Raw genomic sequence first — 144179 nt, 5'->3', positions numbered from 1 at the left:
AACGTGCTACGAGTAGGTAAATTAAAACAAAGTAATGTTCAATATAATAAAGAAATGAAATTTAATTGGACATCCGATGAAGCCACAACGTTAGGAATTACTTTCACAAATAATGAAAAGGATACAGTTCTAAAAAACATACTACCTAATTTATTACAGAATTTTAAAAACTGCTTAAAATCATGGCATCATCGTAAACTTACACTTATTGGAAAAAACACAGTATTGAAAACGTTTGCACTTCCTAAGTTAATATATGTATTTACAGTTCTCCCAAATCCACCAATTGATGTTATTAACGATATAAAATCAGCAATATTTAATTTCATATGGGACGGTAAGCCTGATAAAATAAAAAGAACTCAGCTAATTCAATCTGTAGAAAATGGAGGTATCCAATTAACGAACATTGACTCATTCTTGAATGCAATCAAATGCAGCTGGGTTAAAAGATACCTAGATAGTACCAATACGAGTAAATGGAAATTATTCTACCAGAAAATCCTAAAAAAATATGGTGACTCCTTACTCTTTGAATGCAACATCAGCAATACTATCTTACATGAAATTGCAAACGAAAACATATTTCTGTTTGATGTTCTATCAGCGTGGAGTGATGTCACTCATAATTTAGAAACCCAAACCAGCAGTAAAACAATAATATGGAATAATAAAGACATAACGTCAAACAATAAGACGTTTTTCTATAAAGACTTGTTTGAACGAAGCATTAAATATGTCGACCAATTATATGACTACAGAATTAAGGATTTCTACTCTTTTGATAGTATATGCTACATATACGGAATACCTTCAAATAATTTTCTGAAGTACTACACACTAATCAAAAGGATACCCATACATATTAAATCTAAAATCAATACAAATAATACACCATGTACTCAAACAACATTTGTAGAAAACATACTTGGAAGAAAAAACAAAACAAATAAAATATTTTACACACTACAAATTAAAAACCCTACAGAAAACTCCAAAATCAAAAATGAATGGCAAGTCCTTTTTGGAGAAAATGAACTAAATTGGAAACACATATTTACCATGCCATATAAAGCAACAATTGAAAGCACACTGAGAAATTTTCAATATAAATACATCCATAGAATTATAGCTACAAATAAATATCTCTATAAATGCAAATTATCTAACTCAAATCTGTGTGACTTCTGCAGTGAAAACATTGAAACTATAGAACATCTTTTTTGGGAGTGCAAACACATCCAGCCTATTTGGAATCAATTAATATCTTTTCTTGAACAACATCAACTAAACATTAAACTATCTTTCTTAGATGTAAGTTTCGGAATTAACTCATTGAAATCAATAGACTGTAATAATATTGTGAATTTTATGGTTATATTGATGAAATATCTTATCTTAAACATGAAGTACAAAAAACAAGTACCAAATTTTAATTGTTTTGTCCATAGTCTTAAACTAAAAATCCAGATTGAGAAAGAAATAGCCCTCAGTAATGACACATTACAAATCTTTGAACAAAAATGGAATCGGATTAAATTCTCATAATGTTTTGTCCACTAATATACATTTCACTCTAATGTTAGTTTATCCCTCTAAAATAGTTTTGTTTATTTTTTTTTCTCAATCTGACAAGATCATTGTGAATATACAACAAAACACACAAGTCCAGTATGCTTTCTTCAAACTTTATACAACTCATCATTGTTCATAACTATTTCTCTGTTGTTCTTTTCTTTTCTCTCTAAAAAATATATATATATATATATTAGCATATCTTGTATAACATGTCTGAACTTTATTGCTTTGTACAATCACTGTGTTGTATGCTCATATACATGTTTACATTGTATGTACATGTGTATGATATTGAATAAAAAAAAAAAAAAAAAAATGATCTGTGTTAAGTTTTTTATGGGAGACCCATGATCAAACATGGTAAATTAATTGTTTTGTTATTACAATAGAGGATCCAAAGTATTTGATCATAGGTCACTCTGAAACAGAAGAATTTGTGATTACCTTGTCTGGCAAATAGCTAAATAAACACTGGGCTCAGCATTTTCCTGATTTTGTGTCACAAGTTAAGACTATGAAAAGGAATTATTAACTCTTTTAGGTATAAGCTACCATAGTCAATGTTGAGTGCATGCTGCACACCACATTTGTTTATGTTCCATTAACAATGACATCAAAGCACAATGCTATACATAGATTATGTATTGTTTTCCATTGTTTATCAGTCTATAAACAACCATTTATTGTAATAGCCTTACATAAATTGTCATAAAGATGATAAAGTGATGTTTATCCATAAATAAAAAATTGGTGGAATTCAGAAATAATTTGATCTGTCAAATGTTAAAAGTTGGAAACATTTATTCAAAATGTTATCAATTATAGTTTTGTTTCATGAATATAGAGTATTATGTTTTGTGTTCATTATGTTATGGATTTTGTTGTTTTGGTTTAAAATGTTTTAATAAATAACAAAAAGAAATAAGAAGCTAGTTGTCCAATTTTGATTTATTATTACATGTATATTACACAGCAAAACATTACTGCAAGAATGTTAAGTGAACACCTTATTATAATACATGTTGAGTTCAACACTGAACAAAAGTATATGAATCCACTGGGGGCTGACGAGGTCAAAGCGTAGTCCGTTTCGCTACGACGTCGGGTATATGTTTTACTACGAAAACATTGTGTAAATACACTACTTTATCAGGCGAGTTTCATCTTTTCTGGTGTTTATGGATTAGAGAACGGAACATCCAGTAATTGTAGGTACTTATTTTCAATAATAAACTAATAACAAATGCGCATAGTTGCAACCTATAAGTTTATTTTGAGCTAAAATCGAAATATTTCGATTTGAAGCAATGCATAAGGTGGTTTTTCTGTTAAATTAGCCAATTACGGTAACTTAAATTAAATAAAACTACATGTGACTTTGATTCAGTGTACATTTCACATTTTTAAAATCGAAATATTTCGATTTGAAGCAATGCATAAGGTGGTTATTCTGTTAAATTAGCCAATTACGGTAACTTAAATTAAATAAAACTACATGTGACTTTGATTCAGTGTACATTTCACATTTTAAAGTACAAAACAGGTTACGAACATATTTTTTAATCATTCAAATGCTTTGTTTCGAAGGAAATTACAAGTCGCTTTATGTATAGGTTTCGCACAGAGCATGTATTGATTGCGCAACGAAGTACAAATATAATGTATAGGTTGCTCAACGAAGATTCTGTATCTATTTCAGGACATATCACATGCAGTTTGCAGTTACTGCAGACCGCTATTTTCCAGTGCAAAAGATGCCGTGCTTCACTGTGCGCATTAACATCCAAACGAAAAAGTTGAACCCGGTGAAAGCCGACAGAGTCCCGGCAGAGCCCCGGTATACCGTCACTCCGCCGGCACTCACCGGGGCTATTACGGCATCAAACCACGGCAGAGCTGCTGCAACGCCCCAGTTTAACCGTGGACAACCAGGGCTCCACCGGGAAAGTATTCAAACGTTTAATACATCCGTGATGAACCAGGAGTTACCGGGAAGGACCGGCTTTGCACTGGAAACAACCGGAACTTCACCGGAAACAACCGGGACGGCACCGTCAGAGCACCAGTTTACTTATGTAACGTAGCTATAAAGAGACTCTGCCGGCATTCACCGGGGCTCCACCGGGGCGTTGCCGTGGCTCTGCTGGGGTGTGTTTGGGCCCCGGTGGAGCTAAGGTGCCGTCCCGGTTGTTCCCGGTACAGTCCCGGTTGTTCCCGGTGCCACGCCAGTCGTTGCCGGTCCTACTTGGTGACTCCCTGTTCATCCCATAGGTATTAAACATTTCAATACTTTCCCGGTGGAGCCCCGGTTGTCCCCGGTCGTCCACGGTTCATCCCGTTGGAGCACCGGATCATCCCGGTAGGGTCCCCGTTCATCCCGGTAGATGCCTGATCACGCACTAGGGCTCCGCCGGCGTCATAGTGAGACTGGGCCTTAACCGCATTGTAACACGAGGTAAATTTACCAGCCGTCATGTACGCAGTAAACAATAACCTGTGACAGAAACCCACTGCCACACCTTTACAACAATATATTGGTTATGCAATTGCGGATTTGTGCTATTGGGGTCAAACTTTCCACACCTTACGGCTGTTACAGGTGTGCATTTTACAGGTGAAATCATGTATACGAACATAAAGTTCATCTCAAATAAGTTGACGATAACCGATTTTCAAGAAAATCGCTTTGATATTTACAATGTAAAAATCAAAATCTGTATGAGATAAATAATGATCGAAGTTGGGACATGGGATTTACTTTGACATAAGCAGCGTTTCGAGATAAGCGAGTTGGGGATAACGAGAATCAAATGTTATTTGATAAAGAGTACCGTATGCTGAAAACCTATCGTCGCTCTCTATCAAAATAAACGTATAAGGGATTGTCACGAGGAGAAGATGAGTCATTTTTATTGAGACCGACGACATGAGTTTCTCGACTCTCAACTGTCATCTTATATATGGATTTTCGATTTGAATCGTTTCCTTTGGCCTTGCCGTGAATTTAATAATATCGTAATAATGTTCATTACCATGTCGACTGTGCGCTTCGGATCATGCTGTGCCGTTGTTACTATACCTCGTCCTCAAAGGAAACATCCAGCCACTCAATGACTCTGTATTAAAAAAACTTTTCTTTATTTTGCCTTCGAGAGATAACCAATACGTCTTCTGTGAGAAACGCATACACGCTAAAGCGTTGTCGTAGCGAGGCATATACGTATACTGTCAGAGCCATGATTATGCCTAATAAAAGTAATAATAATAGCCTTTACTTCTGATAACTGGGTCACCCTACATATTTCTAAACACACCAGTGGCTTAACGATACATAGATACATTTGGAAATTGTAAAATTGTGTCATTAAACACAGTTGTAAACCTAAATTGCTTTTTTTAAAGTGAAACTTGACTTCGGTTTGATAAATCAGCGGTATATTTCATGTTTAACCGCATAAACCAGACACATCTTGGATTATAATTTAATGAAACAGACCTATGAAATGTCATTGTGCTTAAATTCAGAGTTTTGTTAGAAGAAAAGCATAATCTTACATGTTTTAAACACAATTTTCTACTACTCCGTTTTCGATTTCATGTGTATTTTAACAATGTTTTTGTAGTAAAACATTTACGCGACGTCGTAGCGAAACGGACTACGCTTTGACCTCGTCAGCCCCCAGTGGAATCAATTAAAAACGACTCATAATACATTATTATATGAAACTGCATCATGATTCAAAAGTTAAAGAGCATATAGACAGCTAAAACCTAAATAGGTGAGCCTTGCCCTGGGAAAATGGGGCTTAATGCAAGTGCGTAAATTGTCATACGAGATTAACCTGTGCTGATCATACCAATCAGGCAAACAATTGCTGCTTTATTGTATTTTTTGTTGAAAGGGAGTCTCTTAGAGAAAATCCAGATAAGGCGGAAAGTGTTGCCCCTGATTAGCCTGTGCAGTCTGCACAGCCTAATCTTGGACAACAATAAGTACATGCATTAAACCCCCTTTTCCCAGAGCAAGGCTCAAATATTTATTAAATGATTGATTAAGTCTTCCACATAACATCTTTTAAGAAACTTTCAGTAGAACATGTTTATTTGATGACAGGCACGGCAAAATCAGTAGTAAATTCATAGTATTAATTTGTGTTACATTATAATACTTACATATTGTTGCTGGTTATAAATGTGGAAAAAGTTTGAATATGCATTGCTAAAATACATGTTAATTTTCTAAGAACTGCCCCTTTTATTTAAGGAATACTGTATGTATGCCCCTGTAATATTTCTGACAAAAGAACAAGATAAATAAATAATGATTAATAGAACAGTAAACTTGGTTTTCATTTTGTATACAAAGGATAATTATGTTCTTATTATTTACGCTATATTGAAAGAAATAAGATTACATCATTTAATAAAGAATGCATTACTGAAGATTCAAATTTAAAACAACCGTTTATCCACTTAAATGTTGAAAGCATTCTTAAACAACAAGACTAAAAAAGCTGTTAACAATAATTTTATTAACTACTTCCTTTCAAAAAAAAGGCAGGTACAGTTTTGTTGTCGTCCCTTTGAAGGTGTCCATGTATCCAAAGGATGTACTGAGATCAATCTGTGTCCTCCACATCTTCAGTGCCAACACGTTGTTCCAAAACGTTTCCTGGATAAGGAGGATGAGAGGATCTGTCACCACTTAACCCTTTTTCTGAAAAATATGAACACATAAAAAACTCAAAACCCCTTGCTAAATCTATCTATATATATATATTAGCTGTTATTGTCCAACTTTTAAGATGCAGGAACATAATGGCCACTGTTTCGACAGTAAATGAGTTAAATTGTCTACACTTTTGATTATAAGCTGAGACAATTACATGAGTAGTTTTACGTGTTCTATATTCATATTACAAGCAACAATATTTGATAAAGATAAAATGCATTGCTAATTCCGTTAAACAGGCCCACAGACAAATAAAATATTTGATATAGATAAAATGCATTAATAATTCTGTTAAACAGTCCACAGAAAAATAACATATTTGAAATAGATAAAGTGCATTATTAATTCTGTTAAACAGGCCCACAGAAAAATAAACATGAAAAATGGGTCATATTCAACAACAGTAAACATACTGGTCTCTGGCTTGTACAGTATTGTCAGGCCATGCCACAACAAAGCTCGTCTTCATCATGTTCTACCAAAAGGACAATTCTTGCAAACACATCATCATGGTTAGCTTGAGGATGGTCCCAGCTGGGCCAGGACAGGCTGTCAGTGATAACTGTTGACTGTCTGGCAGCAATTTCCTTCAACAGCTCCTATGCTTCCGTATAAGTAAGGTGGTCTATGATATCCTTGAAAAGACATTTCTGCATTTAACAATAAATGTTTTGAACATAAAGCTAAGAATTTGACACAAGATGTAGCTACATGTACATAGAGAATTTTTTATTTTTCATGACACCATTTTTTAACATTCCTGTCAGATTTTTTTGTAAAATTTCAATATTCACCTAATGTAGTGTAGGATCATTTTTTAAATTCTTTTACATACAAAGACTTTGTTTTATATATCAACAATTAGTTCGTTGAACTGTTTTTTTCTGTTTCCATTCAAGAATATTGTGAAATGACATAAAAAAATTTTTAATGAAATCTCAACTTGCCTGAATATCTGAAAACATTATCTACAAATTATTTCAATATTCTCAAATGAAATCAACAGAAAAAAAATGCAGCTAAATAAGTATACCTTTTCTGTTTCTTGTACCAAAGTGACAAAATCCAGTGATCCCTTCTTCATAAACTTCTTGGTTTAATTATGGTTGTATCCTATTGAAAAAGTAAATACACAATTTAAACCACTTTTTAAAACTATTTATGGTCTCTATTAAAAAAGTGAGTTGTAAATATGTGGTATTATTATCTAATAAGTTTTCTTCAACATTCAGGAAATCAAATCTTGAGGATATTCAAAACAATTGAAAAAAGAGGAATACACTGTAACTCCAATATAGTGCGGTCCGTTATAACGCTGTGTCCAATATAACGCGGGGGGTCCTTGGATCCCGTTTTTTCTCCAACCTTCCATTTCTGATTCAAATCCATGTTATGCAACTACATGTATTTTCATAAATTCAAAGAAGCCAGCGATCACAGCTTGATTGCTTTATCCGTCCGTTTAACTGATTTTAATCGATTCGAGGTTAAACGACACTCGACAGCTAATTGGTGTTAATCTGTTGTGTAATGTCAATAAAGGTGTGAAAACTCGCGAGTCGGTGTTTATTACATGTATTCCCTATTAGAGCGGTTCGGTGCGCTAATTTCAATAAGGCAAGTGCAAGCGGTATAATTATCAAATTAAAGTTATTTGAAACGATTACCTGTTTAGGTTTTGTATTTATCGTGTATTGTATTTCATTGTATAAACTATGGCTGTGTAAGTGTGTTATCGTTTATTATATGCCACACATGCTTGATAAATACAAATATCTTTGTGTGTGTTTAATGTTTCAGTACGTATACGAAAAATAAATTTAAAAATCCTGACGATTTATTTACATGCTAACGCAGTGTAATAGTTAACAGAGATGCACTTAAATTTTTGCCCGTTATCAGAAAGTCCACGGAAAGCACGTTTTTTACATGCTGCATATGACGCAATAAAACATTTCTTTGTACATGTATCGTGTCTAAATTTAAATGCGCTCGTCCAATGAAAGCTGTGTCCCATAATGCACTGTACCAATTTTTCTGACAAATGGCGTAGGCATATGAATTTGTTTACGAAGTTCGTTAACATATTTCTTGTCATAAATGTTAAACATTATTTTTTCGTAAGTGATGTAATTATATTGGATTATCGGATAAATGTGCACATTAGAAAAGCGGTGTGTTTACTGTTATCGTTCGATTCGGTTTATATGCATGTATTTGCGGATGACAACACAGCATGACGATACACAGGACCTATATTATAGGCTATACTTTACCTGTTTTTATAGCCCCTTAAATAAATAAGCTCAAAACTTATAACGCTGTCCGTTTATAACGCTGTTGCGTGGCTTGGACCCCGTCATCCGCGTTATATTGGAGTTACAGTGTATCCAGAATATTCTTGGCTTTTACAAATATAATGATACATGCATTTCAGATGACCTGTATTCGATTTATTCAAAATACAATGTACTGTTGAAATACACATTTATCAAAATATATACGTGCTTTGCTAAATAAACAAAGAATATAAAGATAAAATACTTTAAATAAAGAAACAATAAGATGCACGAAAATAAATTGGGGCGAGTTGTCTCTTGGTTGGAGCGAGTGACCATATCTTTGATGTGAGTTTGTTTTGGGGCAAGTTGGTATTGGGGCGAGTTGTCTGGCGCCAGATACATGCATTTGATGCCATGAATTACTAAACTGTGTTACTATTTTCAAAAATATTTTGGTTATTCAGTTTATTTATAAAATAGCTGTGCAGAAGAAACTGATATAAATACATTAACCCTTTGCATGCTGGGAAATTTTTCATCTGCTATATGTCATCCGCTGAATTTCTAAAATTAGCCATTTCTTTGATTTTTTTCCAAAGAATACTATCAAAATAGCAAACAGTTTGGATCCTGATGAGACGCCACGTTCTGTGGCGTCTCATCTGGAACCAAACTGTTTGCAAAGGCCTTCAAAATTTGGTTCCAGCGCTTAAAGGGTTAACTATGAGTTTTGGGTTTAAATTAATAAACTACCAGTACCATTCAAATGCATTTTAGTTAATAATAAATGTCATTGTCATATAACACACAATAATGAATATGTCAATAAATGCACAGCATCTTGAATTGCCTGCCAACAAATAATGTTGTCACTGTCAGTTATGAGGAAAGAAAAAGATACTGTACTGTTTAAATGATCTCAGTACTCCAAGGCTAATGATAAATTTAATTTATTTGCGCGAATACTAAAGTTAATTCTGTATTCAACTTGGCTTTTAATTTTAGTCTCTGTCTGTAACTCAAGTGTAAACGAGAGAATCAGTATTTACTCGTTCTGTGATGTATATGCATATACTTATGGAACGAAAACGAATCATTTGATCAGTTATACTATTTTAATCTACTTTTATAAAAAGGAAATCATACGCACTATTGAGTTTTACAATAAAAAACATATTTTACCTTCTTCTTCTGTGTTTGACAATACAGATTCCGCCATATTTGTTGTTGTTGTTGTTGTCACAATGCGTGTTTATATTTAAATTTACATTTAAAATCTATATTTAGTCGGGGAAAAAACCGATCCAAGGGTCAGTGGTTCGAGCCTTGGTGCGGCTTACTTTTTTCTTTCTTATTTTAACTTTATTTTTGTTTTATACTGGAGCACGTTATTTGGGATGTTTAAATTTATGAATTTAAAGCATTAAATGAAAAACTTCAAAAAATGCAATTTAAGTGTAAACAAGCCCCTTAAAAGAATGAATGCTGACTTCAAAATGCTGGGATTTTTTTTAAATTTGGTTAATTTTTAAGCATATTAATTTGAAGTGATGAAAAGTACACTTGAGCGTATAATGCGCTTAAAAAATTCACTTCCAACACTTTAAAAAGTGTATCATTTGTATGACTGAAAATGCACTCAAGTGTATTAATGCGCTTAAAAATTCACTTTTAATACTGTAAGGTGTATTATTTGTATGACCGGGAATGCACTCAAGTGTATTAATGTGCTTAAAAATATTCACTTTTAATTTTGTAAGGTGTATTATTTGTATCAGTGGAAATACACTCAAGTGTATTAATGCGCTTACAAAAATTCACTTTGAATACTCAATGAAGTGTTTTATTTGTATGTCTGGAAATGCACTCAAGTGTATTAATGCGCTTAAAAAATTCACTTTGAATACTCCATGAAGTGTATTATTTGTATGAGTTAAAATACACTCAAGTGTATTGATGCACTTGAAAGATTACTTTAGTTACTGATAAGTGTATTATTTGTACGACTGGAAATGCACTCAAGTGTATTAATGCGCTTAAATAATTTGCTTTTAATTCTGTAATGTGTATTATTTGAATGACTGGAAATGCACTCAAGTGTATTAATGCGCTTTAAAAAAATTACTTTTACCATGAAGTGCATTATTTGTATGTCTTAAAATACACTCAAGTGTATAAATGCACTTAAAAATAAACTTAAGCGCACTTATTATCATAATAAACGCACTTAAGTGTATTATTTCGTGGAAAAAATACACTTAAATGTATAAACACACTAGTAAAAAGTGTTTTTTTTAACAGAATAAAATGCACTTGTTAAGCAAAAAATACGGTGCCAATAACATGCGCATTAAATGCGCATTTAATGTGCATTTAATGCGCATTAAATGCGCATTTAGTGCACTTTTTCGAGAAGGGATATTACTAATTATTTGTGTTTCCATTTAAATTTAAAACTACATTTGCATTGGCATACAGCAATACATTGATCAAGTCATGTAAAGAATTACAATTAAATAACGTTGATATGCCTCTTTAAATGTATTCTATACATCTTTTTGGGGTGTGTGGGGTGGGTTGTAAAGTTTTAATTTTACTGATCTTGCTACACATAATGTGTGTTTTCATTTACATTTAAATCTACTTTTGCATTGGTATATCGCAATATATTGGGCAAGCCATGCTAATAATTACAATTAATATCGACGCTATGCCCCTTAAAATGTACAGTATAAATCTTGTTTTCAGTTGGATGCTCTATTAACCTACTTTTAAAATTTTGACAAAATCTAGATAAGGCATGTAAAAATAAAAATGACTTGTGTGCATTTTGTTAATTTTCATATGTATTTTGTTGATGTTTTCGTAGATGTTAAAAACTAATAAAAAAACATTTGTCATTCAATTGATTTTGTTTTAAGAAAAGATATGTGCAATCAAATTGAACCAGTATGATATATTTTGAGAGAAATAGAGGTTGTTTTTTAACAGTGTTCTCTTTAATTTACTACTTTTTTATGGTATATTAAAGCCAAGATTATGAAATGAATAGTTTAGTTTTAAGAAAATCACCAAAATGATGTCCATTCCCAGTTAGATGTCTTATTCCCAATTCACATAATACAGTGTTTACCGTATTTGTTAAAATGATTATGCTAAAATAGGCGTGTAGTTAAAGTGCGAATAAAAATTAACAACACCAGTTACCCATGATTTGTATTTTTACTTTTCTATGCACAATAGACGGTTCTAGATAAATACCAAAAATTACCAAATTCTAGATATAACAACATTTTCATTAAAACTGCACCATACGTCCTTAAATAGCATCGACCAAGTGGGCATGCTAGTTTAAACCACGCATACATTTTAATGAAATAATAGCTTAACTGTTTTAATGCTGGTCCTTATAGACTGCATTTATAAATGTTCAGTTAAATTTGGCAGTTGTGGGCCTTACTGTGTGAACTATAAGGCAATAATATATTTTGTGTTTTTTTGCTAATAAATGCATGTGATTGTTGAAGTTTGTGTAAAAGAAAACAGCTATGGAATACAGTTTGTACACATATTGACATTCACTAGTCTATTAAATATGAAATGTTTCCAATAGGATCAGATTGACTTGGGGCTGCTAACTTGTTCACATTCATGTTTATCTCTCTTTGAAATAGACAAAGACCTATAGATAACACAGATTGGAAACTTCGCGCCTTATCGGGCTATCTCTCGGAGGGGTCACGTGGTCGAGAAACCGATAAGTACACTGAGGATCAGCAGACGATTTATTCCATGAATCAATCGGAGTAGTCCGGAGATAGCCGGTGTATCACGATTGCGATAAGATAACGACGCGTCAGTAGCAACGGCTACGATTATGGAGCAAAGTTATGCGAAAATGTTACGGCGCTATGAAAGGCGGCTGTAACTTGGTCAATAATGATCCGATTTTTATAAAATGAAGTTTCATAGAAACATGAGTAATTATGTTGTTTTTTTTAATCTCGATTTTATTTACCTACAATAAGAATTTATAATGCCGCGATCGTTGAAGAAATAGCGCTAAGAACTTTCAAATCGCGGCGAGAATGCTGTTGAATAGTTTATTTGAAAGGCTTTTGCTGATAAAATATTCTTGTATAATTTGGTATTTCAAACAGTTAAAACCTTATAAAATATTATTATTTCAAAACCGATAGATATATGTGGACACACAGATCTAGGTCTCTGATTAAAACAACATTACAGTATAATAAATGCTATGATTGTTCGATCCAAAAACGGTTTCAGTTAGACTTATTTCAATATTGATTGTGTAGATTTTTTCAATTGTTTAATTCTCTTTTTATTTAGCTCTTATTCATGAGTTATAGGTTTTTAAAGTTTTGTTTGTAATCCATTTTTTTCTTTTGGTAATTAAATTAAGCTTTCAGTATCGTGGGCTAGGATTTCGCGAAAAGAAAAAAACAACATTTCACGCGCGTGTTAATCGTCGGATCAATTAGCGAACTGAAGAAGATGCTTTGTGTGTTTTTTCTTTATTCTTGAGAATTAATTAAAAGAAGGAATCCTAACTTTTTTTATCAGTTTGCGTTGTTGATTGATTTTAATTGTGTGATCAGTTGCCGCGGCCGGCGAATTATAGTCATCTCACAGCTTTTGTTTGTGTTTTAATAGTAATCTCACAGCTATCTGTTAAAATATGTTTTATATTAACTTGCATGTGTAACATTGACAGGAAAACTGGTAATACTAATAAGATATTAAATGAGAATTTAAACCCATACATTGTACTTTCATCTTGTTTTTTATTCATACCAAGATAAACATATTACCCAGAATAAAAATCTTATTTCTTCGATTTGAGGTGAATAATGACGAAGTTTTTCACAATGAACCAAAGCACCTTTGACGACATGTGTGTATAATAGGGTAAAAGAGCTTAAAATTGTACCATCTTTGTACAAGGCCAAAATCCTTTAAAATGAACATTTTCCTCCAGTTTAGTTTATACATACCTAGATTAACATATCACCAAGCATAAAAATATGACTTAATCTATTTGGGATGAAAAATGAAAAGGTTTATCAAAAAGAACAAAAACACGTTTGACAGCAATCTTGTACAACAGAAGAAAAGAGCTTAAAAATGTACCAACATTGTATAAGGCCAAATACTTTAAATTGATTATTTTCTTATGGTTTGTTTAAATCTATACTTAGATTAACATCTTGCCTCGCATAAAAATCTTACTTCAACCATCGATATGGGATGAGAAATAGAAAAGTCTGTCAAAAAGAAGCAAACCACTTTGGCGACAGGTGTGAAAAATGATTGAATGGAATAACAGTATAAAATAGTACAAATTGTACAAATGCAAAATCCTTTAAAATACCTCATTTTCGTCTACTTTTTATAAATCATACATAGATTAACATCTTACCTAGCATACAAATCTTACGTTATCAATATGTGATGCTTAATGAAGATGTTTAAAAAAAAATGCTTCGGGCCTTTCAATTTTTCAAAAATTATTGAAAATGAACGAATCCAGTGTTCTCTTTCAAATTCCGATAAATTAATAATTAATTAGAATAATAACTACCAAAACCTAAAGAATTATCAACACAGAAAATAAATACTAATATTTATTCACACAAAAAATATTCAATATGTCTTTTTTCGGCGACCGACTTTGCTCACTACGCGAAGTTCGTAACGTTGCGCTTCAGACATTCATTGCTCTGCAAACTGACAACCGAGCGCTAAAAACACTAATTAACACATTAAGATTGTTAATAACAATATCAATATAATATAAACTACCAGATCATGCTCATAATACCCTACGACAACAAATATTAACGACTAATTACGAAGAATAATTGATTGCTTTATAAGAAAATGGCCGACAGTAGCTGGAACAGGGAAGAATCTACAGGTACACCGGCATCTCCAAAATCAATGTCGCGTGACCCGCGTCCGCCGTTAGATATTATCGCATATCGCTATCGCGAAGAGGAGAGTTTCCAATCTGTGTTATCTATAGGTCTTTGAAATAGATGGCTGAATTTTAAAAATGAAAGGTTACAAAATATTTATTAAATGACAGGTTGCGATGTATAACGGAGTTGTTTAGTGTTAAGTCAATTTTTTACTTGCAATGGTTTGTAAGAAGCATCATACAGTTTTTGCAAAACTGATTTTGTTAATTGAATTGTGCAAGTTTCAATTAAGAGCCCTGGCTTATAACTTCCTAAACACACACTGCAATTGTTAAATTGTTATATCTGCATTATTTATTTAAAGAAAAAGTTGCTGTACATTTTTAACAACTTGTTACGATACATTCTATGCTCGGATGTGTACCAGTACACATGTACATGTAGCAAAAGGATTTTTATCATATTAACGCATGTGCGCAGCGGGTAATCAGATTATCACCTTCAATCGGAGCAGTGTTTTTTTTCAGCGTATTGGGAAGATAGCCCATGGCTTTGAAATTGGGAATTTTATCTGCATTTTCAAGAAATTGGGAAAATAAAATGGGATTTAAAACCACATGAATGAGTTCAACATCTTTAATCACAAACACCACAAAAACATCATGATCAACAGTTTTCCACATAATAAGTTCACACAAAGTCTTCAGTCACATCAGGCACCATTTTATTAGGAGGCGCATCATCTTCTTCTGAAGAATGAATGCTTTCAAAATGTTGAACATCAGTCAGCACTTTGCTTTCGGAAATCAATGATGACGATGCAAACGAGTCACTTGTTATTAAATTACTATCATTAACAATGGAAGTAGTCTCATGGGAGGACTTTAACTTTTTGATGATGTTTGTTTATTTAATGACGCTTGCTTAAAAAAATCAACAGTTTTTGTTTAGCCGCCAGGTTTTTTATTAGGAATCTTTTTCACGTAATATTTCGAATTGTGCAACATCTTTGTTTTCCATTCAGCCGAATCACAAAACGCTTGAATTTCATCGCAAATATAATAAGCGCCTTAGCAACACGGAGAATAGCGTGCACACGAATAATGCCGACGTTCTCCAAATTGAGGTATAGTATAAAACCCGTACGAAACCGGATCGGACTACGCTTAGTTAAAAAGCGAAATTGTTGATGTCATAAGCGGGTTTTTTTCCAGTTGGGAATTGGTTGGCAAATTTTGGTATACTTTTTGCGATTGGGAATATAGCCGAATTTCGGCTGTTAAATCGGGCCCCCAAAAAACCCTGCGGATGCAATTTTACCCGCTGATAAGATAACAGCATTAACACCTTCAATCAGTTGTGGTGTAAGTAAAACTCCGCTGATAGTTTATCTGTGCATTCTGTTGATATTTCTATCATGAAATAAATGAAACACTAGTTAAATGCCCCGTCTTGTATATTTCTTTATAAATTTTAATAGTAATCATACCTGGTTTTAGTGGTTTATTTTATCATTGTTCACATTTATTATTATAATCATAATCTTGAATTATGTAACTTTACTACCTTCTTTGCGTATGTTTATGTTACAAGAGGTGGCCTTCACGTGGCAAGAGCTGGGCAACATTTAATTATGTTGGAAAACTACCTCATATATAGAGAAAGAAATTGAGTGCTTTTAGGTGATTCTGTGCTGACTAGGGAGTGCTTTTCGGTGGCCATAAAATACTCTTGTGCTTTATATTTAAACGTAAATCAATATTTAATCAAATTAATGAAGTCATTATTGACAAAATATATACATCTTTGCAATCCATTAAAAAACGGCCCTAATAGCTTACTTTCATGTATATATAGAGAAATTGAATGTTTTTTGGTCTTTTTTGGTGATTGTATGGACCCAATATAATCGCCCCGGGCTCATGAGCTAACACTTATTGTTTTCCGCGAACAGGTCTAATGAAGTTTCTGGAGAAAGAGTAATTGAACTAAAACGTTATTACAGAAACCATAAGTTGAGTAAATAAATCTCAGCAGGGGGTCAATGAAATATACAACCTGTAAACTGAAGTTTTGTAGATAAGGCTCTGCAATCGGGATCGAAATAACCATGGGGCGAATCACCACATTCAATGTGACATTGTCATACTGTAGTAAAATGTAATGATTTATAAATAAATACACGGACAACAAATATTATAAGCTTATGTAAAGAAGGGCCCACCTCAGTTTATATCGTGTTGGTTACAGAAAGGACATTTTTGTAAGTTAGACGCAATTTTCCCTCGTTGTGATGTCACGCTCTTAAGACTTAAGTATCAATATTTTTATGTTGTCGTGAAAATAGCAGTTTTTATCAATTCGTGCCCCCCACATTTCGTTCCAATATCATTGAGGTAATTTTCTTTTTATATAAGTTGCTCAATAACAGCGTAATTGCAACGCCCTTGCAAATAATAGTGAAATGCTTAGAAAACATTTTCAAAAAACAATATAATTTGCCGTATAAGTACTGAAATGTACACAATAATTGTCACGTCTTCTCCTTTTACAACCCTATTTTTTACTGCTACCATAGGCATATAAATAATCTTCTAATGTCTAGGACTTCTATCACTATCGTACTTTCAAACGTAGGTATTAAGAGTGGAACTATAACTTGTGAAATGTTCTTCAAATCATTGTGGAAAATTTAGCTCGACGTGTTACTTTTTTCTATACATAATATCACTATAGAAGCATACACTCAGAGTAAAAAACTACATTCTTAACATTAATGCTCCATAACCACGTTCTGTGCGCTTTACGTCGATATATGGCTTGTTAAAATAAATTAGGAGAAAACAATTTATACCACGACCCCACCTGACCCTTTGTTATGCCTACTCTAAAATTGTTTGTGCTATTTCAGTTTAAGTTTTCGAACAAGAGGGCGACTTTCGATCATATTTACTAAGCGTTCACAAATATAGAGAGAAATATGGAAAACATAATTTTACGATTTCTGTTTTTTTTTACATATTTTATTTAATCAGGAAATACCTTGCGTATACTATTCTTATTGTAGATTACTCAAAGATCTGGCATACGCAGGACACCATCATACAACAATCTATTGTTGCCATATTTGGAGTAGAAAGCGTTGCACCATCGTTATGTGGACTTTGGCCCCGTGCATCCGTCGTGAGCTGTGGTTTATTTTTCGTATTGTTCTTGTCGTATGAGACAAACCAGCCAATGCTTTAGCGCGTCTCCCGTCCTTGGTTTTCCGATTTGATTGACCTATTGGCCTCGAGCAGAGGTGGATGATACAAGTCTGACCACTACTCTCCAACTTGGGAAGCCCACTTAGAAGTTTAGACTCCCGCTGGTATAGCTCTAGAGGCACTCAAATTACCACACCACAATAAGGAATCAGTCATGCGTATAGACTCGCGTATAATAAAACCAGTTTACGAAATAAAGCTAGGAAAACCTGATAACACGATATTGGGGGGGGGGGGGATATTAGTGGAACTTTCACTTAACTGATTTTATTTGATTAATCGGTCTTACTGCGCAATATGAAGAAACACCGATGTCTAAGATCAACGCAATGAACGTTGAACGGAGTAGTGGTTATGCTTTATAGTCAGAAAACTTAGACAGACGTCTACAAAAAGGCTGCAACCGCATAAGTCAGCTAAAGGCACGTCAGTTTACCCAATCGACGGAGTGCGTTACGGTTTACGTTTAGTCTCAAGCGATCAACCAACCATTTCTGTGCGGCTCCACGGAAACTCTCGAGGGTATGCTTCCCGTCGGTGAAGTGTTGCACTCTATTGCATTGTAGTTACCACGACGTCACCAGTAAGAGAACCTTGGGTTTTAGTACAAAGTATATCCCGCGACATGGAGCGCTCTTGGTGCTCTACTAAAACGGCTGTTCGGTTAGCGCAGTGGTGTGCACAACTGCATTTCACATGAGCGACCCTTAGTCAATCCCCGCTTCTGACGCATGTGTTGGTTGCAATGTGTTGTATCTTGTTGTTGTTTTAGTTGAGGAGCCAGTATATTGTACACACATGGTATTTGTTTGGTTTCGTTTATTTCCGTGAATATTTTTACAAACAACTTTGATTACCATTATATTTTTTCAAATAAATATATAATCTAAATACACTTGAAATATAATTGTTATTTTATGATTTTGATATAGATTATTATAATATTTCTTTCTTACATATAGATACTACTTCTCAGACATCGGTTTTACAAACGACACTATTTAAAACGGTCCCAAGCTTTGTCCATTCAGAGCAGTTTATTCATTTGCAGTGACGATAGTGTAATCATAGAATTCAAGAATTCCTTTGTGGTATTTAACTAACTATTATATTTTGCTTATTAAAAAAAACTGTTCACAGTACTCGGTATGGATTGTAGTAATATTTTCATTTAATGATCTAGATTGTATGCTTGGACATATTATGCAGTTTTGTGGTATGTTAAATAGCAGTTTAAGCGATAATATAATTTATTTACTAACAATTTGCTCATTGTTTAATGCCACTTGAAATACATCATTTAACTGATGCCTTCGTTTCATTTGAACGTAATTAATATGTATGTCGTCATTGCGTTAAATCACATCGAACTATATGGTTCGGAATACCATAATTTATGAAAATGCTCTTCCGTCAATAATGGACACAGTTTGTTCTTAAGAAAGCAGATTAACAGCAGTGTGAAATATTATATAAATTAAACTAATTGACGAAATCGCTCTTAATATTGATCTAGTTAATCCTATTTAATATAAATAATCATTGAATGTATTATATTATTCTAGCTCATATGATTCATGCATCTTCCAATTCCTAGAATGTTGATGATTTTTCTAGCAACATCCGCTTAAACATAGTTTTCGCTCTTCAAAATACATGTACATACTTGTATCAGCATAAATGTTACAAGAAATTTGTAATCATTTTAGACTGGTATTTGCATTCGTTGATTCCTCTTTTGGGCGTCTACATTTCAACGGACCGGAAAAATGTTGTTAAATAAGAATTTAGAAATTAAAATTTAAATTAAAAAATAAATAATTTGAAGTAATTTAATATGACGGAAAAGTGTTATATGATTTGTATATCAGCACCGATCATAAAATTGTTATTGAGGTGCTCTACTGAAAACATTAACATCAAATAATACACTTTACATCCATGTAAAACTTCAATATTTTGCGTGTATTTGCTTTTCAGTGAACATCGTACTTGCCAGGATCTCATGCGAATTCGAAATTAGAGATTTTGTTACACTGCTTCTTTCACGTTTCACAATGACCTGTGCTAATATCAACAAGAAAGGCAACCCAATCATACTTTTGGTAAAAATGCACTGTGATTACAACCCTTGCTATATTTCATATACGTCCGTACATTTGCAATCTTCAAGATGAAAACTTGCATTTTTTCATCGCTGCTTGTTTGGTCATTTATTAATCAAAACTAAATGTTTTCACCTTAGTAATGCAACAATATTAAAGTCATGAAGAACAACATGAAGTCTGCAAAAACGTGTCAATATTACCAATAATTTAAATTAAATAATGTGAAATGACACGTTACGTTTTAAACTCATCGATACAAATATCTTCACAATACAGAATGTCAAATGACCATGCATAATTGTTCGATTTTCTATGACACTTCGACCATGTGTTGTTGGCGAAGTCTGAAATAGTCTTATTGTTGTGCCATGCCATATCTGAAAAAAGTGCTTAGATAGCACAAATACCATCCTCCTACGTGTCACCAACATCAGCATCCCCACGTATCACCAACATCATCATCCGCACGCGATCACCACCATCATCAGCATAAACATAATTGATGTCAACATCATAGCCCTCATCGTCGTTTTTGTCCTTATCATCATCATACATGTACATCATCTTGTATATCATCATCATGTTCCCGAGATTATAATAATCCGTTTGTGACGGTACCGAGTAGAGCTAGTCGGTGTAGAGCTCATATTGATGTCTTCATTCGGTCATCTGACTTGCTCATGATGAAAAGATTGCTTGTGGTCCATAAAGAGAATTTCTGCAGATGAAACCTAAAGTACAGATGTCATGGTGTTTTTTATTCGTTGATATTGGGGTCTTCAAGTAAATCAGGATAGAAACATATCAATATTAACAAGATACACATGTAAGTGTAAAGCATGTAAACTACGTTATGAAACATAGCTGGTGCAATACATGACATTTCACGGCTAGTTTAGTTCGTTGAGGATAAATTGTGAAATAACGAATGCGTTCCAACTTTCACATTAAAACATCTTAACTTTCCTATTAATTAAACTGTTTCTTTACTTGTATTTTTGATTCCATATATACAAACTGGTTTTGCGATTGGCAAAGTCGGTGGTTTTCAAAGCCGCAAGTAGTGTGTCGTTTGCTTTGTCATGCATTCACTCCAATCAACAGAAAAATAACCGTGACTGCCACATTGCTTGTATAACATTTCGTCAATGTTGGTTCGATCAGTGAAATTCATAAAATTTCCCATGCATATGCGTCAGCGCCCTTTCGTCTGTACGAAATGCCAAACAACGGAACAAACAGCTCACACTACAAACATGTGACGAACACAATGTTATTTTGCCTATATTGTATATACATGTACAATTTTAGCGAACAACTTAAAATTTCAGTGGTGTAGTTGATCGGAGATCGTTCTTATTACGTTCCTAACAATACGTCTCTACACAGAAGTGTTCCAATAACGTGGGGATTTCTTCACAGTTTAAAAAATAATCATCATCTGTCGTCTATTATAATGTGCTATCGTTTAATCTGTATATGTTGTATTTCATCCGGGTTTTTATCACTTTCGTCTTGATCATAACCTTAAACTACCGCACTGAATCAATATATAAATAAAACTATTTATAAAATTATTTTATATCTTTAAAGTATCTTAACGCTAATATTATTAACTAACAAATAATGGATATTGCTCTTGACATGTTTCCTCTTTTGAAGAGCGAGCTAAGGTGTCATTGTTTTATAATTATTAATAATTATATGCCACGACGTTTTGAAAATGTGTTAAAAACTTTTGCGACATCAAGTGGTTTAGTTGATATGGTGTCTGCCTAGGGGTCAATATGTTTTGAGTTCAACCCCTTCCAATTTACATGTTTTGCGGTGAGATAAAATTTCTCAAAAAGACGACTAGTTCTGGTTATTCTTGAACTTGAATGCGTCTCAATACACGCGCTCTTTTGACGCAGTCAATCTTCAATAAGTATATTTATACTTTATTCTGCATGGCCTAGGCTTGAGAATTCCCAATTATAAACACTCCCTTTTCCCGATGTGAGATAAGAGTAGAAAAAGCTCTAATTGTATAAAACATAATTCTATTGTCCAATTAATACAGAACGTATTTTATCCACAACATATTTTCAAGCCTAAGCTAATATATGCGTAACTAATAATTATTTATTTAATTTTCATTTATCAGGATTCTGAGATGTCGCAGAGGTGTAATGGTGTCATCCATACGATATTGAGGTCGTGAGTTCGATCCATACGAAATTAAGCGCTTGAAGGGTCTTTGTCAACACTTAGTTATTGTTTCGCACAGAAAAGAAACCTCTTTCTTTTGGCTCAATGTATCGGTAGTCAGTACGTTTACTCTTAAACTTACGGTTAATACTTGAGACGCTAGAAAGGACGTCATACTTTGGAAGTAAGGAGAGATATAAAATCTTGAAAATTTTTATGTGGCACTTCAATAACGAAAAAAGTGTGTTCCAAATTTACCGGTATCCAGTAGCAATTGGCCTCGTTTCCGCAGCAATCGATTTTAAAGACGTACGCCGGCGAAGAGAGATACAGTCTGCACGAGATCCACTAGAACGGTCATATTGGCGACCAAAAATCTCAAAACGGACAAAAATAACGATAGGAGACGGATCAATGTTGTATTTTTAGTCAGCTTCATTCATGCATTTGGGGTTAAATAACAGATACATCAACAAGAACAGCATGTATCTTTATTTGCTCACTGTTAAACACACATATCTTTAAACACCGATATGCGGTGATACAATTTGTGAATGTCTGTGCAATAGAATCAGCTATATCAATTAGATCAAATATCGCGGATGATTGTTTTCCCTGCGCAGTTTTTAACTGCATAAAACCCATATCGAAGAGTCCTAAATAAAATGGTGAAGTTGATGGAATAATTGTAATTTAATCAATACCAAACGTTATCGTTCATTGTAAACACATTAAGACTGTATTATGTACTCGCCATGTTATTGGATACGACAAATATCTTTTTTCAATAGATATATGGTCAAGACATATTTAAAGTTTCGCCTTAACACGAAAGCGTTCAAATGACGATTTCCTAACAGGCTGCCCCGCGCATTGATAGTGATTTCGTGCGTGATGCAATGCAATGCATTTAAAGAGAGATCATGATGGTATTGCTGAAATCACGGCTTATGTAAAACTCAATTCGTTACAGGAACTTATTCACAGAGCAGTGAGTGTTTTAAGTGTTAGTCAATTCGCTCAATTTCTGACTTTTAAACACAGGACTGTAGAGCTACGTTTAAACGAAACAAACGAACATAATTTAAGAACAAAAAAGACAGAATAAGATTGACCGTGGCGGGAACGAGAACATAATCAGTCACACTTATTACTCGTTACTATGGTTTCAAGTTTGTAAGGCTTTATAATTTTATCAATATTTATTGATTTATATTCATTAACGATGTTGTCGATGAGGCCTACCGACATTTGCCAGTTTGCTAAAAATAACACCGTATGACCTCAATTTTCTACCTAGAAGTATCGTTGTTTGATGTACAATTTACAAGACGCAATTATATTTTTAAAGACCTGCGTTTTGCAAAAATGGGACTTATGCACTAAGCTGCATGCGTTGCTCCAGTTCAGCCTGTGCATAAGCACGGTCTTGTCAGGACATGCACACAGGATAGGCTACTCCAGAGATACCACGAAACCTTGTGTGTGTTTTATAGCGGAAAGCGTAGCCCCTGACACGACTGCACAAGTACACATGCTTGACTTGAGCTACGTTGGCTGCTTATGCCATACGACCAAATTTCGTATGACGCTGATGTAACAGTGTTATTTGAATGTATGGAAATAAAACGGTGTCGTCATCAAACATTAACATGTTTTGATTACAAAGGAATATATTTATAATTAACCATGTGAGGACACATATGATGTGATCTCCTGTAGTAAAATCTCTATCTACGAACACTGTTTTCTGATGTAATATACCTGCACTTCAAACATTTCATGCGGTGGATATGCGACTTTAAAGTGAACAGAAAACACAAAAATACATAAACCTTTGTTTTTAATTAAATAACACACACACTTCAATTTTCTACCTGTATTTCAAAGTCAGGATATACGCCGAATTCTTTTAAATGATATGTCGTGTTTATCGATATAGTCTAAATGTACTTTTAAGTTCTGTTATAGACGTTTATTAAGCTTAAATTCCTATGCATACAACTACGTCATCCAATAAATGGTGTTGGCTGTTTAAGTGAAAAGAAATTGCAAAACTAAAATATTTAGTATACTGACAAAACACTGGTTATAAAAATAGTGAACCAAAACAAACATGAGTAGTGGAAAGTGCTTTGTTTTTATCACAACAACCACAATGCGACAATTTGCACAATATTTAATTTAATAAGCCGGACAATATAAACACATCTCAATAAATTAAACAGACACCCGGTTACAGTTTAGAGAAACACTTACACTTTAACTATAAACATACCATTAACAATAATGTTACATATTGAATATATTTACAAAAGCAATTAAAATGAATTGGGGGCAGTTTCAATAGAGTTTATACAGCCAATATCTACTTATGAAAAATGTTTATTTAAAGTAGATGAACACATCATGACGTGATTTAAACATTTCATCTTACAGTATCATATAGTCCAATACTTATATGCTTGTATGAAAACATTTTTTGGGCTAAACATGCACACCAATTATTGCACATTTTGTATTTTGTTTTCTATGTATCAATTTGATATATCTAAAAATGAAACACAATGTACACATTTAAAGCTATCTTCAGTTGTTCAAAAACAGAACAAACATGTTTTATGCATTCAATACAAATTCAAGATAAACAACCACACTGTTATGTAAATCTGGATTTAAGACATACGTGTATGCTGCAGTTTTAAATCGGAAGATTTACAGAAACTGGCCCCAGTGAATTCACTCCACTGACAGCTTATGTTGAACGGTCAACGTTACACAAACTGGAATAGGACTAGTACAATTACACAATTCTTTATCAGCAATACATCAAAACTATTCAAGTACTTTGCATACAAGTATACCATTATTATTGAAATATACACATTTCGTATAGAGGTATTTTTTGCAGAATATTCACTTATAATCGTCACAATTACAAAACTCAAAGCACTGAGTAGTCATGCAAATTTAAGGAATTTTAATAAATGTCATTACTGATGCATTTTGTTATTACACATTGTGTTTGTGTAACAATAAGTACCACATTTTACCTTAACTATTACTTCATGAAACAAGCAAATAATTTGCAAATTGTTTATTCCACAAAATCCTTTTAGACTTTCACTTATTGCCGAGTATATATTGCGAAATAATTTGAAATTCTGTATGTATTTACTCGTTATATCAAGTTGTAAACACAATTATTATCTAACAAAAAAAGACATCTTAATTTGTATTGTTTAAGCAAATAATATTGCTCTGTTATATTACCAATAGAGGCAATTGCTATGCCTGACAATTGTTAACATATGACATCACTCTCCCTTATTTTGTAATTGACTCATTTCTAATTTCAAGGTACTATCGTTGTATTTAGTTAAAATTAAAGAAGAAATAAATTCATTTTAATAGTTGCTCAAATTCATTCGATGAAAAGCATAGCATATAACAAGGTGTTTCTATTGCCGTAAATATCCTTTTCTCTTCAGAATATTTAATGCTGCATTATTAAACAGTTTTTATACATATATGTGCATTTACACAAGCAATGTTGTTTTATAACAATGGTGTGTACAAATAAATGTAAACAGTGAGTTTAAACAATGGCAACACTAAATGTATGATTTACATCGAAAATACAATCGCTTTGCAGTTGCTCTATGTATAAATGGCAAAATATACCTATAAACAGTTATCAAGAAATCTGGGTTAAATTACTCACTGATTTAAGAAGGTACAATCTGGTTGTGTAAATCTACATATGCATATATAAAGCATTATAAACTTTAACATCCAAAATCGAATGTTAACACTTATGAGCATGTAAGTGTATGATCTTACAACACAAATTAACAAACATAAAATGTGCCATTTTTCATAAAACTCATCTTTTTTTTTAAATATTGTTTTTAATTCTGAGTTTTATTAAAAGCTTTCCAAATAAAACAACAGTCATGCTTTAATTATTTAGCAAACCATAGCAATTGAAATCAACAAAGTACTGGTGGTAACAAAAAATCAATAAATTTAAGTAGATTAAAAACTTTTTCCCAGAATTAATTTATATTCCCTTGAAATAGTATGCTACTTAACAAGATTTTGGATCAAATACCGACCCGAATGAGCAAATTGACAAGTATTGAGTTCAGAAAGATTGATATACAGAAAAGCTGAACTTTCATAACTCTCAACCTCTTTGAAGCATTATTTTAATGAGCACATCTATATTACTGGTAAAACAGAAAACTGAAACATGGACAATACGCCAATATATTTTCAATTGTGTCCAAGTTACCATAAACATTTAAACAGCTTTGATAATCTTAAAATAACTTTGTTATGATTGTATTTCCCTTAAATTTACCATATCCGGATCAAAATCTGAAGTGAAAGGTTCATAATACAGACACAGACATTGGATATACCTGCAATATGTGTGCTTCAAATAATACAGTTTGTAACATACTATATTTAACTAAAACGTCCAACATAACATGACTAACAGCATCATAATTCCCATAAAACATAAACTATTGTTTTTCATTAAATACAACTTGGTTGGTCACAAGAAAATATAAAGTAAACTATTGTGTCTCTTTGAATACAACTTTGCTGGTCACATAACAAATGTGGCTGTTGATATGACTTTTCGGCATTTGAATTATGAATTGTTATTCTGACATTTCGACTTGAACAAGGTCATTTATATTCCACCAGTCAAACAATTATAAGATAGAACCTGTCAGAGTACGTGCTCAACATACCACAAGGTAATGAGAGACTAGAACTCCATAAACAGTATTTATCTCTGAGCTTCTTTTGTTTGACTGGGGTCAATATGGTAATAACTGCTGCAACAGGATGTGTTTCTGATTGGATGGTTTGATTTCGTCATTGGCGTCTGAAAAACAAGAAAAATGCATACGAGTAAATTTTGGTTTTTCATATTATTTTTGATACCAATGACAAAAAGAACATGAACCGCACTGTCATAGAGTGTTACAACTTTTCTGATTTGAATCCACAGAGGAAATAATGGTCCTGAAACTATTGATGAAATAAGCATCGATAATACATATTAAAGGTGAAACATAACCTCTTTATCTACTAATACGTTGGGATTGGATTTAATAAAGATTCGTTTTTGGCATTGGAAAAGTAGTACCTAATGATTAATGAAAATAGGCAAGGGTTTACTAGCTGATGGCCCCTAAAACATTCATTGGGCAAGAGTTTTTCTAAGAAATATATATCTCTTTGGTGAAGTAGGAAAATGTTGGTGACCATGGTCACGGATGCACCCACATTTTTCTTGTGTCACAAAACTCAACTGACGTCAAACAAAAATGAACCATAATACACAGCAAGGCAAGTTCATATGATGGTACATATGTTTGGTTTCATCACACAGGAAGCAATAATTTTCGAGGTTACAGTAGACAAAAAATACGAGAGTTGCAGCGAACGACATATGGACGGACAAGGGTAAATCTATATTTACCCACCTAACTCTTAAATTGGGGCCATGCAAAAAGCATGTGCATGACTCGTTACTCACCGAAGGTTCCCTGTGTTCACAGACTGAGGGTCCTGCACCATAGAGATGATATAATCTGAAGACGATGACTGCAGCGGGTTCATGTTCTGTGTCTGCAAATGCTTCGGGAGCAGACTCTGCATTTTGTAATCAGGGTTTTCTGGAAATAAAGTCAGTCATGTGTCAAACAAGACACATTTTTGAAGGCAATGCTAGCTTGACTTTGACATTCTTCAAGACTCCCAGGAATGGTTCAACTTTTTCAACCGGTCACTCGTGTTGAGTCCCTTAATAAGTCATACACGTAAAATAATCAGGCTTATCTAAAGCCTTTTGTCCACGATGTTCTAGAGTTGAAAGCCTCTTAAAACTTAATCTACAGTCAATGCAATCAAGACTAAATTTTATAAATTAGTATTTTATTTGTTGGTAATGACCAAATTGTCTGCAAAGTATTTATATAAAAACAAGTGGCGCAGACACAGGTTGAATATACTTTTTGTGACAAAAGTGGTATACATAGTTGATGATTCACGAAATGCAACACAATTTGAGAAAGTTGATTGACATAAGTTTGGGACAATCAAAGAGAGGGGATAATTACTTGATAGTCAAGATGGTTGCGTCCGGGCTGAGTAATAAGCATTATTTTGTATTAATACTCGCTCTATATCTCTACTCGCTACAAAATGTTTTAGCGGGGAAACAAATTTACAGATCCTGCTAAACAAATTTGTAGAGAGTAAAGTCGAGATATATGTGTATATCAATACGAAACAAACGAGCATCACTTTCTTACCGCATTTCAAAATTAATAAAAGTAATAATTAGTATAAAACAGCGAACCATACCAGTCTCGTCATGGACGTCGCCTTCTTGACTTGCACGTTATAACCCCCTCTGATCACTTCTGCTTTGCCATTGATGCCATATTGTGCAGTCATGTTGTTAACTGCAAATGGTTGAGAAATTTCAACGATAATGTTAAAAAATACATTCCTGTTCTGTAATAAATCCGTTTGCAGTAAAAACATATTGAGCAATCTTTATAGAGACAAAGTTTTTCTTTCTGCATACATTTTGTTCACTGAGAAAGATTGAGCAATACTTAAAGGAAAATGTTCAAAGATGTTCTTGGAAATGCCTGTTTTGTAGTCATTTTGTTTATTGTTAATTTTACACATTTAAAGGGGAAAGTATGTAGATTTTCTTATGATGCCCTGTATTGCAGTCATTTCCTTTAAAGATACATTTGGAACAATATTAAATAACTTGGTCATCAAGTTGGTCAACAAGTCCCTTTATTATCTTAAATTTTCTTACTACCATGACCATATATGCTGATTTTAGCCTTTAAACCTAATGTGACCTTAAACCTGACTCCCGCGTGAGTACAATAACCAGGTCAAGTTGGTAGCAGAAAAAATTATCGCTAGGCACCAAGTGGTTTTGGGTGATCCTCGACCTGTTTACGAGAAGAGAAATCATAGGGAAAATAAATCAAAGCGAAGTCTAAAACATCAATATGTTTAGATATATATTTTGAAACATATATTGTTCAGATATATTTTGAAACAAACTTAATAAGTTCTTCATACATTTTTTGAAGAAAAATATAAAGAAATTTATGTTTTGATTTTTGGCATTAATAATTCTATTAGTTATCATTCATATGCATTTGTGGTGTCGATGTATTGTGCTATAAAACATTTCCATCTTACACGGAAATCAACAAATATTTTCAATAACTACATTAGTATTTTTTTAAAACAATCCATATTGAGCAAAAGACTGCGACCCTTGGTACTCTTAAATGTTGAAGACAACTTACTTGACTGCTGTTATTGCTGCTTTGCTGACGTGGCTTGGTCATTAGACTACTGTTAGACACTGAACACAAACCGCTGAAAGAAAAATATATTCTGGTAAATGTGTCATAATATAATATACTAATTCACAATGGTTCCTGCATTGACAATTTTTTATCTCAAGTGATTCTAGTGACTATGCTTCCTTTGTTTTAAACAAAGCTATTTACACAGTTCTGTGGTCAAAATGTTAGTAAATAACTCTGAATACAATATAAGTTACACAGCCTCTGAATTCCCATGTATGGTGAGATACAGAGTCAGTACATTAATATTGTGCAAGAGAGTGACTTGGCCAATGATAACTTAGAGCTTTGTCACAAAATGATTACCATACCTCAACCCGCACTTCATGGGGTTCACACAGTTGAAGATATAATAAAATCCCTTGAGAAATGTAGATTTGGTTTGATACAAATATGTTTACATTTAATGCAGACAAAAAGCCCCTCTGACTGACCAACTTACAGACATTGACTCCAATAAACTATCTCCAAAACTTAGTGTGTGGGGTTTAATTATCATTAGTTCTCATCCCCACCTTTCAGGTCATGTTGATCTACTGTTGCTGTGAGATCAGGGTGCTTCATAAACCTGTCCCCCATGGCTGAGGTTGCTGCTGGAGCCCTGCTTCATAAACCTGTCCCCCACGGCTGAGGCTGCTGCTGGAGCCCTGCTTCATAAACCTGTCCCCCACGGCTGAGGCTGCTGCTAGAGGTCATGTTGATCTACTGTTGATGTGAGATTGAGAAGTTCAGATTGCTTCATAAACCTATCCCCCATGGCTGAGGCTGCTGCTGGAGGTCATGTTGATCTACTGTTGCTGTGAGATTGAGAAGATCAGGGTGCTTCATAAACCTGTCCCCCATGGAAGAGGCTGCTGCTGGAGCCCTGCTTCATAAACCTGTCCCCCACGGCTGAGGCTGCTGCTAGAGGTCATGTTGATCTACTGTTGCTGTGAGATTGAGAAGTTCAGGGTGCTTCATAAACCTGTCCCCCACGGCTGAGGCTGCTGCTAGAGACCTGTCCCCCACGGCTGAGGCTGCTGCTAGAGGTCATGTTGATCTACTGTTGCTGTGAGATTGAGAAGTTCAGGGTGCTTCATAAACCTGTCCCCCACGGCTGAGGCTGCGGCTAGAGGTCATGTTGATCTACTGTTGCTGTGAGATTGAGAAGTTCAGGGTGCTTCATAAACCTGTCCCCCACGGCTGAGGCTGCTGCTAGAGCCCTGCTTCATAAACCTGTCCCCCATGGCTGAGGCTGCTGCTAGAGGTCATGTTGATCTACTGTTGCTGTGAGATTGAGAAGTTCTTATCCCCACCTTTCAGGTCATGTTGATCTACTGTTGCTGTGAGATTGAGAAGTTCAGGAAGCTTCATAAACCTGTCCCCCATGGCTGAGGCTGCTGCTAGAGCCCTGCTTCATAAACCTGTCCCCCATGGCTGAGGCTGCTGCTAGAGCCCTGCTTCATTAACCTGTCCCCCACGGCTGAGGCTGCTGCTGGAGGTCATGTTGATCTACTGTTGCTGTGAGATTGAGAAGTTCAGGGTGCTTCATAAACCTGTCCCCCACGGCTGAGGCTGCTGCTAGAGCCCTGCTTCATAAACCTGTCCCCCATGGCTGAGGCTGCTGCTGGAGCCCAGATTGCTTCATAAACCTGTCCCCCACGGCTGAGGCTGCTCCTGGAGCCCAGATTGCTTCATAAACCTGTCCCCCATGGCTGAGGCTGCTGCTGGAGCCCAGATTGCTTCAAAAACCTGTCCCCCATGGCTGAGGCTGCTCCTGGAGCCCAGATTGCTTCATAAACCTGTCCCCCACTGCTGAGGCTGCTCCTGGAGCCCAGATTGCTTCATAAACCTGTCCCCCATGGCTGAGGCTGCTGCTGGAGCCCAGATTGGCACCGATTAGATATTTGGCTAGGAATTCCATTCTCTGAAGGGTCACATATGGCGCAGTTGCACTGTTCATTAGCTCGGCGAGGTTTTCAGAAAAAGGTGCCTGGTTCATTGACATGTTGTCCTGTGAAATAAAATATCAACAAATGTAACTTCAGTTGCATCAGCAGGAGATCATTCTATTTGTCACATCTACACAGTTTTCAGACAGTTCAAACATCGAATAAACAAGAATGCCAACAATACACCTGCTAAGAAGACTGGGTTATATTGATTGTGAGTGAAATGGCAGACACGTTTAATTTGGTCAATTTTTCTTCATTAAACAAAAACATATGTTGGAGGTGCTACATGAGATCTGGTTGGTCACTAAATTTGGTCTAGATATTATGATCAAAAACATTATCAACATATTTCATGATGATCAGATGTTTTGAAATAGAGAGCAGACGCAATAGTGTGTGCAGCGCACTTACAGCAAAACAATAATGTGCTATTGCAACAAGGGAATGGAACAATAACAAGGCATAAACATTAAACAATCAATTTGTAGATATAGTGGGCACATCAAGTTATGAAAAGGTCACATGGACAGCATATCAATGTTATATTTATAACAATTCACAAAATTGCGCCTCTCTGTAAAAATGGTTAAATGTATGTGTTTAAAGTATCGTCTCAAATAGGCCTGTGAAGTCCTTGCAGGCTAATCGCTGACGACACTCCGCCTAAACTAGATTTTTTCCAAGAAGAGACTTTCTTTATACAAACATAAGAGCTGTGATTGTGAAACACAATGCCCCTTACTGTGCTTTGCAGCCGAACAGCAGCTATTTTAGAAACAAGGTTATATTCGATCCGGAGGCATAAAACACCATTTTAGCAGAAAGTGTCTTCCCAGATAAGCCTGCAAGGACAACACTTAAGGCACATGCCTTATCTCACAGCTAGGCTCAACTGTAATTACCCAGTAAAAGAATAAAGAAAACATTCATCACAGGTGAGTCTCGATAATGAGTATTTTCAAGTCTCATACATTTAAAAGCGCTCGTCAATGGAACTGTTTATTGTTGAATTGTGAGCGCTGTTGCTTCTGCTGCTGCCGCTGCAATTCATATTGAGGCTGAAGCAGCAATGTGTGCATGTTTTGCTATTTAAACATCTCTTTCTTTCTCCCTCCAAATGACAGATATCTTTGAACATAGAATGAAAACATAACATGCATTTAAGTCTGAATTTAAATGCGATACACATGTAAGTATTTTAAGTACACTGAACAAAAAAAAACAATATTCCTTAAATGTAACGATTTTCTTTAAATACAATCTATAAGTTCTTTAATTGAAAACAATGCAAAATATCGTTTTTTTGAAAAATATCTGCATCCTGCTTATTGTTACAAAAGGGTCAGGATGCCCCTTAAGACTTACCTTAGTTCGACTTAAAACTTTGGTAGAAGACTTGCCTTTTTGACCTCACTTAAGCGAGTTTCGAAAATGGCATTGATTATAAGATGATATTGTCAAGATAAACATTATGCCCCAGTTTAAACATGACTGAGTCATAAATGTGGCTTCTAGAGTGGTCTGAGATTTAACTTAAAGACTTAGTTTATGGAAAGATGTGATCGAATTTCAAAATTGGTCTAGACAAAATAAAAAAAGATGAAGTTTTATCAAGATTGAGTCGTCAATGCAACCTCTAGAGTGGTAACATGATATTTAGAACATTTTACCTAGTTACCCAGTTTTTGAACGCACATGATGTGATTTCAATATGCAGCATTCAAGATCAACATTTTGACCAAGTTTGATCGATTTTGAGTGGGAAGAAAGATTGTACCTCATGACCTAGTTGTTGGGTACATGTGACATAGATTCAAACTCAGACATGAAAATTGAAAGATAAGCATTTGGACCAAGTTTCATCAAATAAATTGAAAGATAAGCATTTGACCAAGTTTCATCAAATAAATTGAAAGATAAGCATTTTGACCAAGTTTCATCAAATTGAGTCATAAATGTGTCCTCTGGAGTAGTAAGAAGGCTTTTCTAACTGTTGACCTAAATTCCAAATTGGCTTAGACATTGTCAAGATAAGCATGCTTACTAAGTTTTTATCGAGATTGAGTCATACATGTTGCCCCTATAGTGGCATGGGGTTTTGAAAGATTTGATCTGGTTTCCTAGTTTTTGGCCAAGTTTCATGAAGATCGGATCAACAAATAAGGCATCTAAAGTGTTAACGAGCCAAAAGTTGACCAAACGCACACAGCACATTGATTGGCATAGGGTTATCACAATTTCTTACCAGAGCATTTTCTGCTCAAGTAAGCTTGAAAAAGATCTTTAAATGTGTAAATATGTACCACATATCACTAACAATTCTTCTGGGGGCTATAGCCATAAGGCACATTCCTGATGTAGTCAATACAACGCTTCTTATACTACTACTATAATTTGCATATAATTACAATTACAATCACAGTATTGGTGATTAAAATTGCTATCCAGATCTCCGCAAATATAACACCCATCTAACACAAAGGCACAAACAACATTGACCCCTTTGATATAGAAATGGCAGTTTCATTACGATCATTACATTTGATATAGAACGTGATTTTGGTAAAGAGTTAAAAAGTCAGTTTGGTTGGTACCTACAGATAATTTGCATGCTATTGACGTTTTTGAAATAAAGCTCTGGATGTTCAATATAACCCATAATTTTAGGTTTGAGCGTGAAGCTGTCTATCTTATTAACATTTGTATCGAAGATGCACTAGTTTCACTTTTAACCCTTAAATTAATAAGATATTCGTGTCAATTTATTGAAGAGCAGGAAACCCAGTTTTGTGTGCATTTTGGTTTAACCAATTTGTTCAAGCTTGATTGCATCAAAAGTCTCAGGCTTATAAAAGCCGCATTTAGGGAAAATTTGGCTTAATGCATGTGCACAGGCACAGGCTAATCAGGGATTTTTTTTAGACTAAGACAGGATTTTCATTCAGAAGAGACTACCTTGGCATTTTAAGACAGGACATTGTGTTAGGTGCTCACAACTGTGCCACAGTGATCCCTTTTTTAATGATAAGGGAACTTACTTCAGTTTTATTTTTTTATTTTAATATTTTGGGCTGTTGTTCGGTCCCATTCCAAATGTTACAAAATATCCATTTTTCCAAAATGACAGATTGAAATTAACAAGTGAAAGTTTCCAAAACAAAGAAAAATATATGCCATTTTCAGTTCAAGTTGAACCATAGTAAATGTAATATTGAACAAACTTTTATCCTCAATATTAAAGTATTTGTTAGCAAAAACAACCACAACACCTATTTCTCAATTTTACTTAAAACAAGCAAATTTGTTGAATTGATATCCCCCATCAAATAAATGTTGTTTATGGATGGGTGTAGAACAAAAAGAAAAGGTATAAATGAATTGTTGTGCCTTTTGTCAATTATTGTTTTTAACTCATTTGTACCTGTGATGGGTTTGCAGACAATTAAATGCAGATAGCATATTTTTCATGAATCAATTTACTATGGAAAGTTATTACAGAATTCGTTTAATGCATAGTAAAGGAATGACTAAATAATGAATAATTCATCAAATTTGTGACCTTTGACCTCAATGTATGACCTTGACCTTAACACCTAAGATTATGGGTGTTGAATGTGAAGCAACCCCAGATGATTGAGAACAACATGGCAAGTTTTATGGCTCTGGCTCATCTGTTAATGGAGATAAAGCTCTAAGCTTATATTAACAAGCATTTTTTTTCAAGATACAAAGGGCCATAACTCCATTATTAACAGATGGTGTACAATGCCATTTGGCATGCATCATCATCTTATCCATATATATACTCATACCAAGTTTCAATGAAATCCACCAAAGCACTTCCAAGATATGGCTCCGGACATAAAAGTGCCGGCCGGACAAAAAGACGGACGGACTGACACCGCCAAAAATTATATCCCTTCGCCTATGGCGGGGGATAATAACAACACAGTTTTTTTGGCGTAGCTGTTTAACGTCACTTTTGACCTTACCTGACCTGACCGCGGCTAGACACAAATGAATACACTTCATTTATTCTATTGGCTGATTTCAGCATACAACCAAAACATTGAAAACATGTCCGCGTCTTTTTAACACTGTTTTACTGCGTGTTCAGCATGAAACAACTGTATCTCTAATGAAAAGGCTTGATAGATAGAACAGTTTTACATTCAACTCTTGACATCAATACGGTTTGTGCGTGCACCTTTTATTTCCAGAGGATTGTCAGCGCCATAGCATTTGTTTTTTTTAAAGGTTGCGTTCTCATATTTAGTTATTACTACCGTATTGCATTCTGTGATCACGTATATTTTAGATCATATAAATATTGTTGTTCCATATCCTGATATTTGCTTTGACCAAAATATGTTAAATTGTTTTCGAAACAGCGAAAATAATATGAAAAAGTATAAAGCTGTAAACAAACCGTCATTCCAGCAGTGAAATCGTGACCTCACTTTAACGCATTGCATTCCATCTCACAAGGTATAAAGTTCAGTTCGCGGTCAGTACAAGACTCATTATATAAACTCTATCGCGTTAACCCGGTGAACATGACCGGAAATATCTTCATTGCAGATATTCGCGTTATATAATTATGGTATGTCAATAAAGGATTGTTTTTCAATAATTCCATGATATGTACTAGTTTTGATTGATTTAATAAGATTTATTCCACCATAGCAACCAATTTACTAAGCATGAGCGCAATGATTCACGATACTATTAACAATCGAATCACATAACTTTGTCCGAAAAACCACTACAACAATACATGTCTGTTCGAAGAACGCGCGTATTAATATTTCAAATATGTACGGTTGATTCGTGTTTGGCCATATACTCGTATATCATCATTCAATTTATATTCTTCTTGTATATTTTTGTTCTTTATCAATAGAATCGAGAGCGTTTATATAAGCCTAAGGCTTTCAATGCAATCAAGCTAAAATAAATAGGTTTAAACTATAGATATATGGTAAACAATATCTAATAATGCGAAGTTAGCCACAAAATCTGGCGCAAGGTTATTGATTTGCATGTGATGCTGCTAAGAACTGCGTAGAAAAAGGAATTTGCTGTCTCATTAATATAACTCTTTATCTTTCATCAACCACAAACACAATCAACGCCGTATATCTTTTTGAAATATAGTTCTTGTTTGAAATACAAAGAGTCCAAGCCCCATTCTAAAAGTGGCGAAACAAACTATTACTGTTGAGATGTAGTGGCTAGGTGCAGTTGAGAAGCATGGTTTCCTGGGCCTGAACTTGTGAGGATAAGGACCCTATAAACATAAAGAAATAACTTAACAAATCCCAACAAGATGCGTTTGTGAAACACAATGTCCCCGTATATGACGTTTGACCTTGAAGGATGACCTTGACCTTGACCTTTCACCACTCAAAATGTGCAGCTCCATGAGATACAAACGCATTTCAAATATAAAATTGCTAGCTTCAATATTGCAGAAGTGACATTACATGAGCAATTTCGACCCATATATTTGACCTTGAAGGATGACCTTGACCTTTCACCACTCAAAATGTGCAGCTCCATGAGATACACATGCATGCCAAATATCAAGTTGCCATATTCAATATTGCAAAAGTATTCATAAAATGAGCGATTTTGGCCACATATATTTGACCTCTGACCTTGAAGGATGACATTGACCTTGACCTTTCACCACTCAAAATGTGCAGCTCCATGAGATACACACGCATTTCAAATATAAAATTGCTAGCTTCAATATTGCAGAAGTGACATTACATGAGCAATTTCGACCCATATATTTGACCTTGAAGGATGACCTTGACCTTTCACCACTCAAAATGTGCAGCTCCATGAGATACACATGCATGCCAAATATCAAGTTGCTATCTTCCATATTGCAAAAGTATTCATAAAATAAGCGATTTGGGCCACATATATTTGACCTCTGACTTTGAAGGATGACCTTGACTTTGACCTTTCACCACTCAAAATGTGCAGCTCCATGAGATACACATGCATGCCAAATATCAAGTTGCCATATTCAATATTGCAAAAGTATTAATAAAATGAGCGATTTTGGCCACATATATTTGACCTCTGACCTTGAAGGATGACATTGACCTTGACCTTTCACCACTCAAAATGTGCAGCTCCATGAGATACACATGCATGCCAAATATCAAGTTGCTTTATTCAATATAGCAAAAGTTATTGCAAAATGTTAAAGTTGGCGCAAACAGACCAACCAACAGACCAACCAACAGACCAATCAACCAACCAACCAACAGACAGGGCAAAAACAATATGTCCCCCACTACTATAGCGGGGGACATAAAAATATATTCAATGATAAAAGAAATGTCATCATTTACATGGACCAAATATGAACCCTTGGGGCTTTGCTGTAAACACAATGTTTATATGACAGTTTCACCAGGATCAGTCAATGATCACTAGGACCAAGTTTATTAATAAAACAAACTGTGTAGGGGACCTCTAGATTATGCTCCATTTCAAATATAAAATCCTTGTAAAACTGGGAAATCCTGGGGGTAAGCCAGTTTTGACCAAGACACATTATTTGGAAACATTTGTCGATGACTCACTTTACACTGTTGCACACCAAACATTAAATCTCTTGGCTATGCAGTTTCAAACAAGAGATGTGTTCGTCAGAAACACAATGCTCCCTACTGCGCCGCTTTGAAATAAAATGTATATTTATCATTTGGCAGGTATAGAAATCATATCCCTTTCAAGCTTTTTACTTCCCTTGGATTTTGTCCAATCCATCATGTATCTATGGACATAAGTCCACAGATATGTAATGAACCATACCATTCACACATAAGTACAGGAAAGACATGATAATTATATCATTTAAAAAAACTTTGACAAATCAATCATTTGAGTTATAAATAATCAAAATAAAAAATCTGTACAGTAACTGTGAAAATAATTTAAATTGTTGGTAAGGAAATATATAATCTGACATTTATAATTATATAAATTACTTCCCTTAAAACTAATTGTCTCTAACAAATCTCTATTGTAGTAGCAAATAATTAAAAGCCACTACCATGACTGTAGATTCACCACTCAAAATGTGCAGCTCCATGAGATACACATGTATGCCAAATATCAAGTTGCTATGTTCAATATTGAATAATTATCTCCCTTTAAACCTTATTACTTCCCTTGGATTTGTTTGTTTGACCTTAGACCTTGAGGGATGACCTTGACCTTTTACCAGATGTGTTTGCGCCGCTTTGATTTATTTAACAAAAATATATAAATTGGCAGGTCAGATAATTATGTCCATTTAAAGCTTATTACTTTCTTGAATTTGTTTTTTCGACCCCGTGACCTAGTTTTTGAGCCTGCATGACCCATATTCGAACTTGGCCTAGATATTGTCTATATACAACTTCTGACCAAGTTTGGTTAAGATCGGATGAAATCTATTTAAATTAGAGAGCGGACAGGAAAAGTGCGACAGACAGACTGATAGACGGACAGTGCTAAAACTATATACCCCCTTTTCTTCGAAAGGGGACATAAAAAGATGAATAATTCGAACACCCAAGGAACATTCCTGTGAGGTTTCATTAAATTATGTTCAGTGGTTCAGGAGGAAATGTCCTTTAACGAAAACGTTGACAGACGAACACAAACACGTCGCCAACGGATGGACTGTGGATTCCAAAGTTTCCAAAATTCATCGAAAGTTTCAGGCCTCTAGTAGCGAAAAGTTTAATTTAACCGCTACACGTTTTCAAAAAGGGGGTTTTCTCTCCAACTATGTCAGAAAAATCTAAGAAAAATATGAACTTTCACAAGTTCACATGCATTGTTAAATAAATGCAAAGATTGAATCCCTTTAGCACAATACGTTTTTAGTTAGGGCGGCCACACAAGAGTATGGGATAAAAGAACAGATGAAAGGATGGACACAATCACGAATAAGGGTAAATCGTTATACCCTCCTTACCTCATATAGTGGAAACATCAATATATCCGCAGTCTACCAAAAATTATTTGAATGACTGTGAAACGTTTTGCATTACAACCTACCTTGTAGATGAGATAATCTCTGCCCCTGAGCAGTGAAGTGTGGAGCCCCAAGGTTAGAGTGGCTGTACCCTGGGGGTAGGACTCGTTGAGCTTTGCCCCGAATTCCTGGCCCAAGAGCTCGACGCCTATACTCGGGAATTGTCCTTGGGCGTCCAGCTCCAGCTCACCAGAGAGCATGTAATTCAGCTGAGTACCAAACTGTGATTGTATGGGGTCCTGTAAGAACTAGAAAAATTAGATTCCAGTAATGTTATCAGTTTTTTTATAGACCCCTACACATAAAAATACATTTCAGTCACAGTAATGGGGTCAGTTAGCTTAATGTTCCTGGCTTATTTAAGCGCATATACTGATGCCAGCAAATGACAACTGCCGTACCAGAATAAAAGAGAGAATGGTCATATAATTTTTTTCATGACCATTCAATTAACAAGTTATGTGGATGACACAATCCCAAAATATGGCTTTTTCAAAATTCTTAAAAGAAAACAACATCTTCTAATCCTATTAAAATAAATTGTAATTTACGTATAACTGAAAATGCTTAATCATCTATTAAAAAGTGTAATTGCTGTCTAGTCAAACACGAATTTGTAACAATTGTGACGTAGAATATCCCCCAATGCCGCAAGTCAGAATATGTAGCATGATGTTATAGAATGTCTCAGTTTTGTAATTTTTAGTGTAGAATGATACAATGTATATACACAACCTCATATGAGAAGGAACAATACCTGAAAGTTTGAAAGCTGAACGTTGAATTGTTAAGTGATCGCCCACAGACAGATGGAATGACAGACAGATAGACGTCCGTCCAAGGGGATTCCATTATACCCCAATTAACAGGGGGTATAATTAATAAATATCTTCAGGGCATATCATCACTCCAGTTGCATATCTGTATACTGAAAACCCTGGGAAAGGTGGTAAAGTGTAGTTTATAGATATTCTTATTTAAAATAAATGCAGATAATTATTTCATAGAATGTTTACTGCATTTCAATAATTGTTTAACTTATCTTAAACAACATTTAATAAGTATCATGTTTAATTTATGAAAAGGGATTATTTGTAATATACAAGTGAAAACAGAGAAACAACTTTTGGTTTAGAGGCTGAATTTTGGCACAAAAAATGTATGAAAATATGCCCTGACCTTTTAAGATTAACACTGATATCAAATCAACACTTATAAGTATTTATTTACTCAGTTTGACCAGTTAAAAAAAAGAGTCGTTCCAGCTTAGACCGTGCTGTCTGCACAAACAGCCACGGCACTTTACACTTTAATGGAATTTTTTGTTTTAAAGGCATATTCAGAACACGTGGTCACTAATAAGCCTGGGCAGACTTAACACGCTTATCTGGAACAACACTTTAGCACTGTTATTCTCAGAGCGCAGCTAATATACTACCTGTTTTTGTTGCTGCTGCTGCTGCAGCAGGGCTATAGGCAGAGATTGTCTGAGTCCCGACAGTGAAGTCGCCAACCAAAAACTGGGAATGTTGGACAGCACTGTTCCTCGTGCGTAAGGTTCTCATTATTCGAGAGCAACGTATCGAGGTCAGTCAAGTTAACAGACGAGTCACTCAGCACCTGCTCTGTCTGTTAGATCCGATTATTTTATCTTGAGCGACTTGTCAAGACAGAAGTCAGACTCACCAAGCCACCATGCAAGATGTTCATAGGTGACACGCTGAATTGCTTGAGCGACTTGTAGTATTTGTGCAAGATGTTAATACCTGGAGTGCTGATTTTCTTGAGCGACTTATAGTATTTGTGAGATGTTCGTAGGTGACGTGCTGAATTTGTTGAAGACTTGTAGTATTTCAAGGGGATGATCATACGTGGCGTGCTGAATGTCTTGAACAACTTGTATTATTTGTGGGAGATGTTCATAGGTGGCGTGCTGAATTTCTTGAGTGACTTGTAGTATTTGTGAGATGTTCATAGGTGGCGTGCTGAATTTCTTGAACGACTTGTAGTATTTGTGGGAGATGTTCATACGTGGCGTGCTGAATTTCTTGAACGACTTGTGGTATTTGTGGGAGATTTTCATAGATGGCGTGCTGAATTTCTTGAGCGACTTGTAGTATTTGTGCGAGATGTTCATAGATGGCGTGCAGAATTTCTTCACCGACATGTAGTATTTGTGCGAGATGGTCATAGGTGGCATGCTGAATTTCTTGAGCGACTTGTAGTATTGGAAGATGTTCATAGGTGGCGTGCTGAATTTCTTGAGCGACTTGTAGTATTTGTGGGAGATGTTCATAGGTGGCATGCTGAATTTCTTGAGCGACTTGTAGTATTTGGGCGAGATGTTCATAGGTGGCGTGCTGAATCTTGAGCGACTTGTAGTATTTCTGGGAGATGTTCATATGTGGCCTGCCAAATTTTTAAACAACTTGTAGTATTTGTGCGAGATGTTCATACGTGGCGTGCTGAATTTCTTGAGCAACTTGTAGTATTTGTGGGAGATGTTCATAGGTGGCGTGCTGAAATTCTTGAACGACTTGTAGTATTTGTGGGAGATGTTCATAGGTGGCGTGCTGAATTTCTTGAGCGACTTGTAGTATTTGTTGGAGATGTTCATAGGTGGCGTGCTGAATTTCTTGAATGACTTGTATTATTTGTGGGAGATGTTCATAGGTGGCATGCTGAATTTCTTGAGCGACTTGTAGTATTTGTAGGAGATGTTCATAGGTGGCGTGCTGAATCTTGAGCGACTTGTAGTATTTGTGGGAGATGTTCATAGGTGGCGTGCTGAATTTCTTGAACAACTTGTTGTTTTTGTGCGAGATGTTCATAGGTGGCGTGCTGAATGTCTCGAGCGACTTGTAGTATTTGTGTGAGAAGGGGGTTTGGACTGTTTTCAACATTTACTTCAACAATGTTCTTCTTCTTGGATAATAATGTAATCTGAAAAGGAAATGGCAAGTAAACTTAAAATAGAAAAATAGAGTGTTTTTAGTAACAAACAAATACGTCTTGAATACATGTATATATGCTGTAACACCTTACTTAACACACCTGTTTGTTTAATGCAAAACATTGTTTCTATAATTGATATTTAGGATAGCGAAATGATTTTTGTGCAAAGTAGCACTCATAATAGCATTGTTTAAATGAATAACGTGAACCCACTTGAAATGTTGTAGCAAGTTTCCATACTTATCTTTTTTTTAAACAGACATAACTTCAAAAATGTGAGACTATACCACTTTAAATGTTACACAATACAACTTTTTGCTAATAAATTACTTAACAAGAGCTACGCATAACCAGTGCAAAAGCTCGGCTAGGGTGCAGTTTTTAATAAATGAAAGCTTGTCAGAAATTATTATTATTTTATAGAGGTCACAGTGACCTTAACCTTTGACCTAGTGACCCAAAAATGGGTGTGACATGTAGACCTCATCAAGGTGCATCTACATATGAGGTTTCAAAGTTGTAGGTGGAAGCACTTTGATTTTAGAGCAAAATGTGAAGGTTTTAGCACGACGCCGGCGGACGACGAGCTGGCTATGACAATACCTATAGTTTTCTCCGAAAACGCCGAGCTAAAAATTAAGAATAAGTGCTATCAATATAAAGTGTATTACTATTGTAAATTTAATATTAACGTTCTACTTATAGATGTTACAACCTATTAAAATCAAATAATTGTTTTAGCCAACCGTCAATTGTGAACTTTAGACAGTAATTATGGAAAAATTTGGAATAGACTTTTTAAGATTAGGAATTGGGCTGAATTGTTGCCCCAACTTTGACAGTATAAATAACTCTTTAAGGTCATACCAGATACTCAAGAAGCTGAGATGACATGCAAGCCTAATTGATATTGCTTATGGCCGAGTTAAGAGTCGAAGGGCATACTGGTTGACACATCCAAACTGCTGTTATTTTTTTACGCCTTGTCTATTGCCAATTCAATGTGTGGTCAATTGGGCTTGGAGTGCAAAGTAACAAACCCTGATGGGTTAACCTTTAGCACCTCGTTTCAGATGTCCGAATTCACGCCTGAGGCATGCCCAGGGATGTACCATGAGTGTTCAAAACGAAGTCGTTACTGCCCTTGTACAGGTTATCCAACTTTTTATTGTTTTGATATTCTTTCTGGTGTCCAACAGCGAGAACTGATTGTTAGCTTTAACATAACTTTTGCTATAACTCCTCGTGTCTGGAACACTTGTTCCTATCCCGGCACTCAACCTGAACTAACTCAGGCTCGAGTGTGGTTCACTCAACAAGGACATTGCAGTTGTTGAGAACAGTTCACGAGTACTCAACGTGCTCAGAATTTCCTGCAGACGAATGGAATCGTTCAACAAAGCTGACCTTTTGAGGCCGTAGGTCAAGGTGGAGGCGCTAGGGTCAGGTCGAGTGGAAGGGTCGTCGTGGACTGAGGCTGCTAGGGTCAGGTGGAGGGGAAGGTTCGTCCTTGACTGAGGCTCATGCGGGCTGGACTGGTGCTGTTGCTGCGCCAAATCAATATCGATGATGGTGCTCTTCTGAAAACAACACAATGGGTGATATGAACTTGAAACAAAGGTTTGTATTTCAATTTATAAAAAAATCAAGCATTTTGATTGGATGTGAATTGTTTAAACAGAAAATCTTCATTCTTATGACTTTTAAATCTGGCATATCCTTGGTTACATGTCCAAAACAGCATACACATGAATCAAATCAGACCATTATATATTTAAACATTTAAAGTGTTGGCAAGTGCTATATAAACCTGTAAATTCATAAAAAAAATTCTAAACTTGCAGAGATTTAATTTCATAAGCCAATATGTGGCTCATAAATATTCAAAACTAACACAAATTTCCCATAAGCTAATCAGGGGGGACACTTTCCGACTAGACTTAATTTTCATAAAGAGGAGACTTCCTTTCAACAAAAAATACTTTGAAAGAGTCAGTGTTATCCCTGATTAGCCTTAAAGACTGCACTGGCTAATCTGGGATAACAATTTAAGCACATGCATTTAGCCACATTTTCCCACAACACAGCTTATTAATCTTTTAGCAGCTCCTTACCTGCATAACAAAAAAGGGAAAATCAACTTGTACAAAATATATGGAGGATATTTGTTGGATTCTATGGGATATCAATTTTATTTCACGAGTGATCATATAAAATAATATTTTCATAAGTGGCGCTGCCACGAGTGAAAATATGTATTTTTTATGATCACGAGTGAATTAAAATCGATATTCCATCGAATACAACACATTTTCTTTTTATTTTATGCTTTTTTCACCGCTTATTTATATTGTAAAAGAATTAAACTGGATAATTTCGTAGGATTTATTACGTCATTTCGTCGAAAAAAATGACGTCATTTCACAGTAAAACAGTGAAAAATATCGATATTTTTCACTGCTATTTTTCACTGTTTAAAACAGTGAAATACCAGTTTTATTTCACTGATATTTCTCTATAAACCACCGGAGAGGTTAAAATAAAATGTATTTTATTGGTTCTCATTCTATTAATCACTTTACTTTTACAATGCTTTCACTGATGTTTTACTGTAAATATATGTTTCAATAAATGGGAGGCAAACATTTGACATAAATGTCTTCCTAAAGTTGCAAAAACATTCATACATTTTTACCATGTCTTTACAGATCTTTGAATGTTAAAATCTATTAAAATTCACAAAAGACAAAAAATCAAAAGTAAATAAACATGTTACATGTAACAAGCTGTATACATGGGTGAAATTAAAAAAAAAGGAAAATAAGGAAATATTTTAGCTGGGGGCCGCAGGGCCGAAGGCCCCCGGAAGCTCCTAAAGGATAGCAAAATGATTTGCAAATAGGAAGCTATCCTCAAGTATAAGACCAACATATGTTGACAGTAATTCTTGCAGCTTACTTCACATGCATGCAATGGAAAACAAACAATGTTTATGTTTGTACATGTACAATAACTTTATTCAGTCATTTAATCTATTAATTTTGTTTATTAAGCATACACTCTTAACTTAAAGAATTACTATAAATGTTTAATTATGAACACTAAAAATTGAAAATAGATTAGATACGTCTGGAATCGATCGTATTTTGTTTATTTTGTGTGTCGGCATTGCTGGACACATGGCCCCCCCCCCCCCAACAAAATCTTATCAGATTTAATTGATTCACGAAAACGACAACTATCCTTATTTGTAATACAATGTAAATATGAACTGCTGAATATGTTATAAGTTTTAGAAATTTGATATTATGCTTATTTTTGAACAAGTCCAAATAGGTTCTCTCCATACATGTTTTATTGTATTATTGCATTTGTTCTGTCTGTCTTTATTTAAATAAATTTCTCTCTTTATTAAAATAAATTTTGAGTCCACACTCTAATAAGATTAAGTGTCCTAGTTTGAATACCGATTTACTTTCATGGCTTTGATAAAAGGTTAACAAAGCATGAGAACCATGCAATGTTAGCTCTGTAAATTATAAAATAAGATTGCTTAACAAATATTGTAGCTCTGTAAATTATAAAATTGAATGGCTTAACAACTATTGTAGCTCTGTAAATTATCAAATAAGATTGCTTTACAACTATTGTAGCTCTGTAAATTATAAAATAAGATTGCTTAACAACTATTGTAGCTCTGTAAATTATAAAATAAGATTGTTTAACAACTATTGTAGCTCTGTAAATTATAAAATTAAATGGCTTAACAACTATTGTAGCTCTGTAAATTATAAAATAAGATTGCTTAACAACTATTGTAGCTCTGTAAATTATAAAATAAGATTGTTTAACAAATATTGTAGCTCTGTAAATTATAAAATTAAATGGCTTAACAACTATTGTAGCTCTGTAAATTATAAAATAAGATTGTTAACAACTATTTTTAATTGGCATATACACGCACGTCATTGTCTTAATAACCACTGTTTGTTATACCATATTTGTTCTCATCAGAATTTTGTATAAGACTCTTAAACAAACTGGAAGCAGAATTAATTTTAGCCTCGTTCTGGGAGAAATGGGCTTTACTAATGTGCATAGTGTGGTCCAACATTAGCCTGTGCAGTTCTGACAGGCTAACCAAACACAACACTTTTTGCCAAGACTTGATTTTGGTTGAGAAGAAATTTCCTTTTAACAAAAAGTCCCTCAACAGCGGAATGAGCTGTCCCTGATAAGCCTATGTATGCAATGCAAACGCTAATCTTTGGATGGCACATAACATGAATTAAGCCCTGTTTTCCCAGAACAAGGCTCACCTTGTATCGCCTTATAAAACCCTGTAACAGCTTGTAGGCAGACTTACTTTGAGCCTCACTATGGGATAACAGGGCTTACTGTAACAGATTTTAGGCAGACTTACTTTGAGCCTCATTATGAGATAACAGGGCTTACTGTAACAGATTGTAGGCAGACTTACTTTGAGCCTCATTATGAGATAACAGGGCTAACTGTAACCGATTGTAGGCAGACTTACTTTGAGGCTCATTATGAGATAACAGGGCTAACTGTAACAGATTGTAGGCAGACTTACTTTGAGCCTCATTATGAGATAACAGGGCTTACTGTAACAGATTGTAGGCAGACTTACTTTGAGGCTCATTATGAGATAACAGGGCTAACTGTAACAGATTGTAGGCAGACTTACTTTGAGGCTCATTATGAGATAACAGGGCTTACTGTAACAGATTGTAGGCAGACTTACTTTGAGGCTCATTATGAGATAACAGGGCTAACTGTAACAGATTGTAGGCAGACTTACTTTGAGGCTCATTATGAGATAACAGGGCTTACTGTAACAAATTGTTGGGGGACTTACTTTGAGCCTCATTATGAGATAACAGGGCTTAATACATGTTGCCTAATGAGTATTCCTAGATTAGCATGTACAGCAGCACAGGCTAATCAGGAACAACACTTTTCGCCTAGACAGAATTTTCGTTTACAAGATATATTTCTTATACAATATATTCAATAAAAGCGGAAAGTGTTGTCCCTGATTTGCCTTAGTGGACTTCTTTGCTAACCAATATTATACAATGGAGAACACGTGTTTTAAATATTATATTTACTAAGGTTCAAGTTATAGAGCTGTATAGGATGATGAACTTGAAATTGTGATTTATTTCTTTTTCTTTATCTTCAATTGGAAATTTAAGGATATCGTTTTGAGAAAAATACATAGTTTTGGGTGGGAATGGGGTCAATTTTGGACCCAAAATTTGACAAAAAAAACAACAACACTGTAAACCCACCAAGAACTAAACACCTCCTCGCAAACAGGCTCTATACAACCAAGGCATTGGATTGAATAGATACATATCTAACAAGACTACACTGCAACGCCGATATATCGCGGTTGGTGGGGTCCAAAGATCACGAGCGCGATATATCCGGCGCGCAATATAACTCTAGAAATGTCTAACTTTTTTTATTGCAGTTAATTTGTCAAATTTCCCAATGTTTTAATTTTATATACGGCGCTGCTACATATTTGTATAGTAATACATGTAATTGCAAACCAATTCTACAATCAACATTTTCATAACTACATACGTACCGGTATCTGTAATTATCATGAAAACCAAAATGTAAATTATATTTTTTATTTTCACGTTAAATATTGCTCGCGAATCAGCTAAAAATAAGAATTCATGCCATAAAAAAACATATAAAAAACAATTGTGCATAGATTCGAATGTACCGTTATAAGTAGTCCTAATTAAGAAACTGAAACAGCGTAACGGTAACGATACAGTCTGTTTGAATTTTAGTTTATTAAGAGGAAATGTCAACGTCACATAATTCGCGAGATACCGCGGTACTGTAGTTGAAATTTACAACGAAACTTTCAATGGAAATTAAATTATCTCAATGTTGTACCCGCTACGAAATTATTATTTACAAATAAATACACTCACACCAATTTTCGCGAGCTTTTTATCACGACAAAGAAATTCATGACTAGTACCGAAATTTAACGATTTATATACCAGTAAACTGCCAATATTACCTTTGCAATGACACTTGAATTGGTTATTTCTTAAGTGTTAAAAACAACCCCAGCCGTGTGTAAACAACACTATCACTTATCGACTGTTGTTCACGCTTCACTGCATGCCATAGTAAGCCGCGACATCAATTGAACCAATGTTTTGACCAACTTTCATGATGATTGGGCAAAAATTGTGACTTCTAGAGTGTTAACAAGGTTTCTCTATAGCCAAAGAAGGAAAACTGCCCCGCCCACTGGCGGCCATGTTTTTCAACGGATCGGAACCACTTTTGAACTCATCCAATATATCATTAAGACAAATATTTTGACAAAGTTACATTTAGATTGGGCATGAAATGTGACTTCTACAGTGTTCACAAGGTTTTTCTTGTTTTTGATCTAGTGACCTAATTTTTGATCCGGCACAACCCAGTTTCAAACTCGGTCGAGATTTCATTGGGACAAAGCTTCTGACCAAGTTTCATGAAGATGAGACAAGAAATGTGGCCTCTAGAGTGTTTAGGAGCAAATGTTAACAGACGGACGGACGGACATACGATGGACAAAGACCGGTCACAAAAGCTCACCTGAGCAATCAGGTGAGGTAACAAAAAGTCAAAACAGTAAACATGGACTCACCAAGGCTCTGCTGTTCGAAGTGTTGATGTAGCCAACATTGGAGAAGATGTGGTGTGCTAGGCTGCTGCAATACGTCTTCGTACTTAAATTTCTTGAGCGAGTTGTAGTATTTGTTAAAGAAAGGGGTGCCGCTGATTTCCATCGACATTTACTTTAACGATGTTTGTATTGTTGGCTAATAATATTTGCTGAAAAGGAAAACATAACATGTGAGATTAAACAACTTCAAACGATAGACTGCATAACTTTTAAAGGGGCCGTCCAACAGATTAAATTGGTACATTGACAAAAAAGTTGTTTCAGATTCGCAAATTTTCGTTTTTTTATGATATTTTTGAGGAAATAGTAATACTGACAATTTACAATGCTTTTAAATATCCATTGTATGCATCTTTTGACGATTTGAAAAGACGAATTAAAAAGCGTCGTTTGATGCAAAACGATTGAATAATTTGGAAAGTTCTGTTGTTGTAGTTATATTTTGGGAAACTACGAGGATTGCTTATATAGGTAAAAATACATCGCTCTAAGCATGCGCATGGATGGTCAAGTGGTCTAGGCGGGAGACTTTTAACTCCAGGACTCCAGGGGTCAGTGGTTCGAGCCCTGTTGAGGGTTATTTTTTTCTTTTTTTAAAGTTGTATTCTTGTGTTTTTTTACAGGAGATTTTTAGGTCAAATGTTTAAATTTATCAACATAAAGCATTTAATGACATGCTTCATTCAATAATGCCAAAATCTGTTGGATGGCCCCTTTAATAAGAGACTGAGCAATACAACTTTAAATGTGGCACTACAAAACTTAAAACATGAGAATGTGCAGCTTTAAAAGTGAACATATACAACTTTACATTTGAGACTATACAACTTTAAATGTGTGACTAAACAAATTTAAATGTTACAATGTACACCTTTAAAGGTGAAACTATACAACTTTAAATGTGAGACTACATGTATACAACGTTAAATGTGAGACTTTTTTCAACTTTAAATGTGAGATTTTACAATTGTATAGCATATCTTAAGAAACAAATAGATGTGAGTTGAATACTGTAAGTTTATGAGTACTTGATCACACACGTTTGGCTATGGATTAGACACAGATAAAGAAATACAGATTGACGTCTGTGGTGAATTCAGTGTACCACATCAGGGCTATAGATTACAAGCGTATGTGCGTTATTACTTAATTAAAATAACCAAAAACGTAATTAAATTCAATATCAAGCGTACAAAAACGCAAATATAAAGTTAATTACGTATTTCCCATAAGAAAACCTTGCGTCACAAAATGCAATCCTTACAAACACGGGACGTCTTTTTTTAGACTGGTTATTTCCCGTACAAAAATGTACCGAATAGTTTATACATGTATGCCGTCCTATGAAGAAAAGAAGGCAGTCTTTCCAGCGGTTATCAATCTTTACTGTAATTATTCGTACACCCATCCGATTTCTATTTTCATTTTCTTAAAAATATCAAAATGGCCACTCGTGGCCGTAGAAAGACAATCCTCACACAAACAAACACTTTCGACAGGTATTTAGCCAGAATATTGGGGAAACCGAAAACTTTTGTGCAGCTTTGCTGAATGATCTGTTGCAAGATGTGATCATTTCTCCAGAGAATTTAGTTCGCCCGTTATTATCGGAGATTTTGAACGAAGTTGTTAAACCCAAAAAACACGTTTATGGGCAGCGATTTTCCTTGTCCAATTGGGAAAAGTACCCGTACCGGTCCGATTGGGAAAAATCGAGTCGTGAAAACCTCAAAATTGGGAAAAATCGAGTCGTAAAAACCTCAAATTGGGAAATTGGTGTATTTGATTTTTTGCTCCCAAATACTTAAAAATTGATAAACAAGTGTTTTCAAGCTGTCAATATTATATAAACCTAGGTTCAAGCTATAGAGCTGCAAAGGGAAACTAACTAAATGTTGCTTTAAAAAAAAAAAAAAAAAAAAAAATTTTTTTTTTTTTTTTTTTTTTTTTTACTTTAATTGGGAATTTAAGAACAGCAATTGGGAAATTTGTATTTTTTTCGTAATTGGGAAAGTGCCGTTTACCGGTACTTTATAAAGAAGGAGGAAAATCGCTGATGGGGAGTGTAAGTGAAAAAACTTTAATAGAGTGGCGAAACAAACACCCGTTGCTGGTGATGGATATGGAAAATGGAGCTATGAAATGTACATTATGCACAAACATGAAAAGTAACTTAAAACTAACTAATGTTGCTACAAATGTTGATTTATTTTTCACCTGCACATAATTACATAGTAATCTTAGTAGATATTTATTATATTATATATGTCATTCCCTAAATCACCCAATTGAGTTAAAAAACCGGGGGTGAAAAACCCAATTAAGCTCAAAAGTAGGGGGTAAAACATTTTGCTGAAACTCTATTGAATTTACAAAAACCCTATTGTTGTCAAAACAGGGGGTGAAAAACCCAATTACCCAATAAAATTATCTATAGCCCTGCCACATCTTTCTACAGGGGACTTTTATAATTTTAATAGTTATTATTGCCTATTCTGGCTAAAACTATGCAATGTAAGTGATATTCAATAGATACAACATGTAGTTATACAGTTTATCTACATAATATGGCATCTTTTTGTAGGACACACCTTATATTTAAAGTTCCACTTCAAGTGTTGAAATTGTGTGCATTAGCATATCAAAGCAATAAGCCCCATTGTTTCTTGCAAACATATGGGCTTTGATTTAAACAATAATCAAATCCAATTACAACCCAAAAGCTGTATCAAAAGCATTGACTTCACTAAGGTACAATAGTAATGATTAGCGCTAATTGTTTACAACTGTATTATCCGTTGTGTGTTTTCAAGTGTTGCAGGCAAACGGCGGATCTGGATCAAATACAATAACGCTTTATGATCAACAACTGACTGATATACATTCTGAATTTTAATTACAAAGAAATAAAAAACGTATGAATGTGTGTTTGATTGTTTGCGTTTACCTACATTTACTATAATCTAATGTTTGTGTATCAATTCAAATGTGTTTAATTAATTGACATTATCGTCTGATATACATGTAGTTAAACTGTCTGTCATAAATTGCTAGAATTAAAACTAGAGCTTTGTCACAGACTATACCACCACATGCCGCATTGCCACAGACTATGTTGCATGCTGTCTTCACAAAACAAGATAATCTAATTTATGTCGATTTTTAAGAATTATTATGCCATTATTATTTATGGCCATTTTTACCTTTGAACTCTTGAATTCGTTCGCATGACAGGCCGTCCAATGACTGTGAACAGAAATAATGTAATGAGTCATTTAAAATCTCACAATGAAAGACATAGTTATGGCCCGGACAAGCTCATTTATGGCCATGTTTCACTTTAGAACATCAAGTGTGACCTTAACCTTGGAGATATTGAAGTAATTCTTTTGCATGACACATTATCCAATGATTGTGAACAAAAGTACCAAGCAATTTTTAAATCTCACAATGAATGACATAGTATGGCCAGAACAAAAACATTTATGACCATTTTTGACCTTTGAACTCACAGTGTGACCTTGACCTTGGAGATATCAATGTAATTCTTTTGCCTGACACACCGTCCAATGATGGTGAACAAAGGTGCCGAATGATTTTAAAATCCCACAATGAATTACAGAGTTATGGCCCGGACAAGCTGATTTATGGCCATTTTTGACCTTTGAACTCAAAGTGTGACCTTGACCTTGGAGATATCGACGTAATTCTTTCGCACGACACACTGGCCAATGATGGTGGACAAATGTGTCAAATGACTTTAAAATCTCACAATGAAAAACATAGTTATGGCCTGGACAAGCTAATTTATGGCCATTTTTGACCTTTGAACTTAAAGTTTGACATTGACCTTGGAGATATCAACGTAAAATTATTTCACGTGACACACCGTCCAATGATGGTGAATAAATGTGCCAAGTGATTTTAAAATATCACAATAAACGACACAAGTTATTGCCCAGACATGATCATTTATGGCCATTTTTGATCTTTGAACTCAAAGTGCGACCTTGACCTTGGAGATATCGAAGTAATTCTTTCGCGCGACAAACCGTCTAAAGATGGTGAACAAATTTGCCAAATGATTTTAAAATCTCACAATAAATGATAAAGTTATGGCCCGGACAAGCATTTGACCCTTGAACTCCAAGTGTGACCTTGACCTTGGAGATATCGACATACTTTTTTTACGCAACACACCGTCCCATGAGGGTGAACAAATGTACCAAGTTAGTTTAAAATCTAACGATTAATGACATAGTTATGGTCCGGACAAACTTTTGGTTTAAAACACACCAAGTGACCCCGTGACCTAGTTTTTGACCCGGCATGACCCATATTCAAACTTGACATGAACATCATCTAGATACAACTTGTGACACCAAGTTTGGTGCAGATCGGATGGAATTTCGGGACAGACCAACAAACCGACCGACAGACCGACAAAGTGATTCCTATATATAGCCCCCATTACTTATTAGTGGTAATGGAGGTATAAAAATGATGTAATTATATTTGATTATAGGATATATATTTATTGTAGAAAAATAATATGTAAACAGTTATTCAGTCCCACCAATCAGCTTAATTCATAACAATCAACTTGTTAATGGCATACAGTAATAAGGGCCAGTTATTACAGGGACCTTAAATAAATAAAAAAATCATTCACCTGATAATAAAAGACTAGTTAATTTACATGTGCTAAACATGGTTTACCTCCTGCAAGTTAATCTCAGGGGTTTTCCCATTTTGCCCACAGCAATTTATCGCGGATATGTACTACAAACAAATCGGGCATTGACTTACACAATTTTTTTTTGTTTTAATCATAAATTACATGTAATAAATTAAATTGCTGATGCAATAGTCATTTTTCTTTAACAAACAATTTCGAGCTGACGAAAATAAATGGTTTCACAGTTTTTGTGAAATAAACAACATAAACAATTTTTATAACATCTATAACTTCAAAATAGTAATAAAACTTAGTAAAATAAGTATATTAAGCCAGTAATTCTCATAACGACTTAAAACATGTGCTAGAACTAGGGGCTAGCTCTGTGAAAAGTGTCCTTTTTATGGCAAACCGTCAATTGGGAATTTCAACCAGTAATTATGTTAAAATATAGACGTTAAGAGATTATGAATGGGACTTGATTATTAGCCCCTATTTTCAAAATAAATAAAACTGTAAGGTCTCACCTGAGGCTCAAGAAGGTGAGATGACATGCTGGCCTCGCTGTGATTGCTAAGGGCTGAGTTTGAGTTCTACCTAATGTTGGGTTGGAGTCAAAAGGCATACTGGACCACACGACAAAACTGCTGTCATTTTTCAACGCTTTATCTAGTGTCAGCTCAATGCGAGGCTGTTTTGTCTTGGAGTGTGAAGTGCTCGTAACAAACCATGATGGGTACACCTTAAGCACCGTGTTTATGTTGTTGGGAAGAATTTGCGTCTGAACCACACCGATGTATTCATCGTGCTACGAGTGTTCATACAAAGTTTTTTTTGTCAGCAACTGCGTAAAAAGCATGTTCACTTTGAACATTTTGGATGCATAAAAGGACAAACCAGGATGGTCCATAATGCTACTACTATTGAAAGCAGAAGTAGACCCCGTGGATAGCTTATGCTTCGATCTATAACTGTTTAACTGTTTCTAGATTTTCTACCATTATTCCATGTGTTGCTCTGTTAGTCCAACAAAGCATGGAAAAAGTTATCCAACTTTTTATTCTTCGTACTATTCGTTGTGAAGTCCACAATCAGTGACTGTTGGTGTTACCATAACTACTGCTATAACTCAGCGTGTCTGAAATACTTGACCCACCTCCGGCACTGGAGCTTAACAAACTACTTAGGCAGGAGTGTGGATCGATCAACAGGGACATTGCAGTTGTTGAGAACAGCTTGTAAAAACTCAACATGCTCAGATATTCCAGCAGACCGGTATTGTTCAATGAAGCTTTGAAGCAGGAGGTCAAAGGGGAGGAGCTAGGGATCAGTGGAGGGGAAGGGTTGTCCTGGACTGAGGCTCCTGGGGGTCCGACTGGTGCCGTTGCCATGTCAACTCAATAACAATGCTCCTGCTCACCTGAAAACAACAACACCATGGGTGATGTGAAACAGTTACGAAAGTGTTTATACAACAATCTATAAGAAACTAAGCCTCTTGATTGGATGTGAAGGTTTTCAACAGAAACATTTCATTCTCATTAATTTTTAATCAGGCATTTCATTGTTTCCTTGTAAAAAAAAACATGAAATTTAATTCAATCAGACCATTTCGTATTAAATCATTAGAAGTTTTGGTCAATGTTATATTAACATGTAAATTCATAATAACGATTTTTTTTTTCTCAACTTGCAGAGATGTAATTTCATAAACCAATATGCAACTCATTAATATTCATAATTGTCATCTCAGATAAGCATGTCAAGTCCACATAAGCTTATCAGGTAGGACACTGACTTTACTGAATTTTTATAAAAAAGAGACTTCCTTTCAATAACAAAATAAAGAAGAAAGTGTTGTTACTGATTAGTTTGTGCGTACTGCACGTGCTAATCTGGGATAACAATTTCAGCACATGAATTAATACCCATTTTCCAAAAGTGCAGCTCATGTACCTTTTAAGCCATTTCTTTCCTACATAACAATAAATAAAAAAATCAATTTGTTAACAATTTAATAATTTTTAATGGTACTCATTCTATCAATCACTTTACTTTTGAAATGTCTTCACAGATGTTTTACTGTCAACATATGATTCAGTAAATGGCAGGCAACAATTTAACATTAATGTCTTCCTGAAGTTTCAACAACACACACAACTTTTTTAACACACCTTTACAGATCTTTGACTGTTAAAATCTGCTTAAAAATTTAAAATAGACACAAATTCAAAAGTAAATCAACATAAAACAAAAGGTGTATACATAATTGGACAGCAAATACAGTGCAACAATTAACTTACTGCTGATCTTAAGTTCTCTCCCTTGATATTGTATGCGCAATAATTGCGCAATAAATTTAACAGCAACTAAATGGCAACAACTCACTACAGGAGCAGATTTTAAATTCTCTCCTTTGTAAGTGTAAGCTAAATTAATTAAAAAACAACTAAAGGGCAACAGCTAACTGCTGGCAAAGATCTGCAGTTCTCTTCATTGTTAGTGTCAGCAAAATTAAATAAACAGCAACTAAATGGTCACAACTCCCTGAGCATGGTTTAGGTATACAGTTCTCTCCCTTGTTAGCTAAATTAAATACACAACAACAAAAGGGCAACAACTCACTGCTGGTGCAGATCTAGAGTTCTCTACCTTGTGAGTGTCATCTAAAATGTCCTTCATGATGCAATCCCCACACATGGAACGACCAAGTCCCCCCATATCACAGGACTTTGATACAGCCGATCCTTTCACCAGACAGTAGTCTTCTGTGCTGAGCAGTTGCTGTAAAGTTGAGAAAATCAATCTGAAACATTTTGTCCCAGTCAGTCTTTTGAATTAGTATGTACGAAATAAACCATCGATTTTTTCCCAATAAGGGAAAGTACCTGTACCGCGTCCATTAGGACTAATTAGTGTGATAATACCGGACATTAAACAAATTTGCAGTGTGAAATCTTTCAAATGGAAATTATAATGGATCTTTTTAATAGCACGGAACTTACTTTCACAAACCCATCAAAATATTATTTTACATGCGTTTTTGATTAAATGTTTAACGTAAACTGGCATATACGGAAATGCATTTTAAATGTACTTTTGTGAAAAACTGCCATTCCGTAGAATGAAACATAGCTCTGAATCATGTCCATTCCAGACAAGAAACTATTTCAAAAAAGGCGCTGACTGATACAACAAATTGGGTCGCCCAATGGCAATCAAATATCTGCTAAGAGAAAGGCTTTAATCGCCAATTCAATGGAATTCTGCACCCCAGACACTGTAAAATCATTTATATTCGTTGGCATAATTTTTTTTTAAATTACTTTTTCATGGACATGTACATTTGTGGATGTCTGATTCTGGATAAACAAGGGCTGTTTGTAAAACATGCATGCCCCCCATATGGGCTGTCCATTGTACTGGCAGCCATTGTGTGAATACGACTTTTGCAACTGTGACCTTGACCTTTGACCTAGTGACCTGAAAATCAATAGGGGTCATCTGCAAGTCACGATCAATGTACCTATGAAGTGTCATGATCCTAGGCAAAAGCGTTCTTGAGTTATCATCCGAAAATCATTTTACTATTTCAGGTCACCGTGACCTTGACCTTTGACCTTGTGACCTCAAAATCAATAGGGGTAATCTGCGAGTCATGATCAATCTACCTATGAAGTTGCATGATCCAAGGCATATGCGTTCTTGAGTTATCATCCGAAAATCATTTTACTATTTCTGGTCACCGTGACCTTGACCTTTGACCTAGTGACCTCAAAATCAATAGGGGTCATCTGAAGTCATGATCAAGGTACCTATGAAGTTTCATGATCCTAGGTCCAAGCGTTCTTGAGTTATCGTCTGACAACCACCTGGTGGACGGACAGACCGACCTACCGACAGACCGACATGAGCAAAGCAATATACCCCCTCTTCTTCGAAGGGGGGCATAATAAATTTCCTTTAAAACATACATTCCTCAAAAGTGGAAAGTATCGTCCCTGATTAGTCTGTGTTAGGCTCATGAGGATGGCACTTTAAATGCATTAAGCCCCATTTTCCCAGATCAATGCTCACCTTGTAAAACTATGTTACAGACTGCAGGCGGACTTACTTTGAACCTCATTCTTATATAACAGGTCTGTATAAATGTTGCATTTAGTGTCGTCCTAGATAAGCCTGTACAGCAACACAGGCTAATCAGGGACAACACTTTCCGCCTAGACTGAATTTTATTTTAGAAGAGACTTCTTTTGCACAGGCTTATGTGGGAAAACACTTGATACAAATACATTCCATCCTGTTTTTCAAAGCAAGGCACATATGTTTTTTGAAACAACTCAATAACAGACTGGAAGAAGACTGAAGGTGAGTAGAATACTGCTGGGTTTCTTACAGTGCGTAAAATGTTGCTGAGTTTCTGCCTTGTTCTGGTCCATCTCAACTGACTTTGATGACTGATTGATGGGACGGCCTCTTGTATTTGGTCAAGCACCTGACGAGTACAAGGGACAGTGATAAGGCTCAAAGGCTAACGAAATGTAAAAAACACTTGAGTTGTTGTTAAAACAGTGATTGTTCACTCTAACTCAAAAGCAAATTTTGGTAAAAATTGGATTAAAAATTGTTGCAGAGTGAAACTTGGTAGCAATTAGTGACAAGAGATAAATCTCTTATTTAGTTTATGACCTTAATTTTCTAGGTAGGAAATCATTTGACCTTACATTGTTGCAGTTGCATGCATACAAAAAACTGACTGTAAAGCTCTTTTTTACTGTTTTAGGAAAAAGGGCGGGGCCCTTCCAATTGGGAAAAATTGATTTTTTTTCCCAAAAATTGGGACATTGGTGTTGCTGGTTTTTTGCTTAGAAATACTATACACTTGAGAATAAGGGTGTTCAATATTATATTAACTAAGGCTCAAGTTAGAGAGCTGGATAGGGAGACAAACTTGATATTGTGATAAATTTCTTTTTCTTTGAGTGGCATTATACACATCTAACAGTATATGCTATGTTTATAGGTGTCTATCGCAACCGTTGTTTATTTTTGGTGTTTCACTTCATATACACTTAGATTTGTTAATGCAGCATCAAAATACTAAAACAATATCCCAGAAAGATAAAAATAATGCATTTTATTAACAACCGTATTTTTGTTTGACAACTGACGACAGAAATGATTCGTTTTCCTGCAACGATATATCTATTTATATGACTCACGAACACTAACTCCGATCCTTATAAAAATACAGTTCCGCTCACCTTAGATGACTGGGACAGTCATGTAAAATATCGAATATAATATAAATTTTTTATAAACATCTAGTAGCAAGATAAGTTGCAGATAATTGGTCAGTTACCACAATTTTAACTTACTCTTTTGAACTGTTAATTCTTTTCAGCTCAATTCAACAGTGAAAAATGACCACATTTTCACTTTTACATTCAATTGAAAATTTTAGACAGTCGTTTGAGGAAAAAATATAGTTTTAGGATTGCGAATGGGGTGGAGTTTGGACCCCAAATTTGACAAAAAACAATACTGTATCTACACCAAAATTTAACACCCCCTGGCAAACAGGCTCTATAAAACCAAGGCATTCGAAGTAATAGATTCAAATCATATTAACCATCGCACAACTGTGTAAAACCTCAAGGCAACATGGCAGGCCTTTCCCAGACCATTTTGGGAAAAAATGCTTTTTCAGGATTGAGATTTTTTGCGCGAAACATCCAAAGGCCTGCATGGGGATGACGGAAACTCTTCAGGTTTTGTGTTACTGTCAGAGGTTTGAAAAGCTTTAGGCTGAAGATGGGTTTGAGTTATTGATACTCAAGTAAAACAAGTACTAAGAAGTAAATTAGTGCTATTAACAGTGATATACACAAGAATAGACGCCATTTTACCTTCTATGATATCATGCAATTCTTATCCACTTCATTTTTGGTATTCTTAATACACAGGTACACTGTCAAATCAGTAATATTTGTGGGACATTATGCTTTGTTGATTTTAAGGGTTGACCGATCCACAAATTTAACACAAACACATGGGCATTTAACTGACACAAATTCCTCATTTATTTTTCCAAACTGAGCATACATGCCATACGTCTCGGATTGTCCGGGACAGTCCCGGAAATGAAGAATTTGTCCCGCTGTCCCGGAAATCTGTCAAATGTCCCGGAATTTACAAAATCCATAAATACATGTACCTTATCTTAGGCTTAACTGCACCCTGAATCAGTGTATTTCTGCAGCGTCTCCATGACAATGCCTGCCCGAATAGGAAGACAACGCTACGTGTCAAAATTGATCAATTAACACGGGTCCTGTTATCATATCGATTGTCTCACATTCGCGGTCAAACCGATAAGGCGGCATTGTTTAATGTGGTTGTTAATTGACTTTAATCTACTACGTCATTATTTCCCGCTGCGTAAGGGCAAAGGATAGTTGTTCACACATCTGAAGTCCAACATCGCTGAGTAAAAAATTAAAAGCAGTTTATGTTCGTACGTTTAAACCGACAAAGAAGTTGTATTTGTTTTATTGTGATTGGTTGTATGTATTGTGAATTGATTTGAGTTGAGGATCTAACCATACTGTATTGTTGTATTTTTTATTATATAAATGTTATAAATGAATAAAGGTGTATCAACAACTACGCGTTACACACCGGTCTTAATAACAATACCGCAGTGACGTCACCATCTATGTTTAGAACGCTTACACTGAAAACACGTAGCTTGTATCTAGTAACTGAAGTAGTAATGTTTAATTTGACGTTAATAGATCAAGTGTATTTCGGATAGGCTTTCAAACATTTGCAATTAACGATGCGAAACAAAAAAAAAACGTACCAAAAATGCATATGTCTATAAATATCGCTACATTCTATACATGTCCCGGAAAATCGGCAAAAGTCCCGGACAATTTAACTCAATGTCCCGGAATTGGTCTGAAAAATTATGGCATGTATGAAACTGAGAAATCCACGAATATAAATGATTTTAAAATATAAAAAAAACAATTATAGAGAAAATTGTATGTTATGTAAATTCATACTGTTCTTTTCCACCTCATCTTTTTTGCATTCTTAATACATAGGAAATACACAAGCAGGCCTTTTTCTGGCATATTTATGGGTCTGTTAAATAGAACCATACACAAGCGTGTTTTTTTTTATGATAAGTTCCTCATGATTACTATATCTCAATTATATTTAAATTAGATGTAAACAATATAGTACTATCATTATATCATTTTATTATTATAATTTGAAGTATAAGAAAGAGTTATATGAAATATTTTTTCCAAATCAATGGATTTTTCGTGCGCAAAAAATCCAAATTCCACACTATTTGCATTTTCCCCAAAAATGGCAAGGAAAAGGTCTGACAAAGGGTCTATGTTACCTTCTGTGTATTCCGGTCATCCTTGTCCACCACATCCTCAGCAACCTTGTCCTGACTCAGCAGCCACTGAAGCAGCAGGATAGATTGATGTATTGCTTGTATGTATGCTTAGGATTCACACACGTTTATATACATGTTATAACAATCAATAACACATGTTAAACAGCATAAAACAATTTAAATTAATAAATCTCACATCCTGTGTTAATATTCTGTAAACATTACACAAAACATCAAAATATATTCCTCCAAAGATTACTTAAACTAATTCATATTTAAAAAAAACTATTCATCCATATACATTTCTTACATGGCATGGTGCTTTATATAGAAATAAAAGTCTAAAAATAGCCTCAGTTGCTATGTACATGTGCATCTATGTACAAATATTAAATTTTCAGTCGAAATGCTTTGTTTTTTCATGCATAGTTTACATTAACTAAATTTTAGGACAATAATGACACAAATATTATGAATACATAACATAATATGTTTTGGATGTGATGTTCAACCAAAAACCCTTACAGTGTATAATTGCATATAACAATATGTGTACATAAATTATTTATATCTTTTACTACACACTAAATGTTGTATTGTAACATCACACACTACTATGTTCGTATGCTAAACAACACATTTTCATTGAAATACTAATCACTAATTACAACAACTAATACATACATGTACACACTATTCCACTCTGAACACCAGGATGTTGTCACTCCATTCCTGTCCCACAATGATGGATGATGTGGTGCTGCTGTAGCAGACTGACTCTGGGTACCTCACTCCATCCTCCTGAGTAGCAAGATTAGCCAGCTTACTCTTTCCCTCCCAGCCCACCTGTAGTACAGTGTTGGACCACCATCCACAGACCAGCACCTGGCCTGCAGGGGTCACATGTAGACCAGATAGGCTCACTAGTGCTGGGTCTGTGTATGTAGCCAGGAGTGTGCCATCCCTGGCCAGGGTGAGAAGCTTGTTCCGCAGCCAGTAGCTGATGATGATGTACAGCCTGTCTCCTGTGGGACTCACAGCACACTTCCCTACTGCAAAACAGAGTAACATCAAGATATTGAATTACTGTAAATGTTAAATAATCTTATTAAACATACTGCAGTGATATTGTATTACACATATGTTGCTATAAAGAGGCCTTTACACATCTAAAATATATGCATACATTTCAATGATTCAATAGCTACGCGTGACAATAAACTTCAGTAGCAGAGCTATTGTGTAAACGTTTGACATGTTGAAATGCGACTGGTGAGTAAGATATGAATTGAAGCAAAATTACACAGTCTATTCGATTGAAAAAATTACACATACAGAAACAATTGCTCAGTTCAATCAACATGTTTATACCATGTTACTATGTGCAGCATGAATAGATTTTCCACACATGTATACATGTGATAACTATGTACTGAAATGAGTGAAATTGACCAAAGCAGACATAATTCATGTGCTGTGTTACGTTATTTGTGTTTTTCAAGTGTTTATAACAGGAAAAATAATATTCAAAACAACAGTTATTGACACTTTTCTAGCTAGTTAGATACAAAACCAATTTCAACAGCAAAATGTTTAAATGAACATACTACTATAATTACAATGAAATTAATACATACATTTGAACACTTCATAAAAGAATACAACCACAAGAGTACCTATGCTATAAGGCGTTATGAAATTATTCAATTTAACAAACATATTGTACATGTACAATCATTTAAAAACCACAAAATTAAGACAGGGTCAGAAAGTGTCTCTCTCCCAGGAACACAGTTTCTATTTATAGACATGTCATGTAGTGACAGTCAAAATACTTCATTACTCATGTTTATAAATCAATATTAATTTCTGAATCTAATTGTTTTGGCTATAATGCACTGTAGCATTCAAAGGGCACATAATGAATTATAGAACAAATATTTTATAATACATCAGCGGGTTTTCTGCTATTACATCTGAATTTTATTTTATTTTCATCTCACAAAGTATATAAATGTAATTTATATGATTTAAAAAAAAAACAAGATAAAGGCCTTATGGGTCAATATTTGTTGATTAAAAAAATAAATCCCAATTCGGTTCATTGAGTCGATAAAAATTTCCAAATTTTGTCATTGTAGGGATTTAAAATAACACAATTTGACTAGACTCCTTTTCCCACAATGGCTGACAAATCCCTGTACATAATATAAATGTTATCAGGATGGATTCACCATGATTCTTACCTCCAGATAAACCTCCATTATAGAGTCTGCAGATCAGTTTGCCATTCAGTGTGTATTTGTACAGTTCTTGAACAGATGTGACAAAAAGGTCTCCTTGGTGATGTGCAATAAATCTACATTCATGTTGTAACTGAAACTTCCTGCCAGGAACAAGCTTTCCCTGGTTGACAGTGATAAACTGGACCCCATGTATGTTGCTAATATTCACAGCCAGTACTGCAACCTCACTGGGTGTGATCTGACATATATCCTGTGGCTCAGCATTCACATCCCAATGACTCACCACCTTGTACTGCTGGCTCAGAAGCTTGACTCTCTTATTATCCCTGTCTGCAACCAGGACCTGTCCATCTGGGAGAGCACACATGCCTGTGATATGACATGAATTTGAATCACTTGGTATTCTCACATTGTGCACAGACTTCCGCTGGACCTTAAACACCTTGCCTGACTTTCCTAGCAGAGTCAATGCCTGCTGTACTATATGCTTACATTTTATGCTGGCTATAAGGCAGAGCTGCTTATGATCTCCAATTTTCTGAACAAGTTCATGGAATTGTGACAAGTCATTGTGAACACTGGTGCATTTATGAATAGAACTTGTAACTGACCCTTTAATGCTTATAACTTCATCTTTCATCTCGTTAAGTTCCTTCGTAGTAATATTATCAAATTCATTCACGATAGAGAGAACACTCCTACACATCTCTTCTTTTAAATATTGCTCATTTCCGCCTGATGTACCCACAGAATTATTATCACATTCATCTATATAAGTATTTAAATTGCCACACATTTGCTCTATCATAACTTCCCTATGTTCATTGTATGTTCTCTGCAATGACTGAATGCTGGCCTCCTGACTGATCTGCAGGGTTTTAATTTCCCCCAGGACAGTTTCCAGCTCCACTGACAGCCCCTCTAGGCCTGAGGGCTGCGAGTTGGTCAGCTCCGAAATCTGGGTCACTTCTCTGCACTGGCTGAAATAAACAATTAATACATGTACATACCAAGAAATAGTCAGTGATATTATGTAATGCTTAAGTGTCAAATAAAAACATACATGGACAATAAATTAACGCTTCTTGGGCTTAATATGGGGCTATATAGATTTGCACTTTTCCATCCATCTGTGTGACTTTTCTGTCATATATAATTCAACATGTATCCCTGCAACTTTACAAGAACAGTAACCAGGCATGTGAGCTAATGCGCACCTCTATATGTTGTTTCTGTTGTTTTCATCATAATTGTATTAATGTCTCATATTTATACATAAATGACATTTTAAAATATGTGTAGAGTGTAAAATAAACAGTATTGCTAGAAGAGGACTAACACTTTACATAAATATTTATCATTGTGTAATTTTACCCACATGCATAGTTTGATATGTCTTTTTTCAACATACTCAGAGATATGGCCACTGTTTAGCAAAGAAATCACATTTAAAATTGTGTTGTGAGTAACTCAAAGAGTACAGCTGATAGAGGGATGAACTAATCTTAAAGCATTACCCACCATGTGAAATTATGCACCTTGATATTTTTTTTTATTTTTTATTTTACATAAGAAGAGTTATGTGACAATCCCTTTAACCAAACGATAATATTTTTTCAATTGCGAGAAGCGTTACTCAAATAGAGGGATACTTCTACAGTAACATAATCGTCAGGTTAACTTGTGCAACTCCATATGTTTGTTCATAATTTAAAGAGATTTGTGCAGTTGTGGGACAAATTGGATTGTAGAGGTATCCATGTACTAAGAATACATTTCTAGTAGTTTATATTGTTTTCAGTTTTAGTATCATTGTACACCTTGACCACACTATCCATAATAACACATGCAAGAAAAGATCATTAATGCTCTTCCATCCCACAAAAAACTAGCATGACGTATATTTAATGTCTATTCCAAAACTCAGTATGTCCAGTCTAGCCTGTGATGAGCGACTTATGACATGCAACCTGGTCAACTATCTCCCAATATTTGTTGTTGTTATTTATTTATTTTTTTTTTTTTTTTTTTTTTAAATTTTTTTTTCTAAAAAATATGGAACGCTTCACGAATTTGCGTGTCATCCTTGCGCAGGGGCCATGCTAATCTTCTCTGTATCGTTCCAATTTTAGTATATGTACTGCCGACAGTTGTTATTTAACCTCTTGTGATTATTTTGCTTTTGTTGTTGTCATGTGATCGATTTGTGGAAAAGTAAAGACGCCATTGTTAAATGTTTGAAAGGTCAGGTTAGCGTGTGCAAACAATATGTTTGTTCAAAATGTTCCTAATTATTCTTGAGTTATCATCAGGAAACCATTTTACTGTTTAGAGTCACTGTGACCTTGACCTTTGACCTAGTTACCTGAAAATCAATAGGGGTCATCTGCCAATGATGATCAATGTACCTATGAAGTTTCATGATCCTAGGCCTAAGCATTCTTGAGTTATCATCCGAAAACCATTTTTCTAAGTTGAGTCACCGTGACATTTTAATTGTCAGGTAAACTCGTGCAACTCCATATGTTTCTTCATATTTTTTTGACATTAATGCAGTTGTCTTAAATGGGTTAAAATTCAATGATTAAATGCATTTAATAATAGCAGTACTGTAATATAACTTTTATCATCATTGAAAATCTGCTTATAATATTATGGGTATAACAGGAACTAAAACTGACTACTAAGTCTTTATAATTTCATGTTATAATCTTCTGTGACCTTTGACCTATTGACCTTAAAATGGATTGACCTCTTAATTTTCCTCAATGTAAACATAAAACATGTTGCCTGGCTGTAGGTCAAAGCATTCCCTAGATATACTGTGGAACACAATTGGTCTACGGACCAACGGACTAAAGAACAGATGCAAAGCAAAATAACCCTGCTTCTTACAAAAGGGTCCTCTATTTCTAAATATAGTCTGAGCAGGGCTTTTTTTCCTTCTTTGCGTTTGGCCGTGGACGGACATTTCACAATTTTGACACGGCCAATTCACAAACCTGACATGGCCGTGAATATTTACAAAAACGGCCGTTTTAAATCGTGAAAAACGGACTTTTTGTGCTCAAAACTGTCAAAAACGGCCATTTCAGAACAGAAATATAAGTTTCATAACCTCGTTTTTAATTCCGAATTCGCGAAAAACTGTCGACTCGCGTTACCGATGTTTGTTTGTTTTAATCGATTTAAAAGTGTTGTGTAACTGGTGAAACCGGCGTAAATAGTAAAAGCTCTGCCCAGCAACGTCACTATAAAAAATGGCGACGCCGAACGCTCTCTACTACACGAAGAAAATTTAAAAAAACGCAATATAATCCCGATTTATTTAAATTTGGGATAACAGTAAAGAAACAAAAGCTTTCTACAAAAGGGTAAGATTTGAAACATGCACATTGATAACATTATAAGGAAAGTCATTTGATAAAAGTGAAAGTATCTGCCGCGGCTTATGTATTGATGGAAGCTAGTCAAAACGGCCCCTAGTCAAAACGTCCCCTAGTATTGATGACTGAGACTTGTTATTCGTATCTGTTTACGATTGGAAATCTTGGTTAAAATACATGTAATAATTTTATATATATATTTTTTTCATTTAAATGCATATTCATGACACATATTCATGATTCAAACTTTGTATGTAGTCTATTTATGCTTTGTGAAAAAATGTGAAAAATAAAATAACTTGTTTACATTTCTTACAAAAGTACTGTTTTTCAATGTATACCTAATGTTTCAGATCAAATGACAACCTCCCAGGGAGATCATCATACACTGGCGAGGGTCAGGCTCACAGAACATGAAAATAATCATAAAGAAGGAATTTTCCTCTTCAGATTTTGAGAGAATTATTGACATTTTCAAGAGTAAAAAGAACAGAGTTCTAAAGCTGTAAAGTCCAGAACATGTCTGAGTTATGTGCCCTTGAAATGTTCTATGTTTATAAATGTTATTCCTGTGGTAAAGAATTGTTGGGACCAGGTATTTTAGTTGCATTTGGTACATGAATAATTTTTTGCAAATCAGATATATGTATATGTGTTGTTATTGTATCAAATACAGTATTCATAGAAGGAAAATATGCCTTTATTGCATTATTTAAGGAAATTTTGATAATATTCAAGTTTTTAACATGCTTTAGCTATGCTAATGCATTGAACTTTGAATTTCACAATTTAAAGAAGTTCGCGACTCGTTTTTTCACAATTTTAAGAAGTTCGCGACTCAATTTTTCACAATTTTGAAAAGTTCGCGATTCAATTTTTCACAATTTTGACAAGTTCGCGACTCATTTTTTCACAAAGTGAGGGGCCAGGGCCGCTTCACAAAGTCAGGAAAAAAAGCCCTGCTGAGTATTAACATTCTAGCCCGTGATAAGCATCTTATGACATGCAACCCAGCGATTTTTTTTCTTCTTTATAAAGTACCTGTAAAGGTATACTTTCCCAATTGAAGAAAAACTACGAAATTCCAAATTGCTGTCTGAAAATTTCCAAAAAGAAAGACAAATTCATTCATTTTTTTTTTCAAGAAGTGCATTTTCTGCAAGTTAACAAACAAGTACAAGAGGGCCATGATGGCCCTGTATCGCTCTACTGCTGAAAATATTCTTGGCGTGTGCAAATACTTAAATATAGGCCCTATTTAAGCACATGTACACTTTTGTGACACCCGGGGCAGGGTCAAATTTGACCCCAGGGGCTTAATTTGAGCAAACTTTGAAGAGGACTACTGTATCTCACTACATACAAAATGTGGTAGTCCTAGGTCCTAGAGTTAAGGACAAGAAATTTTGAAAGTTTTCACAAAATAAGCAAGATATAAGCATACACTACCCGTCTGTAGATCTGCCATAGTCATTAGCACTTTTCTATGGAATTCCATAGAAAATATTATGGAATTCTACGGAAATCGATGGAAATCCATGGAATTTGATGGAATTCCATCCACTTGCCAATTTTCCATCTGAAGCTGTTATGGAATTCCACGGAATCTCGACTAAAATTCCATGCATTTCCACGGAATGTATGGAAAACACCATGGAAAGTTGGACTTAGCCATTTTTTTCAACGGAAATCGTTATGGAAAATAACTTATACATTTTCTTGGATGGAAATCAATGGAAAATAACTTCTAAAATTTTCGCTGGTTGTCTGAAATGTATTTGTAGTTTAATACATGTATGAATTTATTTGCATCATGTATTTTGTATTTAAAAGAAAATGCAATAAAGGTAATTATAAATTTGTTCTAGAAATTGGAACAGTTCTGAAACTGTTCCATATTTGTGTTCTAAAACGTATGTTCTGAAATTGTTCCAAAACAGTTTTTTTAGAATAAATCCAGAACATTTGTGGAAAATGGCTTAGGACTAAAACTGTTCCAATAATTTCAAGAACCTTTTTAGAACATTTCAAGGACAAAATATGGTCAAAAATTTCTAAAAATGTTTTAAAATGTAGTTCTAGAACACATCTAGAACGCTTTAAGAACCAGTAAGTTCTACAAAAGTTCTAATGGGGAATAAGAACACATATAGAACACCTTACACTTACAAATAGCCAAATAGACTTCATAGTAGCGACAGCAGCAGCAGCAGTGGTAGTAGTAGTTGTAGATGTAGTAGCTGTATTAGTAGTAGTAGTTGTTGTTGTTGTAGTAGGTGTTGTTGTTGTAGTAATTGATGTAGTAGCAGTAGTGTTTTTTATATCAGTAGAGGTTGTGGTGGTAGTAGAAGTAGTAGAAGTAGTAGCATTAACAGTTTCTGTAGCAATAGTAGTAGCAATAGAAGTAGCAGTAGTAGCAGTTGTTGCTGTAGTAGCAGTTGTTGCTGCTGCTGTTGTTGTTGCTGCTGTTGCTGTTGTTATTGTTGCTGTTGTTGTTGGTGGTGGTGTTGTTGATGCTGTAGTAATTAAAGTAGTAGTTCTGCAGAAGTAGGAGTAGTTGTTACTTTCAAAGCAATTTCTACAAGTTTAAATTCCTTAACCCTGTCCAAGTGGTATACACACTGTTTTTTCTCAATATCAAACTCAGCCAGTCCAGGTTGTCAAATAATCTATCTGATACGCCAAGCATGTGTTGTACATCAGATGTTGGGTATGTTTGCTGCAAATCTATTGGTTATAAGATATAACAGCCTTTTCTAATTGGCTGAATTCAAATACAGAAAGTTTACCTGTTAGATTGAAACATGAAACATGGTGGACAATGTATTGGTTTAACTTGTTAAAATAAAGTTAAAGAAATTTAACAAACAGAAGAGTTCATTAGTTTTTCCATTAAAAACACTTTCTTAAAATACTTATGTATTTATATCATTTGGAAAGTGACATGAAATATTGCTAAAGAGTGATGCATACAGTGTTTGAGCAGTATGTCTAGGAATAGAACAACAACTGAAGGTTTGTGATTTTTATTATTTCTAAATATTCCTTTAAATTTAATCTTCTTATGACATTATTGTAGACCTTTTTATGTGATATTTGAGGTTTTAGTATGGAAAATATTAGTTTAAAAGCAGCTGTCACCCAAATTTTCACTTAGTGGAGTTTGCAGGTTGAAAAAGGAAGTAATAAGACCTATGTGGAGAAATTAATAACGTTGAATGTAGTATCGGAATTTTATCATGCAAGGTTATGGAACTGCAGGCTAAGGAAGTTTTGTACTGTGCATGTTGAGCGCTCAATGCTCATTAATGGTGTTAATGTTTATTATTATCCCCCGCCATAGGCGGAGGGATATTGTTTTGGCGTTGTCTGTCCGTCCTTCCATCCTTCCATCTGTCCGTCTTTCCATCCGTCCGTAGCCATATCTTGGAAGTGCTTTGGCAGATTTCACTGAAACTTGGTATGAGTATGTATATGGATAAGAGGATGATGCATGCCAAATGGCATTGTACACCATTAGTTAATAACAGAGTTATGGCCCTTTGTATCTTGAAAAAATGCTTTTTTGTGTGTCCAAGACCATATCCTGGAAGTGCTTTGGCGGATTTCATTGAAACCTGGTTCGAGTATATATATGGATAAGAGGAAGATGCATGCCAAATGGAATTGTACACCATCTGTTAAAAACGGGGTTATGGCCCTTTGTATCTTTAAAAAATGCTTGTTTGAGTGTCAAATATAATACTTATGTGTCCAGAAGCATGTTGGCGGGGGATGTCAATTCAACGTATTTGCTTGTAAATAAAAAATTAAACCAATGGAATTGGTTTTAAGGTATCTGAGTGTGCATTTTCATACCAATAGAATTACACATCATTCTAATTATAGCAATAATAAATTTGTACTAATCATACCAACAAATTAAGTTATGCTTAGTGCTTTGCGATGTATTCACTTCGTTTTTAGTTCTCTTTCTAAAGACCATTTAACAACTTAATATTTAAAACAATTCATGAAGTACGTTCCCTATACATTTTCATTATGTGCTTTAATTACCATTGACCAGTTGATGGAAGATACTGCAGAGTTTGGCAGGGAAATAATCCAACAGCAAGGCGGCTCTTTAAGCGCATTTACCTAGAGGACTTACAGGGCCACAAATTCATGGTAAATATTGTCATGCCCTGGGCTAGATAAGTTATTTAATGTTAACCACCTGAAAGTATTTTGTCTTTTTGGAATTCAATATATTGGTATAAGTCAGTTACACTTTTCTGGATCCTGGGATAACTTTAAAAGTTCTAAGTATTTTTTCATGAAACTTGAAACATGAACAGATGACAATAAGGACATTTTGCACGTCATTTCATGTTGTTTATAATGCAAGAATTCTGGTAGCTATGGCAAAAAATATATTTAACAAACTTAAAATAGTGAAGTTTAAGAGGTAGGGGACCATATTGCTTTGCAATCTCTTGTTATAGTTTGAATGCAAATAAATCTTTGCTTTAGACATTTTTATGATTTTTTATTCTGTAGAGCACATGAGAGCAGTATACAATGTACCTCATACCAAAAAGGACCCGGGTGGCAGTGACTGGTGTTCAATATTCTCAGAAAAAAAAGGAAAATGGCAGTGGAAGACTTGGACAAACATTTTTAAAAACTAGCCTCTGTGTTAAGCCTGGCAGTCTGTGGCTGGTGACATGTTTTATTTTGGTTACTTCTTGTATAAAAAAGACCAGTTATTTATTTTGTGAATTGTATTATGTGTTTGTTTTTTGTCTTAATTTATTTGTTTTGTTTTTAATTTAGGAATTTGAAACTTGGATAATTGAATTAAGTCTGTGTTCAACAGTACTGAGCATAGTATAATAAATAACAAATTTACAACAGTTGTTAATTTGTTATGTATTATTATTAACTATGCTCAGTACTTGAATACTGGCTGTCTGCATGGGAATTTGTTTTCTAGAAAGTTGGTTTCAGACTTAAATATTTGAAGTTAACCTTCGGAACTTTTCTAGAATTGTACTGGAACACATCAACTAGAACTGAACTTCTGTTATCATACTGAAAGTGTTCCAGAATTAATAAGGAACAGTTGTTGAACGTTAAAATTTATGAGAAAAAACTCAAGAACAATTGTGCGTGATGTGTGTGTGCATGTAATTGTGTGTGTTTATGAACATATGTGAGAAAGAAGGTATACTTGTTATAAGAGAAATGTAAAATTCTACTTCTATGTTTTATATTGTGCCTTTTATAAGTTTTTCTTTTCTCACCTGTATATGCGTGCATGTTTATGGATGTGTTTTTGAATGTGTGCATGCATGCCTGTGGTTAAGAGAGTTGGTACTTTATGAAAATGTAAAACCACTCATTTTTGAATATGTACTGTGACTGCATGTGTGTGGTTAATAATTGATGCCAGATCTTGTTCTTGTTTAACTTCTATGATGAAACCTTTAGTTACATTCACATTTGTTTTTCAAAATCAATAAAATGCCTTTGATCTATAATCTGTTTTATTCCAGCTTTTTATTAAATTCCATAGCTTTTCACGGAATTCCACGGCATTCTATGGAATTCCACGGCATTCTATGGAATTCCACGGCGTTCTATGGAATTCCACGGCGTTCTATGGAATTCCACGGCATTCTATGGAATTCCACGGCATTCTATGGAATTCCACGGCATTATATGGAATGCCACGGAATTCTATGGAATTCCACGGCATTTTATGGAATTCCATCCCATATCAAGTCCTCCTTCTGTTTTTTTTCACTTTTCCATTGATTGCATGGAATCGGATGGAAAGTTAGTGCCAATACTCCACGGAATTCCATCTAACGATTTCCATAGAATTCCATATGATTCCACGGCAGATCTACAGACGGGTACGTGCCCCGCGATTTTTGCCTAAATCACCGACCACCGCGTTTGGGCCAACGTGGCAAATCGCATTGATTTGCCACAAATTGAGGTGAATTCACGCTGTGGTTGATTCACGGTGATTTCACTGTGACCATCGGGCGATAAAGATCAGCTGTAGAATCATTGCGAAAACACCGCAAATCGCCTTGATTCGCGGTGACTACTAGATTTAAATTTCAACTTATTAACTAATGTCATCACTATTGACGATCACATTAGATCGCGAAAATGTATTCCAATATGAAAGTAAACACCGTACTGAAACAGCGCAACGGTTACAATACAGCGTGTATGACATTCTTTAGGACTCTTTATCGTCAATATTAACCAAAATACTCTTTTAAAATGGAATATGGGCATATGCGGGATTATCAAGCAATGGATAAAGATGGAAGAAGTTGTTTTAATGTGATTGAGACAGTTGAAACGTATGTATCGGGGAATCGAGAGACTCGGGCGAAAATACGACGATTACATTACAATCCATTATGAGTTCTCCATGGCTTCAAACTGTTAAATTGTATAATCAATAACGCAATTATCACTTCTCCAGTTGCGGTATCATACAGCTAGGTGCAAACACAGTTTTGTTTTATACGCAGCATTTAAAAAGTAACAAATAACCTGTCAGGGACATGGGGTGTGAAATACATGTTGAAATTTTAAAAAGTTTACTCTCTTATATCTGCCAACAATGCTTATAATCCCATATTGCTATAATCTTTGTGAAGATTAGACATGTACATGTAACGTAGGAAAATCGTTCTTCACTGCGTTGACCAAAAACGGGGTAAATCGCGGTGAATCACCGCGGAGATGATATTTATAGCATACACGGCGATCATGCTCGACCTATCGTGCTAAAACGCGCGAGATCGCGATGATTTTTCACCCAAAATAAATAATGACCACCGAGTGTCGGTGATTTAGGCAAAAATCACCGCCTAATTTTAAGTGTAGCAAACTATGTATAAACAAGGGACAAAATTGTCACAAAACCAGGTTTTCATTGTGAAAAAAAAATCTGATAAAGGGAGAAAACTCAAACTGAACTTTTGAAATGACCAAAAAAAATTAACCCCCTATGTAATTTTTTTTTTTTTTTTAAATCTATTTTTAGTCGTGGCGACCTTGACATTGGAGATATTTACGTGATTCTTTCGTGGGACACACCGTCCCATGATGGTGAACAAATGTGCCAAATGATTTTAAAATCTCACAATGAATGACATAGTTATGGCCAGGACAAGCTCATTTATGGCCATTTTTGACCTTTGAACTCAAAGTGTGACCTTGACCTTGGAGATATCGACGTAATTATTTTGCGCGACACACCGTCCAATGATGGTGAACAAATGTGCCAAATGATTTTAAAATCTGACGATGAACGACATAGTTATGGCTCGGACAAGCTCATTTATGGCCATTTTTGACCTTTGAACTCAAAGTGTGACCTTGACCTTGGAGATATCGACGTAATTATTTCGCGCGACACACCGTCCAATGATGGTGAACAAATGTGCCAAATGATTTTAAAATCTGACAATGAACGACATAGTTATGGCCCGGACAAGCTTATTCCGCCAGCCCGCCAGCCAGCCAGCCCGCCCGCATTCGCCAATCTAATAACCAGTTTTTTCCTTCGGAAAACCTGGTTAATAACGATAATTCCGGATGATCACAGCTTCCATTTTCAAAAGTATAGGCTGTTCAACATTGCTCGAGAAATAGTAAAGACAAACGTTTAGTAACGTTCCATTAAATGAATTTTACACGCTTCTATTTTATTAAATAGATCTAACAGCCCAATGGCGATTGGAGAAGCGTACATCACCTGAAGCAATGTGTAAATTTAAATTGAGATGCACATGTAAGTCATTTTCTGAAAATCAGGACCAAGTGAAAGTATTAATTTTACAAATAAACCAACATTTGATTTTATTCAAATGGTCGACATTATTCATTTATATGTGTCGTCTGTGTATTTGAGCAACTCTTTAGCAAATAGATATCGTTTATTTTAACGTTTAAAGCAAGTCTCGTTTCCGATATTAAACTATAAAAATTTCTTCGGTATGGTTACTGACCTACACAATCATTGACAGATGACATCCGATGGTAATTGTATGAAGTATGCAGAGAAGCTGACGAAATGTTAAAACAATCGCGAAGAAGTAAAAATACCAGGTTATTATCTGTACCTGTTTCTTTCGGAGTGAATACTCGTTGTGGCTGCGGAGAAACTTCGAGAACAAAAGAATCTATAGCCGCGAACTTTGTTGGTTTTGCGTGAGCCATAATGTTCAATTGTTATTTCAACAAATAAAGATATTGTTTGTAAATCAGGATTCGACATTCAGCAAGTACGGTGTTTACTTTCATATTGGAATACATTTTCGCGATCTAATGTGAATGTCAATAGTGATGACATTAGTTAATAAGTTAATTTAAATCTAGTAGTCACCGTCAATCAAGGCGATTCGCGGTGTTTTCGCAATGATTCTACAGCTGATCTTTATCGCCAGATGGTCGCAGTGAAATCACGGTGGAATCACCCTGAATCAACCACAGAGTGGATTCACCGCAATTTGCGGCGAATTACTGCGATTTGCCACGTTGGCCCAAACGCGGTGGTCGGTGATTTAGGCAAAAATCGCGGGGCGCGTAGTGTATTATAATCTGTCTACTCCAAATTAACATTGACGAACTCTAAAATATATTTGACCTCTGACCTTGAAGGATGACCTTGACCATTCAACACTCAAAATGTGCAGCTCCATGAGATACACATGCATGCCAAATATCAAGTTGCTATCTTCAATATTGCAAAAGTATTCATAAAATGAGTGATTTTGGCCACATATATTTGACCTCTGACCTTGAAGGATGACCTTGACCTTTCACCACTCAAAATGTGCAGCTTCATGAGATACACATGCATGCCAAATATGAAGTCTCTATCTTCAATATAGCAAAAGTTATTGCAAAATGTTAAAGTTGGCGCAAACAGACCAACAGACCATCAGACAGGGCAAAAACAATATGTCCCCCACTACTATAGTGGGGGACATAAAAAATGAGTTAATGGTTTTGTGTACAGGGGTTTTTTTTAGAAAAAGGGGAAGACGCTGGACGCTGGGTAAAAGAGGAAAATCGAGCGCGAAAGAGACATATTTGGGGAAAAAATAAAAACTGTTCATTTCAATGTCTATAACTCACCTACAGACTTAAGGGGTTTTTTTTAGAAAAAGAGGCATGTCTCTGACCTTTTTGTTCTTAAACACATGAACAAGTATGATATTAAAGTCAAAGTCCTAAATAAAGTTGCAGGTGTAGATCTAATAATGGGAAATGTTTTCAACTGGGGCCGGGGAACGATGTCAATATTATGATTTCAATTTCATGATGAATGGTTTGACGATCTAGATCTGCTACAGTATTGGAAGGGAAAGGTGCGGCAGCTGCCGATTGTATACTTTCACTTTCATACTAATCCGACAGTATTAATCGATGTTGATTACATGTACCTCCGAATCCTGCTGGGTTTCAACGGTTTTTGATGATTCATTCTTTAAAAAATGCGTCAACGCAATTAATATTTTCCGAGTCCGAACATTTTATTTTGTTCGTGTATGAACGCCAATTGTGAGACTTTTTTTCTGTTTTAACGTTTATATCTTGGCTTTCACATAACCCGGATGAAAATTCGACTGGTTTCCGGTAATTAATTGACGAAACACCCTTCTCGCGCAATCCAGTAAAATAGTCACATGATTAATACGATTATTTGCCCGGTTTCCATGACGTAATATAAGAGCTATATATAGAATCACTGGGATTCCCAGATTTGAGTGTTCGTCGGGAGAGAGAGAGAGAGAGAACGAGAGAGCGAGATCGTTGTACATGGTACAACTTGGATAAGTGTCGACTTCCCAAAAGAAAAAAAAACATTTCTTTGAGGGTAAAATATTATATTTTGGTGAAAAATTATATTTTTGGAGGGGAAATGGTATTTTTAGGGGAAAACTTCTGGTAGGGGAAGACGCCGAATAGCGGCGTCACTTTCTTAGTAAAAAAAAACCCTGGTGTAGAAGCGTAGTGTTGAGCACCCCCTTACAGTTTACAGTTTTTAAATTATACTATGTTAATATGACAGAAGTGGTTTCATTTTTTTTAGATGCTTGATCTACATTACAGCCAACGCGGAACAAACCTAATCTGCGGCTACATGTACGCCACGGCCCAAAATTTAGTTTGCGGCGGGCGTGTTGAGTGTTCACGGGCGTATTGCTGAGGCACTCGGCATCGATCTGCGCAACGACGCAGAGTCCGTTTTAACCTCGCATACTTTCACGGAGTAAATCCGCCGCATACATACTCGGCAGATTGAGTGAAAAGATATACACCAACATGTTCATTTGTGTAGCATAGAAAACTAGATTTATGCTACTTTCATATTTATTATTTTCACGTTTAATAAGCAATATGGCACGTAGTGCGCTTTAACAAATTATCGTTGAATAAATTACGCACAATGTTAATGTTTCGTTTGATTCTGAAATGAGCTTTCTTAAATTTGTAATCCGCAACACGCTTCCGAATGTTAATGCAAATGCTACATTAACAAATTCTAGAGTCAAATAAACAGTGCTAAAATATCCTTTGTCTCCATAAAAAGCGCGCGAAAATTATGCAGACATGTACAACGTCGCATGGAAAGTTTGGGTGTATTTTGTGTTGTATAAAAACATTCATCACGTCAGGCGATTTATGCGTGTTCAATGGGGAAAAAAAACGCCCCGATTGGGCGTTATTTCATCACATCTTTAAATGGTAACAAACGCCAAAATGTACTTGATACTTGAGAATAATTGCGAATAAGTGCGTGTCTTGAGCACTTTTATCATAAATATTTACCGGAATTTCCTTTAAAACTGGAATATACCGGATTACCGGGAAATGATAAGGGATATCAACTGTAAAATATAAACAAAATGAAACTAATCTATATACACATAGTCAAACAATAGTTATAATAAGCTGATAATTAACAAAACAACAATTAAGTGTTGGTTATTGATGTGGCTTCAAACTGCTAATTGTCTCAGCTAAAATATAATAGCAAAATCAACAAGCAATTATAAATCAACCAACTGCTGGATTCTTGACCACTCGTATGTGCCAAGACATAATTTCGTGACATTTATGTGTGAAATACATACACTACGGGCAGGAAACAAACTAACTTGGCCAGCCACATTAAATGTGCTTATATGCTAATACATGTTGTCGTAAAAATTAAACCCAAAACAAATATGTCTGTTGATCGTTTTAATATAAAGACAATAATCATACAGTGCAATAAACGCACACAAAGTAACTTAAAGTACTTAAGCCGATTCTATAAATGACAATGGCAAATGATTATTGGAATTTTATTAATACATGCCTATGATAATCGTATTTTGTTTTAATTAATTCGATTTTTTTTATTTCCATTCTTTTAAAATAATAATTAACTTATATCCGGATGACAGCAATATCTTAAGAAATGGGAATGCAATCACTAAAAACAAACAACAGCATGTTTTTTTATTAACTAATTAATCTATTTTGAATCTGTGCGCATTAAATTAATTATGATTTTAATTATAATTATAATTGTTCTTTTAAATTTCTTTGACTAACTTATCATTTAAAAAAGATTTTGATTTGAAGATGTGCATGCCGGACTCGGCGTCATGTCCCGGATCGCGGCTTGCCTCGGCATGTCTCGGCGGAAATATGCGAAGCTTCGCTGCGAAATGCTTCAACGGCCGACTCGGCATCGACTTGTTGCGCATTGCCGCCGCGCATCGCAAAATAATGTTTGTTCCACGTTGGCTGTACTGTAATTAATCTATTCTATTTTTTTTTTAAACTTTGATCATTCTTTCCTCTTTGTTCTTTTTTTTGGGTACGAATGTCTTAAAATTTTACCCATGTTGTATTGGTCAAAGATTGTTGATGAATGTCCCAGAAGTGGTTTAAATGCAATGCCAAAATCTTGAATAATGACAATAAGGATAAATCCAGAAATAAGCATTAGTGAAAAATATAATTGCCACTTAAGGCAAATGTGAAGTAAAGTACAAATGGACGGATTGGTCAATCAATATATACCTCACACATCAATCAAGGCCGGGGCATACACACTATTGACTGATAAAATCCTAACAAGGGCTGTTTGTAAAACACACATGCCCCCAAATGGGCTGTCATTTGCAGTGGCAGCCATTGTGTGATTATGTTAGAAACCATTTTACTGCTTCAGGTCACTGTGACTTGACCTTTGACCTAGTGACCTGAAAATCAAAAAGGGTCATCTGCCATCTGTCATAATCAATGTACCTATGATCCTAGGCATACCATTTTACTATTTCGGGTCACTGTGACCTTGACCTTTGACCTGAAAGTTGCTAATCCACCGATAATTACGAGTAACGCCCATATTATATAAACTGGAATCACAGTTCATTTTTTATACTAACAAGTCATAATACTACACATAAAGATTAAGAAAACACATTTCCTCGATGAGATACATAAATTATCCGAGTAGAATTAAATTGCTACCTCATGACCTTCGACATTGTAAATGGCGGACGTATTGTAAATTAACATTGAACCCGCGTTCAATTAAAAAATGGCGATTCAAATTACAAGTAATGGTGATTCAATAATGGAGAAAGCATTAACTGGATTTAACAAACATTTGATTAGGTTTGTTAAACCAGATAACAAGGAAAATTTGGATAATTAAAGTTAAACTACTACTGGTAAGGCATTCTTAAGTGTATATATTTTGGACATGTATAGTAATCGGATAAACAATAATAGATATACAAGATGTTCCATGCATTAAGATTGTGTTTTTGTACAAAAGCTATCATAGGGATGATGATAATATGAGGATAAATATGTGATGGAACGGTGCTACTGGTACATATCTTAATTCTTAAATTACTTAAATGTGTTAAAGACTTAAATGTGTTATGATGAAGTAGATTTAATTAGCATTTATTGTTTTTACAAATAAACATAGTTTAGTGATAGAAATAATAAAAAGTTGTAAAATGAACATGTTTTGTTTTTGAAAAGTCGATATTGTTCACACAAATTATTGATATAGTGTCCTTATCTTTGTGTACCAATTCATTAAAATATGTTGTGTTATTTATCATGGTATTTTTATTTTAATTTAATAAAGCAGCGTAACTTTTTAAGATATTGTGTTGCTCTTAGAGCATATTTTTATTTAAAAAAAAATGAATAATACAGACAAAAACACAATAAACGCGCTTCAAAATTGACCCCAGTATTTTTCAATTTGATTCCTCAAAATTTCAGCCCTGGGGTCATTGACTGCTGGTTTTTAAAATCTATTGAAATCCCTCATGATCGGTCCTCAAAGTGATTTTTTACAATTTTTCTTATCCGAGTCCTGGGACTGCATAACATGCAAATCTACGACTCCCTGAATCGAAAAAACGAGTCAGGGGTTTTCCTCGCTTCATTGGAAAGAGGCCCTTACCTATGGATTTTGGGAAGAATTCTCGCTAAAATTACTGCTTTGGGAAATGAAAAAGCTGGTGTAAGTAAGGATCTTTGGAAAACTGCATGATTCTAATGAAATTTTCAATTGGGAAGGGGCCTTTAATAGGCTCCTGATATATAAGGCTGAAAACCGCTGCTACTGCGAGCCCAAGTATTAAACTTTATTATTTTTTTCTGAAAATTCTATGCATTTTTGGGACTCCCATAACTCAAAACTTTGCATCCCCAGATATTTTTGTGAGTCCAGGACGCAGGACTCACGGTTAAAAAAATTCACTGTCCTCGATGCTCTCAAATTGCGTCACCTGATTCACACATGTTCAATGGGAATTCCCCCATCCCATAAATAAATTTGTAAATGCACTCGTGTAAAATGGCGGACATTTGAGTTTATGAAATTCTTTGACATATTCATTGGCTGTATTTTGGTTTTGAAAATATAAATTGTAATAATACTGGATTATCCAGTAATGGATAGATTTGGAACATGCAAAGATCTATCAATAGTATATGTGTATTTACAGCTACATTCCGAAATACCGTCGGTCCTCGGATTTTTCCGATAATAATATGGAAAATCCGGTAATGATTCTAATATTGCCGGACCTCATGTCCGGTAATAAAATTGTGGCGAAATATGGAATTCAACAAGCTTTTTCCAGAAAAGTTACAAGGCAAAAGTAAGGAATTTACAGAGTTATTTATGAATACTCCAATCATGAAAAACATTTTTTTATTGGTTGCATTTCTTGAATGACGTACATGCATATATGGTATCCGAAGATTTTTGCTGCGTCTTCAATGCAAATTACAATGTTAAAAATGTCATCTTCGTCTTTCGTCGTCATTTTTTACTTTTTGGGCCTGAAATAATCAGTCTGGGCCGGAAATGGCTGCATGAGTATAGGACCTCATTGCCGGCAATTAATTATAATTTTGGGAAGGACTGTTACAGATTTAAGGAGCATGTTTGTATCCATCAAAATCACAATCGGTAAGGTCTATTAAAATTATGAAATAAAAGTGGGACTTCAAAATTTATGTTTGGGACGTCCAAGATTTATGGTTTGGAAGTCAGGACTTCCAACTTTTAAAAGCTAGTGAAAGCGCTGTTAATTATTAATAGCTAAAGGAATATAAATGTGTGAGATACCTGTGAATTGTTCCAACACATGCAGAGCAGCACAGCTGACTGTGGTAATGGCAAAACTGTGTCAGTGTTTCATCCTCATGCACCTCACACTTCCTGAGAAAATCTTCCACTGCCTTAGAAACTGGCCATTTCTTAATATCCTCCCTTCCACATGTCATATGTTTTGTATGAAATTGACTATGCAGGATAACACATTTTTTACAATAAAACCCTTCACATTTTTCACAATAAATGTCTGCAGATTCCGTAAGATTCTGCTCTAAACAACGTGTGCAAGAAAAGTCTTCAACCATACGCAAACGTTTTGGAACCGAAGACAATGAACCTGTTGCCATTTTGTTACTGTATATAATGTTAAAACCTTTTTGTTCAAATCGTTCCAAGTTTATTTCTTGTGAAATATGAAAAAAATAAAGCTAGTTCCAAAAGTTTATCAACCTTAGACGTTAAAATTAACACTGAAACACAGATAAATTCAAACACAAGATATACAAAAAAACTTTTCAACCATAGGCCAACGTTTCACAACATTAGACAATGAACGTGTTGCCAATTTTGATATTCTAGTGTATGAAGTTTTACATGTGAAAGTACATGTAGTTAAAGTATAATTCTGTTAAAATAGTCTATAATACTGTAAACCGGATGGTTATGGCTGTGTTGTATCCCAATAAACAAGACATCATAAATAAGATAGTTCACAGTTCACTTCTTTTAATAATGTAGCAATGCTTTTCAGTCCATAATGAAAAACATGCAGACGAGAATTCAAATAGCAGTTAATCCTACAGTATAAATCAGGATCTGAAATATATAAAACAATTAAATACTAAACAATAAAACAATAGTTCAGTTCTAGTGGCCTTAACATTTATTTTATATGACTCAACTACTCATATAAGATTTAGGTACAACAATGACAACAATTATCATAAATACACAAAACGCAGCATCAAAAACCTTAAAAACAAGGGCTGTTTGTAAAACATGCATGCCCCCAATATGGGCTGTCAGTTGTAGTGGCAGCCATTGTGTGAATACGTTCTTTGGCACTGTGACCTTGACCTTTGACCTAGTGACCTGAAAATCAATAGGGGTCATTTGCTAGTCATGGTCAATGTACCTATGAAGTTTCATGATCATAGGCGTAAGCTTTCTTGAGTTATCATCCGGAAACCATTTTTCTAAGTTGTCACCGTGACCTTGACCTTCGACCTAGTGACCTGAAAATCAATAGGGGTCATCTGCGCGTCATGATCAATGTACATATGAAGTTTCATGATCCTAGGCATAAGCGTTCTTGAGTTATCATCCAGAAACCATTTTGCTATTTCGGGTCACTGTGACCTTGACCTTTGACCAAGTGAACTGAAAATAAATAGGGATCATCTGCGAGTCATGATCAATGTACCTATGAATTTCATGATCCTAGGCGTAAGCGTTCTTGAGTTATCATCCGGAAACCATTTTTCAAAGTTGAGTCATTGTGACCTTGACCTTTGACCTAGTGACCTGAAAATCAATAGGGGTCATCTGCGAGTCATAATCTATGTACCTTTGAAGTTTCATCATCCTAGGCGTAAGCGTTCTTGAGTTATCATCCAGAAACCATTTAACTGGTTCGAGTCAGTGGGACCTTGACCTTTGACCTAGTGACCTGAAAATCAATAGGGGTCATCTGCCAGTCATGATCAATGTACCTATGAAGTTTCATGATCCTACGTGTAAGCGGTTTTGAGTTATCATCCGGAAACCATCTGGTGGACGGACCGACAGACCGACGGACCGACCGACATGAGCAAAACAATATACCCCCTCTTCTTTCGAAGGGGGGCATAATAACTTTTTGTATTTGAGGAGGGTATAATGTGGGGTATTGTTATTTATTAGATGATCTTTCAAAAATAAAAAATAAAATTTTGGGGGGGGGGGGGGAAGGGGGGGGCAGGGATTCTGGGTTTGGGCGTGGGGTATTGTTTGAGTGGAATCCATTGTTGTATTCAGTTAAGTGTTGTTTTGTCAAAGTATTAATAAAATCTTATCATAAATAAAGAAGTTATGGCAATTTAACTAAAATTTACTCTTGACCATGAGTCATGGTCATTCAAAGGTCAAGGTCAAATTGAACTTGGCAGGTACTGTTCCCTCATGATGGTAAGAAAATATTTGAAGTTTGAAAGCAATAGCTTTGATACTTTATTAGTCAAGTGGATCTAAACACAAAATTTAACAAAATATTCTGTTACTAAGACAAAAAAGGGCCATAATTCTTACAAATGCTTGATACAGTTGTATGCTTTTGTTTAAAGTTGGGGTCATGTTGGTAAAGAAGTTTGCAAAATATAAAAGCAATATGTCAAGGGACAATGAAAATATTTGAGGTGGTACGCAAACTTTAACATAGATTTATCAATAATATGCATATTCTAAGTAACAATAGGGCCATAATTCTTACAAAATGCTTGATACAGTTGTCTGCTCTTGTTTATAGGTTAGGGTCATGATGGTAAAGAAGTATGCAAAATATTAAAGCAATATGTCAAGAGACATAAGAAATATTTGGGGTAGTACGCAAACTTTAACATAGATTTATAAATAATATGCATATTGTAAGTGAAAAAAGGGCCATTATTCTTACAAAATGCTTGAAACAGATGTCTGCTCTTGTTAATAAATTGGGGTCATGTTGGTAAAGAAGTATGCAAAATATTAAAGCAATATGTGAAGGGACAATGAAATATTTGAGGTGGTACGCAAACTTTAACATTTGCATGCTTATGCTAACAGAAACGGAAACAACGACGCCGGGGTGAGTAGGAAAGCCCCAATATACAGGGGTGGCGAAATCAAATGTCCGAGTTGCCCGAGTCGTACATTTGCTTGTCTGGGAAACTGATTTTTTTCAATTAAGTTGTCCGTGGACAACAAGTTTTTAAAAGTCGGGTCTAGGTATACAAATGAAAAAAATACATTGTATTAAAGCCGTAATTTAAATTAAGTTTTACAAAACCGGATATTGACATGCGATTACATTGTCAGTGCTATTTGCGGAGCAATCAAGCTAAAATACGGGCACTCTCCTGCGCAGTGATCTCCTTTATTTTATAAGAGACCAGGAGCATGCCGCATTTTAAACATTCGCAGGGATGGAAATTAGTGGTTGCCCGTGAGCCCGGGGCCAGTATATTTTGGCCTGGGCAACTCAAAATCAAAAGTTAGTAGTCCGGCTGGGCAACTTGCTTTTTAAGCTTGAAACAATTCAGTGCATTTTACTCCTATAAATATGAGGTCGATTTACATCGACAGATTACGTCTTATTATTTGGACTAAGTGCATTTAAACATTTAATGAAATTGGCGACTGTGAGTTAATAATTAGTTTAATAAAATTCATTTATCAAAGCCAATAAAATGATTTAACTCAGACTTATATTAGGACATAATACACATAAAGTTTGTTAATTAAGCGATGTTGTTGTTTATTTATCTTTTATTTTATTTAAAGAAATTCTTATATACACACGACCCTACATGTACATCGTACTGGGCTCGTTAGTCCTTACCTGGGCAACCAAAATACTAAAGATGGTTGCCCGTGTGGGCAACCAATTGTAAAACGTTAGTTTCCATCCCTGATTCGGCCCGACTGTTAGACAGTGTACAGACTGGTTTCTTTTTTTTTTTACAATCAGATGGAAATAAAAAGTATCAAAGTAAGATCTTTAATGGTAAAAATGGAACTTTTTTTTTTTAAATCTTCAACAACGGAGCAGAAACCCGAAGCTTTGAGCAGTCCACCTCCCAAAAAAACTAAGAAAGATTATGATAAAAAATATGATCTATTAAACGCACCAGAACTCTTCAAGAAACTTGGCTCACAGATATTCAATCGTTACCAGTTGATGATAATCAAATTGCTACCAGTAGCGGCGCAAAGCCTCAGTCTGATGAGGTCGACATATTGAACTAGTTTAATTTGTTAAGATTACGATGTACTTATGTTCAACACATGTTTTAATAACACTACCTTTGCAAGATTAAAAGTATTAGAAAGTCTTTATATTGTTTATAATATACTGCTATAATGAATGTACTTTTGAAATACAACTATAAACAAAACTAGCAAATCATACTCATTTTGGTATATTCCACATTGTTTTACATTAATCAATAAATGCGTTTATAATTTATATAAACATTAACGGACAAGTGTAGTTCAGCAACGGACAAGTTAAATTTCCTAAATGGTTGTCCGTGGACAAGTATAGTTTTTTGAGATTTCGCCACCCCTGATATATATATTTTATTTATAAAAGTCGAGCTAAAATGAGTGAAAATCTCTGACTCTGCCCCATCCCAAGCCCCATTGGCCACTATCTCCTCCTACACTGTTAGCACTAGAAGCTTGAAACTTAAACACATGGTAGGTATGAGTACATGTATGATAGTGCACTATTTGAAATTTTCATCTGGCCCCTGGGTCAAAAGTTATGCTGCATGTTGTTAGTAAAATGAGTGAAAATCTCTGACCCAGCCCCACCTCAACCCCCATAACTTTTGACCCAGGGATCAAATACAAATTCCAAATATTGCACTGTCATAAATATGCTCGTAGCTACCATATGTTTCAGTTTCAAAGTTCTAGTGCATATAGTGTAGGAGGAGATAGTGGCCAGGACAGACAGATGGGGGAAGTAAACACATAATCCCCATGCTTCTAATGCGTGGGGATAATAACCAGCATTAGAGGACTTGTGTACCTCTTTATTTAAGTTATGATTTTGTTTACATTTTCTTCTTTATGTCTTTTTTAAATACAAAAATGACATTTAAAATATGTGTCATGTGTAACTATAACAGGGCTAAACTTTTACATATATTTGTACTGTCATGTTAAGCTGCTCCATATTTTGGTTCATTTCCGTACGACAAAAAAGAGTTATCGCCCCTTTTTTATTAAACACATGACATGTTTAAATTGTGTTGTGCGTAACTCAAACAATATAGCTAATTAAGAAATGAATCATATGAACATATTGCCAAGAATGTCAACTTATGCATCTCAATATTTTGGTTAAGAGATTTTCTTCATAACCAGACCAATGGCCATTTTAGCAAAAAATATTGTTGTTTAATTGTGAGAAGCGTAAATACAAAAATTATTGTTGAAATAGTGTTCAATCTTAAGGAACATATTAAGCCTTACTTGCACATCTTCATAATTGTTTATCATAATTGTTTAACATTTGTACAGTTTTAAGACAAATTATATTACATGGGTATACATGTACATATACTTAAAGCATAATTCTATGTGTTTGTATTGTTTTCTACTTTAAGTATTTGCAATCTTAACCACACTATCCATAATCTCATATGCAATCAGATAAAATCAATGCTTCTCCACCCCACAAAAAGATGCTAAAGGCCCTTAGTATAATGCCACTCACCAAAGACATATAGAAACTAACCTGTTATGTGTAGATTTTGTAATGTCTGTGTAGTAACTTTAATAATTTTATCTAGGTATTTTACTCTGCATGACAAACACTTTATGTGGTCAGAAACAGCATTAGAGCAAATACATGTTTTTACTATAAACATTAAACTCAACAAGACTACTGCCAAGCAATAATTGTCCCCTACTGGCCCCAGCATTGTCAGAATTTTTCCACCATTGTCAGATTTTTTATATATTTGTTGCCATAGCAACCAGAATTTTTGACGTAGGACGAAAATGATATGACATGCATAATTTCCATATTGCCATTTATCCATGTTTCAATTTTCATGAAAAAATATGAAGAACTTTTGAAGCTATCGCAGGATCCACCATTTTCAGCAATATTTCTAATTTCAGCAATATTTCTAGTGTATTTGTTGCAATAGCAACCAGAATTCTTCACGTACATGTTGGAACAAAATGAAATGACGTGCATAATCTCCATATTGCATTTGTCCATGTTAAAAGTTTCATGAAACAAGAGATGTGTTTGTCAGAAACACAATGCCCCCTAATGCGTCGCTTTCAAGCCATAAATTTGACATTTGACCTTGAAGGATGACCTTGACCTTTCACCACTCAAAACATGTAGCTCCATGAGATACAAATGCATGCCAAATATCAACTTGCTATCTTCAATATAAAAAAATAAGGACCAAACTTTAACGAAGGTTAAAGTTTTAAGTAAGAAAAATACAATGATATTTGACCTTTGACCCTAAAGGATGACCTTGACTTTTCACCACTCGAAATGTGCAGCTCTGTGAGATACACATGCATGCCAAATATGAGTTGCTATCTTCCTGACAGACTGACTGACTGACTGACAAGACAGACAGACAGACAGACAGACAGACAGACAGACAGACAGACAGACAGACAGACAGACAGACAGACAGACAGACAGACAGACAGACAGACAGACAGACAGACAGACAGACAGACAGACAGACAGACAGACAGACAGACAGACAGACAGACAGACAGACAGACAGACAGACAGACAGACAGACAGACAGACAGACAGACAGACAGACAGACAGACAGACAGACAGACAAGTGTGACAGACTGATGGACTCACAGACTCACGGACACACAGAGGGCACACCATAATTAAGTCCCCTCCGATGTTAAACACCAAACATTAAACCCCAGACCTTGTATTTTCAGAGAATACAATTTTTAATGTTATTTACTACATCAGTCTAAATAAATCATTTGACCCATAGGCTTGGTAAGTTTTGACCACAGACTCGTGATTTGAGCAAACTTTGAAGAGGACTACCATACTTTGTTACACACAAAATATCAGTTTAAGAGAAGATTTTTTAAGGTTAATTTAGTTAACAATAAAGGTGTTTCTACATCTGATCACTTGGGGTGGAAAGTTTTGACCCCATCAACATGATTTGAAACAAACTGAGCAGAGAACCACTTAAAGTATTACATGCAAAATAACTAACAATCTAGGACCCTGTGGCTTCTGAGACGATTTGGTCAACATGTATATACTCACTGACTGATCAACAGACCAGAACAACCTCACAAAATGCTCACAACTCTTCTATACCTGACTAAAAAAAGTACATGATATTGGCTTACATGTTTCAGATATCTACTTTTTACAAAGTATTAATAACGTCCAGAAGAATCATTACACCATTTAATATACATAGGTTCAGTTGTTCATGAAATTGTGTGCAAACACGAACAATTTCATATAATATTGTCTTACTTATTGTTTACCAAACTGCAAAAACTCAATGAAATTTAATCAAAGCGGATTTATTTTTTTTATCTGTGTGCATGTCCCTTTATGATATATTTTAACTGTTTGATAATAGGTTAACTTGTCAACCCTTTAAAAAGGTTTCAACTGTTTTGTAAATTCTGATCATTATTTTCTGAGGTCCAACCCAGAAACTAGTTACCTGAGTCAAACAGACAAAAGGATGGGCAGACGAGCATGGAGTATGACAGATATAATTAGCAGAGAATCTTGATTTACACACAAGTTAACTCAATTCCATTGAAACTGGAAATCAAACTTTATATTGATTATCAATAAAGTGATACATTAAGCTCCCACCCGGTTGGAGAACATAAAATATATACATTGATAAAAAGGTTTATTGTTTAATATAAGATGTAGCCTGAAAGCCAAGTTGCGGACAGGTCATTAAGTAAATGTATGTAAGTTTGTTCTATCTGCAAAAATGTCATAAATCAAAGTCGATATTAGTTGACTGATTTTGTTCATTTATAGTTAAGGATATCATTAGAATGGGACAATGATTTCGGTTTTCTTGAATTAAGTTATTGAAGATTTGATTTACATCTGTATAGTTATTATTTAATTGAATTTAAAAATGGCATTATATAATAAACATCTTTTTCAAACAGTAAGTAAATTAAAAGCTGACCAACAAATAGCATGCATGTAATGATTAGGAAATAAAAATAAAGCAACTGCTAACAATAATCTCAATGACTAACTATGGACGATAGTAATTTCATCATACAATACCATTATTTAAAATACTGATTAACAACATCTAAATTAAATTAATTAATTAAATCAGGTACCTGTGATTAAGCTCAACAGATCTGGAGCAGCACAACTCACTATGGCTATTACACAATGCTGTTAATTTTTCATTTTTGTGTGAATGTCTTGAAATTGCAGATGTCGCCATTTTGATAATTCCCTTTCAACAAACAGGATTTTACAATCTTAAATCAATTGTAATAATTATGTACAAGCATGTCTACAATGAATATCACAGAAAACACACAAACAATGTTATTAAAAACAGGCAAGTAATACGAAATTTCAAACTGAACAGCAACCAAGTTAACCGTCAAATGGCGCTTGTATGATAGGAGTAAACAGTGTCACTATGTACACTGTCACCTGACTATTGGGTTATGAGTGTATTGATTATTTTAAACTGCACAAAACAAGGCTTTGTAGATAAACACTTCAAACCAGATTATTTAACACACCAGACTTTTAATTGATCTAATAAATGACATGTTATGAACATGTAATTATAATTATAATAAAGTAGGTTCTTACATAAACCATTTTTATTATAATACATCAGATCCTTTTTGTCACGTAATCGAATGTACTTAGTGAAGATAAAACAAGTCTCTGATATCTAAAATATTTCTTTTATTTTACTCTATTCTCTAACACCAAAATTGTACTATAGTAATTTCAAAGTCAAGGTAAATAACATAACATGAATAATTCCTAAGAGAAAGCGAGGTCCTGTCTGCCTATTTTGAGGGTTATTTATACCGATCCCGTTGTGTATTCGCTTAATTCGTGACCCACGCCTGTCAACAAGAAATGGACGTCAAACATGTGTATCTTGACGTATATAGACAGATGATGTATGATCCCTACAGATTTTACACCGCCTGTACTCGCGGGCCCCTATGTAATTTGACAAGCCAATTTGTATTCACAGGTGTATTCACACCTGGAACACGTATCGGAATGTCGGTCCTCCCCGCTTAATGTATTTACTAATTGTTTATATGCATTTTACGAGTCACGAATCTTATGTTTTCTGGTCCTCCCCGCTTAATGTATTTACTAATTGTTTATATACATTTTGCGAGTCACGATTCTTATGTTTTCTGTTAGTTACATCTCGCTGAAATATTTCTATTGACTTTTCATAAAGTAATATATTCATTATAACCCATTACATTACACATCTACATAATCAATTTTCAAATTTCATTACACCCTACCCGAAGGTTCTATTTCCTAAATTAGTTTGTTTATACAACAATAACACGACAATAACAACACAATAATGTACAATGAGATAAATTCTATTATTACATATATTATATGTATACCCTACCTGAAGGTTCTATGAGATAAATTCTATTATTATATATATTATATGTACATTACGTTACATTTTCCTCAAACATCAGGGCCGTCGTCGAACTTTTGAAAGTGGTCAGGCTCTAAGTGCCTTAGGCCTGCTAGCGCCGAAGTTACTAGGGGAGGGGGGGGGGGCATGACCCCCCAGCCCCCCCCCCCCCCCCCCCCCTGCCCCTGGAAACATTTTTGAACCAAAAAAGCTGAATTGTGACATCTGGGAGGTTTCAAGGATAAAGTGCACAATATTACTAACTTACACGGCGACGCACCAGGCTCAATATTATTTGCAAATGCGATAAACTATGGAAAATAGTTTGAAAACAGTTTGTTAGTTTGCTAAGTTGCAGTGCTGTAACACCTTTAAAAGTTATTCTCGAGCAACGAACTCCTCTGCAATTTTAGCTAAGTCAAGAGTGTCCGTTCTTTGCTTATGAACGTGCAGTCATAAGGTTGTTGGGTCTAGTTTGAGACATTGTGTTTAATAAGATATGTCCTAATTCGCCGAAGCGCAGAGAACGTCCTCTTGCTTGTGGCATTTGTAGCTGGCATTGTCAGTAAGATTCGTGTACATATAATTATTATATACAATATGGCCTTCTTAGGTGTGCACCTTCTGTGGTAATAACTGCCAATGTTGGGATTCATTATTTGCAGTATAATATAAGATTAATTCTAAGTAGACATGAGCAGATTTGATTTATAAAAAGATAGGAATGTCCCGAATTGGCTTCCGTAGTTTTATATTTTGAGCAGAGGGACACCATGATATCGCCCTTTTTTCTTTTCTTTCCTTTTTTTGATTTGAAAAAGCAGGGTCAAATGATTCTGATACAAGATCTGTCTCGTACCTTCAATTGAACGTCAGGCAGAAATCAACATCTGCACAAGAATTGCCGTCCTAGTTACGGTACAATATTGCATTTCTTATGTTCAGCTATAAGTATGGGTTTCTTGGACTATTCATTTCCTTCAATATGTGAACGAAGGGTATATAGCATTTTTCGTGTATTTTTATTATTGCAATATAGCGAATGTAATCATTTTACTTACTTTGATGTATTTTCTTTTCCTGTACCATCGTTTGTACCATCAGAAAACAACAAAGTTAGAAAACGGATAGAACTACCAGGATTTTATCACCTTTGCATCAGTTTTGTTTTAAAAATCGGTGTTTTTTTAAAATAAGGAGGCATGATAAAATATGTCTGATCCAGAGAAGATTAAGCAATTCATCTCCTAGCTCAGCCTTCTTTTCTCTTTTTCTTGGTCAAAAAGTGGTCAGGATATAGCCTCACCGGCAAACGTGCCACGACGGCCCTGAACATTATTTAAAACTTACAGTTACCACAATGATGTACAGTGATATATATGGAAGGGAATATTCGCCACTACATGCATGCTGTTGAATGATATTCTTATTTTAACTACTGGCATACCGTTATGCTTTTGATACATGTCAGTTTCATTTGTCCTAGTTACATTTGATGTGCAAACATTCCATCTTCTTTGTGGCATATTGGTAAGTTATAATCACTTCATAATTTATATATTTTTACTTTGTGTGTGTTATTAACAACTGCAGTTAAACGTTTTAAATTTGTATTAATGCTATTGTTAAAGATGATCTTTGTTTTATTATGTGCGTTTTGCTATGTTGCTACTGAATTTAACCATAACTAGCTGTTAATATCTTTGTGGATCTATAGTACTTCTTAAGTCGAATGCTATTGCGTCTCTGATTCAGAATCAGTCTTCGTTTCTGAATACACAGCCATTATATAATATTTCACGTTACAAAACAAGGAACCAGTATTGAAACCCCCGAATTCTAGCAAAAATTACTATTGATGGGTGATCACTTTAAACATCAAAATCAGACCTCCGATATCAACTGTGATAGTACACCGGCTATCTCTGGAATCATCCGGAATGCAGTGCAATTATCGATGTTAAATTAAAGGGTAACTCGTATTCTCCAAAGTGTGCATTCGCAAAGGAAAAGACAGTTACACATTCAGCCTCTCTATGTAATCCTATATGGCAGTAATACCAATAAATCAGTATTATTTTAACTTGATTTTAAATATACATCAGAATCCAATGAAGCCATAGCTTGTGAATTGATATTATCATGTGACAGAGTATTCCATTTTATAATCAGTTATTCAGGTAGTATATGCAAATATGAAGTCTACAGTACATATCAAACTTAAAATTGTATAAATTACTTTTTAATAAGCTAATTGCTGAAATGTAAACCTTGAATCATGTTTTACCATGTTTAACCATGGTTGATTGTGCCATAGGCTTTGACTCTGGTTGATCAGACTACATGTATGATCAGCAATCATTGGACATTGGTCTGACTGTGTTAAAAAGAACATGTTTTCAGAACCATGAAATATTGTTTGTTTAAAAAATTGTCAAATTCAAGTTTTTAAACATTGATATTAATTGTATTACTAGTGTCTGGTTCTAACTTTGTACGCAATAATGCAATATTTTAATCATGGTTTATAGTCTTTGTTTGACCATGATTGGAGGTCAACAGCAATTTCTAGCTAATAAATCACTGTCCGTTTGATAAACATTCCACATTTTGATGAAAAAACAAGATGCTAGCTTTTATTATTTAACACGTAGTAAAATAAAAGTTTCTCAGCAGGGTCATGTTGTTGTTAATCATGATACTGATGTATTGTCCCTTGCTGACAATGATTCATGGTCAGAAGGCATCTTGTCTTTGTCTTACCATGATTCATAGTCAACAACAAACTAAAAAATGTTTAGATGATACTTTATATTAAAGTCAGACAATGAATCATGGAGACAATTTAGTTTTCTGACCATGATTAACAAATAATCAAACACATATACATTGAATAATACACAAACTTATGTCAGAAGCTGACATTACTAAAACACATTGTGCTAATGTTCCTTATTTATTCTGTTTTGTATTATCTACATGTATGTACTGGCTACATAATTGTGCAAAGGGCAGGCAATGAGCTGAGGCAATAGCTAGCGTTTCAGCCCAGTGAAAGTTTCAAGGACTGTTCAAGAACTGTTGATGAACTTCAAGAACTGTTGATGAACTTTAAGAACTGGTGATGAACTTCAAGAACTGGTAATGAACTTCAAAAACTGTTCATGAACTTCAAAAAACTGTTCATGAATTTCAAGAACTGCATGATCATGAACTCACAATATATGGGATGTTTCATTCAATAACTGTTTCATGAACTCTAGTGCATGCAACTTTAGTTCCTGACATGTAAGTTCATGAATGAGTAAATGAACTTGAAGTGCTTCTACCTACGAAGTTTCAAAGTTGTAGTCATTAATATGATATTGCAATATGCAGCTGAATGCTGTACCTTTTATAGCAACTAAAATGCTGCTATAATTGGACCAAACTTAATGTGTAAGCCAGTTCAATAAGAAAAAGAGGCATTAACTTCTTATATCGTGATATTACATATATTGACATATGATGCTAACAAAATAGTATGCAGGGATATGCGAGTACTTCTTGGCATGAAGGTGGGGGGGGGGGGGGGGGGGGGGAAACACAGCACAACCATGAAGCATGTGGCTTGAATATACATTTCAGTCAACTAAAATTACTTTGCTTAGCATCTTGTGGGTATCATTTTGGGAATGGGGCCGGGTCCCTTTGAATAGGGAAAATTTGTGGCGTTTAGACTAAAATTGGAAAAATAGTGTTGATGTTGTTTTGCTAAAAAATGCTTCAAAATTGAAGATACAAGTGTGTCCAGTATTATATTTACCTGCATGTTGGTTTGATTGTAATATAAAACATAATTTTTTTTTTTTTGGAAACCTTCGATTATACTTTTTTCCATGTTGAAGGAGTCAGATTACAGGACTCGATTTTGAATGAAAAAAAACACTGACACATTGAATCTTTCCAAAACAACCACAGTTGTTGATTTGATAAACTTTGTTCATGGGTCTGTGAAAATCCTTGATATACAGTATAATAAATAAGTGTAGGGTAATAATTAAAAGGTAGTTAAAAGTGTAGGGTAATTGTGTTAATGAATTGCAATTCTCCTCATTGATATCTACACACCCATAACGTTTCATATTCAAATCTTATAGCCTATATGAGATATAGCCTTAACAAGAGCTGTGTTTGTGAAACACAATGCCCCCTACTGTGCCGCTTTGAAGCCATATATTTGACATTTGGCCTTAAGGATGACCTTGACCTTTCACCACACAAAATGTGCAGCTCTATGAGATACACATGCATGCCAAATATCAAGTTGCTATCATCAATATTGCAAAAGTTATGACCAAGGTTGAAGTTTTGGCACAGACACACACATACAATGACAGACATACACATACAATGAAAGACAGACACATACAATGACAGACATACACATACAATGACAGACAGACACATACAATGACAGACATACACATACAATGACAGACAGACAGAAACAATATAACCCTGATCATTCGATCCGGGGCATAAACAGTTTCTTCGATTGGCATTTTTGTTTGCAGATCACTACATTTTAGGGGATTATTTCTATATAATTCTTTCAGTTAAAGATCCATGTTACAATAGCCCATGTCAGGATGGAGAAGAGTGTACTGGTTCCACGGCAAGATCTGTATTTGTATGGATGGGTGGCTGGGACTATTCTGTGAGACAGGTATGCATTTGCAGAAACAAGTATTGCTTTTAATGGAATCAACCGATTAATATATTTAACTCAGATTGTTGTCAATTAATTTAAATGAGCCGTGCTCTGGGAAAAGCGGGTTTAATGTAGTCAACACGGGCTAATCAGGGATGACTCTTTCCGTCTAAACTAGATTCTTGCTAAGAAGAGACTCTCTGTAAACGAAACATACCATAACATGACAAGTTTCATCTTTGATTAGCCTGTGCAGACTGCACAGGCTTATCTGTGTTACACTTTACGCACACGCATTAAAACCTTTTTCACAGAACATGGCTCATTTAAGTAAATGGGAATAGTTTATTCTGAGTAACATTAAAAGTGAATTATTAAATAAAACTATCGCAGTTTAATTTGAAAATATTTATAACAAGCAATGTGTTTGTGAAACACCATATCCCCATAAATGTTACCTTTGACCTTGAAGGATGACCTTGACCATGACCTTTCACCACTCAAAATGTGCAGCTCCATGAGATACACACGCATGTTAAATATCAAGTTGCTATCTTCAATATTGCAAAAGTTATGACCAAGGTTAAAGTTTTGGGACAGAATGACAGAGTGACAAAATGACTGAGTTACATAATGACAGAGTGACAGAATAACAGACATCCAGGCCCAAAACAATATACCCTCGATCATTCGATCCGGGGACGTAACAACAACACAGGGTAAAAACCCTTTAAAAAGTGCAGGGTTAAGGTTCTTGTGCATTGCACATCTTCCCATTAATTTCTACACAACCATGAAGATTCATGTTGAAATCTGTTAGCCTATCTGAGATATAGCCCTGAAAAGTTCTATCATACCAAAACAACACTTACATTTTCTTATCAATAGACCATCTGTCTATAATCTTTCTTGTTAAGAAGAACACTCACTGTTCTAAAGCATTGGTTGAAGTGTGCGCTTATGACTTGGTATTAAAAACTTCCTTCTGCAGTATTTAGAGGTCAAATATTAAATTACAAGAATTTAATGTGACCATACAAATTGTTCAATTAAAACGTTAAATATCATTTACATCGTCTGTACTCTAAACTTCGAAATGGTGTTGTTAAGTCTGAGAAAACATCACGCACTTAATAATGTAGTACAGTGACCCCGCGTTTATCCAGACACGTCCGTTCTGGTAGAAATTTCCGAATAAACAAATCGAACCAGTGCCGTTTCAAGAGTTAAATATTTACCTTATGAACAGGGATCATATTTTCCCGCAACATCAATCGGTCCGGATTTTAATGGAGAAAAAGTGTCCGAAAATTTATATCCGAAAACATTACAAACTACGTTAAAATATATACCATTGATTTTGCTATTTATGCTATTCATGAAGATGGTATAATAAATGTAAAAGTTCCCTTAGGCATTATTTTTAAACGGAACATACGAGTTTTCTCAATTTGTTTTATCATTTGCTATTTCATTGACATTTGTTGTTTCGTGTGTTGTTTTATCTGACTGTTATTAGTCTGTGTAAATCTATACCGATGTTTTAAATCGTTGTCAACTCGATAATAGCTTACAAACATGCATTGAACCAAAAAATGTCTGTGCGTAGGTTTGTTACTGACAATAACAAAACCAAATAGTTAAGAAATAATTTATGTACGTTATAGTTTGAAGTCGAATCACCCACGGCCGATAGTTAAGATGCGTAGGGATTAAATGATTTGAAACCACGCATCTAAACTTTCGGTCGTGGGTTATTCAACAAAATAATAAAAAACACGAATTATTTCGATTCTAACACAATTTTTACTAATGATTTATGCAATGTATATTATTTTTCTTGTGTACTATTTTATGTGAAGTTCCGCCAATAAAAATAACTTTCGGCTGTTCTGTCGATCAGATCCGCAACTTTTATTTATTTTTTGCCGAATTATAACGCTGGTTGAAAATGTATCGGCATATTTTGTTTAATTACAGCGCGTGCTTTCAGTGTATAAGGTCCGCCCACAATTATTGCAGAATTGAAGAATTTTCTTCTTTGTTTATATGACAGTTTACTGTATCATGCATGAAATGCACTATTTCCACGAGGATAACATCGAGGTTTGTATCTCCGAAGTAACTGTCAACGATTGACGAGTACACATTACTAACCGATTGTGCTAGGTATAAGCCAGTGAAAATTTTCTAAATTGATATTGACACGGGGTTATTCACGCGTGACTACTACACAGCCGCGCGAATCTAAGCTGCTTGGGGCCATACTCTGATACTAGTCGGCTGACATGCAATATTCTGGTCCTGACCGGTTTAGAGACTGCAGCGAATGGTTTATAACACCTAATCGAGATAAGAATGTAATTAGAGTGTGCACTGTGTAATCGATTTCATGACATCGGAATTTTAGCAAACAGAATCAGCCCGACTGTTTGGGATTTTCAATCGGTCTTTCATGACCTCAATCGGTCTAGGACCGACAAAACCGAAAAAAATATGATCCCTGCTTATGACATAAACCTTATGTTTATGTACATTTACACACTTATTTTGCATTAAAAATGATATTTTCTTGTTAGGCAAACATTCATTTAGTTAAATACTAGAGCTTTGTCACAGACGTGACGTATACCCCATGTGACGCATTGAAACAGACTATTTTGCATGCTGTCTTCACAAAACAAGAGAATCTAATTTATGTTGATTTTTAAGAATTATTATGCCATTATCATTTATAGCCATTTTGACCTTTGAACTCTTGAATTCTTTCACATGACACACAGTCCAATGACTGTGAACAAAATTAATGTACACAGTCATTTTAAAATCTCACAATGAATGACATTATATACTTATGGCACAGACAAGCTCATTTATGGCCATTTGTTACCTTTGAACTCAAAGTGTGACCTTGACCTTGGAGATATCGACGTAATTTATTTCGCGCGACACACCGTCCAATGATGGTGAACAAATGTGCCAATTGATTTTAAAATCCCACCATGAACGTCATACTTATGGCCTGGACAAGCTCATTTATGACCATTTTTTACCTTTGAACTCAACATGTGGCCTTCACCTTGGAGATAGCGACGTAATTCTTTTGCGCAACACACCGTCCAATGATGGTGAACAAATGTGTCAAATGATTTTAAAATCTCACAATGAATGACATTAGAGCTATGGCCTGGACAAGCATTTGACCTTTGAACTCCAAGTGTGACCTTGACCTTTGAGATATCCACATACTTTTTTCACACAACACACTGTCCCATGATAGTGAACAATGTACCAAGTCATTTTAAAATCTAACAATAAATAACATAGTTATGGTCTGGACAAACTTTCAGTTTAAAACATACTTAGTGTCCCCGTGACCTAGTTTATTACCTGGCATGACCCATATTCAAGCTTGAACTAGACATCATCTAGATACAGCTTCTTACCAAGTTTGGCGAGGATCAGATGAAATTTCGGGACAGACCGACAGACCGACTGACGGACGGACAGACCAACAAAGTGACTCCTATATAGCCCCCATTACCAATGGTAATGGGGGTATAATAAAATGTTTGTTAAACAATGTAAATACAAAAACGTGTAACCGAAATTAAGAACATGTACACACATCAAGGGTGTTGAAGGCAAATGACAATAAAATATAAAACTGCAATACTGTTTGAATATCCTTATTTATAATCCGTCTCATACAACAGAATGTTGAAATGATTAAAATAGCGGTGCATTCGATGCGTTTTAAATGGATTGCTTAAATAATCCTAGCACAACTTTTCACAAACGATGACGGTCCGATTGTAATCAGCGTCTCAATTGGTCGCGTGTTCAGCTCATTAAAGACATTTAAGAATATCATTGCATCTTTTAAGATGCATTGTGTAATGCCAACATCAATCTAAGTTTTAAGTCGGAGTCGAATCATGTTTAGTCACGCCTATTAGCTTAAGCGCCTAATCACAATAATATTTCACGCCTCTGTGAGCGCGCTTGTGTATAAACGATGGGATGGCCATTTAGCCTAAAACGACAATACTTCACGCCTCGGTGATTGTGCTTTTGTTTATACGGCGGGTGGGCGATAAAGCCCCCATGTTGGGAAGCATCCCTATTAACGAGACTTAATTAGAGCTAAATACACAGATCTGTGGCACGAAATCTACGTCCGGATTCGGAACGCGAGATGCCGGTCTAAACGGGGCAAAATACTGCATAATAAATCCGTTCCCCTTGACTTTCGTCCAGATCGCGAGATGGCCAGACTATCAAGATCCGGATAAACACGGGGTCACTGCATTTATATTAATGCAAATGTGGAAAGTGAAAGTAAAAACACAACAATTATACTATTTAACAAAAGAGATTCATTAAATTGATTCTACAATACTCTTTATTAAGTGTTGCTTACAGTCCTTATTATATAAGAAACAAGAAATATCTTTAAAAAGATATACGGAGTTGATGTTGTAATGTTTGTGACCAGTGAAAGGAGATGGAATGAAGCGACCATGTATTTTAATAAAGGTAGTGAGTGATAATAAGATAATATATTTTAATGTATTAACACATAAAAATGAAGAACAAGAAGAGGTGAAATTGCATGTTTTATTGTCAATAAGTATTGTAATAACTAGTTTTTCATAATTGAACGAGTAATACATTAGTTTCAATTGAAAAAGAAAACATTCGCCACTGAAAAACTATGAACATAATGTTGGAATGAAATAAAAGATAATGTGTTATAATGTGTACAGATGCTAGTAGAATGTAAACATAAAAGAGTCAATATTGGAAGCATCATAGTGATATGAAGTTTTTGCAGAAAAACAGAACTTTATAGAAACAAGAGGGCCATGATGGCCCTGTATTGCTCCACTGTTTTTTTATGCGAAAAAACGCGCAATGTGCATGGGTTGAAATGTACTCAAGCATGTGACTTTCTCTTTCTATCCCTCGTCCCATTGGGCGCTTAAAGTTGGAAGGGTGAGCATTTTTATATATGGAAAAAGTTACTACCCTGTTAACTAAACAGACTAAAAAGCCCGGGAATTGTTCCTTTGAAGTACAGTCCCATTGCTTATAACGTAGGTACATTTATCTCTCCAAAAGATATTGTCGTTCTTTCTATTTCACATATTTTTAGATGCTGAAGATCAAATATACGCATTTGATTTGAAACAGATTCACAAGACCCGTAGGAATCAAAATGCCTTAACCCTTTACCAAACGACACATTTTGGACTTTCCCAATTTGAAAAAGGTTGCAGACGACAATTAAATTGTAATGGAATATTAAGGAAATAATCAGGTAGGGTAGAAATAATTGTGATAAAAGGAGAAATTGCTCATCTTGAGCAATATCTCATTTTATCATAATTTTTAAGTCGTCAGCTATAAACCCGTAAAATCCTGTTGGTGTTTGGTAAAGGGTTAATAATCTCTGGTTCCTTCTTACAGCCTTTCACACATTTATAACAAATACAATAGTAGCATCTTTCTTTGTAAAGAATCATCTCAAACAAGGGCTGTTTGTAAAACATGCATGCCCCCCCATATGGGCTGTCAGTTGTAGTGGCAGCCATTGAGTGAATACATATTTTGGCACTGTGACCTTGACCTTTGACCTAGTGACCTGAAAATCAATAGGGGTCCATCTGTGAGTCATGATTAATGAACCTATGAAGTTTCATGATCCTAGGCGTAAGCTTTCTTTAGTTATCATCCGGAAACCATTTTTGTGTGTGAAGTCACCGTGACCTTGACCTTTGACCTAGTGACCTGAAAGTCAATAGGGGTCATCTGCGAGTCATGATAAATGTACCTATGAAGTTTCATGATCCTAGGCGTAAGTGTTCTTGATTTAAATACAGAAACCATTTTCTAAGTTGAGTCACCGTGACCTTGACCTAGTGACCTGAAAATCAATAGGGGTAATATGCGAGTCATGATCCATGTACCTATGAAGTTTCATGATCCTAGGAATAAGCATTCTTGAGTTATCATCCAGAAAACATTTTACTATTTCGGGTCACAGTGACCTTGACCTTTTACCTGAGAATCAATAGGGGTCATCTGCGAATCATGATCAATGCAACTATGAAGTTTCATGATCCTAGGCATAAAACGTTCTTGAGTTATCATCCGGAAACCATTTTACTATTTCCGGTCACCTGTGACCTTGACCTTTGACCTAGTGACCTGAAAATCAATAGGGTTCATCTGCGAGTCATGATCAATGTACCTATCAAGTTTCATGATCATAGGCATAAGCGTTCTTGAGTTATCATCCGGAAAACATTTTACTATTTCGGGTCACCGTGACCTTGACCTTTGACCTAGTGACTTCAAAATCAGCAGGGGTCATCTGCGAGTCATGATCAATGTACCTTTGAAGTGTCATGATTCTAGGCCTAAGCGTTCTTGAGTTATCATCCAGAAACCATCTGGTTGACGGACATACGGATGACGGACGGACCGACATGTGCAAAACAATAAACACCCTCTTCTTCGAAGAGGGGCATACATATAATTAACAACCCACACATCCCTTAGACCAACAGGCCTGAGAATATTATGATAATCTAAAGATTATTTCTTATATTTTTAAATGTATTTAATTAAGTAATACATATGACTTCTAAGATCAATTCATAACTTATATTAAGAAAATTATAAAATGATCAGAAATTTATATAGATCGTTGAGCAATTGACAATCATATCTCCACAATTCATAATCACAATTCACAAATTGAACAATGAATCATTAGTTATTAAAAAGCAGCATATAGACAGTTAAGAACATTGCACTTCATTAATTCCAACACCTTGTCTTGGATACAAAGTTTGAGTTTACAATGCAGAATCATATATTGACTTGTATGGAAATAATTATGTTCATGGAAGTTGTGTTTTAAAATCAATAAGATATTATTAAACTGGTTTAAACACAACAAAAAAGACATTAAATAAACATGTCATCCAAAATTTTTTATCCGGATATATGGTCACTTTCGACATATTTAAATAAATCCCGACTTTTTTCAGTTTATAAGAAAAACATTCAGAACACATGTTTTTACTTCAATTCCTTTGTAAGCAGTCACCATCTGATCTAAAATGGCACTAAATGACAGGGTTTTATCTCATGTTTACAAGATGTTGTTCTTGTTGTTGGTCACAGCCACACGGCCGCAGTAATCTCCCCTGGTAAACGTCATATGTTCAGTTTTGTGACCTCCCGGGTAGGGTCAAATTTGAGCCCTGGGGAATAATTTGAACAAATTTGGTAGAGAACTATTAGATATCACAACATACCAAATTTTGTAGCCCTATGCTCTATAATTAAGAACAAGAAGATGTTTGAAGATTGCACAAAAAAGGCCTTATTTAAGCATACATGTATGTTAATTTTTGTGACCCCTGGGGCAAGGTCAAATTTGTTCCCAGGGGCATAATTTGAAAAAACTAAGTAGAGAACTATTAGATGTCACTACCTACCAAATTTGATAGAAATAGGCCCAATTGTTATGGACAAGAAGATTTTTATAGTTTGCACAAAATGGGCCCAATATAAGCATATGTTCAATTTTGTGACCCCTGGGGAACGGTCAAATTTGATCCCAGGGGCTTAATTTGAACAAACTTGGTGAGGACTATAAGATGTCATTACATACCAAATTTGGTAGCCCTATGCCATACGGTTATGGACAAGAAATTTTTTAAAGTTTGCACAAAATAGGACTTATATAAGCAAATTTTCGATTTTTGGACCCCCCAGGGCTGGGTCAAATTTGACCCCAGGGGCATAATTTGAACAAACTTGGTAGAGGACTATTAGATGTCACTACATACAAAATTTGGTAGCCCTAGGCCCAATGGTTATGGACAAGAAGATCTTTAAAGTTTTCACAAAATAGGCCTTATATAAGCAAATTTTCAAATTTTTGAGCCCCCCGGGGTAGGGTCAAATTTGATCCCAGGGGCATCATTTGAACAAACTTGGTAGAGGACAATAAGATGTCACTACATACCAAATTTGGTAGCCCTTGGCCCAATGGTTATGGACAAGAAGATTTTCAAAGTTTTCACAAAATAGGTCTTATATAAGCAAATGTTCAATTTTTTGACCCCCGGGTCAGGGTCAAATGTGATCCCAGGGGCATACTATGAACAAACTTGGTAGAAGACTATAAGATGTCACTACATAGCAAATTTGGTAGCCCTAGGCCCAATGGTTATGGTTAAAAAGATTTATAAAGTTTGCACAAAGTAGGCCCTATATAAGCAAATTTTCTATTTTTTAACCCCCCCGGGGCATAATTTGAACAAACTTGGTAGAGGACTATAAGATGTCACTACATAGAAAATTTGGTAGCCCTAGGCCCAAAGGTTATGGACAAGAAGATTTTTAAAGTTTGCACAAAATAGGCCTTATAAAAGCAAATTTTCAATTTTTTAACCCCCCGGGGCAGGTTCAAATTTGACCCCAGGGGCATATTTTGAACAAACTTGGTAGAAAACTATAAGATGTCACTACATAGCAAATTTGATAGCCCTAGGCCAAATGGTTATGGACAAGAAGATTTTATAAGTTTGCACAAAATAGGCCTTATATAGCAAATTTTCAATTTTTTAACCCCCCGGGGCAGGGTCAAATTTGACCCCAGGGGCATAATTTGAACAAACTTGGTAGAGGACTATAAAATGTCACTACATACCAAGTTTGGTAGCCCTAGGCCCAATGGTTCTTGACAAGAAGATTTATAAAGTTTGCACAAAATATGCCTTATATAAGCAAATTTTCAATTTTTTGACCCCCAGGGGCAAAGTCAAATTTGACCCCAGGGGCATCATTTGAACAAATTTGAAAGAGGTTCACCACAGGAACATTCCTGAGAAATTTCATCAAAATTGGACCAGTAGTTTTGGAGAAGAAGATGTTTTAAGAAAAAGTTAACGCACGCACGCACGGACGCACGCACGGACGCACACACGACGGACACAGGACCATGACATAAGCCCCGCTGGCCTTTGGCCAGTGGAGCTAAAATTGAACAAAACAAAGTACAAAGAAACATATTTAAACTAATAAACGCAAATATGGATTGCAATAAATCAAAGACAGATATATTTCCAACACCAATATATTTCCTTAGTATCGCGGGCTACCGCCCCAAAACCTCTGCTTTGTCAATAGTGGTAAACAACTGCGTACCGGTAAAGTGCAATCTAGCCTGTTTTTGTAGTGTTTAGTGTGGCCGCTATGGCATGTAAACAATAGATTCGTTTAATTGTACAGACATGTGATTAATGCTATACTGCTTCGTAAACTAATTAGAAACGTTTCGATTTAATGTTTAGAGGATGTTTTGTATCATGACAGTTTTTAATTTATTGTTATTAACATGTAATTTACAATATATTCATATTTCAGTTCAAATGATACTGTATGCATCCAATCTTTTAGTCTGGGAGCCAGACTACCAATGTTTACGGTGATTTTTGTATTATTAGCCAAAGTACAATTTGGTTTATTAATTTCGGACCTATCATGAATGAAGGTCATCTAAGGTCAAAAGTGATGTTAAACAGCTATGCCAAAAAACAAGAATATAAGTAAAACTTATCAATGCTCCCCAATAATGCGCTAAGTTAATATATGAGTTAATTTTAAGAATGAGTTCCAGAAAAAGGCAATATATGTGTAAATCAACGAGCAAGAACAATTATTTATATCTCCCTTGAGATAAATTGTAAAGGAAAAACCTTCACTTTATAGGGATCATGATCGAGTTTCGTAGATATTTGTTTAGAGTATAACTTCTATTTAAAAAAAAATATGCACAAATTATAGATATCAGACTTAAGGGACAGCACAGAAATCATGTTTACAAAACTATTTATTGCTTTAAAATGTATTCCAATTCTAATTCAGTTTTCTATTACTGTTATAATATATTAAATCATATTAATAATATTTAAATCAGATTAATTGAGTGTCTGTATTATTGGCAGATGTTTTAAGCTATTATATTTGTTTATATTATTTACTATAAATATATATGTATATTCAACATGTACAATTTAAGAAACTTGCACTTTCGGACAAGCATAACTTTTCGTTTGGGAAGCAGTTCTGAGTAGCAAGCATAAAAGAGCCAGGAATCAGTAGTGAGTTGAAAGCTGGGAAACAGTAATGAGTAGTAAGCATGAAAAAGACACATTGGAAAACCATGAGAATATTGGGAATCAGTACTGAATAGTAAGCATCAAAGAACCACAATGAAAACCCATGAGAATATCAGGAATCAGTACTGAGAACATGTAGTAAGCATTCAAGAACCACACTGAAAAACCATGAGAATATCAGGAATCAGTACTGAGTAGTAAGCATTAAAGAACCGAGAATCAGTACTGAGTAGTAAGCATGAAAGAGCCACAATCTAAAACCATGAGAATATCGGTTTAACATGGTTGAAGACAAGATCATCAAGGGGTAAATATAGGGTTTTTTTTCCACTTTTTGGGAAGATAGCCCATGGCTTTGGAATTGGGAATTTTATCGGCATTTTCATGAAATTGGGAAAATAAATTCATTAGCCTTTTTTTCCACATGAAAAGTCCACTGATTAGGGAAATACTAAATTTGATATAACTCTTTATAATCATTTAAATTAAAAGAACAAAATCATATAATACTTTGTTAGATATAATTGAATTGACATTGAGATAAAATACGCATTAGACTTCTTTCTAAAAAAAAAAAAAATTTTTTTTTTTTTTTTTTTTGAAATTGGGAATTTTTTGCCAGATTTTGGGAAAAAAGTATACTTTTTGGGATTGGGAACATAGCCGAATTTCGGCTATAAAATCGGGCCAAAAAAAACCCTGAGTACTGAGTACTTAAAGCATGAAAGAGCCAAGAATCAGTTCTGAGTACTTAAAGCATGAAAGAGCCGGGAATCAGTACTGAGAAGATGCATGAAAGAGCCGGGAATCGGTACTGAGTAGTAAGCATGAAAGAGCCGGGAATCAGTACCCAGTTCTAAGCTTGAAAGAGCCGGGAATCAGTACTGAGTAGTAAACATGAAAGAGCCAGGAAATAGTACTGAGTAGTAAGCAGGAAAGGGCCGGGAATCAGTACTGAGTAGTAAGCAGGGAATCAGTACTGAGTAGTAAGCAGGGAATCGGTATACTGAGTGCTAAGCATGAAAGAGCCGGGAATCAGTATTGAGTAGTAAGCTTGAAAGAGCCGGGAATCGGTACTGAGTGCTAAGCATGAAAGAGCCGGGAATCAGTATTGAGTAGTAAGCTTGAAAGAGCCGGGAATCAGTACTGAGTAGTAAGCTTGAAAAAGCCTGGAATCAGTACTGAGTGCTAAGCATGAAAGAGCCGGGAATCAGTACTCAGTACTAAGCTTGAAAGAGCCGGGAATCAGTACTGAGTTAAGAGCTAGGAAATAGTACTAAGTAGTTAGCAGGAAAGGGTCGGGAATCAGTACTGAGTAGTAAGCAGGGAATCGGTACTGAGTAGTAAGTAGGGAATCAGTACTGAGTACTAAGCTTGAAACAGCCAGGAATCAGTACTGAGTAATAAGCAGGAAAGAGCCGGGAATCAGTACTGAGTGGTAAGCAGGGAATCAGTACTGAGTAGTAAGCAGGGAATCAGTACTGAGTAGTGAGCATGAAATAACCACATTGGAAAGCCATGAACATATCAGGAAGCAGTACTGAGTAGTAAGCAGGAAAGAGCCGGGAATCAGTACTGAGTAGTAAGCATGAAAGAGCCGGGAATCAGTACTGAGTAGTAAGCAGGAAAGAGCCGGGAATCAGTACTGAGTAGTGAGCAAGAAAGAGCCGGGAATCAGTACTGAGTAGTAAGCAGGAAAGAGCCACAATGGAAAACCATGAGAATATTGGTATGACATGGTTGAAGACAAGATCATCAAGGGGTAAATTGGGTAAACATGTTACTTCTAGAATGCTCTTTTTTTTCATTTGACGTAGCCATCTAGTTTTTGTACCTAGTTTTGTAATAGACATATTTTTTATTTAGACCAATGTTCTGACAAAGTTTCGTGAATATTTGAAATAAATATAATCTCTAGTGTGTTAACAGTGTAATTTTTGATAACGGGCAATGTGTGTTTAACAATGGAAATAAATGTCATCAAAAAATCACTACGTAAGCACATTGTGCTAATGTTAGCTAAGAAGAAAACAAGCTAGGTACATCTGTATTAGAATTGACAGAGCACTGTGAACAGGGTTTGTATTCAATGAGTTTGTAAATAGGATGGGGTCCTTTGTGTTGCAAGGCGTTTGACTGAAACTGGTTAATTGAATTAATTTTTTTCTGCTTACATTAACTATAAACTTGACTATAAAAGTGTTTCACCATAATAATACAATAATGTACACATTGAATCTTCTGAAAACAAAGTTGTTGACCGGACTGGGGTTTTCATTTGATAAACGCAAAATACTTTTTCTAGTGCATACTCACAATGAGGGTACTGTTCTAGTCTTTATATGCTTCCGACATCACTTAGTGTTTTGACTAAACACTTCTCACTATCAACAGACCAGCTGTCACTTATCTTCCTTGTTAAGAAGAACACTAATGGTTTTCAAGCAGCGGTTTAAGTGTGCTGGCATGACTAAGTATTAAAATCTTCCTTTCACAGTATGTAGATGGTGTGTATGTAGAGAGTGAATATTAAATTCTTACAATTGTAATGTTATCATAGCAAATTCAACTAAAAGCTTCTATATATTTGACAAGTTCAGTGTTTTAAACTTCAAATTGGCATTGATTAGTCAATGTTAACTTCATAATGTAGTATCCCTGTTTTATGCTAAGTTACTATTGATGAATATATTAACCCTTTCCTTGACAGGTACGCGTTTCTACGACCCTATCGATTCCCTGTCAAATACGCTTATCTACGCCTGTATCGATTCCCTGTTATCTACGCATTTCTACTACCCTATCTATTACCTGATATATACGCGTTTTTACGCGTCACGATTTAATTTGCTATTTAAATGCTTAAAATGATGTTTTAAGTGTAACAGAAATGCATATACACCTGCGTTCATCATTTTTCTAAACTGTCGAGTAAACATCTGGTAATGTTGCTATTTAAAGTTATGATGCAATTGGCGACCAATCAAGACGAGGGTTTACCATTTGACATGCGTAAATCACGTTCCGGGATGTGCGCGCTTCAGGCATTTCGTAATGTCCTAAAATAACTGCTATTCTCGAACCATATTTAATTTGGACATTTTCCGAAAACGTATTAATAACTCGTTAAAAATGTCGCAAAAATAAACACGTCCCATAGGGATATAATATCATTTGGGTGTAAATCGATTTCATTCTTATTGTTGTTTGATTCCATTATATCGTAAATGTTTGTTTCCGAGATCATATACGACTATTACATCGATATGTTAAATGGCATGTACACTAAAATGTTTTTACAAACGACACGTGCTTATCTTAAGTTTGTGTTTCGTAATACACAGGATATTGGATTATCGGTGCTTGATTGGGCAATAAAACAAAGACACAGTCGGCGGTCTTCAATATGCCTTTGAACTGACCAATAATAATTCATAGTGCACATGCTAATCTAACATTTAGGGATAAGAAACACGGGTTCTAGACACTTTGAATAAACATGTTTACCGGACGCAGCAGTAGTCTTCAGATGACATTGGCGCGTGTGCCATGTTACCTCGGCGTTTTGTAATTTGGTACACAAATACACGGGTTTGTTGGCGACTTCTGGGTTATAAAGTTATATGTCGGCGATCAGATAAACTGGAGTATTTGATAATAAACTTGGAATTTTGCAAATAAATACACAAATTGAAGACTTATTGAAGACGCCGACATTGCCGGATTTCGATCGGTAATAAAATGCAAAATGCAAATCAATTATATGAATATTCATGGCACATTATGCAACATCCAATTAAATTGTTACCGGTATCTATAAATGTTTATAAATCATTAGGTGAATTAATGTAATAGAAATACCAAGTATCGTACGAATTTTATAAGAAATAATACAATTTATTTTGAAAATGCATGAAGTTGTTTGAGAAACTCTGTGTTTTTCTATAGTTATTTATAAGAATTTACATGAATTTTGAGGCTTGCAGAATGAATTTATAAAATAAAAAAATCTTCAAGAAAGAAGAATTGTAGTTTGGAAAGTAAGAAAAAAAATTAATATTCCAAAATATAATTATTTGTATTTGATTCAACACACCAACTTCGCAAAGTTTCTATATGAGCTGGAAAGAGATTTGCATTTAAATGCAGTAAAACACACAACGGTCAACTTTGCATGACTATAACTGACCAATAAATTAAGGTATAAACATACAGTTTACACCACAGGAAAGGAAATTTTCTTAGCTTAAACTTTCATATTGTGTTTTTTTCAATAATATTTCAATTTTTATGAGAATATCAGGTTTAAAAGCAATGAGGGTCATAAAACAGCGTTTTTCCAATAATGCCTGTAAAGATGGGGTACTGATATTGATAAGATGGCTATCAGCCACTGGTCAGCAGGCAGCTAGGTCTTGTGGTAACTGGAGAGGCTTATATTGGCTAAATGGCTGTCAAGGAAAGGGTTTAAATATATTTATATTAAATGTAATTTCCATGTCAGTAAGCAATTAAGAATTTTATCAAATAATATATTACGTTAAAAAGTACTACATGTTGTGTATAGATAATTGCTTCCGAATGTAGTAACCCTTTACCACTTTGATGCACATTTTGACTCATTTGAAGTCCCTTGGAAAGTTTAATTTAATACAATACCTTTCTTACTAGTTTTAAGTGTAAAGGCTTCATTTCCAACCATGAGCCACTGACGAACAGCAAACAGCATAAAACCTAAGCATACGAGTTACTCGCAGGATGTTCTGGTTTTATGATGGTTGCAAAAGCCATTTCCACTTTGCTTCTTCTGCAGGGAAAGGGTTAGCCAAGAACATTACAAAAACATTACCAATCGGAATTATAATTACAGAACAAGTTCATTGTTGATTATTATACCAGAAAAATAAATGATATAGTATACTATCAATAACATAATGGTGTCAGCATATTTTAAATATATTACGTCAATAAATGGTATATAAAACTGTATCCACAAGGGCTCTTTTATTTCAAGGGGCATGATATTAAGACACTTTATTTAGGTTTAAACAAGATATGTGTTTGTCAGAAACACAATGTCCCCATTTGCACCGCTTTGAATCTATATATTTGACCTTTGACCTTGAAGGATAACCTTGACCTTTCACCGATCAAAATGTGCAGCTCCATGAGATACACATGCATGCCAAATATCAACTTGCTATCTTCAATATTGCAAAAGTATTCATAAAATGAGCGATTTGGGCCCATATATTTGACCTCTGACCTTGAAGGATGACCTTGACCTTTCACCACTCAAAATGTGCAGCTCCATGAGATACACATGCATGCCAAATATCAAGTTGCTATCTTGAATACACTGTAACTCCAATATAAAGCGCTCCGTTATAACGCTGAATCCAATATAACGCGGAGGGTGCTTGGATCCCATTTGTTTTCCAACCTTCCATTTGATTTCTGATTCAAATCCGTATTATGCAACTTCATGTATTTTCAGACAATTCAAAGATGGCTGCAATCACAGTCATGTTGATTGCTTTATTCAACCGTCCGTTGAATCGATTATAATCGCCTCGAGGTTAAACAACACCGACAGCTAATTGGTGTTAATCTGTTGTGTAATGTCAATAAAGGTGTGAAAAACTCGCGTGTCAGTGTTTATTACATGTATTCCTCATCAGAGCTGTTCAGTGCGATAATTTCCATAAGTTAAGTGCAAGCGGGATAGTTATACAATTCAAGTAATTCAAAACGATTGAAACATTCTTACTTTAATACGGTTGCAGTTTGACTATATGAGCGGCTGTGAAATATACTGCCTACTGTATAAAACAACTTTTTCTGTCATTTCATTATCATTCATGTATTATGTTATTTAATCTTTCAGTTCGTGTATAAGAAATTAGATAATGCAGACGATTTATTTACATGCGAACGCAGTGTACCGGCAATTGTTAACAGAGTTTCAGTTTCATTTTCGCGCGGTATCAGAAAGTCCCCGGGAAACACGTTTTTATGCATGCGTATGACGCAATAAAACAATTTTTGTACATGAGTCGTATTGCATTCAATCTAAATTTAGAGTCGCTTGTCAAATTAAAGCTCTGCCCCATAATGCACTGTACTCTTAACACTTCTGAAAATGGCATATAATTATACATGCGTACGGTTGTGTTTACGAATTTCTTAAACATATATCGTCATTAATGTTCAAGATTATTATTTTTTAAGTGATGTTGCAATTTTATTGGATTATCGGATAAATGTGCACATAAGAAAAGCGGTATGTATACTGTTATCGATACGATTCGGTTTATATGCATGTATTTGCGTCAACACAGCATGGCAATATACATGTACATGACCTATATTATAGGCTATTCGATACCTGTTTTTTTTTATAGCGCCCTGCAGTAAATTAGCTCAAAACCTATAACGCGGATCCGTTATAACGCTGTTTCGCAGCTTGGACCCCATTGACCGCGCTATATTAGAGTTACAGTGTATTGAAAAAGTTATTGCAAATGTTAAAGTTGGAGCAAACAAACAAGCACAAAAACAAACCAACAGACAGGGCAAAAACAATATGTCCCCCATTATAGTGGTGGGGACATAAAAATATATTATCAAGATCTCTGATGTACGTTGCCATAGAGGTTACATTTACTCCTCTTTTGTTTTAAATGCAATCCTCTTTTACTATCTCGTTCCCACGACATAATAACTCGATGGAACGAGTTAGCTATGTCGTGGGAATGACTGAGTCGAGAAAACGCGAGAAATAAAGAGGGATGCAAAACTAAATACTTGAGTGATGCAATGAAACAAGAGTAGTGCATTAAATAAAGGAGGATTGCATAAAACAATACACTGCACTCCTCTTTTATTTCGTTTTGCACTCCTCTGTTTTCTATCTCGATTTTTTCCCTATACTAAGTAAGCTGTTCCCATGACATAGCTAACTTGTCACATTCTCACAAAAATAAGTTTATCCCTTCCATCGGTTAGCTGACAAGCCAATAACCACATTAGCTTAAACTATTTTTAGAGGACCAAAATGCAAGATGCAAGGAATATACTAAAGCAAAGAATATTTAACAGTCGTTTTGTTATACAAATTGTGTGAACCTCTTTTTGTGACCAGCTTATACAACTGCATTCAAATTTAAACCGCTGAGTAGAGAATATGCATTTACAACATTAGACATAAATTTACAAAACCTTAGTGACAAGCCCGTTCAGAATATAACATGTATAAGTAGTATTTGGTCTATCTAAGTGTAAAAGGAAGTGGTCCATGGAGTGCGGAATGTAATCTAGACTCCAGGATCATAACTATCATTAAGGATGTTAGTCAACATAAAAAATAATAAACCAATTGGCTTTGCATGTTGAGGGCGCTGATATTGCATAGTATGTTGATATTTATAAAATCTACATAAACCATGTGACCCTTAACCCTTCAGACCAAGTTTCATTTGACTAAAACAAAATATAGCATTTATAGTGTCTATAAGTTTTTCTAAGAATTTAAATGGTAATCTAAGTTTTAATACACTTCACTTAGAATTGACCGTTGTTGTGATATTGTGATGATACAAATTCGGACAGGATTTCAGTGAATCATAAGGGTAGCTTCTACAGTTTCAACAATTTTTGCGTAACCTTTAACCTGTTGACTAGGTGTTTTATATCAATTGACCCAAAGTTTACCTCGACCTAAATATTGTTCAGATAAACTTTTTTATTTCTATAGTGAAATTATGTGCATGAATTCGCTTGGACTATGTTTTATTTGGCCTTATCTTAATGTCGGACATTGCTTTACTAGATCTGTACTGTAACTGTAACTACTTTTAGTGATTTTTTTCACCCAATTGGGAACGGGTCCGGTACACATGCCCTTGGGCATTTTTCGCGTCGTGAAATCATAAGATTGGGAAACAAGAGGGCCTGAAAGGCCCAAAGTCGCTCACCTGAGATAACAAGATATTATTGGGACAAATCTTCTGACCAAGTTTCACGAATATCAGAAAATAAATGTGGCTTCCAGAGTGTTAACAAGGTTTTACTATAGCCATATAAGGAAAAATGCCCCGCCCCCTGGCAGCCATGTTTTTCAACCAACCGGCATCATTTTATAACTCGTCCAAGATATTATCTGGATGAATCTTCTGACCAAGTTTCATGAAGATCGGACAGTAAATGTGGCCTCTAGAGTGTTAACAAGATTTTACTATAGACATATATAGCCATATAAGGAAAAAATGCCCCGCCCCTTGGCAGCCATGTTTTTCAAGCAAACGTAACCATTTTCTAACTCATCCAAGATATCATTGAAACCAATCTTCTGACCAAATTTCATGAAGATTGGACAATAAATGTGGACTCTATAGAGAGTTAACAAGGCAAATGTTGACGGCGCACAACGGACGACGGACAAAATGCAATCACAAAAGCTCACCATGAGCACGTTGTGCTCAGGTGAGCTAAAAATGAGTCACGAAATCTCCCAATTGGGAAAATCAAGTTGTGATTGTACCAATTGAAGAATGGTATTTTAATGAATTTGCCTACACCATCTTCAACTTGTCCCACTGTTTCCAGTGTTTCATGAGCACCATTGCTCGGTGCATAGACACTTGTGCGTTCAAAAAATAAAATCATATATCATCTGAGCAACATTATTCTGACAGGTTAACTGTATCGTCAATGATCCATAGTCAGTACTTTTGACAAACATTAAAATGTTCTCTATGTTATGTCTATTGCTTGGTTTGACACATTAGTAATAAATTGATTTTTGTTCTCTTGTGAGAAATGTTAGCAATATATTTTTTTCCAAGTTGAAACTCTTTGCCAATAACAATTGTTCCATGTCACATGCCCGCAGGATTCCCTACAATGTCTGAAATTTTAATGCATTTCACGAAAATGCAATTAAATCAATTTGTAAAGAAAGATTCAAGCAATATTTAAACTTATAAATGGATAAGACTACAAAATCAACTCCAGATTGCTGCACTTGTCTGGCTATCGGTCATCACCACATTACTCATGTGTTTTCTTATTCAAGCTATTTCCGTTGTAAAAGTGCATGCTTTAATCTTATGTGATTTCTTTAAAGTGAATCTACACTGACTTTTTTAAAGGGGCCTTTTCATGTTTTGGTAAATTGACTTAATTAAACAAAGTTGTTTCAGATTCGCAAATTTTCGTTGCAGTTATGATATTTGTGAGGAAACAGAACTATTGAACATTTATCATTATCTAAAATATCCACTATATATGCATCTTTTGAGGATTTAAAAATCTGATAATTATAAAGCATTGCAATGCGAAACGATTCAATAATTTGGAGTGTTCTGTTGTTATGGTTATATTTTTTGAAACTACAACGATTGCTTATATAAAGTATAAAATACATGTACATCCCTGATTGTATTAGCACAGATGGCCGATTGGTATAAGAGGTAGACTTTTACTCCAGGGGCCAGTGGTTCCAGATGAGGGTTACTATTTAATGTTTATAATTGAATTTTTGCTTTTTTCCTGAAACTTTTTAGATCCAATGTTTACATGTATCAATATAAAGCATTTAGTGACAAACTTCAATACATGCACAAATCTGTGAAAAAGCACTTAAACAAGGGATCTCAAGTTTGACTATACAACTTACTTATGGTAAAATGCAATGGTGTGGTAACTGTGGTTTATAAGCCGATCTTATGTTACAACAGTGGTTTCACCAGTTTTATAATTTTCAATTCTTAACAAAAAGCAATTTCGTTGAATTGATATCCCCCGCCTTATCCTCATTAATATCTATACACCTATGAAGTTTCATGTTGAAACTTATATAGTGTCTGAGATATAGCCCTAAACGTTAGTGACAGACAGACAGATGGACGAACTGATAGGCGGACTGATGACTGACGCACGGACAATGACAAAGCTATATCCCTGCGCCTTTTGCATTTAAATAAGCATAACACGTAATCTGAGTGGGAAACATAATTTGCAAAATCAGAAATGCAAACAAAAAACAGCAACACATATTGTACTTTTGAATGTCAAATGTAGGCTTTTGACAGTGTAAAGCTTTTAAAAGTACATGTCAAACAGTTTAGAAAGGCTGTTTTTTGTGACATATTGTGAATATATTCGATTTGTAAAATGCTTGCATCAAAATTGTGAGATGGCTGACCCATGCAGGTCACACTCAAAGAAGTAAAAAAGCCCATCAATATGTATAGGTTTTGATTGCAGAATAACTCCATGATTTATTGTAGTAAAACCACATGATTTATCGCAAAACATCCTTGAATTTTAGTCTATGTCTACAGAAAATAGGTCGTGGGTGTTTGTAGAAGGATAATAAACTATTGCCAAGCAATAAAAGTCCCCTACCGGCTTCACCATTGTCAGAAATTCCACCATTGTCAGAATATTTTTTTTATTTGTTGCCATAGCAACCAGAATTTTTGACGTAGGAACACAATGAAATGACATGCATAATGTCCATATTGCCATCTATCCATGTTCCAAGTTTCATGAAACAATATTAAGAAGTTTTAAAGTTATCACAGGATCCAGAAAACCACCATTTTCAGCATTATTTGTAGTCTATTTGTTGCCATAGCAACCAGAATTTTTGACATAGGAACAAAATTAAATGACGTGCATAATGTCCATATTGCCATCTATCCATGTTTGAAGTTTCATGAAAAAATATTAAAAACTTTTAAAGTCATCGCAGGATCCAGAAAAAAACACCATTTTCAGCAGTATTTCTAGTCTATTTGTTGACATAGCAACCACAATTTTTGAGGTAAGAAAAAAATTAAATGATGTGCATAATGTCCATATTGCCATCTATCCATATTCAAAGTTTCATGAAAAAATACTAAGAACTTTTAGAGTTATCGCAGGATCCAGAAAAGTGTGACTGACTGACGGACGGACAGATACAAAACCATAAGTCCCCTCCGGTGAAACTTGCAGGGGACTAATTAAAACAAAATTAACTAGAGCTTTGTCACAGACCTGACGTATACCTCCACATGCTGCATTGACACAGACTATTTTTCATGCTGTCTTCACAAAACAAGAGAACCTAACTTATGGCAAGTTTTAAGAATTATTATGCCATTATCATTTATGGCCATTTTGAACTTTTAATTCTTGAATTCTTTTACATGACACGCCGTTCAATGACTTTGAAAAAAAAACATTGATATAGTTATGGCTCGAACAAGATCATTTATGGCCATTTTTGACCTTTGAACTTAAAGTATACTGACCTTGGCCTTGGAGATATCCACACAATTCTTTCGAGCGACACACCGTCCAATGATGGTGAACAAATGTGCCAAATGATTTTAAAATCTCGCAATGAACGACATAGTAATGGCCCGGACAAGCTCATTTATGGCCATCTTTTACCTTTGAGCTCAAACTGTATGACCTTGACATTTAAGATATCGACGTAATTCTTTCTCAAGACACACCGTCCGCTGATGGTGAACACATATGGCAAATTATTTTAAAATCTCACAATGAACAACAAAGTAATGGCCAGGACAAGCATTTGACTTTTGAACTCCAAGTTTGACCTTGGCCTTGGACATATCGACGTAATTCTTTCGCGCACCACACCGTCCCTTGATTGTGAACAAATGTACCAAGTCATTTTAAAATCTAACAATAAATGACATAGTTATGGTCCGGACAAAATTTCTGGACAGACAGACCGACAGACAGACCGACAGACAAAGTGATTCCTATATAGGCCCTATTACCAATGGTGAAATTATAATGTTAATTGCAGTAAAAATTTTAACTCATTAAAATTCACTTATGACTTCAATTTGAACCAAAACGTTTGCTCAAGACATTATTATAAGGCAAATGGGACATTATTTATTGTATCTAGGTATAAAAACCATTGACATAAATGATAACAATTGTATATGCAGTTATATGCAAGTACTATACTGTCATAGATGATCTAGGAGAAAACATAGCACATTGATATATTTTATGTTAACATATACATGTCCGTCAATTACAATTTGTTTGCAAAGTTTATTGTGGGGCTTGTTTGAAATTGCATAATAAGAATGCGGATTGAATCTTCTAAATACAAACCTCTTGAACCAATGCTTAGTAATACTAAAAATACTTTTCCAAGTAAGAAGTAACAATGAAAGCATTGTTAATTGAGTGTGTCTATCAGTTTCAGTTTAAAATTTGTCATTATTAATAGACTTGCCATCCTAAAATCTTCCTTGTTACGGAGAACACTGATTGTAATTAACTAGTGGTTGGAGTGTGCATTCTTGACTCTGTATTGAACCACTAAAGAACAATGTACAATACATCCTCCTCCAGTCTGAATGTTTAAACATCAAAAGTGCTTTTTGAAAGAGGCAATAACAAAATTTCCAACTAAAAGTGTTTTTTTATAGATTGAACAATTTCAAGCATAAATGTTGTAAAAGAAAAGTTGGATTTCAGACTGAAATCTGCAAACAAAACTAGAGCTTTGTCACAGACGTGACGTATACCCTCATGTGCCGCATTGACACAGACTATTTTGCATGCTGTCTTCACAAAACAAGAGAATCTAATTTATGGCAATTTGGAAGAATTGATATGCAATTATCATTTAAAGCCATTTTGACCTTTGAACTCTTGAATTCTTTCACATGACACGCCTTCCAATGACTGTGAACACAATTAATTTACAGAGTCATTTTAAAATCTAAAATAAACCACATAGTTATGGCCCGGACAAGCTCATTTATGGCAATTTTTTACCTTCGAACTCAAAGTGTGACCTTGACCTTGATCGACATACTTTTTTCGCCCACCACACCGTCCAATGATGGTGAACAAATGTGCTGAATGATTTTAAAATCTCACAATGAATGACATAGTTATGGCCCGGACAAGCTCATTTATGGCCATTTTGACCTTTGAACTCAAAGTGTGACCTTGACCTTGACGATATTGACGTAATTTTTTTCTTGCGACACACCTTCCAATGATGGTGAACAAATGTTCCAAATGATTTTTAAATCTCACAATGAACGACATAGTTATGGCCCGGACAAGCTCATTTATGGCCATTTTTGACCTTTGAACTCCAAGTGTGACCTTGACCTTTGAGATATCGACGTAATTCTTTCGCGCGACACACTGTCAAATGATGGTGAATAAATGTGTTGAATTATTTTAAAATCTCACAATGAATGACATAGTTATGGCCTGGACAAGCTCATTTTGTGACTATTTTTTACCTTTGAGATATTGACCTAGTTCTTTTGCATGACACACAGCGTCCGTTGATGATGAGTAACTGTGCCAAATGATTTTAAAATCTTACAATGAACGACATATGAACAACATAGTTATTGCCTTGACAAGCTCATTTAAGGCCATTTTTTTATCTTTTAACTCAAAGTGTGACCTTGACCTTGGATATATCGACATAATTCTTGCGCGCGACACACCGTCCAATGATGGTGAACAAATTTGCCAAATGATTTTAAAATCTCACAATAAATGATAAAGTTATGGCCCAGAAAAGCATTTGACCTTTGAACTCCAGGGGTGACCTTAACCTTGGAGATATCGACGTACTTTTTTCACAAGACACACCGTCCCATTAGGGTGAACAAACGTACCAAGTAATTATAAAATCTAACGATAAATATCAAAGTTTTGGTCCGGTTAAACTTTCTGTTTAAAACTCACTAAGTGTCCCCGCGACCTAGTTTTTGACTTGGCATGACCCATTATCAAACATGACCTACACATCATCTACATACAAATTGTGACCAAGTTTGGTGAAGATCGGATGAAGTTTCGGTACAGACCGACAGAGCGACAGACCAACCGACCGACAGACCAACCGAAAGACCGACAAAGTGACTTCTATATAGCTCCCATTACCAATGTTAATGGGGGTATAATAAAAAATTCTTACACAAAAAAAGAGAACAAATGTTAATATGTATGTGCCACTTTCAGTCCATATCATACAGAACTAGATATGTCACAGACACTCATCCCCCATGGACACAGTCAAATTTAATCAAATATAAATTATAACCAAAAAATCTTCTTAATATACTTAATACTTGAGCAAAATACTACAAACAGTCATAATTTTATGAAGCGCACATATATATATATCTCAACACATGAAAAATGACAGACATAATTTTGCAATAGTTGATTGCACAAAAAATGACTCCCTTTAAGATCACTTTAATACGATCTTTCTAAGGCTGTTAAGTGAAATTTGCAAGCTTTTAAAGAAAAGTTGAGTTAAAAAACATATTTATTTTTTTGACCTTTGACCTTGAAGAATGACCTTGAGCTTCCAACACTCAAAATGTGCAGCTTCATGAGAACGCCGCTTTGAATTTATTTATTTATTAATTTTATTTTTCACCTTTGACCTTGAAGGATGACCTTGACCTTGAACTTCCACAACTCAACATGTGCAGCTTCATAAGAACGCTGCTTTGAAATTATTATCTATTTGACCTTTGACCTTGAAGGATGACCTTGACCTTGAACTTCCACCACTCAAAATGTGCAGCTTCATGAGATACACATGCATGCCAAATATCAAGTTTCTATCTTCAATAATGCAAAAGTAATGGCCAACGTTAAACTTGAATTTTTTTTTCGGATGGACAGACAGACTGACATACACACATACTGACATACTGACGGACAGTTAAACTGCTATATGCCACCCTACCGGGAGCATAAAAAATCTGATAAAGAGAGACAACTCAAAATCAAAATGTGCATTGTTACTGATTGTTCATAGTTACATAGTTGTTTCAAAATCAATATATTTTTAGTTGTGGCGACCTTGACCTTGGAGATATTGAAGTAATTCTTTCGCGCAACACACCATCCAATAATGGTGAACAAATGAGCCATATGATTTTTAAATCTCACAATGAATCACAAAGTAATGGCCCAGACAAGCTCATTTATGGCCATTTTTGACCTTCAAACTCAAATTGTGACCTTGACCTTGGAGATATTGACGTAATTCTTTCGCGCGACACACCGCCTAATGATGGTGAACAAATGTGCCAAATTCTTTTTAAATCTGACAATGAACGACAAAGTTATGGCCCGGACAATCTCATTTATGGCCATTTTTGACCATCAAACTCAAGTTGTGACCTTCACCTTGGAGACATCGACGTGATTCTTTCGCGCAACACACCGTCTAATGATCGTGAACAAATGTGCCAAATGATTTTAAAATCTCACCATGAATCACAAAGTTATGGCCCTGACAAGCTCATTTATGGCCATTTTTGACCTTCCAACTCAAATTGTGACCTTGACCTTGGAGATATTGACGTAATTCATTCGCGTGACACACCGTCTAATGATGGTGAACAAATGTGCCAAATGATTTTAAAATTTGACAATGAACAACAAAGTTATGGCCCCAACAAGCTTGTACCGCCCGCCGGCCCACCAGCCCGCCCGCCGACATCCCCAATCTAATAACCAGTTTTTTCCTTCGGAAAACCTGGTTCAAAACACAAAGGGCCATAACTCAGCACAAATTGGTGGCTGTCAAAATTCCGTTTTTTACTGATGTACTTAAACTATGAAAGTTATGGAAAGATTCACACAGAAGTAAAAGAGGAAATAATAAAACACATTTTGAGAATATATATTCTTTAGTGGCAAAAAACAGACACAAGGCCATAATTTTGGCAACACTCCACACATCAAAATTCCTTTCTTTAATATCATTTAAACATAAGGCTTCTCTTCAGTGCTTAATCAGCTCAGAAAAGAAGTTGTCCACTCCTGGAGATTTCCCTGCCTTCAGACTACGCACTCTCTCCTCCACCTCTTCCTTTAGTAAGCACGGACAATCGTCAACCACTTTCTGGTCTGAGATCGTACTGACAAAGAAAGCGCGCTGGTCAAAGCAGGTAGTTAAAGTAGTCGCTGGGTTAGATTTGAACAAAATACTATAAACTACCACTGATGATGTGACATAACAACTATGAAATCTGTGCTTTTTGATGAAAATACGCTCGGCGGTTTGGAGCTAATTGACAACTGACCTCTTACAAATGACAACAGACGACACTCCGCTGGGCCAGCTACTACCATAGCTCACCGCATTTTGTACTCAGGTGTGTAAAAAAAGAACCAGTACATTCGTTGAATTCATATCCCCCGAAACATAAATTGAGTTGTGGATGGGTGCAAATCCTTTGATATAAAGGTATACTCATAAATAATAATTAAGTGTATGGTAATTGGTTTATGAATTCTCCTCATGTTGAAATATGGTATTGTATCTGAGATATAGCCTTGAAAAGTTACATCATACAAAAACAGCCAAGGGCATTAACTATGAGTTAAGAAAATGCAGGGTTATGGTTATGTTCATGTAACTTCTTTTCATTGATTTCTTCACATCCATGAATTATCATATCTGAGATATAACCATGTAAAATTCCATTGTACAAAAACAACAAAAGACAACAAAAGACAATAACTCTAATTTAAGAAAGTGAAGGGTCATGGTTCTTAGTCACGGAACTTCTCCTAATTAATATTAATATTGATGCATGGCATCTGTGATAAAGCGCTAAAATGTTCCATGATACGGAAACAAAGGGCAATAACTCTTATTAAAGATAGTTTGAGTTATGTGTATTGTGCATGGCGCTTCTCCTCATTGATATCTACACATCCATGAAGTGCCATGTTGATATCTTATATAGTTTCATAGATATAGCCCTAACAAGCTTTGTGACAGAAAGATGGACGAACTGACCGACTAACGGACGGAAAAGGCCATTTCTATATCCATCAGCCTTTGCGGGGGATAACAAGGACCATTATTCTGCCAAAAGTGTTTCACTTCAAAACTCTTTACAAGCATATACATATAAAAACCATCCAACTGTGAAAGTTTGAAAGAGATCCACCCATTAGCTATAAAACAAAAGAGATACACAGCATAAGTTTCAAGACGGATGTTATCAAGGACGAACTTACGGATGGACAGTTTGATTGACAAGTACATTGCTAAATGCCTCCCACTCGGTGGGCCCATAAAATAATAAAAAATGACAAAATTCTGCTAAAATGGCACAAATTCCTTTCTATATAATTATATTTACATTAAGGTCATTCTTCTATAAAAGTGTGAGCAAAATCGGCTCAGCAGTTTAGGAGGAGTTGAGTACACACTTTCAAGGCCTATATAGTCCATAGAAAAATCAAAGCGCTGAAGGCACTAAAGTTGTTTGCAATTGCATAATATTAGACGCAATTCATTTTCCAAAATTAATCGCAAGATTGAAATTAACACAAGTCATTCAAATTTATAAAGAGTCTTTCTCGGCACGGATGCCGCAGTTATCAGGTTTTTCGTACCTAAAAAAACTTGCTTGAAAAACGTGGTATTTAATCTTGGTTTTTCAAAAGCAAAAAAGAAATTAGGCTGTGAAAGTTTTTTACAAACATTTGGCGCAAACTTAAGGAGAAATTGAGCACACAAAATATTTGGGCTTATATATTATTGAAAATCATACAATGGGCCATAATTCTGACACAACTGGTTGTCTTTACATGTATTTACGATTATTTGCACACTAATGTCCCTCAGCTGTGAAAGTTTGAGCATAATCCACCTACAAGTTGAAAACACATTCTTGATATCTGACACAGAAATAAAAAGTCCTTTTATTAATTTAACAGCAATAACTAGGTAAACAACCCAATTGTTCAATTTGGGATTGAAATATTCAATAATTAGGTGTTTCATTACCAGTAAATGTCATGGTATCGCTATTTTTAAACAAGAGCACCGCATAACGGATGCCACGCTCGGCTGCGAAAGCTTGTCAGAATTTTTATATATTTTTTTTAGAGGTCACAGTGACCTTGACCTTTGACCTAGTTACCCAAAATGGGTGTGGCGTGTAGAACTCATCAAGGTGCATCTACATATCAAGTTTCAAAGTTGTATGTGGAAGCACTTTGATTTTAGAGGCAATGTTAAGGTTTTTGTTAAAGTTTTATATTAGAGGTCACTATGACCTTGACCTTTGACATAGTGACCCCAAAATGGGTGTGGCATGTAGAACTCATCAAGGTGCAACTACATAAAGTTTCAAAGTTGTAGATGGAAGCACTTTGATTTTAGAGCCCAGGGCTTTTTTTCCTGACTTTGTGAAGCGGCCCTGGCCCCTCACTTTGTGAAAAAATGAGTCGCGAACTTGTCAAAATTGTGAAAAATTGAGTCGCGAACTTTTCAAAATTGTGAAAAATTGAGTCGCGAACTTCTTAAAATTGTGAAAAAACGAGTCGCGAACTTCTTTAAATTGTGAAATTCAAAGTTCAATGCATTAGCATAGCTAAAGCATGTTAAACACTTGAATATTATCAAAATTTCCTTAAATAATGCAATAAAGGCATATTTTCCTTCTATGAATACTGTATTTGATACAATAACAACACATATACATATATCTGATTTGCAAAAAATTATTCATGTACCAAATGCAACTAAAATACCTGGTCCCAACAATTCTTTACCACAGGAATAACATTTATAAACATAGAACATTTCAAGGGCACATAACTCAGACATGTTCTGGACTTTACAGCTTTAGAACTCTGTTCTTTTTACTCTTGAAAATGTCAATAATTCTCTCAAAATCTGAAGAGGAAAATTCCTTCTTCATGATAATTTTCATGTTCTGTGAGCCTGATCCTCGCCAGTGCATGATGATCTCCCTAGGAGGTTGTCATTTGATCTGAAACATTAGGTATACATTGAAAAACAGTACTTTTGTAAGAAATGTAAACAAGTTATTTTATTTTTCACATTTTTTCACAAAGCATAAATAGACTACATACAAAGTTTGAATCATGAATATGTGTCATGAATATGCATTTAAATGAAAAAAATATATATGTAAAAAACCACATTATTACATGTACTTTAACCAAGATTTCCAATCGTAAACAGATACGAATAACAAGTCTCGGTCATCAATACTAGGGGACGTTTTGACTAGGGGCCGTTTTGACTAGCTTCCATCAATACATAAGCCGCGGCAGATACTTTCACTTTTATCAAATGACTTTCCTTATAATGTTATCAATGTGCATGTTTCAAATCTTACCCTTCTGTAGAAAGCTTTTGTTTCTTTACTGTTATCCCAAATTTAAATAAATCGGGATTATTTTGCGTTTTTTTAAATTTTCTTCGTGTAGTAGAGAGCGTTCGGCGATGCCATTTTTTATAGTGACGTTGCTGGGCAGAGCATTTACTATTTACGCCGGTTTCACCGGTTACACAACACTTTAAAATCGATTAAAACAACCAAACATCGGTAACGCGAGTCGACAGTTTTTCGCGAATTCGGAATTAAAAACGAGGTTATGAAACTTATATTTCTGTTCCGAAATGGCCGTTTTTGACAGTTTTGAGCACAAAAAGTCCGTTTTTCACGATTTAAAACGGCCGTTTTTGTAAATATTCACGGCCATGTCAGGTTTGTGAATTGGCCGTGTCAAAATTGTGAAATGTCCGTCCACGGCCAATCGCAAAGAAGGAAAAAAAGCCCTGGAGCCTATGTTAAAGTTTAATATTAAAGGTCACAGTGACCTTGACCTTTGACTTAGTGACCCAAAAATGGGTGTGGCGTGTAGAACTCATCAAGGTGCATCTACATATGAAGTTTCAAAGTTGTGGGTGGAAGCACTTTTAGAGACAATGTTAAGGTTTTAGCTTGACGCCTACGTCGGACGGCGGACGAGCTGGCTATGACAATAGCTCGGGTTTTCTCCGAAAACAGCCTTGCTAAAAATACATTTTACAAGTCAATGTCTTTAAATGAGACAACTGTCAATAAAATTATAATCGACAAGATGTTTGTCCTTAATAGACCCAGTGTTTTTGTTCACTATTTTGAGAATGGGGCTGGTTCACTTTGATTTGAGAAGTATCACGTCTTATGTACTAAAAATTTGTAATTAATCTTATTAATTTCACGCTAACAAATACTTTATAATGGATAATATGGAATGGGCCCCCATACCAGACCCAAATTTGAACAAAAAAAAAAACACTGATACCATAGCAGGACAAATATGATTGGTTAATTGTCTTCTGGGCCCTTAATTTTTGCACCATATAAACTATATTTATTCGGTCAAAAACACACATTCTTTATTTGACATTAAGTTTAACGCTATCATTATAATTAAACTGTTCTGTGAATAATTCCATGAAATACCACCCCAAATATACATCAGTGAAATACCGCCCCATATTCACATCAGTGAAATACCACCTCATATTTACATGTACATCAGTGAATTATCATCCGATATTTACACTAATGAAGTACCACCCCATATTTACATCAGTAAAATACCACCCCATATTAACATCAGTGAAATACCACCCCATATATACATCAGTGAAATACCACTCCATATTAACATAAATGAAATACCACCCCATATTTACATCAGTGAAACACCACTCCATATTTACATCAGTGAAACACCACCCCATATTTACATCAGTGAAACACCACCCCATTTTTGTTGCGTAAATGCAAAGTTTTTGTTGTGAAAATTAGTTTTAATTAAGTTACGTTTCAAACTAGAAGTGTTGCGCAAAATGTGCATGGTTCACAGACGATCATGCCTTTTCCGCCCATTCCTGTAGGGCCCCATTTCTGCCCCATTCCCAATCTAAAATCGAAAATTTTAATAAAGTAATAAAGAGCTTTTTCATTTATCTTTTGTTAGTTAAAAAAGCTAAAATTCATAAAATGCACAAAAAATGCTCAAATTTAAGTGCCTGGTTGACCACCACTAGAAGGCCTGTTGGTTTCACATTTTGGCCTGTTGGCTCAAAAGTTATTGAGAACCCTGCATACCACCCCAAATTTACATCAGTGAAATATTACCCCATATTTACAACAGTGAAATACCACTCCACATTAACATCAGTGAAAATAACCTCAATCTTTAATGTTATTTTTTGTCCCCCCCCCCCTTCTCTTTTGTGCAATTGTTTTATCTAGTGCAGTATGGTTCCTTTTTCAGTTATTAACGTTTTTCTGTCCCGGACAACCATAATTGAATGCTTATGGGGCAAAGGTCCTGCAATAAATATTTTATCAAATATTTATTAAATTTTATAAAATTATTTATTTAAATAATTAAGTAAGCCTTGTTCCAGCATTATCACTTTATATCAAATATATATATATATATATATACGTCTATATACGGCCATAGTCCAATTACTTCAATATTCCAAATATTCATTGATACGCAAACATCCTTAATTTTAATTTTGGACAAACATCCTGCGCCTTGCAGATATCGTCAAATGTTTGCGTAAAATCTATTTTTGTTTACATGGAAGGCAGATTGTTTGCGTGAAATCTACTAATGTTGACATTGAAGGCAGATGCAAACAGCATAAACGTGCAAAGAATATGAACATGAGCGCAATTATATCTGCCATCAATTTTCTCGCTGCATACAAGTATGGTAAGAAATCTAGGCCAAAACATTTGGATAAGACAGCTTCAGTAAAACAAGAGGGTCAACATTCATCCTTGTTGACTGTGAGTACTTAAATAGTGGATTTCTAGGAATAGCAGTTAATAACAAGGGCTGTTTGTAAAACATGCATGCCCCCCATATGGGCTGTCCGTTGTACTGGCAGCCATTGTGTGAATACGACTTTTGTCACTGTGACCTTGACCTTTGACCTAGTGACCTGAAAATCAATTGGGGTCATCTGCAAGTCACGATCAATGTACCTATGAAGTGTCATGATTCTAGGCAAAAGCGTTCTTGAGTTATCATCCGAAAATCATTTTACTATTTAGGGTCACCGTGACCTTGACCTTTGACCTAGTGACCTCAAAATCAATAGCGGTCATCTGCAAGTCATGATCAATGTACCTATGAAGTTTCATTATCCTAGGCCCAAGCATTCTTGAGTTATCGTCTGACAACCACCTGGTGGACGGACCGACCAACCGACAGACCGACCGACAGACAGACCGACATGAGCAAAGCAATAATACCCCCTCTTCTTCGAAGGGGGGCATAAAAATTGCATCCGTTTTCTGAATAAGTGGCTCTTGACTGACTTTATAGAAATACATGTTCAATGATATTACCGTATACGTGCGCTTATAAGACACATTTTTGAGACTTAAATTAATAAGTTACAGTTGGGGTCGGGTCTTATAAGCGAGATACTGGTGAAAATAAACACAAAATTTCAAAATATCGAGTTTACTGGGCTTATGCTAGCCAAGTTGGACACTTGTCAGTTGTTTTGAATCATTGCGGCAGCCATTTGCATTTTCTTTAAAGTCTGTATTGGCCCGTACCGTGTATCGAAACGCTATGTTCAGTTACCGATTTATTTGTAATAAAATGTATTGTTACTGATTTTGTTGTCTATTATTTTTAATTTGAATTTTGTTATTTTTGGGGCGTAAGACGTTATATTGTCCGTGATTATTCTTGAAAAGTTTTTATCACCCGATTGTCTGCGCGCGACGTCGTTAAATGCCATATAAATTGTCCATTATAGTATACGTGTGTAAGCGGCTACACGATGCCAACATGCTTAAAACAACAGCAAAATCAATTCTCAGTTTGAAACTGTCAATTGTTTAATAAACACGCTGCCGATTACAAATGCTATTTGACAAGTTTGTATCACCTGATCGACTTTGTTCCACATCGTTAATTTTTAGACATAATTGGAAATTAGGGTATTCTCTGAAATAAGTTACCAGTTTGCAACTGTCAATTGTTAAATAAACACGTTTATTCAGACTACCCACTATTGCCGGTGACACATTATTTATTAGGGGCCAACAACGACGGGAGCAAAGAGCGACCACATGCAATTATCCGCATATGGCTTTCTTCTTGACACGTGATTTCGATCTGCTCTTCGGAGTCTATCACTCTATCACGCGATTGGCTAATTTTATGAAAGTAGGCGTAACCTATTGTTGATAGACAATGGGCGTAAAATTTGCATAATCTAGGTAATAAAACTAAACGCTTTCAAAATATCTGCCTATTAGATTTCAATACCTGTCAAACAATGCAATAAAGATGACTAACACAATCAATTTTGCTTGTGCATTGATATTACGAACGTAATATGTTTGCAATTGTTAGGGCAAATGATTAATACTCTATTGTTAAAAATTTTGTCAATTTAAAAATTATTTTTATTGTATGAATAATACTTGATAATAAATTAAAACCCACTAATATATCATAAAATAAACAAATATTATTTACTTTGTTGTTTGATTGTTTTATTTTTCAGACTTGCGTGAATTACTAATTGTAATTTTTGTATGCAGCGCGAGTTTGAAAAATTCTCAATGTTTTACTAATTGATGATTTTCTTTAACATTCTGCCATTTTTCGGCCATTTTCCGGCCGATGAATACGGCAAAATTTGACCGCGTCTTACACGCCGGTCAGTCTGAAATCCACCCATAAAAAGTCCGAAGTCAGGGTGCGTCTTATGAGCGAGGGCGTCTTATAAGCGCACGTATACGGTAAGTACAAATCTTTCCCCATCACTGCCATGTCATGATAAAGATTCATAATTATGTATATTGGGCACGTATTATACATATTTTCGAGTGAGCTGGTAGGGTGTTGTTAGTGAAGTTCTGTCTAAAGCTGGACTTTTAAAACACATGATGAGACAGCAAACTTTTCACAAGAAACAGCTTGTAAGATACGATGTATAGATCAGTATTGTACAGTCAGTACTTGGTCCCTAGCCTTAAAAAAATACACAGTTTTGGATACAATGTCAATTGTATAAGTTAATGTTAACGACTAGACATATAGCATGTGCATTGTGACCAGAGTGTTACTTTTTTATCAAAGATATTGGTGTTGTAGAATTTTATTTTAAAGCAGAACCACAAACATTGATAGGATGCAATGTGCTCACATGAGATAGGTTATTTTGGTTAACAGTGAAAATGAAATAAAGTACCAACTTGTCATGATGTAAGATTAGCAATGGTAAGAATCATTAAACTCAATTCCTGATTGTTTTAATCCAGTCAAAGGCCTGACTGGCCTTGGAGGTAAACAAGAAAGAACACAAGAGCGCAAATGGTTCTGTGGCATTCATCTAAACTGCATGAAACTAAAAAAATGGTGGTTTTCGCAAGGTTTTATCAAAAACTTCTAAAGAAATTTACCCAGCACCTTAAAGACATGATTTTGAGAGAAAAATAAATAAATATGAGTAACAAGAGTCAGTGCATATCATCATTTCCTTCATCATCATTATCATTATCACAATCATCATTATCATTATCAAATAATAATCATTATATCTGTATAAATTTCATAATAATCGTCATCATCACCATCACCATCATGACAATCATCACCATCATCACCATCATCATCATCATCATCATCATCATCATCATCATCATCAACATCATCATCATCATGACAATCATCACCATCATCATCATCATCATTACCATCATCATCACCACCACCACCACCATCACCATCATCATCAACATCATCATCATCATCGTCATCATCATCGTCGTCATCATCATCATCATCATCATCATCATCATCATCATCATCATCATCATCATCATCATCGACTCCACCACCACCACCATCACCATCGCCATCATCATCATCAGCAGCAGCAGCAGAAGCATCATCATCATCATGATTATCGTCATCATCATCATCATCATCCTCTTCCTCCTCCTCCTCATCATCATCTTTAACATCATCAACATCATTATCATCATCACCATCATCACCATCATCATCACCACCACCACCATCACCATCATCATCATAATCATCATCATTATCATTATCATCCTTCTCATCATTCTCATCATCATCATCTACATCATCATCTTCATCATTAGCAATGATCATGCTTTTTTTGTCACAAACAGAAAAATACATGTAATATATTATATAATGTATATAAATGATGGGAAGATTAAATATTGTCATTTACAATAGACATTTGTTGTACACCATATAACACTTGCCTGTGTTATATGTTCTTTCGGAAACATACTGTTATAATTTATTGAACATGCTGAGACCAATTTGTGTCAATTATTATCTGTCTTTTTTTTTAACACAGACCAACTCCACACAACTCCACAAAACCTTTTTTTGTAATATTATTTATAATTATTATTTATTTTAAAAATGTACACATGTTCTTAAATATCATTTATTGTGAAATCCAAATGTTTAAATATATCATAACCCCAAAAGAGTAAATAAATGTTTTACTGTAAAATCTTAGTGCATGTGTATTGAGCATCTGTTAACAGGCTTTTAAGTCTTCTATTTTGATATGACAGAAGTGATTGCATTTAATTATTAAAGATCTATATGCCTGATCTGATAAAAAAAAATCTACTTGAAATAAGAATTTTATTAAGCAATGAGCATTATTGTTTGTGTTATACTGCTGTATTAAATGTGAGCGTTTTGTTTCTCATAGATGGTGACTAATTCCCCAGAAGTGGTTGTCACACTCTCCTCATTATTCCTTGTTATTAAACGTTACAATAATCTGACTTGGTCAGTGGCATCACAGTTAGACGCCACAGAAGTGCTTGTTAAGTTTGAGGTCAATGTCAAATTAAAAATGAAGTCTGGTATATAGGATTTCCTAGCATTTGTCAAAATACAATGCCCTTGCATGAAACAAAGCTCTTCATAATCATAATTGATGCAAGATCAAATATATCATTGATGGTTACTCTCAAACAGACAGACAAAAAACAATGACTGGACAGCAAATTGAAATGAAACGTAAGGCAATACAAGGAGCTTTAATAATGACAATTATAACTAGAGCTTTGTCACAGACGTGACGAATACCCCCACATGACGCATTGAAACAGAATATTTTGCATGTTGTCTTAACAAAAAAAGCGAACACCATGCTCAATGATTAAAACGCACTAAGTGACCCCGTGACCTAGGTTTTGACCCAGCATTGCCCATGTTTGAACTTGATCTACACATCATCTACATACAACTTCTGACTAAGTGTGGTGAAGATCAGATGAAAACTACTTGAATTAGAGAGTGGACACCATGCTCAATGTTTAAAACGTACTAAGTGACCCCGTGACCCCAGTTTTTGACCCGGCATGACCCATATTCTAACTTTACCTAGACATCACCTAGATATAACATCTGACCAAGTTTGGTGAAGATCGGATGAAAACAACTTTAATCAGAGAGCGGACACTTAATACGGAGCGACAGACCGACCGACGGACAGACCGACCGACTGACCGACAGACAAGCTCAACTTCGTTTGGTGGGGTATAATTAACCAAGAACTAGGCCAGAGTGAAAAATCTAAGTACAAAATGAGGTTAATTTCAAGGAGAAACTATAAAGATGGGTAAATTTGGTGTAACCAAAATTTAGACCTTCCGAGTTTAAGTTCCAAAGTTGGTCAATGTCATAGTCAAGATGAAGCAGGTGATTTTAGTTTATTAAGAGTGTTCATAGAAACCATCCATGTCAGCGTTTAAGCATTGTAGAAAGCGAAAATGTCGTTAGATGGAATGCATAAATTTTAGTTAAACAACAACAACAACATTTATTCAGCAATAAAGCTTATACGAGCTCTCAGCCAATATAAGCTTTTAGCCTACAAGAGATTGGACTCTGCAGCCTACAAGAGATTGGACTCTGCAGCCTACAAGAGATTGGACTCTGCATTAGTCTAAACCAAAAGTAGGTAAGCGTCAACAGCAACGTGCAGTAAGGTTGATATGGGTGTGTTGGTAGTCTTCAAGTACAAAATCCATGCAAGTAAGAAAGATATGTGTTCACTGTGTAGAGATGGAAGGATGGGTCAATCAATATGTACCTCCCAAATCTGTCAATGCAGGGGCATACACAATATTTTTGGTCTTCTCATAAATATATTAATTTTAGTACTAGACACATTTTGCTGTCACTTATTATTATTATTGTGATCAACGGAAATAACCACTGGTGAGGAGCGTCAAGCAGATCTGGTAAACGGAAGGGCATACTTAAATGTTGACTGTGGAGAATAGATAGCTTAGTATTACAATCATGTACATCCTAGTTCATGCATACAACTACAACCAAATTAAACACCATAAAGAGTAAACCACTTTACAGTCATATCAGATAATTGCTAAAAATTGTTCTTTTTATTGGTAGCTTAGGGTTAATACAAACAGTGCGAATTATTATCAGAAAACACAAGTGGGACAGCTACATTCATTCTTACAAGAAAAGCCTAGCAAGGCAACATTAAGGTTATACAACTATCTACAACATAACATGTCTGCGCATTTTAATACAATTACCTAACAATTGTTTATATTAATTTTGTATGAGAGAAGTTTTGCCTAACTGCTCCAGATGTATGTTGTTAAAAACAATAAATACAGTAGAAATGTAATGAAGTAGTTTTTGGATAATTAACATGTATTAACTTACAAAAATGAGGTCTATGCCCTGCAATGTTGTAACCTTCTAGCTCTTGAGCAATATATCAAAGGGAACATATAACGCTGCCATTTGAAAAACTCAGATATCAACAAGAACAGCAAATTAACGCAAAATCAATTGCATACATTACTGTAAAAACTAATTTCTTTGTCATGGGATGGATCGCCATGATTTAGTTGTATTATGCAGCAAACACATTGACCTTATTGTTGTTTTATGCAGTGAACACGTTGGTCTCATTTACATGTATTGGTATTATGCGGCGAACATGTTTACCTTATTAAGTTGTATTATGCCGCGAACACAAGACCTGATTGTTGTTTTACGCAGCGCCCCCACATCAATTTACGTAGATCATTTCTTAGGGTTTAAACAATGTATGATCATCATCATGCTTCTAAGTGTATAACAGTCCTGCAAATCCCTCTAAGAGTAATATTTACCTCTACCTTTAATCTTGATTAACATCACAGGCATCTGAGGGTGTTATATTTTACTACACAATATATGCATCCCGGAAAAAGCAACTTTTTGGAAAAACCCACTAATCTGCTGGTACAAATAAACATGACCCATTTGTAATCCTTTCAAAATCACACACCGTATCAACCGTTATTATCTAAAGGAAGCTATCATTGGTTGATATAACGGACCAGCAATGTTTGTACCGGGGTGATTAGTGGGTTTTTCTAAACTCGTGCTTTTCCGGGATCAGTCTATTGTACCACTCTTACCACACAGGCTATTTTATTTAAATGAAGCACAAGACCACAAAAGCAAATAAGAAACATACAAATATTGCTACATTTATGAATATAATCAGTCAATATGTTAGGGTCAAATGGTATAGCAAGACAGTATACAAAATAAAATAAACTTCTGCAACAAAATTTGCTTTAATTTCCTTTGTTAAAATTATAAAGTAGTTTACTTAAGTTCAAATACATGTACTTCTTCAGAATGTGATTCAAACAGAAGAAATGGAGAACAAACATAAATGTATGTTTCTCTCCTACCAGTTGATAAAAAATTATAATAAGTTTAAACAAAGTGAGAAATTTGAGTTGTAACCTATGTTACTATTTTTTTATAACAGACAATGGGTATATTTAATATTCTAGTCTGATCGGGATATATGTTATTCCAACGTCATGGCATATTTACATTATTCAGGGATTGGTTGCAATATTTTACAATTGGTAGCATGAACCAATGATTTTTTAAAACATAAGTTATTGATTACAAATGATTGCAGGACTCCTATTAAGGGTTTCAGAATGCATTTTCTGTTTGTTTAAATAAATTACTCCGCATATTTGTTAATGATTTTTATTTCGGAACAAGGGATTGCAAACTTCTAAATAATAATGCTATTGGATTTCTATCCAAAAACTGGTACTTTGAGATTACTGGATAAAATGCTCACATTCTAAAAATATTTATACTTCTGATGTTTATTCTTGAAAATGTATCTTCTTCACTAACAATAAATGCCACTTTTGCTCAGAAAGAACAGATACTGATGCTTAAGTTGTTTTTTTGTTTTTAATTTCAATCAGCATAAAGCCTATTTTCAAGTGCATTGTATATTCAGCAACAATGCAGAGTTCATTGACTTTTTATACTGAATAAAAACATGTTAAAAAAACGAATTTTGAAGGCCTTTGCAAACAGTTTGGATCCAGATGAGACGCCACAGAACATGGCCTCTCATCAGGATCGTAACTGTTTGCTATTCTGACAGTATTCTTTGAAAAAAATCGAAGAAAATGCTAATTTTATAAATTCAGCAGACGACATTTTAGCAGACAACAAATTTCCCAGCATGCAAAGGGTTTAAGTGTCCACATGGCCAGTTACTCTCCAGACATTGAGTCATTCCTCTCTCTCATGACTTGATATTTTGATAACTGGTTTGAGCCACTCTCTTGGAAAACCAGGCTTAATGCATTGTAAAGTACCGCCTAGACTGGACTTATGTTCAGACTAGAGTTCCTTTAAAAAAAATAATCCATTAAAGCCGAAAGTGTTGTCCCCGATTAGCCTTCGCGGACTGTACATTCTAATCTTGAAGACACTACACACACATGTATTAAGCCCAGTTTTCCCATAGTGCGTATAAATTATAATTTATCAATGAATAAAAATAAAGCCATTTGAATTTGTATAATAAAAGTAACCATGATGAGTACTTATACTGATAAGTATAACTTGTTAGTGGTTGAGCACTAAAATAAAAAATTCTTCTACTGCATCACGCCGGGTATGCGAATACTTCGTTGACGGATGGCACTTCACTAACAGAGAACAACAAACGCCACGCGCGAGAGGTAAGTTCCTCTGTTTTATTTAAAGTTATATCCTAAAGATTAGTTTTTAAGACAAGACACATGATCGAGTTGATAAATGGTGTATCCTTTTGTATTGGGAATACACAATTCACGGAAGAATGGTACATTTTTGCCCAAAAAATAGAAAATTCGATCGAAAAACAGCATAAACTGGATAACAGTAAACATTTTAACAAAATAAAACTACTTAGAATTATTGCAAGAAATTGTTTGCTTTTCCAGCATGTAGAGTAATCACTGTGCTTCAAATACTGAAATTTTGATAGTATTCAATGAAATATAAACAAAGATCGTGCATGTTGTAATAGGTGGCTTACATAAAGTTGCAGGCACTTTGTTTACCGATAAAGGGCACTTCAGATTACGGAGACTTTCAACAAAGCGGGCACTCTAATAACTGAGTTTTATCTTCTACCTTAAATGCATTCATTTATATTATGGCTATTCATACGAAACATTTTGAAAATATATTTTTCAAAAATCACATTACTATTAATTTATACTATGTTTATTATAATTGCAATTTTCAAATAAGATAATATTTATTATTAAATAAATGTGTACATAATGAACTTGTTTTTTATTGGTTACTTGAGATTCAGAGAAATGAAAATACAACGGATAATGCGGATCAACACAATCGTGTTTAATTTTACTTATAGCAGGGCTCTAGATAACGGTAGTGAAGGGGTCTTTATGAGGCAAATACACATTTGTTCTTTGTAAAATCCTATGTCGGTTGTGCTTATTTGAATCGCATCATCAAGACGATACTTATGCGTAGCAACAAAATTAAAAAAAGAATGGTAAAACTCCCTTAATTTTGAGCCCTGCTTATAGGGAGCACTTCCCTTTACGCAACGCTAACGTTTGCTCGAAGTGCGATTCACTTGACCCTAAATCACTGTATTGGTTGAGTTTAAGGAAACACGGGTAAAATAAAATCGTAAAAACAACTGATTCTGGAAAAAGGGAATGCGTACATGAAATGTTTAAATGTCATATTATGGAGTTAGTACTTAGTATACCCCCACAAACGAAGTTTAGGGTGCTATATAGGATAGAACTTGTCTGTCTGTCGGTCGGTCGGTCCGTATTAAGTGTCCACTCTCTCGGTTTTCATCCGATCTTCACCAAACTTGGTCAGAAGTGGTATCTAGATGATGTCTATGTCAAGTTTGAATATTGGTCATGACGGGTGAAAAACTAGGTCACGGGGTCACTTAGTGCGTTTTAAACATTCAGCATGGTGTCCGCTCTCTAATTCAAGTAGTGTTCATTCAATATTTGCCAAACTTGGTCAGAAGTTGTATTAAGATGATGTCTAGGCCAAGTTTGAACATGGGCCATGCCGGGCAAAAAACTAGGTCACGGGGTCACTTGGTGCGTTTTTTAACATTCAGCATGATGTCCGGTCTCTAATTCAAGTAGTATTCATCAGATATTTACCAAACTTGGTCAGAAGTTGTATCTTGATGATGTATAGGCAAAGTTCAAACATGGGCCATGCGGGGTCAAAACTAAGTCACGGGTCACTTAGGTCGTTTTAAACATTGAGCATGGTGTCCGCTGTTTTTGTGTGAAGACAACACGTAAAATATTCTGTGTCAATGCGGCATGTGGGGCTATTCGTCACGTCTGTTCTTTCAAATGTATTCTTGTTTTGTCTTTTCACAGGATCTGAACCCATGGATAAGAAGACTCTTTCGAAGTATAGGTGCTTCTATTGTACATCACCTACATACAAAACAGATGAATATTCGGAAATTGTGGAGCATTGTGTAAAAGGCCACAAGTGCCAGACTTTAAAATACAGAGAGCGTATTCTTCAAAGCGAAACTGGATTGCTTAAGTACCAGTCGAAGTCCCACGAAGGGATAATTCCCATAAGATTGGAGAATGAGAGGAAAACTATTGAAGTAAGTGGTTCGCAAACCTTCATCACCCGCACAACTCCAAAACGCAAAAAGCTCAACACTCCTGTTAAAGACAAGTTAGCATCGTGCAGATATCTTCCATTTGAGTGTGAAGATGAAAAGCTTCCCGATGAAGTAGACATTATGGGTTCATCATCTGTAAAAAACTCATAGAATAGAATTTTGGACCTGCATTGCTGCTGATATTAATCTCTGAGAGGCAGTTAAAGCAGAGTGATTATTCATGGCATGCTATCTAATATATATGTAAATAGCCTTAGTACCTTCATTTGGACATAAAGATAAATGCTTTAGATCAACCGTTTAGAACGTAATTTAAAATATATGGTCATATAGATTTTACTCATTAGACATATCCAATTTGTTTAACATTTATCTTTCACATTTATACCAAATCATAATCATATTTCAAAGGGATAAGATTCGGTAATTCGTTTTTTATTTGCGTACTAAGTACATACATTTTTATTTATTGCCTGCTTACTTTAACAGCATTCCACAGCGAATTATGCATTTTTGATTCACAAAAAACGATTGTGTTATATCTGGAAAAAAGTGTCTAGATGTCGGGAAACGAAGTGCCACTGTTTTTTAGATGATCGGTAAACGAAGTGCAGATGAAAAATGTGCACGCGACTCTTAAAACATTTGAATTTTCTCAAATACATGAGTAAACTAAAATGTAACATGTTGTAACATTACTGGATATATTGATCTTTTATTTCGAATAGTAAGCACGTTCTTGATTTATTTCCAAGTATGTTTATTTTGTTAAAATATGTACTGATCATTCAATTCATGCTGATTATCGATGGAATTTTATCGTTTTTTTTAATAATTCACCGAATTTCTTTCTTCGCAATACGAAGTGCTATACCATTAATCACCCAAACAATGTTCTGTGTCTAAAAACCAAATAAACAGAACATAAATACAAAAAAGCTGAAGAACTCACCTCTCGCGCGTGGCTTTTGTTGTTCTCTGTTAGTGAAGTGCCATCCGTCAACGAAGTATTCGCATACCCGGCGTGTGCATTTTTTCGTAAGTACTTGCGTATCTTACATCAGATAATCCTAACTTAAATACATAAAAGTTTGAGAGAGTCAATATCAAGGGTGGCAAATAAGTTTGATGGCATTTTCGTCTGGGATGCATATGTCCGCTTGACTAAACACAACAGCTTGCTGGCATATTTATTGTACACATAATATTCACGGGCACTGATTGGGTTTTAATTACATTAACTTTGATGTCTAAAGATTTTGCTTCTCTTTGTAACTTGTTATGTCACGTCTTCTTTGTAGTACAGAACAATTGTTTTGGTCCCAATAAATTAATGGGTATAGATGCTGTTTGATCAATTATAAAGAGTTCAATTTTGTAAAGACTTAACAATGATATTAATTCTATACACTGGCTTAAGACATTACTAACAGCTATCCTATTGATAAATTTGGTTTACTGGATCTTGATTCCTTGGCATTTTGTTTTCCCAGTCATAAAAAAGTCAATGACAGCCCTTAGCCCATCTAAAAAAAGGGGGAGGGTTGGGCGTAGGGCAAGCCACCCTGTGATAAACCCACTAGCTACAAAACGCCATTTGAGATCACAGGCGAAGAGGATGAAATTAATTGTTACAATATACTTTTTATATGTATTTAGAATGAATAATTAATAAGCCTGTCTGCGTTATTCTTGAAAAATTGCATTTTTAAATATTGTTTAAACATATTCAGTAATTTATAGCCTTGCATTATATTCCGCCAATCTCCTATATTCCTAAGTGCTTTAATGCACATGCTCTTGGGTTTCATAACTCAGATAAGTTCTGACATGCCCTGTGCCAGGTCACAGCAGGGGCTAAAATTATATTGGAATCATAGACATCACAGGGGCATGTCTTTTGAGAACAACTAAATAGCTTGAAATTTCAGCTATAATTCAAATTTTGTCCCAAATTATGTAAGTCTTGTATGCAAATTAGGTAGGTGTGCTGGGACGCACTCCAGGTCCTCACATAAATCAAGCTCAAGCGCAGGACATCATAAAATTAAAAATACTAATTACAGGGGCATATTTACTTGATTATTGGGGATTTGTAATAAATATCAGTAAAAATGCCAAAACACATCCAACAAGATCTTTAGCAGAATGTTGCTTCCCAATACAATGTTAACAAACTATCAATAAATAAAATAATTTTGTGTTATAAAGTGTACAGCAATTTTATGTTGAAAATCATAGAGGTTAGTTCTTAAACTGAAAAACCTTATCAGCAGAAATTGGAGGTACATGTACTGCAAACACCCTATTGGATGTGCAGTACATGAGGTTTTGTTGTATATGGAAATGGTGCATTATTGAAACATTAGTAATTTAGTCAGCAAATTATGTGTGTGTGTGCCAGGGGGGGTGGGGGCGGTCATAGTAAATCTCTAAAACAGTTAAATACAACATGTCTAAATCCCATATTTTGTCTTAATCAGCGTTTAATAACTTAAATAAAATGCTGTTGGTGATGATGATGATTCTGCCTGGACTTAATTTGTAATAAGAAGAGACTTACCTTTAAAGGGGCCTTTTCACAGATTTTGGCATGTATTGAAGTTTATCATTAAATTCTTTATATTGATAAATGTAAACATTGGATCTGAAAAGCTCTAGTAAAAATCAAGATTACAATTAATGAAAGAAACAAAATTAAACATCAACTTGGGTCGAGCCACTGACCCCTGGAGTAAAAGTCTATCGCTTAGACCGCTAGGCCATCTGTGCTCATACTATAAGTGATGTATTTTTTACTTAATATAAGTAATCCTCGTAGTGTCGCATAATTTAACGACAACAACAAAACTCTCCAAATTATTTAATCGTTTCCCGTTGCAACGCTTCATCATTTTCAGGTTTTTAAATCGTCAAAAGATGCATATGATGGATATTTTAGAGCATCAGGTAAATGTTCAGTATTACTGTTTCCTCACAAATATCATAACTAAAACGAAAATTTGCGAATTTGAAATAATATTTGTTAATTTTATTGTCAATTAAGTAGAAGATTTCTTTAAAGAAAAGTCCTTCAAAGTGAAAAGTGTTGTCCCTGATAAGCCTGAACAGACTGCACAGGCTAATCTTGGGCAACAATTTACGTACATTCATTTAGCACAGTTCTCCCAAAACGTAGCTCATATTATGATGACAAATCCAGAATCAAAACAAATCTAGATATCTGGTACAAGAGATGTGACCTTGTTCCTACATCAATCTGTATGATATCTGCAGCTTGAAGACATATCATATCTCTTGAAGCAATATCACCTGGTCAGTGGTTGGGTATGAATCATCCTATTAACACAAATACTATACTTTTTTCACTACACCTGGACAAATCGGAGCTATTGTACTAACCATTCTATCAAATGTCATATTTTTTTGCAGGTTGCATTTATCTCTGATTAGCAGATGCAGACTGCACAGGCTAATCAGGGACAACACTTTAGGCATGTGCATAAAACCATAATTTCATATAGTGAGGCTTATTTGCAAGTGTCGGAAATAGACAGTTGCATATTCAAATACATATTTTTGTGTGATAAATAAAACAAATATAATGGGACATAATTACATTGTAAATTGAAACTGACAAATACAGAGCTGTAAATTTTGTAACGCCCCAAAACTGCATGGTATAGGCTGTACACTCGCATATTAACATGTATGTAACACATAAGTTACTTTAGAAAATAGTGCATTAGGGCCTAAGAACAAAATTACAAATAGTTTCAAACTTTGATCTGTCATTTCACCCTTATAAAGCAGATAGTTTGAATAAAGAACACTCAAGCATAAAAATGTACAAATATTGTGGAACCCTAAGTATTTGATAGAACTCATTAAGATTTTTGGCAAACCAATACTTATGTTTTCCTTGTAAACCTTAGGAAACATTTTGAATAGTCTGGTTCCATTATTGTCAGAATGTAATTTATATGGTATGTAAGAATTCCTGACAGAAAATGAATTGTCCATGAAAATACTAGGTATTATGAAGATGTTTCTCTCACCTGTAAAGTTCACCACTATGCTATGAAAGAGAAACAACTGACACTGTAGGTAAGAACTGATTGAGGTTCTATTTTGTTGTTTGTTACTGGAACAGCATAATGCTATCAAAGTTGGCAAGAAACTATACTCCACACAGGAAACAGTTTAATATTAGTTGAAAGTAAAGTTCTAATCAATGCACATGTATCCATTAATAAGCAATAAGACTAAAGTATTTGCTCTTGATATTTGTTTATTGTACTTAACATTATGTTTTCCATCTCATGATTGTAATTGATAAAAACTTTCTCCATCACTTGTTATGTTAACATTTATAAATTCAATACATTGAAGCTAGATTATTAAAATGCTTATTCCTAAAAATTTACTCTGTCTGTATTATTTTGCATGCAGTTATCCAAAGGAAAGCATGCACCATGTTTTGGTGTGTAATTTTAATGACAGGTCATTAAAAAAAATGGGTCTGGTTACTAGATTGGCTTAACCCTTGCAAAAAGTTAACCCACTTTCATACCAAAACACACTTAAACCAACATAAAACTGTGTTTTTTCTAAGTTTTTCTGAGCGGAAGTTGGTTTTTGCTAATAAAAGCGAGTTTTATGTGAGCTAAACTGTGCTTAACTGAGTTTAAAGTTGGTTTTTTAAAGTAGATGTGTGTTAAAGCGAGTTTTTTTGCTGTAAGAAGTTGGTTTTTTATGTGTCAAAAGTGAGTCTTTTTATTTATGAGTTGGTTTATGTGTGTTTAAGTGTGTCTTTTTGTTTCATAAGCGAGTCTTTTACAACAGAAGTGGGTCTTTTTATAAACAGAAGTGGGTTAAAGCGAGTTTAAGTTGGTCTTTTTATAAATAATTTGAAAGCCGCAACAAGGCTAAAAGACTCACTTTAACACACTTATCAATAAGTTGGTCTTTTGTTTATTAACATAACTCAACAATAAAACAATAATTCTTCAACTAGGTCTTTGTTTCATGTTTATAGCCATATATTATCAAGGTGAATTGTAAAGGGGCTTTTTTACAGCTTGTTTGCCATTGCACCTTTTGTACATTTATGGGCTCCCCATAATTTTAAGGAAACATTGGATAAAAATTGCTCTTTCAGAACATCACAGGTTCACAGATACTATAAAAATGTTAAAATGTTCAAACTTAGTTTTATACCTGAATATGAAATTGTTTGTCTTTCACTTTGAATCAATACATAAATATTAAATATATTATAAGAACAATCACACATCTATAAAAATGTGAATACTTCCATTTAATTCATGTTCTTTGGAGAATTCAATAGACTTACAGTGTGTTTTTTTATTCATTTTTTGAGGGGGGGAGTGACACTGTTTCTATAATAAATAAAACTAGTTTCAGTGGGAAAGTGTTGATTAATATATGGAAACTTATGTGGGCTTGCCAGCATCAATTATATCTCCTCAACATAAAAACAATAACTATTTTAACTTTCTTATACTGATATTTAACCCCAATACAATTAATGCCTACCACATTGACCTTTAACATACAATTTAAAAGGCAATAAAAATAAATAATATTTATACTATTAATATTATTTGCTAACACCATTCAGCATGTTTATTTTAAATATTCACAATTAAATATAATATGCTAAGGGTGCTGTGTATTATTCAATAAATACATATATGTTGGTGTTGAAATCAGTAGATATTTCTCAGATTTAGTAATTGGCTGACACACATAAGAGATTAGCCCTCCCCCCCCCCCAATTAAATCATAAACATTAATTCTTATCACAGTATCAGTGCTCCATCTATAGGCCAAACAAAGGGGTGTTGATAGACTTTTGATTGGCTGAGCCACCATCTATTTGAAAACAAGCGACTTTGATTGGCTGGAGACAGGAAGTTATGTTTTGAAAACAAACTGAAATTTACATTGATTGGAAGATTCTTTGGATAGAATATTCCTGCCAAAAGACAGCAGAAGGGGGACTAACTGATGTATGGATTTTGACACCAGATTTTACCCTGCACGAGCAGCCCAACTTGAGTAGATCAGGAGTGGGAAAACTGAGCCCTGTCCTTGACCAAGGAAAGTTGGATTTGTTGAGAGGTAAAACTATACAGGTTTTAGCATTTGAAAGGCGTCACACTTCCGACCAGTCCACACAGCCAAATGAGACCACATATCTTGGTACATTTTCAAACAGTATTTTCTACCACACGTAATTTCTTTTAATTATTTATGACAAGCGTTAAGTCACATGTGATCACAGAATTTAAATTGCAAAAA

General features: G+C 34.9%; 1 protein-coding gene, 2 long non-coding RNA genes and 1 other non-coding gene across 12 annotated transcripts in view; 1 reads left to right on the top strand and 3 right to left on the bottom strand.

Annotated features, from left to right (window-relative positions):
• Positions 1–24220: 24220 nt before the first annotated feature.
• On the bottom strand, positions 24221–62285 carry LOC127856391 (uncharacterized). 8 transcript variants are annotated; one of them, XR_008038004.1, is made up of 19 exons: positions 61989–62285; positions 61305–61370; positions 58281–58379; positions 56537–56668; positions 54412–55304; positions 52410–52452; positions 49168–49355; positions 43881–44053; positions 40957–42461; positions 40276–40455; positions 39542–39757; positions 32440–32596; positions 30532–31527; positions 30413–30498; positions 30050–30366; positions 29472–29544; positions 28492–29105; positions 27662–27800; positions 24221–27004 (listed from the first exon to the last, which is right to left on the bottom strand). It is a non-coding gene; the product is annotated as an uncharacterized LOC127856391 (long non-coding RNA). The 8 variants fall into 8 exon arrangements; XR_008038001.1 differs by having other exon boundaries at positions 30050–31527; positions 32440–32526; XR_008038002.1 differs by having other exon boundaries at positions 30050–31527; positions 32440–32508.
• An 894-nt stretch (positions 62286–63179) lies between these two features.
• On the bottom strand, positions 63180–89993 carry LOC127854615 (uncharacterized). Its single transcript, XM_052389679.1, has 4 exons — positions 89712–89993; positions 81623–82426; positions 63551–64530; positions 63180–63202 (listed from the first exon to the last, which is right to left on the bottom strand). Exons 2-4 carry the CDS (start codon positions 81955–81957, stop codon positions 63180–63182), a joined length of 1338 nt encoding a protein of 445 aa, XP_052245639.1. The 5' UTR covers positions 81958–82426; positions 89712–89993.
• Positions 65600–65703, bottom strand: LOC127856688 (U6 spliceosomal RNA). Its single transcript, XR_008038196.1, has one exon. It is a non-coding gene; the product is annotated as a U6 spliceosomal RNA (small nuclear RNA).
• Positions 89994–143839: 53846 nt separating the features above from the next.
• Positions 143840–144179, top strand: part of LOC127856392 (uncharacterized) — a 1628-nt gene continuing 1288 nt past the window's right edge. The window contains exon 1 of one of the 2 annotated variants that reach the window (XR_008038008.1): positions 143840–143999. This is a non-coding gene — a long non-coding RNA (uncharacterized LOC127856392). Of the gene's footprint in view, positions 144081–144179 lie in introns of both variants that reach the window. The other variant, XR_008038009.1, reaches the window with a different exon arrangement.

This window comes from Dreissena polymorpha, chromosome 13, assembly GCF_020536995.1.
Source record: "Dreissena polymorpha isolate Duluth1 chromosome 13, UMN_Dpol_1.0, whole genome shotgun sequence".
Lineage (NCBI taxonomy): Eukaryota > Metazoa > Mollusca > Bivalvia > Myida > Dreissenidae > Dreissena > Dreissena polymorpha.
Note: the sequence above shows the minus strand (reverse complement) of the source record. Positions and strands in the feature narration are given on the sequence as shown.

Coding starts and splice junctions, on each gene's coding strand:
- LOC127854615 (XM_052389679.1), bottom strand. CDS start 81,957: ATGGCAACAGGTTCATTGTCTTCGGTTCCAAAACGTTTGCGTATGGTT. Junction 64,531..81,622: donor TGTGTTGGAACAATTCACAG/GTATCTCACACA, acceptor TGTTTATTTCAG/CCAGTGCAGAGAAGTGACCC. Junction 63,203..63,550: donor TAATGGAGGTTTATCTGGAG/GTAAGAATCATG, acceptor TGAATGCTACAG/TGCATTATAGCCAAAACAAT.